Source organism: Monodon monoceros, unplaced genomic scaffold (assembly GCF_005190385.1).
Source record: "Monodon monoceros isolate NGI ecotype Baffin Bay Population unplaced genomic scaffold, NGI_Narwhal_1 Super_Scaffold_12, whole genome shotgun sequence".
Classification (NCBI taxonomy): domain Eukaryota; kingdom Metazoa; phylum Chordata; class Mammalia; order Artiodactyla; family Monodontidae; genus Monodon; species Monodon monoceros.
The window spans coordinates 155,688,531-155,797,306 of NW_021703768.1; the positions used below are offsets into that span (position 1 = coordinate 155,688,531).

The 108,776-nt window shown below is 53.6% G+C and overlaps 4 protein-coding genes across 8 annotated transcripts; all 4 read right to left on the bottom strand.

Moving 5' to 3' along the window:
• Positions 1 to 23,843: 23,843 nt before the first annotated feature.
• On the bottom strand, positions 23,844 to 31,864 carry PLPP2 (phospholipid phosphatase 2). 2 transcript variants are annotated; one of them, XM_029218578.1, is made up of 6 exons: positions 31,699 to 31,864; positions 28,597 to 28,748; positions 28,140 to 28,414; positions 24,855 to 24,912; positions 24,445 to 24,621; positions 23,844 to 24,192 (listed from the first exon to the last, which is right to left on the bottom strand). In XM_029218578.1, exons 1-6 carry the CDS (start codon positions 31,748 to 31,750, stop codon positions 24,103 to 24,105), a joined length of 804 nt encoding a protein of 267 aa, XP_029074411.1. In that variant the 5' UTR covers positions 31,751 to 31,864; the 3' UTR covers positions 23,844 to 24,102. The 2 variants fall into 2 exon arrangements, with proteins under 2 accessions (XP_029074411.1, XP_029074412.1); XM_029218579.1 differs by lacking the exon at positions 31,699 to 31,864 and adding an exon at positions 29,096 to 30,211.
• Positions 31,865 to 38,841: 6,977 nt separating this feature from the next.
• On the bottom strand, positions 38,842 to 60,118 carry MIER2 (MIER family member 2). 4 transcript variants are annotated; one of them, XM_029217361.1, is made up of 15 exons: positions 60,087 to 60,118; positions 52,503 to 52,593; positions 51,672 to 51,814; positions 49,068 to 49,193; positions 48,512 to 48,635; positions 47,879 to 47,970; positions 47,537 to 47,606; positions 43,967 to 44,118; positions 43,770 to 43,851; positions 43,573 to 43,667; positions 41,807 to 41,931; positions 41,590 to 41,723; positions 40,348 to 40,786; positions 40,138 to 40,170; positions 38,842 to 39,881 (listed from the first exon to the last, which is right to left on the bottom strand). In XM_029217361.1, the coding sequence occupies exons 1-14, from the start codon at positions 60,093 to 60,095 to the stop codon at positions 40,167 to 40,169; spliced, it is 1,686 nt and encodes a 561-aa protein (XP_029073194.1). In that variant the 5' UTR covers positions 60,096 to 60,118; the 3' UTR covers positions 38,842 to 39,881; positions 40,138 to 40,166. The 4 variants fall into 4 exon arrangements, with proteins under 4 accessions (XP_029073194.1, XP_029073193.1, XP_029073192.1 ...); XM_029217360.1 differs by lacking the exon at positions 40,138 to 40,170 and having other exon boundaries at positions 38,845 to 39,881; positions 47,546 to 47,606; XM_029217359.1 differs by lacking the exon at positions 40,138 to 40,170 and having other exon boundaries at positions 38,847 to 39,881.
• Positions 60,119 to 67,059: 6,941 nt separating this feature from the next.
• THEG (theg spermatid protein) lies at positions 67,060 to 81,596 on the bottom strand. The gene is made up of 9 exons (XM_029219009.1): positions 81,390 to 81,596; positions 80,870 to 81,145; positions 79,876 to 79,992; positions 79,681 to 79,752; positions 79,149 to 79,210; positions 78,449 to 78,518; positions 76,930 to 77,047; positions 74,446 to 74,605; positions 67,060 to 67,354 (listed from the first exon to the last, which is right to left on the bottom strand). The coding sequence occupies exons 1-9, from the start codon at positions 81,566 to 81,568 to the stop codon at positions 67,116 to 67,118; spliced, it is 1,293 nt and encodes a 430-aa protein (XP_029074842.1). The 5' UTR covers positions 81,569 to 81,596; the 3' UTR covers positions 67,060 to 67,115.
• A 25,873-nt stretch (positions 81,597 to 107,469) lies between these two features.
• C2CD4C (C2 calcium dependent domain containing 4C) lies at positions 107,470 to 108,733 on the bottom strand. Its single transcript, XM_029215638.1, is given in 2 exon segments — positions 107,470 to 108,183; positions 108,185 to 108,733. Coding segments are annotated over 2 exon segments (1,263 nt in total).
• Positions 108,734 to 108,776: the final 43 nt, after the last annotated feature.

Below are 108,776 nucleotides of genomic sequence, written 5' to 3' on the forward strand. Positions count from 1 at the left end.
CCCCCCCCCCCCCCCCCCCCCCCCCCCCGGTCAAAAGGGCCATCCGAGAAAAGTGTAAAAACCAGAAAGGTAGGACCGGCCTTGGAGAACAGGGAGCCTTGTTATGCTGATGGGAGGGATGTAAATTGCCAACAGCCTCTCAGGAGAAGTGTATGGTGTTTCCTGAAATATCTAGAAAACAGAGCTACAGAGCATAGAGCACTTCCACTTACGGGCGTATATACTCGGAAAACCAAAAATCGACAGGACACAGGCACCCCAAAGTTTAGGGCTGCTCTGTTTACAAGGACTTCGACTTGGGTACACCTTAAATATCCCAGGAAAGAGAAAAATGGATAAACAAGTTGTAGTACTTATGTACAATGGAATATCACTCAGCCATGAAATCAATGTCATAAGGCTAGAAGCAGCCTAATGAGTGGATTTAGGTACGATGATTCTAAGTAAAATAATTCAGAGAGAAAAAGAAACTTATCATAATATTTCACTTATAAGGGGTTTCGAAAAATTGCTACACATGAACTGAATCAGAAAACGGAACAGAGTCACACATTTAGAAAACACACTTATGGCTGCTTAAGGGGAAAGGTGAGGTGGGGTGATGCCTAAAAGAGGAGTTTCAAATTAGCACAGATACCGTTCCATAAACCAAATATGTAACAGAAAAGATCTACACATTGCTCAATGAACTGGACTCAACACACCCTTTTCACTGCAGAAGAATATATCTGAGTAGTAAGAAACTTAAAAAGTGTTTATTGATATCTCTCTATAAGTGAATCAAGTGGGTATAAGGCAGCATAAACAGAGCAGTGAAAAACAGCTAAACCCCATTATAAAAATACATTTCAAAAAAAAAACAGTGAAAGAGAGAGAAATTCTTACAAAGTTCGTTCAGAGCCTGTGATGCAACCTGGATTGACCACAACTAGACCCACAGCTGGGTGAGACATAAGGCTGGACACTTGGGGCTGAGAGGATTGCTGAGGTTAGGTGAGCAAATGCAGACCCTTTAAAGTAATACTGTGTGGTCCCCATTCCATGGGTCCCAAATGTCCAGGTTCAAGGGACTCTTCCTACAGCTAAAACATGCATGGGAAACCCAGACGATGGTACACCGTGTGATCGGGAAAGGTTTCTAAAACGCACCTCATTTTTCATCTCCAGGTGATCGGGTTTGCCATTCCAGCCGCTTTACTAATAATCTCCCCACTTGGAGAATCAGCACCTTTAACCTGTTTCTTACAGTTTGCAATTTGTCCGGAGGATGAAGGGGAAAAGGGGGAACCAATGAGAAACTAGCTGTAGGTGTTTGGACGGGCACATGTCACTCTAATTTCCAATCAGGAAGAAGAATTAACCACAAGCTCAGCCACCCACCCCCCACCCCGAACCAGAATAGGGCCTGAAGCAATTCTGCGGCTTTGCGGCCAGCTCACAGAAAAGGAAGTTGAAAAATGGCGCTCAGGGGCACTGCAATTCACAAACCTGCAGGGTTATAAATAATAACTATCGTCCAAAAATATATTGAAGTAAGGCTGCGAAGAGGACTGGAAAGCGGGGCAGAATTGCAGGAAACCGATTTCAGGAGGTGGATTGGAATTGCATTTAAAGCATATGAAAAGAGGCAGAACGTCGACAATGATGCACTTGGCCAAAAAGGGCGTATGCGTTTTTTCCTCAGGAAGAAACGCATACGCCCTTTTTGGCCAACCAAACAAGCGTGCAACGGAAGTCCGCACTACAATGAAGTCTCACTTCCCACCGGTCAAAAGGGCCATCCTGAAAACGTGTAAAAACCAGAAAGGCAGGCCAGGCCATGGAGAACAGGGAGCCTTGTTATGCTGATGGGCGGGATGTAAATTGCCAACAGCCACTCTGGAGAAGTGTATGGTGTTTCCTGAAACATCTAAAAAACAGAGCTACAGAGCCGAGGGCACTTCCATTTACAGGCGTATATATTCGGAAAACCAAAAATCGACAGGACACACGCACCCCATAATTTCGGGCTGATCTGTTTACAAGAACCTCGACTCGGGTACACCTTAAATATCCCAGGAAAGAGAAAAATGGATAAACAGGTTGTAGTACTTACGTACAATGGAATATGACTCAGCCATGAAATCAGTGTCATAAGACCAGTAGCAGCCTAATGAGTGGATTTAGGTACGATGATTCTAAGTGAAATAAGCCACACAGAAAAAGAAACTTATCATAAGATATCACTTATAGGGGGTTTTCAAAAATCGCTACACATGAACTGAATTACAAAAGAGGACAGAGTCACGCATTTAGAAAACACACTTATGGCTGATTAAGGGGAAAGGTGAGGTGGGCTGATGCCTAAAACAAGACTTTCAAATGAGCACAGATACCGTTCCATCAAACAAATATGTAAGACATGCAAATCCAAATTACGACACCCTATCAGCTCACACCAGTCAGAATGGCTATCGGCAAAAATTGTGCAAACAATGGACGCTGAAGGGGTTGTGGAGAAATGCGTACCCTTGGTGCCAAGTGGGACGTGGTAAGAGCCACTAATGAAAACACAATGGAGGTGCCTTAAAAAGGTAAACACTGAGCTACCATACGACCCAGCAGGCCCATTCCTGGACCTATAATCTACAAAGACAGAAACAAAGGCACAGGCAGGCAAATGTGCATTGCAGCAGTATTACAATAGCCAAGACATGGAAGCAACCGAAAAGTCCGTCAACAGGTGAGTGGACAAAGAAGAACTGGTACAGGTACAGATGGAATATTAGCCAAGGAGAAACATGACACAATGCCATTTGCAACACCGTAGATGAGTCTAGAAGTAATCACGCAACTTGTAGTAAGTCAGAAAGCGAAAGACACATGTTCTACGATATCACTTATAGGTGTTACCTAAAAATTGATACCAGTGAAGATATTTCCACAGAGACAGGCAATGAGACATTCATTAAACAAACTTATGGTTTACCAAATGTAAATGTGGGAGGATTGCATATATTAGGATATTGGAATTAACAGAGATATACAAACACATGTGAAATATATAATCACCAAAAACCTATGGAATACCAAGAGAAGAATACTCAACATTGTGTCATAACCTACATGGGAAAAAGACCCGAAGGAGACTAGATATATGTATATGTGTAAAAAAAACACATCTTGCACACGTAGAAGAAACAAAACATTGTAATCAAATTTGCTGTGATAAAAAATAGAAATTAAATTAAAAAACAAGAAAAAAAATAAAGTAAAATTTTAAAAAACGAACAAGAACTAATGAGACATAAAATTAAGGGACTTTTTCCTGCCACAGTCCATTCTAATTTACAACCTAGGAACACGACTTCCAGAAACGCTCTGCTGCCCTAGCAAGCAACTTTGGGAATGGAGAAATGCTGCCGCCTTGTGGCCGTTTCCCACAACAGCAGCTTTAAACCCAGCGCTAATGCTCATGTAATATTCAAAATAATTGCAGACGTGTAAATAACACCTGTAGTCAAAAAAAATCCTGGCATCGTAAACCGACCAGAAAATTCAAAAGATGTCAACATTCCAAGAAGACAATTTCAACAGGCATATTCAACGCACACTTTGTCTTTCTTTTTTGTTTGTTTAAAAAAAAAGAGGCATGGAAAAATACTCAACATCAGGAATTAATAAAGCCATGCAAATCCAGTCTACAGAAACGTTCACCTCACAGCCGTCAGAATGATCATCAGCGAAAACGTCTACAAAGAATAAATGCTGAAGGGGATTCAGAGAACTGTGTACCCTCTAGCTGCTGGGGGGATGTAAACTGGTAACAGCCAGTAGTCAGAACAGAATGGATGTGCGTTTAAACGTAAAAATTGAGGTACTATGTGATCTTGTAGGCCCTCTAATGGGCCTACCACCCGAGCAGAGCAGAATCAAAAAGACACAGGCTGACAATCCTGCACTGCAGCCACATGTACCATAGCCAAGACCTGGAAGAAACCAAAATGTCCATCAACAGGAAAATGCACCAAGAAGAAGTCGTCCATGTACACAATGGGATATCAGCCATGGAAGAGCATGGAACAGTGCCGTTGGCACCACCATAGAAGGACCTAGAGATAATCACCCAACTTGAAGTAAGAAAGAAAACAAAAGACAGATATCCTATGACACCACTTCTAGGTGTTACCTAAAATATGATACCCAAGGACTTATGTCCAAGAGAAGGACACACATGGATTCATAAAAGAAAATTATGTTGAACCAAATGGAAAGGTGTAAGGAATGGATGAATTAGGTTATGCGGGTTAACAGACATGTACTAATACATATGAAATATACAGTCACAAAATACCTATGGAATACCAAGAGAGGTCTACTCAACACTCTGTAATAACCTACATGAGAAAGGATCCAAAGATGAATAGATACATAGACATGATAAACCAGATTCTGTACACCTAGAACAAGCAAAACATTTTTATCTGATTTGCTCTGATAATAAATTTAAAAAAAATTTAAAAGACAAACAAGAAGTAAGGAGATATAAGCTCTTGGGGGTTTGCGCTGCCACATTCTACTCTAATTTACAGCGTACTAACACGATTTCCAGGAAGGCTCCGCTGCCCAAAAAGCCAGAGTTGGAAATGTGGAAATGCTGCCCCCTTGTGGCCGTTTCCCGCAAGAGCGGCTTTAAAACCACAGCTAATGGTCACTTAACAGTCACAAGCATTCAGGGCTGTAAAGGACACCTGCCCTCAAAAAATATCCTGAGCTAGGGAATGGCCAAAAAAATTCAAAACAGGCAAATGTTTCAAGAGGATAGTATGAAGAGTTAAGTTTTACTCACTCCTTTTTTAAATAAAGGAAAATGGGTAAAAGCTCAACATCAGGTATTATTAGACTCGTGCAAAATCTAGCCTACAAAAAGGTTTCAACTCACGCAACTCAACTACCATCCGCAAAAAGTCTACAAGCAATACATGCTGAAGGGGTTTTAGAGAACTGTGTACCCTCTAGCTGCTGGTGAGATGTAAAGTGGTAAGAGCCAATAATGAGAACAGAAAGGAGCTGCGTTTCAAAGTAAAAATTGAGCCAGCATTCCATTCAGCAGGCCCAGCGCTGAGCCTCCCACCTGAGAAGACCAGAGTCGAGAAGGCACAGGCTGCGACATCTGCGCTGCAGGAGTTTTCACAATAGCCAAGACACGGAAGCAACCAAAATGTCCATCAACAGATGAATGGCTAAAGAACAAGTGGTCCATGAACAAAATGGAATACTAGCCATGGAAAACAGTGAAACACTGCTCTTTGAGGCACCATAGTTGAGCCTAGAGATCATCACAGAACATGAGGTAAGTCGGAAAGCAAAAGACATATCCCATGATATCACTTATAGGCGTTATCTAACAAGTGACACAAATGAACGTATTTTCACAGAGAAAGACACTCACAGACTTAGAAAACAAACTATGCTTATCTAAAAGGAAAGGTGGTGGGCAATGGAAAATTAAGATTAGGGTTACCATACGTGTACAAATACCTATTAAATACATATATCAAAAAGACCGACCATATAGCAAGGGAGGTCTCCGGAACACTCTGTAATATTTTACACGGGAAGTGGATCTGTACATGAATAGACATAAAATGTACAAAGGAACCAGATTGTGTACACATAGGACAAACAATATTCTAATCATTACCCCGATTACAAAAATTAAAACAACCAGGAAGAAGTAATGAGACATAAACTTATGGGGGTTTCTCCTGGCACATTCCATTCTAATTTACCACCTAGGGACACGACTTCCAGAAAGGCTGTGCTGCCCTAGTAACCAGATTTGGGAATGGAGAAATGCTGCCGCCTTGTGGCCGTTTCCCACAACAGCAGCTTTAAACCCAGTGCTAATGGTCACTAAATATTCACACTCATTGCAGGCCTGTAAATGACACCTGCCGGAAAAAAAAAAAATCCTGGGGTCGAAAATCGAACAAAAAATTCAAGAGAGCAACCTTCCAAGAATTCAATTTCAAGTAGTATATTGTACTCACACTTTTTTCTTTCTTTTTTTAACAGAAAAGAAAAAGGCATGGAAAAATTATGAATTTTAGGAATTTTTAAAGACAGGCAAACCCAAATTACAAAAACCTATCAGCTCACAGCAGTCAGAATGGCCATTAGCAAAAATGCTGCAAACAATAAATGCTGAAGGGATTGTGGAGAAATGCGTACCCTGGGTTCTAAGGGGGACGTGATAAGAGCCACTAATGAAAACACAATGGAGGTGCTTTCAAAAGGGAAACATTGCGCTACTAGTCAATCAATCATACCCACTGCTGGGCCTATCATCTGAGAAAAAGAATCAAAAAGTCACGGGCTGGCAATCCTGCAATCCAGCGATATTTACCATAGCGAACACTTGGAAGCAACGAAAATGTCCATCAACAGAGGAATGCACCAAGAAGAAGTGGTCCATGTACACAATGGAATATTACTCCAATAAAAAATATAAATTAAATTTTAAAAACAAACAAAAGTAAGGAGACATCAGCATTTGTGGGTTTATCCGGGGCACATTCCACTCTAATTTATAACCGAGGAACACCACTGGCCGGAAGGTCTGTTCCCCTAGTACCAGCGTGGGGAACGTAGAAAGGCTACCGCCCTCTGGCCGTTATTTTACATCTTTATTGGAGTATAATTGCTTTACAATGGTGTGTTAGTTTCTGCTTTATAACAAAGTGAATCAGTTATACATATACATATGTTCCCATATCTCTTCCCTCTTGCGTCTCTCTCCCTCCCACCCTCCCTATCCCTCCCCTCTGGGTGGTCACAAAGCACCGAGCTGATCTCCCTGTGCTATGCGGCTGCTTCCCACTAGCTATCTACCTTACGTTTGGTAGTGTATATATGTCCATGCCTCTCTCTCGCTTTGTCACAGCTCACCCTTCCCCCTCCCCGTGTCCTCAAGTCCATTCTCTAGTAGGTCTGTGTCTTTATTCCTGTCCTACCCCTAGGTTCTTCATGACATTTTTTTTTCTTCTTAAATTCCATATATATGTGTTAGCATATGGTATTTGTCTTTTTCTTTCTGACTTACTTCACTCTGTATGACAGACTCTAGGTCCATCCACCTCATTACAAATAGCTCAATTTCGTTTCTTTTTATGGCTGAGTAATATTCCATTTTATGTATGTGCCACATCTTCTTTATCCATTCATCTGATGATGGGCACTTAGGTTGTTTCCACCTCCGGGCTATTGTAAATAGAGCTGCAGTGAACATTTTGGTACGTGACTCTTTTTGAATTATGGTTTTCTCAGGGTATACGCCCAGTAGTGGGATTGCTGGGTCACATGGTAGTGCTATTTTTGAGCCAACTACTTTAAATAAACAGATAATTTTTTATTACTCAGTTTTACTGACTCATGGCTAAAATTTTGGAAAGGAAGATATATCTATTCGCATTTGACTGCATAATTGTGTATATCTTTTATTACTGGGTGGGGGTCTCAATCAAGAACCTAGGAGGGTAAAGGGAAAATTATTTTTCTACCATACATATGCAATAAAATAATACTCGGAGATAAAAAGGAAGAAACCATCAACCCATGCAAGAAACATGGATGAATCTTACATGTATATTGCTAAGTGATAGAATTCAGTCCGAGAAAGCTACACAGTGAATGACTCCATTTATATCACATTCTGGGACAGGTAAATCGGAGATGGTAAACATGTTAGAGGGTGGGGGGTGTCAAAATATTGCATATGACACTTTAGTGATGGATACCTGCCACTATGCATTAGTCTAAACCCATGGATTCTTACAACCCAACAAATAAATCGTAATATATTCAAATATGACATGGGAGTGTCATAGGGTGGAACAGAGAACGTGACAAAGAATATGATTTATAAATGTATGGAAAAAATTCACTGTTGGTGGTGGGGCAAAAGGTACTTGACCTAGTTAACTATAGAAAAGAACGGAATCTGTACTACAAAGGCAAATTCTGTCATACGTAAATACTGGACTCTGTAAGTTCTTTCCCGTGGTGTTAGGAGCTAACAATACTGAGGGTACTATATCTGTAATCTGGAATGGAGCAGGCGATGAATTCAATGAATGACAAATGGTGGAACCCTTGGAGTGGGAAGTTACAGATGAACAAAGGCGGAAGGTTACATTCCCCATGTAATAATTGATAGATTCTATTTCCTCGGTTTTAAGAACTTCTGTGCATCACACGGTACTACCCAGAAAGTGAAAACACAGACCACAGAACGGTCTGTGTTTGCACATGAGACATATCTGAGAAGAGTCTGTTCTTCCGAATGTATCAAGAACTTTTACAAATCATCAACAAAAAAACAAATAAGCCAATTTTTTAAATGGACAAAGGATTTGCATGGACCATTCTGCAGAAAAGACATACAAATGTCCAACAGGCAGATGGAAAGATTTCAAACATCAGTAGTCATAATGGAAATGCAAATTAATGCCATAATACAATACCGCTTCACATACACTAGAATGGTTATAAACGAGAAAACTAAAAATAATATGTTGGCAACGACGTAGAGAAATTGGAACCCTTAAACATAGCTTGTGGAAATGAAAAATGCTGCAGCTTTATGTGTACAATACTTTGGCATTTCCTTGAAACGATAAAAATACAATTATCATGTAGTTCAAAACTCCACTCCTAGATATAGCCCCCAAAGAATTGAAAACAAAAACTTGTACACGATTATTCACAGCAGCATTGTTCACAGCAACCAAAAGTTAGAGAGAATGAAAATGTCCACCAGAGCGTGAATGGATAAATAAAATGGAGTAGATCCATAAACTACCATATTATTCTGCCATATAAAGGGATAAAGTAAAAGGGTGCAGCCACTGTGGAAAACAATACGGCACTTCCTCAAAAACTTAACCATAGAGTAACGTATGACCCACAAATTCCACTTCAGAGCATATACTCAAAAATATTTGAAAGCAGGAACAGGTATCTGTACACCCATATTCATAACAACATTATTCACAGTAGCCAAAAGGTGGAAGCAACCCAAGTGTCCATCAATGGATGAATGGAAAAACAAAACGTGGTATATGCGCAAGGAAATATTATTCAGCCTTAAAAACTAAGGAAATTCTGACATGTGCTACAATGTGGATGAAACCTAAAGTCACTATGCTAAGTGAAACAAGCCAGTCTTGATGGACAAGTATATGATTCCACTTCTATAAGATACCTTGATGAGAGAGAGTCAGAAGGGGAGCGAACGTGGTTGCCAGGGGCTGCAGGAAGTCAGTGGTTCATGGATGCACAGTTTCACTTGGGGAAAATGAAACACTCTTGGCGGTGGATGGCGAGGACATTTGTACAACAATGTGAATGTAGTTAATGCCACAGAATTGTACACTTAAAACGGTTTAAGTGGTTAGGGTTAGGGTCGGGGTTAGTTATGTATTTGTAATAACAACTAAAAATGGAACGAAGTATTCACACGTGTTACAACATGGAAGAACACTGAAAACACCCTAAGTGAAAGAAGCCATACTGGAAAGGCCACCCAGACTGGGCTCATCGTGCGCACTTTAAATCCACCAAGGTCTTGAAAATGAGGGAAAGTCTTAGGAACAGCTCCTAAAAAGCAAACTGGATCAGAATGGAACAAGACATTTTCATGCAGTTGGGGCAGCTGGTGAAAGTTGAAGTGGGCCTGTGGAATGGATTATAGCGTGGAAACCATGTGATTTCCGCATCTGGGGGTTATGTGCTGGTACACGGGGCGAGTGTTCCTGATTTGGGTCAAACACACTGCAGTGCTTTGTGTAAAGTGGTAAGTGTGAGTATTTTTACTGTTATTGAAGGTTTTCTATACGTTTGAGATTGCTGGAAAGTAAATTACTTTTCAAAGCAATCGTGTTAATACGGTGCCAGAAAAGCTGAGAAACATCAAACTTTTTTAGAGAGGCCAAGACTTACCCAGGCCAAGTTCACCCAAAATGATGATGCCAATCGCCCTTGTAGGAGTCCATATGTTATTAAGAGGCACTATGGGAAGATTATATTAGTGGCCACAATGTCTTGGGTGTTGTGGATGACCTGGAATACAGTGGAAACTGTGGGATTTTAGAATTACAATTTTCCACGTCACTCCACCAAAAAAATTGTCAGAATATAGCTGCAGAGTACAAAATCAAGGTACAAAACTCAGCTGCATTTCTATACACTAATAACACACCGTCAGAAAGAGGCATTAAGAAAACAATCCCATTTATAATTGCATCAAAAAGAACAAATTACCCAGGAATAAATTTAACCAAGGACATGAAAGACCTGTACTAGGAAAACTATAAGACACTGATTAAGAAATTGAAGAAGACACAAATGAATAGAAAAATATTCTGTGCTCATGGAATGGCAGAATTAATATCGTTAAAATGTCCATCATACCCACAGCAATCTACAGATACAATGCAGTCCCTATCAAAATATGAAAGGTATTTTTCACAGGAATAGAACAAACAATCCTAACATTTGTGTGGAACCACAAAGGACCCCGAACAGCAAAAGCAACCCTGAGAAAGGAGAGCAGGCTGGAAGAATCACGCTCCCCGACTTCAAACTGTATCAGGGAGCTACAGCAACTAAAACAGCATGGAATTGGCAGAAGAGCAGACACGTGGACTAGAGGCACAGAGCCCAGATATAAACCCACACACATGTGGTCGGTTAATTCACGACAAAGGAGTCAAGACACACAGCAGGGAAAGGACGGGCCCCTCAACAGAGGGCGCTGGGAAAACTGGACGCCATCTGCGCCACACACAAAACCAATGAAAAACCCACAATGTTCCAATCAAGCCCTTCTTCTGCTGGGTCCTCAGCATTGGCCCCCAGCAGTCAGCCATGCACAGGAAGCTTCTCCCCACTTCTCCCGCCATGGCGCCTCCTCCCCAGCAGGTCCTGAGGACACACAGCTCCCGTTCTCTGTGCAGGGAGCCAAGACCACAGATAGAACGCGCACACACTGCGGGGTCACAGAGGCGGGCTCCGCACCCCCAGGGAGCCGCTGAGGACATGCAGGCCACACCATCCCACAGTTCAGTGGGGACTGTGCTCCCTGCTGGCAGTCCTGGTGAATCCACTAAGATTTGGAGATAAAAATATGAAAATAGCCAAATAGCCCATGACTTCTCCGCAATTAGTTATGGAACAATTAATTGGAAACTGCATGGAATGAAATGAACATAGACACAAACTTTACAACTCACACCAAAATTTACTCAACATTGTCCATAGACAAATTTATAATGCAAAACTATAAAAATTCTAGAAGAAAATCTACATAACCTTGGTTTTGAAACCACGCACCTCTGATTGGGACTTGAAGCCATGTGCCGGGACTCGGACCCAGCCAAAACCCAGACTGGGGGCTAGAACCCACAGTCTTTTAATTAGAATCACTCACCTGGTGTCTGGACTTACTGAGGCTCAGGTTCTTTGTGTCTCCAATTCAGTGAGAGGCAAAATGATAGGCAAGAAGTAGATTTATAGGACACTTGTGAGGGATGCAAGCGGGCAAGAGAGGGGGCTCTGCCCCAAGGATTAAGTGGGCTACATTTTTATAACCAAAGGGAAGTGGGGAGGGGGAAAAGACCGCTTTCTTCGTCATTCTTCGAGTTGAGGTCAGGCTTACATCACCGCACCTGTTTAGTATCAGGCAGGATACCTGTCCTTGGTCCTAAGGGCCATCCCCTTGCTGAACCAGCAGAATGCAGGCCTCATTTGTTCCTTTCACTTAATGACCTAGGGTAGATCTCTCGTGGTTTTATTTATTTATAGTTAAACAAGCCTGCTTCTTCCCCGACATTCAGATAGCTTTCTTGAGCGGTCATTAACTCTCAGTGTTCTCCCAAAGTCCCCTGGGTTTCCCTCTCTATCTATAATGCCCTACTGGGACTTCTACAACTACCTGTGTGACTATCCTACTCTATCCCTATCAGCTTTGGTAATGAACTTTAACACAAAAATCCCCAAAGTCTACCCACAAAAGAAAAAAAAAAAGTATAATGTGGACTTTAGAAAATTAAAAATCGTTACTCTGTGAAAGACCTTATTCAGAAAACCAAAAGACAAGCCACAGAGAGAAAAAAATATTCTCAAAACACGTATCTGATAAAAGTACTCAAATTATACCAAGAACTCCAAAACAATACCATTTAAAGTGGGTAAAGATCTGAACAGACACCTGGTCAAATAACATACAGACAATAGATAAGCATACAATATGTTTCGTATCATATACCATTGGAGAATTACAAATGAAAACAAGATAGCACTGCACACTTATTAGAACTGGTAAACTCCAAAAAAGTGACAGAACCGATTGCTGGAGGGTGAGGAAAAATAGGAACTCTCCCTCTTTGCTGATGAAACGCATGTACAGCTGCTTCAAAAGACAGCTTGGCAGTTTTTTCCCAAAACTAAATAAGTCTCACCTCAGGATCCAACAATTGCTCTTCCACCATTTAGACAACTGTTTTGATCAACTATGTCCGCAGCACCTCCACTCATAATGGCTAAAAACATAAAGAAATCAGTATGTCCTTCAGTGGATGAAAGCATAAGCAAATTGGGGTACATCCATGTCACGGGAACTGAACATGCCACCCCAAAATATGTCTCTTTGGCATAAGGATTATTGGGGGCTGATGGTGTTTTTTTTTTGGTTTTTTGGGTTTTTTAAAAGGGACACATAGGGACTTCCCTGGTGGTCCAGCAGTTAAGACTCCCTCTTCCAACGCAGGAGGTTCGGATTCGATCCCTGGTCAGGGAGCTAAGATCCCACATGCCTTACGGCCAAAAAAAACCCACATAAAACAGAAGCAATATTGTAACAAATTCAATAAAGACTTTAAAAATGGTCCATATCAAAAAAAATCTTCAAAAAAAAAACAAAAAAAAAGACACATAAGAATCTCTGAAAAAAAAAAAAAATCTCTAAAACCCAAGTCAAGATGGCCCTTTTGTGAAGGAAATTTACATTTATAAGGGAACTCTTCATTTGAAAGGTTATCTCCCTCCCCAAACTAAGAATAGAAGGGTGACAAAACCTCAAGAAATTCTTCTCAGTGGAAAAGGTCTGAATTAAATCTGCACAGCAACCACACCCCTGTTTTCTTTCCATTTAGAAGAAGATGGTATTTAAAGTGATTTGGGCCATTTCAGGGAGTTACTCAGTTTTCCTGGGTATCTCTCATGCATACAAAAGGTACACATGTTATTAAACTTCTGTTTTTTTTCCTGGTAATCTTTTATTATGGTGGGGGGGGGGTGTCTCAACAAAGAACCTACAATGATAGAGGGAAAAACTCTTTTTCCTCTCATACACATGCAATGGAATACTATTCAGAAATATAAAGGAATGAACCATCAGCCCATGCAAAAAAAAAAAAAAAGGATGAATCTTACATGAATTATACTAAGTGAAATAATACAGCCAGAAGAGGCTACACATTGTATGACCCCCATTCATATGAAAATGTGGAAAAGGCAAAACAGAGACGGTAAACAGATTCTGGGGTGGGGTGGGGTGAAGGGTTCCATTTGATACTTAAGTGATGGATAACAGACACTATACATTTGTCTAAACCCATGGATTTGTACAGTCCAATAAGTAAATCATAATCTATTAAAATTTAGTTATTTAGGATATAGGAGTGTCACACGATGGAATGCAGAATGTAACAAAGAATCTAACCAATTTACAAATGTATGAAAAAAACTCACTGTTGGTGGTGGGGCAAAAGGTGCTGACCTCAGTTAACTTTGGAAATGAACAGACTCTGTAGACTAAAGGCAAAATGAACCACACATGGACTCTATTTTATAAAAGTCTTTCCCATGGGGTAGTAGCTACCAATACTGAAACCAGTATATCTGTAACCTGGAAGAGAACAAGCAATGAATTAAATAAATGACAGACAGTGGGAGGCAGTTTTCTCACCGTCTGAGTGGAAAGTTACAGATAATTAAGGGGAGAAGGTTACAACATCCATGTGATAAAAGATCACGTTGGAGACATCAGTATAAACTCATCTTTAATATGGATAAAGACAGTTCCACACAGAAATCTTTATAATTAGGTGAATATACTGTCAGCGAGGGGGAATTTCCCTTTTGAGTTTTTGAGGCTGAACCGATAATAAAATTGACACAAGACAGATTAACAGGAGGAAAAAACAAATCTTTATCCCTGCACACAGAGGTCTCACAGAAATGGGACCTAAGTAGTAGTCAGAGCAGGCAGCTTTTATACTTTTTAGGCAAAGAAACAATAAATTTGTGAGGAATCGACAGGACAAAGAAACTGAGGTTTGACGTGTTCAATTAGTGAAGAATCTAAACAGAGTCTGGGCTTCCGGAGTAAATTAAAGGAGTAGGGGCTTCCCTGGTGGTGCAGTGGTTAAGAATCCGCCTGCCAATGCAGGGGACACGGGTTCGAGCCCTGGTCCGGGAAGATCCCACATGCCGCGGAGCAACTGAGCCCACGCGCCACAACTACCGAGCCTACGGGCTGCAACTACTAAAGCCCACGCGCTCTAGGGCCCGCGTGCCGCAACTACTGAGCCCGCATGCATAGACCCCACGCAACAAGAGAAGCCACCGCAAAGAGAAGCCCGCGCACCGCAACGAAGACCCAACGCAGCCAAAAAATAATAATAATAAAATAAAACCCACTTGGTGGTGGTGTATGATCGTTTTTTTAAAAAAAAAAAAGAAGTAACGAGGTTTGTTTATCTATGTTCCTGGCCCTGAATTCCTTGTCTCTAGCAATAGCGATGTCCTTTTACCTCCAGATGCACCTTTCACACAGGAGATTTATTTCCTGCTTTCAGGGAGACAGAGAGAAGGGTCAAAGTGTTCCTCTTGCTTCAGCCTGTTTCTTAAGTAACTTGAATTTAAAATGATCACTCTGTCGTTGTGACATAGTTTGGAGCTGCCCGCCCGCCCTGAGCGCCAACAACTCACACAGGTTAGAATGCATGCATAAATGTCCCTGCATTGTCAGCTGAGCACATTTACCTCCCACATGTTTTAATATCATTCTCTGGTAAAAGGAACCAGGGCTCTTTGAAGAAATGGCTGATACTAGGACTGAGACAGTACATATATCAGCCAGGATAACCCTGAAGTATAAATAAGAAAGTACCAAGAAAAAAAAACCACCGATGGAATTATGTCAAGGGAAACAGGACCAATGAACAGAGCTCACAGTAGCCAGAGCAGGAATGAATGAAGCAACCAAATACTGTAGTGCTGGATTATAAACCAAAAAGCCTAAAATATCTATACAGGTGTCCACACTGGTAAGAAATAAATGATCGCACAGATTTTTTTTTTTTTTTAATAAATGAGGTTGAATAGAAATCTCATATGCAGGGGGATTCCGAACAATTGATAAGACACTCAACCATGCATCAGGGAAGTGAAGCTAACTCCCCTTTCCTGAAGTGTGGGGTCTGCACGGTGACCTACCTCCGTCAAGGTCATTGACACAAGGCGTCTAGAAACTGTCAAAGCCAAGAGGAGCCCAAAGAGACATAACAGATAAATGTCATGTGATACCCTGGGTGGGATCCTAGCACAGAAAAGGTAGAAGGGAACCCAAATAAAGTACGGACATTTTAGTTTAAAATGACGTATGAATATCGGTTCACTAATTGTAACCGTTCTGTAGAAAACTAGAAGAGGAGGAGAAATCGAAAGCCAAATATGAGAAACCTATCGCATCAAACTGGAAAACTAGTGGAAATGGGTGATTTCCTAGTAAAAATACACAGTAACAAAACTGACCCTAAAATAAAGAAAATACAAACAGACCAGTTAACCACCCGGGGACCTCTTCCCTCTGCTGGTTCTTTGCTCGTTGTTCAGGGGCTTTCCTCCCCTGGGAAAAGGAAGGAACAGGGACAGAGATGTTTGGCAGCTCCCCTAAAACCAGACCCCAACCAGTGTCTTCAACTCTTCCAGCCATGCCACACCCAGTGAGGACAACTGAAGGAATCTCAGGGATTACGGATTCTCTCAAGTGTCGGGACTTTTTTGACGGCAAGTGACTGGACACACTTACTGAAGTAAAACAAATTAATATCTTTAAATGATAGAAGTAAACTAATCGTTGCAAGAGGCAGGTTGAAGAACGGCTTTGGACCTGGCAGACCCAGGGGCTCACCCTTTCGCAGTGTGACCTCCTGGTCCCTCTCCAGCCCTACCCTACTAAGTGCCCTGGGGTGGCCCATTCACAGGCACAGTCTCTCTCACTGCTTCCGCGGGTCTACTGCGAAGGGTTTCTGCGTCCCTAGGGCTCCATGAAAATCACAGCTTTAAATGCCTTTGGCCTGGCTTGGGTCACATTCTCATCCTTGAGCCCATCAGAGCACCCACAGGATGGAACATGGGATTGGCTAGACTTGGATCATACACCTGTCTTCACGGTGGGTGAAATGGAGGGTCAGCCCTCTGGAACTGCTTAGACTGGAAGCAGGGGAGAGGTAGTGCCCAAAGGAAAGCTGGGGTGCTGGACTTGGACGTGAGGACAGATGCCGGCTCAGTGAAAGCAGCAGATTCCACATCGGTGACAGCCCACGGTACAGCTGTGGGATCGGAATCCCAGGGAAAGAAGGGGTTGGCTTAGGGTCAGGGGCTGCAGCCGCACACCCAGTGCCCTTGCTGTTCTCCCAGGATGGCAAGCTCTTCCACTTGCTGAAAAAGCAAGGCAGGTACTGGTGGTAAACTCAGGGCTCCCGCCTTGGGCACTGGATCCCTGCATCTCAGAGACTGGCCGAGAACAGCCCATGTGCCTTCGACCGAATGCTAGGATGGCAAGGAAACTGGCTCAGTGAAGCAGAGGGAGGCTCAAGGATTATTCCCTACCATGGAATCCACAGTTGGCTGGCTTTCTGGAGACCACAGGGGCTGGACCGTGGACGCACGTGGCTCTCCAAGAACACAAGGGCTTAGTGTGAAACTGCCCATTGGGAGGCCCAGTTGCTCCCGTATCTTTGATTCTCAATGAACAGGAATGTCAAACTTTGTTACAACCAGAAGGGCAAAGGACTGCAGGGCCACCGTCTGGTTGTGGTGGCCAGGGCCACACTCAACGTTTAGAGGGCCATTACCTAACCGGATGTGAGGAAGGAGGCCCTTTTCCCAACCGTGGGGATACTGGGAATTAGAAAATCCCAAGGGGCTCTCTAGGCTGCCCAGGTAGCTGGTCAATGGCCCAGCAGCAGGGTCAGCTCAGTAATTGGCCACGAGGGCTTGAGGGGGACCAGACTGACCTGAGCTGGGGAGCCACAGATGCCTGCCTGGATGGTCGGAAACCAAGGGCTGTTCTGAGACCTGTTTCTGCTGCCCACTCAGATGGGACAAAGGATTCATCAAGTCCCAGGAGGGCCACATCAGCCATCAAGAAGGCAGCACCTGGGGGCTGGCAGGTCGCTGCACCCAGTCCTGCATAAATCTATACACGTCTACTAAGTACCCTCATGTGTCAGGGCTGTGCTGGACCTGGGGACTGCCCGGATAGAGAGGGGCCAGCATCACCTTCCCCGCCTGACTTTTGAGGCCCTTCACAATCCTTGAATGAGGTTAGGTTGGATTGAAACAGTCAGTGACCAGTGTGTGGACATTTCACTCTTCCACTGTCAGAGCCCAGGACTAGGCAGGGCAGACAACCAACTGTCCAGCTCAACTCCCGACTCATGTGTCAGACTTGAGGGTCTCTTTGAGGCCCCTGGTACCATGCAGACCCTTGTCAGGCTAGGGCCTCGTGACCAGGTGAGTCCTATCCATCCTGGAGGCCTCAGAGAGATGGGAAAGAAGAGGGGGAAGTGGGCCAGTGAGGCTTAAACCTAACCCCAACCTTCAACTTCAAGCCCTAAACCCTAACAACCCTAACCCTGGAACCCTAGGCCTTGGACTCTAAACTTTGACCTCTAACTCTGATCCTGACCCTTAACCCCTGACTCCAATCCCAACCCTAAACCCTAACATTTATATCCTAACTCTAGCCCTAACGTACAAAAAACTTTTACAACTGAACCAAACACAAACAACCCAATTTTTAAATGAACAAAGCACCTGAATAGACAATTGTCCAAAGAAGGTTTACAGATGACAAGTCACCTGAAAAGATTCAACATTAATCACTATTAATTAGTGTATAGATACAACAACTGATTTTTGAGCTGTATTCTGCAACTTCGCTGAAAGCATTTATTTCTAGCAGGTTTTTTGTTTCTGGTCTTTACGGTTTTCTATAGGTAAGATCATGTCATCTGCAAACAGGGACAGTTTTCTATTTCTTTGCATCTCACAAGTTTTGGTACGCTGTGTTTCCATTTTTGTTTGTCTCAAGATATTTTTAAATTTCACTTCTTATTTCTTCTTTGACCCACTGATTGTTCAAAGTGTGTTATTTAATTTTCACCTATTTGTGAATTTTCCAGTTTTCCTTCTACTATTGATTTCTAGTTTTATTCCACTGTGGTTAGAAAAGATACTTGGCATATATCAATCTTCTTAAAGAGTTGTTGACCTAACATGTGATCTGTACTTGAGAATGTGCCATATGTGCTTGAGAAGAATGTACATCCTGCTGTTGTTGGGCTGAAAGTTCCACATATGTCTGTTAGGTCCACTCGGTCTGTGGTGTTATTCAAGTCCACTGATTTTTATTTTTATTTATTTATTTATTTTTGCTTGCTGTTGGTTCTGTCTGTTAGATCTACCCACTACCAAAAGTGGATAGCAAAGTCTCCACTATAATTGTATGGCCGTCTATTTTTCCCCTCAGTTTAGTTTATGCAGAGAATTCCAATTAATTGATATAGTCACTCAGCCACCAAGGATATGGAGCTACCTCCTCACTCCTTAATGATGACCTTGACCTTAATCTCATCCTGAACTAACCTCTGACCCTGACCTTAACTCTAACTTGGAACCTTAACCCTAACTGAATTTTCTTAGTTTTAATTCTCTAAACAAGAATATCTCAGAAGAATTCCTCCAATGACAGAAATATCCTTTTTCTTCTCCTCAGCCTACCGTGACTGGTAAACTGGATGTTTATCTTGTTCATTTAAATTAATTTGAATTTAAAAAGCCACGTGTCATTGGTGGCTTCCATATTTGGACAAAGCACCACATGGTGCCCTGTGGTCAGCCTAATAGATAATCACCGCATGTGTGGATGACTTCGGATCCCTAATGCTCTTCCTTTAATGCAGGTGGATATTCAGAAACTATATTTACATTCTGATCTTTGGACTTGACCCTGAGGAGATCAACAGGAACACCAATCACCCACCTAACACACCCTTAGGATATCACGTGTACATTTCCTACAAAAGAGACCAAAGGACCTTGGCAAAGCTCCCTGGCATGGCTGTCAGGAGCGGGCCAGACCAACCTGTATTTCACCTGTGAGAAAGAGAACACGGCCACCGCTGTCACTGCAGGAACCACATCAGCTTTTTCCTGCTCAGGGGGACACTGCTGGACCTCTACAAATTCCCACGAGTGGAGATGAAGGCGCGGCGGGGGCAGAGCTGAATATACATCCTGTCCAGCAACAGAATATGGCAGTAAGACAAATGAAGAGAGAATGTCCTTGTACATCGTTCAAGGTGGAAAACCGGAATGCACAGAACTGGAGTGGCATGTTCTTTGCTTGACTCGGCAACGACAAGGGAGAGAATGAAGACTTTACAGGCTAAAGTCAACCGCAGGAGGTCCTAGAAATAGGTTCTGAGCAATTTTTCCAGGTAGCCCTTCCAGTGACGTTGAAAATAAAATATGGGGAATTTCCTGGTGGTCCAGTGGTCAGGACCTGGCGCTTTCACTGCCAGGACCCGGGTTCAGTCGCTGCTCAGGGAACTAAAATCCTGCAAGCCGTGCGGTGTGGCCAGAAAAATAAAGAAAAGAAAACATGGTACGAAGAAACCCTTGCAGCTGCACTTACTGAAAGTAACGTTGTTTAATATCTAGATCACTTTCCATGGCAGGTGAAAAGGAATATGATTCAAATGAGTACCACAGAGGTATTCTCTCTTGATTGTTCCCTTGGAGAAGAAACTGACCATGCTTTTCTCCTTCCCATTCAGGTCACTGAAGGTCCCTGTGACCTTCTGCTGAGTGTCAAGGGTCAGTCACCAGGTCTGAGTCAGGTGGCCTCCAGGAGTGCTCCTCTGGCCTCAGGCGTGGTGTGGCTGCTGCTGCCCCATGGCTGGACCTGGGCGGGGCTGTTGGTCTGTGATGATGTGAGAGGTGAGCATCCTCTCTGGAGCCCGAGGAAAGACATGCACAGGGGAGATCTGGGCACCCTTGCAGGGTGGACGCCTGTTGTCAAGTGATTCCAGCCTTTTTCCAGTTGGAAATTGTTACTTAGTGCCCTAGATTCACCCAAAAATGTAGCTCTCAATTGTATAAACTGGGCTACTTGGATCCCAAAAAATCGCACTGATAAAAATGAGGCCAACAGAAAAATTCTGGGGCATGTTTACATCAGATACGGGAAGTCAGCAGGCCGACAGGAGACCTAGGAGCTGTCCAGCTGCTGAAAATATGCTATAAGAGGCTGAAGGAAAAGCACAGGTTTTAAAAATTGCAGTAGAACAGCACCTCCCACCCCCCATAAGAGGTGCTCGATGGCTGACGGTCCTGGAGGGGCTAGTCTAGCAGGCTTGAGGCTGCGAAGCCTCCAGGAAGAATCCCCAAACCACACAGCCTCAGGGGGTGACCCTCCACGAAGTCCCTACCAATGGCCTGTTTGTGGTCGGTCAGACAGACATGAACGTCATGACCTCCACTGCTGCTGGGAACCCATGAGCAGAAACCGCTACAGTAACCAACGTTACAAAGTTTTTCCATTAGGATTTTATGTTGTTCCAACCTAAACAGGGATTTATTTGGTGAATGAGGAATGAATACATTATTTTTCAACTAAGGAAGATTTACTTAGGCAGAGCTTTCCTGTTTTGAATTACTGTAAAAGTTTTCAAAATACAGTAAAGAGAGTGACATAATGGATTCCTATACACAAACAGGCAGACTTCATAATTACTAAATTTTGCCCCATTTTCATCCCATTTTTGTACTGTGAAATATTGTCAGTCACAGCCCTTACAAAATCTCACCTGTGGAAAAGCAAGCATGACTTCCCACAAAACCACAGCACCGTGCTGCACAGAAATTCCTGCATATGGTTCGATACTCAGTTAGGAGGGGTTCTCAGAACCCGCCATCAGAAGGTAGATGGAATGTTGAGCGTCGAGAACACGCCATGAGAAATGGTATTTACCTGGCTAAGAACCTAGGAGTTTCCCATGAGAATCAACTAAAGAAACACCACCCCCACCCCCCTCCATGTAAAGAGGAAAAGAGAAAAGACTATTCTTGCCATAGAACCATAAGGACCATAAACCTCAAATTACACACGAGAGTTTCCTTACAGCGCTGCCTGGGTGTTATCGATATGTCCTAACTTCCAACGTGACCACACACTGATGCTTGGATTCGTAAGAATTACTGCACCTGAAACACTGCATCTCTGCTCTTCTTGTCAGATGCAAACCAGTGTGTGCAGCATCCTGTACTCAAACAGCAAGAGAGAACGCTGCCCACCCCCCGACGGCTGTGACCTGCTCAGCTTCTGAGGACCCCTTTGGGGGCGGCTCTCTCCTCCGCTGCTCTCACGGCTGTGGTCCTTGGGGTCTTCGTTAAGCCCGAGACTTGCCCACAGTCAAGGCCAAGAGCGAGACTCTCAGCTGCGTCCTCCTAATCTCCCTGTGCCCAGGCTTTCTGTGCTGCTCACCCCTCATCGGCCGTCCCAGCACAGCCACCTGCGCCCTCCAGCAACCACATCCGGCACGGTGTTTACTGCGCTGTTTCCACTGTTTGGGCCAAAACCCTCTGTGTGGTCTTGACTTTCAGGATCACTGCTCCTGGGAGGAAAGTTGCTTGGTGTCAGGGGCACCCGACTTCACCTTTCTCATCCACTCCCCAATCCACCCGACTCTCTGTGGAATCTGCCTGGGAACCTCTCCTCTCTTCACTGACACAGACACGCACTCCAAGCCTAGATGTGTCCCCCTCGCCTGCAACCGGGGCTTGGTCCCTGTCTTCTACTGTGCCCTGGGATACCTGGGCTCCTAGCCCTGGGGAGCTTCACCAGGGCTTTCCTGGCCCGGAACCTGCCCAGTACCTTCAAGGAAGCCAAGTTCCTGACCTTCAGCGTCCTGCTGACGTGCAGTGTGTGGGCCACCTCCCTCCCCGTCTACCACAGGCTGAGGGCAAGGCCATGGTGGCCGTGAAGATCTTCATCTTCTCCATCTTGGCCTCCAGTGCAGGCTGCTAGGCTGCATCTCGGCCCCCAGGCACTGCTAAGACCAGACGGGACCACCCTGAAACGGATACAGAATAAGACAGGTTCTGGGCGCAGGTCAAACAAAAACAGACTCTTAAAACTAAATCACCCATTTTGCCCAGATATTTGACGAAAGATTAAACTTCCTACTTACGCTCTGGTTGAGCAGGTAAGCTCTGTGTGTTCTGCAAGTTTCAGGGACGCCGGCCCATCAGTGATCAGGTCCAGAAGCTTCAGTCACCTTGGACACCTTCCTGGCACATGGAGTCTATCCCCCATCGTCTGTTCCACCGCTTGACCCCCCCGCCTCGGCCTGGGCCCCAGCTTCCCTCTACTTCCCGTTCTCTATTTTTCCCAGTTACAAAAGTCTTCCCCACGCTAAGGTTTTGAACCTATTTTCCCTCTTTAAGGTTTGTTTATGGCCTGATCTATGCCGCTTGCCTGACATTCACTTTTGTGGATGGTGAGTGAGCGGTTCCCATTCCAGGGCAGAAGTCATGGGGGCCCGTTTCTGGAGCTCCATGTGCACAGGGGTCCATGTGACCCGAGGGAAGGGGTCAGGAGTGGGGGAGTTTCAGCTTCAGTGAGTCCTCCAGGGACACAGGGAGTGGACAGACGCAGGTGGGCACTACTGAGACGGGACGGTCCGAGGGCAGAGGTCCCGGTCATTCGAAGGGGAGGGACTCTGAGGCCTGGGCCGGGGGCTGGGGTGGTATATCCACCAGCAGAAAGGGCACAAGGAGCTCACTCCAGGCCCAAACCCCGTGTGTGATCTTTCAAACTCAACACCAGCCACGGCAAGGCTCCACCTGGCAGAGCCCACGGGAGCTGCCCTCCCAGCGGACCTGAGCACAGCCCTGCACACAGTCAGTCTCTGGAGGTGTTGATGAGGACCCAGGCTCCTGTGGCCATGGTCTTAACCACATCTGAACTTCTTCCCAAGCCCTTACATTTGGGGGCCTGCCCAGGGGCCCCCGGCAGAGGCTTCCTTACTGGGAGGAGGGAAGAGCTGTAAATACACCTCTCCACGCGACGTGGACTCGGGTCTCTGCTAGCCTCCCCGGCCCCAGGGGCCAAACAACGGCAGGTGTCTTTCGTTCAGGGCTCTCTCTGCAGGGTGACACCCCGATTGCTTGTGCAGGTCCACCTGACCCCCAACCTTAGCACCACAGGAGAGTGGAACGGGCAGTCGGCCTTTCTCCTGCACCCCTCCTGCCCACGTGACCAGAGCAGCAACGCAGGCATGGCTGGTTCGCTCAGCTGAGCCCCCAACCAGAGAGGGTCTCCCCCCTCTGCTGTAGGAACAGAGTCCTCAGAACGGCCATAAGGAAGAGGTGCTGATAACATCTGTCAAGCAAACGCCCTATTTTACTAAAAATCCACATAGACGTCACATTTTACAAAACCGGCATCCACTGGGATCTCTCAGTCCCTTCCCTAATCCAACAAAAGACAGGGATTCTGAGGAAGAGTCCCCCTCCACACGCTAGGGCTGCCCCAGGTACCCCCTAGCCCAGTGCATGGAGGTGGGGTTAGTGGAACCCACGCCAGGATCCAGCCATCCTGGCTTAGGGACCTGCCAGGACCATGGACACGCTCGCTGCCCACAGCCCGAGCCCCAGCAGGAGGGGACCCGCAGAGGCTGCAGCCAGCCTCGCCCAGGGCCAGTGTTAGTGATGGCTGGGTGTCCGCTCTACCTCTTCATCCTCCAGGCAGTGCCGCGGGGGCCGGGCTTTGAAGAAGTCGGAGACGTAGCGGACCTAGCAGAGGAGAGGAAGGCAGGAGCTGACTGGGCGGGGGCAGGACGGGATGGGGCAGCACAGGGCAGGGAGGGGCAGTAGAGCCCAGGAGCTGAGGGGCACCGTGGCGGGGTCAGTGAGGACAGCAGAGGGGGGGATCTTAGGGGAAAGATGGGAGGAGAGGGCTAGGGTCCTGGAGAGGCAGAGAGAGGGCAGCAGGGCCCCAGAGGGGGATCTCTGGTCAGGGCAGGGGGTCGGGGCCCGGGAGCTCACAGTGAGGCCGGCCACCAGCGCCCCCTGCAGGAGGCCAACGAGAACATCACTCCAGTGGTGTTTGTGGTCAGACACACGGGTGTAGCCCACGTAAAGGGCAAAGGCCACCAGGAAAAACTGCACGGTGGGCCGCAGCAGCCGTGCCCACTTCCAGCACAGCCGGGCCTGCACGTAGAGCTGGGGGCCAAGAGCAGCCGTCAGCATGGGAGCCTGCCCGCCCACCCCCGCCGGACGCACAGACGGTGACACTGAGGCCAGGAGCCTGGAACCTGTAGGCCCAGGGCCTCCAGTTTTTATCAACAAGCCAGAGCCCATCCATCACCACCACCACCCACCCCGCTTTACTGAGGCCCAGGGAAGGGCCTAGGCCACCACTCCACAACAAGCGAGTCACAGAGAAACAAACTCACCGCCAAGAACATCATGCAGTACATTCCAAAGGAGGAGTGTCCAGAGTAGAAGGATAATCTGAGAAAGGAGAGTGCGGCAGGTTTCAGGAGGGCCCACACTCAGCACCTCTGCCTTCAAACACCCCCGGCCCCGGTCCCATCCTGCCATGCCTCCCAGAGTCTGGGAAGATTTCAGGTAGAAACACGGCCACTGTTGGACACCATCAGTTCTTCCCTTTCCATTTCTCTGACAATGCGATAGGGTCTCACGGTCTTTAAGGCCTCACCACAAAGATGCTGCAGGCCCTGAACTCAGAACTGAGGGCAGACAACTGTGTCCAGCCAGCAGCTCCACTTTCACTGTGTTTCTTTTCAAGACTATTTTCCACCTGTGGTCACTGATACAAGGCTCCCATTTTCTTTTTTTTGCGGTACGCGGGCCTCTAACTGTTGTGGCCTCTCCCGTTGTGCAGCACAGGCTCCGGACGCACAGGCTCAGCGGCCATGGCTCACGGGCCCAGCCGCTCCGCAGCACGTGGGATCTTTGCGGACCGGGGCACGAACCCGTGTCCCCTGCATCGGCAGGCGGACTCTCAACCACTGCACCACCAGGGAAGCCCCACATTTTCTTTTTATGTAATTTCAAGTTTTAACAAAGGACATCAACGGACAAGAGAAAAGATGGCAGATTAAGAGACTCCAAAGGTCCATCCCCCCACCCCATAAAAGCAACTAAAAAACTGACAACAACGGTAAGAATCAGATTGGTGGTGGCCGTGGAGGGAGAACAGAGCTCACTTACAAAGAACTGAGATAGTTCGGTCCTGTCTGATGGCTCCCTGGATCACTGGTCGTAAATATTTACAGCAAATATAATGGTCACCACTGCCTGGGGCAACGGATAGCAGTTGCAGCAAACAGACTCACCAAAAAGCTTGGGAGGAAAGGCCAGGGAATGAGAAGCTCTGGAGAATAAGGGCTGGGATTCCAGAGGCCAGGGCTGGGCCTCAGGGCTCAGGAAAGACCTGAGAAGGCCCTAAGCTCTCACCTCTGGCTGACCAAGCAAGAAGTAAGTAAAGGTTAAGGCAGAGTTGTCAGCTGACATGCCCCAACATAGCACACAAAGCCCGTCTGTAAAATGGAATTTTTTCCCCCCGGTTCCAGGTATTTAAGGACCTATCTGTCCAATCGTTAGCTGATCACTCAGCTAACAGCCGAACTTCACGGCCACTCCAACTCTACAAAGTTAGTTCACGACACTCACTAAGCAAACCACCAACAACTACAACAGACAGCAAAAACAAGCCCTGGGGAGAGTAGAACCTGATTTCCAGAGTTGCTACATTATAACATTTAAAATGCCCAGTTTTCAACAACAACAACAAAATTATAAGGCATGCATGAAAAAATGCGGGAAGTACCTAGGGAAAAAAAAATCTATTACTAGAAGCTGTCCCTGAGGAAGCCCAGATGTTAGACTCACTAGATAAAGACTTTCAGTCTGCCATTTAAAATATGTTCAGAGAGCTAAAGGGACTGTGAGAATGATGTCTCACCTAATAGAGAACACCAAAAAGAAACAGAAGTTATAAAAAGGAAACAAATAGAAATTGTGGAGTTCAAAACTACAGTATCTGAAATAAATCACCCGACGGGCTCAAAGGCAGATCTGAGCAGGCAGAAGCGCGTGTGAGCATGGAGATAGGTCAATCGAGACTTTTGGTCTAAGGAACAACAACAACAAAAAAAAAGAATGAAGAAAAATGAATGAACCGCAGAGCCTTGTGGGACACCATCAAATGTACCAACATATATACATATAAGAGTCTCAAAAGGAGAAGAGAGAAAGCGGCAGGAAGAAAACTTGAAGAATATTTTCATCAGATGAAAAACATCAATCTACATATCCGAAAAGCCCAATGAACTTCAAAGAGGATAAACTCAAAGAGAGCCACAAAGAGACGCAGTATAATCAGGCCACCAAAAGACAGTCACGGAGAAAATCTTGAAAGCAGCAAGAGAAGGCATTCATTGTGCGCGAGGAATCCTCGGTGAGTAGCTCATTTGTTATCAGAGACCATGGAGGCCAGAAGGGTGACATGCTCAAAAGTACTGAAAGGAAAAAAACCCCTGTGAATCACGAATTCTACATCTGGCAAAATGCTCCTGTAAAAGTAAAGGAGAAACTTAGACATTCCCAGACCAACAAGAACCAAGAAAATTCATAGCTCATACACCTACAAGCTCTACAAGAAATACTACAGGGAGTCTTTCATGGAGGAATGAAGGGTACTAGACAGTAACTCAAATCCACAAAAAGACCCGTAAAAGTCACCAGTAAAAGTAAATACAAAACAAAAACAGCAGTGTTAATGTATTTTGGTTTATAGTCCTGCTTTTCCCTACGTGATTAAAAAAAGAAAAAACAACTGCACATAACTAAACTTACTGGATCATTCCACAATAAATGCAAACATCTCATCGTTATGTTGTACACCTGAAACTAACATAACGTTATGTGGCAAATATAGCTCAATTTTCTAAAAACCACGTAAAACAGTAATTACAAATATATGTTGATAACCACACACTGTATAAAGATATAATTTGTGACCATAACCTCGTAAGGGGGCGGGGGGGTGTGTGTGTGGAACTATATAGCTGCAAATTCTTGGCAGAGTAAATACCTATTAACAGAAAAGGCAGTAATGGAGAAATTGAAATACAAACAAAAAAGATACAATATACACAAAACAAACAACAAAACAAAAAGCATTACATAGCGAGAAAAGGATCCATCCACTAAGAAGGCATAAAAATAACAATTACCAAGATATAAGCACCTAACAACAGAGCCCAAAATACAGGAGGCAAAACCTGACAGAAGCTTAAGATGGTTAAATTGGTGAATTTTATACTTTGTGAATTTTTATCTAATGTTTAAAGAAAGAAAATAAGGACATCAATTAAATGAAAAGTTTACCAGTAGAGATGGTGAGAGGACAGAGCAGCAGCGTGAGGATGGGGCCTGAAATTTAGGGGAGGTGGGTCACTCCTCCTGAAACCTCCTGCTCTGCTCCAGGGCCCGACACGCCTGGCGCCACCTCACCTCCCCGCCTGCAGGACACAGGCCCACGGGCACCTGCAGGCCTTGCTCCTGCCTGTTCTCTGCCCAGCGTGGAGCCCCTGTACCTTCTATACCTGACAACTCATCCCTCAATATCCAGCTCCCGAGGGCCCTTCTCCAGCCCCCCACTCTCCTCCCCGGGTGGGGTGTCTGCGGCCCGGGCCCCCTGCAGCACCTACCTGGACTCGGTGACGTCAGCAGGCCTTCCCCTGCACACCTCCACCTGCACGTACACGGAGCAGTTGACGCGGCTCCAGTCAGGGTCACACACGGCCAGGAAGTTGGGCCGCAGCCGGCCGGTCATGTACTTGGCCAGGTCTGTCAGCGACTGGCTCACTGCAGCCCCGAACAGGAACGCCCCCAACACCTTGTAGAGGGCGGCCAGGTAGTTGTTGAAGTCGGAGCGGGAGTAGAGGCGGTCTGTGTACACCAGGTAGGCCTCCCCGGCCGACACCTGCGGGGAACAGCCGGGGACTTCAGGGCCGCTGAAGAAAGGGGTCAGGGTGCGCGGCCTCCCTACGGTCACTGGGGGGCTGGGAACTCCAAGGGGGCCCTCTTCCCCGCAGACACCACCCCGGGCAGGACTCGACCTGCTAACGCCCCAGCCCTCCGCCCTCCACGCCCCTCCTGCCTTACAAGTATGATGGTGGTGGTGATGATGACCCCGGCCATGAGCCCGTGGGTGATGGTGTCTGGATGGTAGGGGTACCGGATGGAGTCATCTCCGCAGTAGAATCCTCGCTTGTACGGGGCGTTCACGAGCGTCAGGATGGCGGAAGGCAGAGAGGCTGGGGTTGGGGAGAGGAGGCCGGTAGCCACGAGGTTCTCTGAGCCCCAGGGCCACACGGACGAGCCTGCGCCGGCACCGAGCGCTTGGACGCCTGCCTCAGCCTCCCTCCGGGTCTCCGAGCCCTCCCGAGAGCTAGGAGGAGCTTTTCTCACAGCAAATGGGAGGTCACTGCCCCATTAAACCCCCTTGTGGTTCCCCGTCACCATCAGATAAACACCAACGTCCTGCCCAGACCCAGTGTCCACCCCCCCAACGTCGCCCACCCTCTCCCCGCCTCGCTTCCCTCCAGCCTCCTCTCTGCCCTTTGCACGAAGCCAGCAGGCAGCCACCAGGGCCTCTGCTCACATCCTTCTCGTGGCCCAGAACATCTCGAACTCCCTTCCGTGCTCCTGGGAGCCCTCTCACGGCAGGAAACTTCCGTTCTTCATGGTTCTTGCCTGTGTGCAACTGTGCAATCACCGTGTGATACTCGAATGGTTCTCCCGGCTACACACAGCGCTCTGTGAGCACCTGGGGTGGGGGTGGGGGTGGGGGCCGCGCCTGTCGTGGTCAAGGCTGAGTCCCTGGAGCCTGCTGGGGCCTGGCCAAGGCCAGTGTTTAACAGGCATCTCTTAAAAGGAGGACACTCTGCTCCTTGTTCTAGGGCCGGCCAGAAAGATAAGGAACACACCTCATCCACGTGTGGTCCCTGAACCGGCCACATGGTGACCCGACAGGCCCAGCCCAGGCCCCGGGAGCTCAATCCGAAGGTGCTTTCAGGAGCCACAAGTCATGACCGGGCCCTGCCTGGCACGGCCGCAGCCCCGGAATCCAGAGGCCCCGCCAGCCAAGGGTGACCAAGGGCGGCCGGGGCACAGGGCTCCCTGCTCCCCAGGGTGGGTGCACAGAGACAAACCCAGGCAGGGTGCCCTTTGGCCTTGGCAGGGCAGGTGACACGTGGAAAAGGGTGTGGCTCTGCTGGGGCCTGACAACCAGAGCAGGGGGAGGGCAGGGCCAACTCCTCCTTCCAAAGGCCAAATTCAAGGGCCTCCGGGACCACCGTGTGATGGTGCTGATGTAGGGAAAGACTCGGTGAAGAACACAGAGATCTGCCTCATGGAGCTGAGAGCAACTGGGAATAAAAATAATACGCACACGATGACCGGAATCGGGGAGGTGGCTGCGGCCTTCAGTAGGGTGTCGCGGAGGCCACACAGGGAAGGTGCCTTAAAGGAAGAAGTACAGGGGAGACCTGGGAAAGAACATCCCCCAGAGGGGTGGCCAGTGCCAAGGCCGGAGATGGGCCTGAGCCTGGAGAGCAGAGCGCTGGGGAAAGGGGCTCTGCAGCAGGGGCGGGGGTCTCAGGAGGGTTGCAGCAGAGGGAGGGAGAATGTTTCCAAAAGACCTCTCTGGCCAGGGTGGAGGCCTAGGAGGAGAGGCCGAGAAACCCCACGGCCTGAGCAGAGCAGGGGCTCCCATGGGGGCCCGGGCATCGAGTCAGCCCCCCAACTCCTGTCCCCAAGCCCCAGCCCTCCCCGCTGGAGATTCGGGCACCCCCGATCAGAACTGGAGCTGGGCTCTCCCGGGATTCAGGGCACAGAGCTCAGAGCACAGGAATGGCGCCTCCCTCTGCCTGGGCCGCACCAGCTCAGATGTCCCCACGGTAGACACCACCAGAGCCTCCCTGCCCTGGTGTCAACCCCCGGTGTTTTCCCCAGGGTCCTTGTCACCATCTAAGACTGAACTGTTTTGTGTCCTGAAGCTTCTAGACTGGGAGCTGGCTCTGCCCGGGCCCCCAGCACCTGGCACATGGCAGCTGCACCCAACCCCCCTCCCCCGTTGCCGTGTGACCTCCAGCGGGCACCTGAACATCTCTGGGTGGAAACTGGGGAGCATAACAGCACTCCCTTATAGGCTGATTGGAGAAAAACGTTTAATTATTTGCAGGCTGTTTAGTGCCTGACATACAGTCAGTGCCACACAAATGTTTAAATAAATAAGTGCTCAGGAAACGATGCCCAGGGTTGGCAGATGCCCCCCCGGGGACCTCCAGTTGCCACCTGGCGCATCCCAATAGGGTCTCTTCTAGGACATGGGAGGAGAGCCTGGCCTCTGCCTGTAGTCAGGGCAGACCCCTCGGTCCCCAGCGGAGGAGCAGCAAGCCTGACTGGGGGTAGGGCAGTTTAGGCTGGAGGGGCCCCTCCCTGCGCGGGGGGTGGGGTGGGGGTGGGGGTGGTGTAGAATTCCGGGGCCATTGTCCGCACAGCCCCGGAGCAAACACACAGCCTTTGTTTCCGGGACCCTGGAGGAGGGGCGGGGAGGGGGCCTCTGCCCCCAGCTTGGGCCACAAACCCGCCCGACAGGTTTGGCCCGCGCCACCCCGAGGCCTCCAGTTCCACAACAGCCTGCGGCCCAGTCCTTCTCCCGGCTCTCCCGGGCCCGAGCGAGGAGGGCGACGGGGCGCGGGTTCGAATCCCACCACTGCCCGTGCGCCCCCGGCCAGGGCTCCGCCCTCCCAGACCCCACTGGACCAGCCGACCCAAGGTGCGGGGTGGAGGGCCTCCCGGGGCGACCCGCGGCCGCGCCCCCCGCCCGTCTCGCCCGAGCCCAGCCGACGCCCGCGTGAATCACCGCCCAGGCCGGGCCGGGCAGGGCGTGAGGGGAGGCGTGGGGGGCCCCCGGCAGCGACTTCCTGCTGCCGCGGGCGGGGGACACCGACCCCCTCCGACCGGGGATGCGCGGGGGAAACTGAGACCTGAGAGGGCGCGCGCGAGCGCCGGGGCACGCGGGGCGGGGGCGCGTTGCTCGATCCGCGGCCCGAGGGTCCTCCCCCGGCTCCCCCCACCTCCAGGGGGCCTCCGAGAGATAGGGCCGCTGCAGCCCCGGGGGCCGCTGCAGCCCCCAGCCCGGGGATGGGCCCGCCTGGGAAAGGGTCCTCACACACACACCCGGGTCCCCGCGGCTCTTACCGACCAGCACGCACAGCACGTCGAGCAGCACGAAGACCCACCTCCGCTCCATGCTGCCCGCGACCCCCGGCGCCCGTCCCAGCGCGTCCCGTCGCGTCCCAGACGGGCCGCGGGGTCACATGGCCGGGGAGCCTGGCCCAACCCGGGAGGGGCGGGCAGGGCAGGGGAGCGGAGGGCGGGGCGGAGCCTCCGAGGGGAGGGGGCGGACTCTGCCTCCGCCCCGCCCGAGGCGCGCGGGGAGGAGGGACGTGGGGAGCGCGCGGGGATGGCAGGGGAACAGTGTCGGTACGAGACCCGCGGCAGGAGGGGCCGCGGGTCTCCGAGCTGGGGGAGGGGCGTCGTCGGTGCCCAGCATTTTCCCTGCCCCCCGCCGGGAGGCTAAGGCTCAGGGACGTCTAGTCCGGTGTCACCCCAGAGCGTCCGCGTCCGGCCGCACGCCCCGGTCACCCACGGATTGGGTCGGCTGAGTCGGGGGTCAGGAGAAGGAACGAACAAACGAAGGAATGAGTGAGGGGTGAACGGACAGGCCAGCAGGAAGGGGTGTGGAGGAGGACGGAGCTCGGGCACCCGCAGGCTGCGCCTCGGTTTCGTCTTTGGGGCACTGAGCTCCTGTGTGCCTGTCTGAATACGTCTGAATCAGGAAGTGCCTGCAAATAGATGGGGGGTGTCACGGCTTAACTGCAGGGGTTTTTTTCTTTCCTCCTGATGCTTAAAATCCTTGCAGCCCTTCCATCCCTGGCATTGTTAAGAAAGTTCCTCAACGCCCACCCTGCTTGTGCCAGGCCCTTCTCCTGGGTGGCACACTTCCTACCCCCTTTTACAGGGAGCAAATCGTGCGGGCGGTAGGAACTTGCCCGCACGCTAGGAAGGGTAGGGTTAGGGTCTGTGCCCTGCACGCCCACGCGGTCCCGAGGCAGCCCAGAGCTGGGAGGCGCAGGAGGTCCACACACGCACACGGGATCCTTGGGGCTGGAACCAAATGAGAGGCCTCGGGGCGTGTCACCACCTCCTGGAGAGCCCTGCCTGGACCTGGCGAGACACAAGGGAGGTTCTGCCACTCTCTCAAGGTCACACAGTGGCAAGAGGCAGGGCTGGGGTTTGAACCCAAGCAGCCTGGCCCCAGCCCCACCCCCAAACCACGTTCACCGGCCCACCCTCTCCAACAATCTTAAAACAGAAAGATGTCTCCCGGCTTTATTTTAGAGATGAAGGAAGCCGCTTCCAGAGAGGCATCCCCTGGCCCAAGGTCAAGCAGCTGAGACGTGAACTCAGAGTCCCTGACCCTGCTTCCTGGGAGGATGAACAGACGCCTGCACCGTGGGGGGAGTGAGGGTTGGGAGAGAGCCAAGGTATTGGGTGGGGGGCGACAATGCACAGCTGATCTGTGGCTCCTCCACCATTGGCCAGACTGTGGGGTTGAGGGAGGTGTCTCTGGGCCGAGGCCCCTGAACCCCGGAACAACTTTCCCTAAGCAGGCCATCAGACACCGCCCCCCACCCACCCACACACACTCAAAATAACTCAGCCCACCCCCAGGACATAACAAGGTTCTGCATGGAAGCTGATGGACCTGGATTTTCCGCCTGCAGCGTGGCGGAGACAGTGCGGGAAGCACATTCCAGCAACCCCCCCTTTCCAGCCACACACCCTGAGGAGTTGGGAAGGCACATCCTAAAAATGCAGCTTCCTCCCTCACCCCCAGACTTCCTCCAAGGCGTCCAGAAGAATCAGATTACTTGCCCGGAAGATTTTTCTCTGTCTGAGCAGGGGTGGGGCTGTCGCCAGGGACCAGTTTCAGGCTCAGGGGGATCCAGCAGCCCTGGACTCCTTCCTGCCAGCGTGGCCCCGCCCCGGGAAGGCTGCGGCTCCGTCCACTGGGTCCTCCTGCTGTAATCACAGGGAGGGGTGGGCCCTGTCATTCATTCATCCCTTCATTCATTCATGCAACGGAATTATACGTGTGAAGGTACCTGGCATACATGTTACGTGACTGTTAGCCGGCGTCATTATCATGGCACTTCCTTCACTTTAGCCTTGCGGCAATCGGATGACTCCTCTCTGTGTAGTCTTGACACTTTCAGTTTAGGTAGGGAAGGTGCAACATGATACTGGCATCAATGAAATGTGGGCTTCTTTATTAAGCACCTACTGCGTGCCGGGTGGGGCCAGCCAAAGAGGAGTGTGGTGGGGCCCGGCCTGGGTGGAGACCGTGGGGTTCTTGAACCCGGGAGGCTCCAGGGGAGGCTCCCGCGGGCAGAGACTGGGTGGGAAGGAGCATGGCCTGTTCCTGACGAGCCGGGAGACCAAGTGGCTGAAGGGAGAGCATGCGGCTGGAGCAGATGTGGTCACCCTCCCCACCCCCCGCTGACCTGTCTCACCCTGCCCTTAAAATACCTGGGCGGGATCAAGGTCAAAATGTGGCGAGGGCAGCAAGGGTTAGGATGAGGGGTTAAAACTAGGGCTAGCTGGGGAATCCCCCGGGACCAGCAAGGCCCGCCCCACGGGGAGCCGGGCTCCGCGGCATGATGTAACCGAGCCCCTAGTTGGGGCCCGAGAGCCTCACCTGTATCTCCTGGAGACTGGGCCTCCCCTTGTGCCTGGCGGTCACCGCTGCCCTGCTGCCGCCCCCCACCTGAGGGGCCCAGGCTTGTCTCAAGGAAGAGGTGCTGGGCATGGGCAGAAAGGTGCTGGCACACAGTAGGTGCCCCCTGAGTGCAGCCTGCAGCCCCGCCTCTCTCTGCACTTCTCGTGGGGCTCAGGCTGCCCTGGAGTCAGCTCCTTGACACGGGCCGGCCTCCCTCCCTGCCGAGGGTCCTGGAGCCCAGGCTGTACCCCAGGTGGCTGTGCCGGGCGCGTCCAGGCAAGGAAGGCTAAGTGGGCAGTCAGCGCCTCAGTCTCTCCATCTGCACGATGGGCACAGGCCAGCACCCGCCCTGGGGTCATAGTGAAGTGCTTGACCAGTGGCCTACCCCGCTAGGAAGCACTAGACAAAATGGTGGAGGCGGGCACCTAAGGTGGGCTTCCGTCAGAACCCAGCGTCAATTCACCCAGAATCCCAGAACCGCGTTGCTCCCAGGACTCCGCTACCCCTCAAGGGTGCACCACCTTCCGGTAGGGGACAGGGTGACCTTCCCGGTTTAGCACTGAGTCCCCATTCGGAAGCCCGTCCCAGTGACGTCGCCCCTCGTACAGGCCACCCCGACCTCACGGTGCCCTCCCCACCCCTCCTGTGCTCTCAGACTGTATCGGCCGACCCCCAGGCTTGAGCCCCAGGAAGCAGGACAGCACAGACCCGGCGCTCAGTCACTGCTTCTGAATGAGGGTGAGCCCATGAGCAACGAACAGCCCAGGGGCCAGAGCCCGAACTCTCGCAGGATCACAGCCGTGCGAGACAGTCACAGAGCCGTCTTCACGAGACTGGTCTCCACCTGCTTCTCAAGAAACGAGGGAAGACAGGGCAGGTCACACCATCGAGCATGCCGTCAAGCTCCCACCGCACCCCTCCGCCCCTGCCCGCAAAGCCACGGGCCCGGGTCCTTCAGGCAGGTCATGACTGACGAGGAAAAGTGACACGGGCGGCACAGGAGGGCCAGGGAGTCCTCCAAACCTCAGAGGCCAAGAACCCCCTTTCCGTGACCCCACCACTGTCCTGTGTGTCGCCCAGTAGGGACAGCCCACTGGAGCAGGGGCTGAGTTCACTTCCCAAGTGCTCACCATGGAGCTCGATCCCAAGTCTCCTCTGAGCAAGGGCTGCGGCTCCGACTACGGGGGGGGGGGGGGGGGCTGTGTGAGCAGGCATCGGACCCCCACAGACGCCTCCACGCTCCAGCTCTGCAGCCACCACTGCCCACCCTCCAATTCTGCTTTGGGGGGTAGGGCCAAGCCCCACCCACTGGACCCCCGAGATAGGGAGGCACTACAGGCTCCAAGTCAGCCCCCAGACTGGTGGGACGGGAGCGGCCTCTGCTGGACAAAGCCACAGCCCAGCCCTGACCTCTGGACGTTCACCGGGCGTCCGATGTGCCGGGCGCCCAGGCTCCACATGCTTACAGCAGCCCAGCAATAGGGCTGCCAGATTCAACGAGGACACGCACAGGACTCCATTAAATTTGAATCCCAGATAAGCGACACATCACTTGTTACCATAAGTATGTCCCAAATGTTATATGGGATATACTTACACTGAAATATCTGTCTACCTGTGATTCAAATCTAACTGGGTGCCCACTATTTCATCCGGCAGCCCCATCCCAGAACCACAAGCCAGGAAAACAAGAACTGTGGGGACAGAAGTGTTGGCTAAACAGTGGGGTCGGGTCTGAACAGCCCAGTCCCACTCCAGAACCCAGGGTCCTGGGCCAGGGAGGCCGAGGCCCCAGCCCAGGACTGTCACCTGATTCCATGCCATGGAATCCTGGCATGTCCCCTGGGAAGGCCCCTCAAACCAAGTGCCCGGTATGGTTAGAACGTAGGTCACAAAAGAGCTCTACTCCCCCCTGTGTAGAGTGGAGAAAACCCTGGACAACCTCGGAAACAGTAATAGTAAAAGTACAACGACGCTTCTCTTTGTAAGAAGCCCATCCCAGAGGCTGTGCAGGTGTCCCCTACCACCGGGGACGGAACGGGGGACCTGGGTGTGGTGCGGTGCAGCTGGCGACTCTGCCCTCGGGTCTGGGATGGAAACGAGTGGACCTTCAGGAAGGCAGGGCCTGGCTCACCACCAAGACCCCTGAACCAGAAGTGGACGGCACGTCGCCTGCCGCTCCACTTTCAGGGCCTCTTTGTACACGACGTCCAGCGATAACGAACAGTACGGAAGGTTCCTGGTCAGCAGACAATGCCCCTGAGGGGAGCGACGGTCACTCTGCACCAGCTCAGGAGCCTCGGAGGCCCCTGCTACCTTGCAAGCAGATTTCCAGTCCCCGGGCCTAGAGGGACAGCCTCCTTCGCCTGGCCCTCCACTGCCCCATGACCCCACTGCTGATGCCACTCCTGTGGGCCCAGCTGCCACCCTTCCTGCCCACGTGCTCGGTGCTCCTGTCACTCCCCCCCACCTGGAACGCCGGCCCCTCCCTGGGAGGCCTGTCCGACCACGTGAGGGGAGGAGGTGGCCCCCGCCCAGCCAATCTGAAGACCCCTCCTGCCCAGCCAGGGTTACTAGTGCGGTTATGGGTACAAGACCCAGAAACAAGGCTCACCCAACCTTCTGCAGGGACCACAGACTGAGGGTGGCCGCCTTGGTCACCACAAGGGGCCATGTGCCCGGGCACAACAGTTAAGAGGAAGCAGAAAGAAGAGAAGCAGTAAACACCGCAGTAACACCGATGCTTGACTCCTGAACACACTCCCGTCCACAGGCAGCCCTGGACGGCGCCACGAGCGGGACTCCCGTAGCCTCGCGCCAGGCACTAACATTCTGAAAACCAAGGCAGACAGGCACCAACGCGGTTATGGCCAGGAAGGCCCGCAAAGCAGCAGCCACGGCCACAGGGAGGCCGGGCAGGGCACTGGCAAGAGACTCCTTTAAAACAACCACAAGAATGGGAGACGCTGTGACCCATAAGCATGGGAAAACAGTTAAGAGATGTGTGTCCAGGAATAGCCCAGACGGTGAACTATCCAAAGGTTTAAAGTAACTGTTATAAAAAAGGATAAAGAATGTACAAGAAAAAAACTGGAGAATTTCAGCAAAAATATAGAAAAAAACAACTGCAAATACTAGAATCAAAATATACAGCGTAGGCGTCACAGACGCAGTGGGACGGGCCAGGTGGCAGCCTGGAGCAGTGGAAGGAGGGATAGGGAGCAAGGACGGCTCCAGACACACAGGGAGGACAGGACGACACATGCAGAGTCCGCAGACGACGACAGGGGGTCTGCTGAGTAACCAGGGACCCAGGAGCAGAGCCCAGAAGGGGCAGCAGAAATACCTGACACATGACAGCCAGGAAGCCCCCCAGCGATGAAAGGCATCAACCCTCAGGTCCAAGGAGCTCCATGTAGGAAACACCAGGCGCGACACATCCAAACATACAGAGAAAATCACGGTATGAAAAAGAAGACATCGTATTTAGGGAACACAAGTGAAAACGCCAAATTTCTCGTCAGAAACGAGAGAACCCAGGAATAAACGGAACATCTTAAAAATGCCGAAAGAAAAAAAGGAAACCTAGAATCTTATACCAAGTTAAAAGGAAAAATAGTGCTTGAAAAACCAAGGAGGGGTACGGACATTTTCAGCCAACGAGCGTGAAGAGCACACTGCGCAGACTCACTTCCCGCCTCAGGAGGGTGAGCCTGCCTTTGGGGGCCGTGGGAAGCACCTGTTGGGACGGTCCCAACAGCCCCAAGCGCTGCGGGGCCGGGCAGCCTCAGGCAGGGGCGCACGGAGGGGCAGCCACCCTGGAGGTTCTCCCAAAAGCACAGGGGAACCGCCACACGGTCCAGCTCCTGGGTGTTCACCAAACACACACCTGCACACGGGGGCTTACGGGCGCTGCGTCCACCGCCACCACACCGAGGACACCGAGGTGCCCTCGGGCAGGCGAGCGGAGCAACGCCACAGTCCGTTCCAGAAAACACACACTCAGCACGATGAAGTGAACAACGAAGCCATGAACAGCCACGGACGAACCTTAAACGCCCAGAGCGGGGCAAGAAGCCAGCCTGGAGACGCCACTTACTGAGAAACGAGGAAACCAGAGGACAGCAACCACTGCCTCGGAAGCACTGAAAGCGCGAACACACCGAAAACTCCGTCACCACCATTCCGATCCCTCCCGTCCCACCCAAACGCCCCGGGCTCCCACGCTGGCACAGCCAGCTCTGCCAGGACTGACCCCCGACTCCACACACTCAGCACGACTGGCCCCCGAGCCTCCTCCACTCGGCCTCCCTCCCCATCCAAGCGGTCCTCACCCCACCCGTCCAGTCTCCACAGGGGCCCCTGCCCCGCACGTGTGAGGCCCCAGCCTCGCCCTCACACGCGCTCACAGGCAGGCCTGTCCCCGTCAGGGTCCAGCTTGAAAGTCACCTCCACTTGCGTGGCCACCTCCCTCGCACTGTCACTGAGACACAGAGCATGCTCCCCCACGACCCCCGTGCCCCCAGGTCCCTGGATGGGGCCCAGCACGGGGTCCACCGGGGGACCAGCACCTCCTTGCGTCCCACCCACCTGACCCACCACGAGGCACCCACGGGGCTTCAAATCAAGTTTAATAAATAAAACAGCAAGGGGATCAAGGCAGTTGTCACTTCACAGTGTGGTCCTTGGTGGGCCGAGGGAAGGTCGAGTCCGGCCCTGCGGACGGGCTCGAGCCAAAGCCCCCCCTTGGTGACACCGGGGCCGGGAGCGCTGCCCTGCCCCTGGAGGACCCCACTCCGATTTGTAAACAGAAACATAAATAAAACGAGGAGGCTGGAGAGGAGAAGGCCCAGGACCCCAAGCCATCTTGCTAGGAAGCCTCAACAGAAACACGACCTAGGGGGTCAGGGAAACGGGCTGGAGCCAGGCCCCTCAGTGCGGCAGGCGACAGGCCTCGGTACCAAGGGGCTGTGAGTTCTGCGTCCTCAGACCCACGCCCGAGGCTGCCGGGGGCCCCGGGGTGGAGGTGGGGGTGGGGTGGGGGCATAAAGTGCGGCTTTTCCTGAAGTGGAGAGAGCGGGTGGACGTCAGGGCGGGGCGGGCCGACATCGAGGTATATGGCTCTGTGCCCCACAGGGTTTGGCACCGAGTAGCAGCTGCCCCCTGAGCCCTGGGCGGGGGCAGCCCGAAGTCCGGCCAGGCGCAGGGAGACGGGCGAGCAGAGTGCCGAGGGTGCCGGCGGAGGCTGCTGCTGGTAGGGGCGGCGTCCGGCCCCACCTCCCCACGTCCCTGGCGGGGCCTGGACGCCTTCCTCGCCTCTGCTGGCTGGATGGGCCAGCCCTCCGCGCCCCGCCGCCCGACGGGTCCCGTGGTGGGCGCAGAGGCTGGAGCCAGGCAGCAGTGCTGGTGCGTGTGTGGCGTGGGGAGGGGCCACCGCTCAGCCCGGTCCTTGACTTGCTCTGAGCAGAGGAGCTACCGGAGGCCCGCGAGGAGGGGAGGGTCAGGAAGACTGACAGGCAGGCCTCACGGCGGCCCCAAGTCCAATCTGGGCCACAAACGCCCGCCTGTGGCCAGGGATCAACAGGTCATCACGTTACAGCTGCAGGGGGAGAGAGGGAGAGACAGGAGGTCAGTGCAACCCCAGAGCAAGAGGCCCGGCACAGGGGCGTGGGCGGGACGCAGGCTGGACCATGGCCCCGCCCCCGCCTCACTGGCAGACACCGCCCCACAGCCCGCACAGCCGGCACAGCCGCCTGGCCTCCCCCTCTCGAGGCAGCACTGTCCTGGGCGGCCGCCTGGGGAGGGCTGGCAGCTCGGCAGGGCAGGGAGGAACCTGGCACTGGCCCCGTTTGTACCTTCTTGGATTCTGAGCCACATGAATGTATTACCTAGCCAGGAAGATAAATGAGCCAAATAAAAACCAGAATAAAGCTGAAGAAACCACTAGCCTGCTCCGCGGGGCCACGCCATCCTCGGGCCCGGGGGCAACCCCTCCCGCTGGCCTCAGCTTGGCCTGAGGCCGGGGTACAGCAGCTGGGGGCGGGGCGGGGAGGGGCCGCACTCACTGTGACAGGGGCTCCGAGTGCAGCGCAGGGGCCGGGCACGCGGGGTGGGCGGCCAGGAAGGGATTCACATCCCCGATGCCGATGAGTCCAAACTCGGCAACCGACAAAGCCACCTGTGCGGGGGCCACGGCCTCCTCGGGCTCTCCGTCCATATCCACGTGGCTGGAGATGAGGGGCAGCTCCTCGGGGAGGGCCCCGGGCAGGGCCAAGTCCACAGCCAGCCTCGGGCTGGCACCGGGCTCTGGAGCGGCCGTGGTGGGGGAGTAGAAGGCCGGCTCAGCCAGGGCTGGGGGCCGCCGAGGCAGGGGCACGGCCGGGGGCGCGTCTACGTCCGGCGGCTGGAACGAACAGGGCCCTGGCTCCGAGGACGGGGGGCCGTCGGAGGCCTCCCCGGGCGCGCCGAGACTCCCAGACGTGCTGCTGCCCATGCTCAGGGGCTCTGTGGGGGGAGAACACGGCTGTGGCCAGGCCCCGACAACGCCCACGCCCAGCTCCACCGGGTCAAGGGCAACCCGGTACGGCCTGCTCGCCCCAAAGCCACAGTCACCTCAGGCTGTGCCTGGTGCGGGGCTCCAACCTGCCGGGTCCAGCAAAGCCAAGGACCCCTCCTCACAAAACGCTCTCACACAAACACGTAAGACACACAGGGATGCAGAGAAGCCCTGTCACACCGGAAGGGCACACTGAGGCTAAGGGCCCCACCTGGGAAGGTCGTGACCCCCATCTCGTAGGGCAGGACAGGACGCAGCAGTTCACAGAGTGAGAGGGGCGTGGACTCGGGGAGCTCCCGCACACAGCCGTGGGGCCAGGCACGCGGACAACCCCCCGGGCACACCACAGACCCAACTGGACCCTGGAGCCAGAACAGGGGAAGCCCCAGCGTCCAGCAGACCCACAAAGCAGCATCCTTGTCCCCTGAGGTCCCCTTCAGAAACTGCAGTCGCCACCTGGGCTCTGTCCTGCTCCTGCACGGCCCTGGGCCCAGACACCAAAGGGGGCGCAACACCCCCTGGGCTCCCACCTGGGACTGCAGAGCAGCCCCACGTGGGCCCCAGGCCGCACAGGGTACCCCCACGTGGAGAGCCAAGTCCTGAGGATGACTCGTGTGTGACACCCTGTGAGACCATGTCGGGGTGAAGGGACATTGGCCCCCGGATGCCACTCACTCCTCCGTGTCCACCAGCCCAGGCTGGGCTGCCGGGGAGAAGCGCCCCCTGAGAAAAGGGGCCACCCCCCACTCACCGGTGCGCATCCGGGCCAGGGGGTCCCGCTCAGGGCCCGGGCCGTCGGCAGTGGCGGGCAGAGGCAGGGGCGGCGAGGAGCGGGGGCGGCCAGGGCCATCGGGGTCACCGCCATCCAGGTCCTGGTCTGCTTCCCTGCAGGGGGAGGAAAGGTGAGGGCAGGCGCTGCCTCAGGCCAGGGCGCCTCCCCCACCACCCCGCAGGCACCTGGCACGTACGTGGTTCCCGACGGGCCGTACTTCCGGCGGCCCAGCCGCGTCTGCTGGGAGAAGTAGTCGTAGCGCTCAGACTTCTTCCACAGGTAGTAATACTCCACGCACTCGCCCACGGACCGTGTGCGCACCTGCGGGCGGTGCCGGTCAGCTTGGCCCCCAGCCCCTTCCCAGCCTGCTCCCCACCACCCCGTGCCCTTAGCTCAGCACCCATCTAGTTGCCCCCGCTCTGTGCCCGGCCTCGGCTCCAGGCCCACCGTCTGCCTCCCTCACCCCAGACGCCCCGAGGACGGCCGCACCCACGTGTGCTCTGTTCCTCACGGGCCCGGTGGAGGGGGGGCAGACAACCCCGGCCCAGAGGGCACGCGGAATGAGCCCGCTTCTCACTGAGCGTGGGCGTCACTGGCGCTCCAGGGAGAGCCGTCTGCACAAGGGAACGCCGGGTGCGTGAGCCAACTTGAGGGCATATTTACAACGCAGCACAAAAAGCCAGGCCTGCATCCTGGAAGGCCAAGGTCGCCCCGCGGGCTCGTGTCCAGGGTGAGCGATCGGGGCGTCTTCCCATCTCGGAGGATCACCCGCAGCAAGGCCAGGGCTGCGCCCGCAGCTGACAACCCCACCCCCACAGGACCCAGCGCCCGTGCCTGGGGAGGGCTGAGACAAGCAGGCGCAGGGGCACCCAGGGACTGCCTGATCTTCTCACCGAAACCCCCTCGTGCAACAAGCCTCCCCGAGGCCAGCTTCACGGCAGACCTGAGACTCCGGTGGGAGAGAGGTCACCAGCCCTAAGCTGGGTGGGGGGCGTGCGGCAGACAGCAGGTCAGGACACAAAGGCAGCAGCCCAGCGGGTTCTGGGGCAGAAGCGGCCTCCGCTATGGGACAGGCGAGGCGGGAGCCGCGGGCGCCAGTCCCAGAGGACCAAGTGCTGCCTGGCCGCGCCGGGTTCGGTCAGAGGGGCACCATCCCTGTCCTACAGAGCCCCGCGAGGGCCCCTCACCCGCTGCAACCTCCCAGGGAAGACGCCCAGACGGCAAGCGTGAGCCCGGTGCCGGCCAGGCCCTGCTCCTCCACCCGTGGGGAGTGGGGAGTGGCCAGGGCTGCCGGCCCCAGGGGAGCAAGACAAGACAGGGACGAGGGGCCGAAGTGGGAGCCACTGTAACGGCGCAGAGGGACAGCCAGGTTCCCAGACGAGCCACGGGCGCCTGGCCAGGCAGACGTCCAGGGCTGGGGGCAGAGGGCCGGGGCAGCGACAGAGGTCAGCGTGGGAGTCGTTACAAGGGAGCCACAGGCAGGGAGCACCCAAGCGGGGTGTGGGGAGACCCGTGACCCAGGCCTGGTGTTAGGGACACGGGCCTGGGGAGGACGGGGGTGGGGGGGACATGGATGTGGAGACGGGCATGGGGACCTGGCATTAGCAGCCACTTCGGTCATGCCTATTTGGTGCAATGGTGGGAGAGCGTGTGTCCCTGGATGGAGTGAACATGGAGACCCTCAGTCCCCACGGCAAGGGGGTGATGGGGGGGATCCAGGCGGGGGTCAGCGCTGGGGGACTGGCAGTGGGCACGAGACCCTTCCCCAGATTGGAGCCTTTCCGAGGGATGGGGGAACGAGAGGAAGATGAGCCGGGGAGCCCACCACGAGCCTGGGGTTCGTTCTGACTCCCGCTGCGGGTAGACAACAACTGTGCCGGCTGCCAAGCCCTCCAGCCCCAGAGCAGCCCCCAGCGGGCCGGGAGGCGTGGCGGGCGGGCAGGCAGGCGGGCAGGGCCTCACCTTGTTGGCCTGGATCAGGTGGAAGTTCTTGCCATGCACACGGAAGCCGTGCTCGAAGTTGCGGCGCTCCTCCTCGCTCCAGGCGCACAGCCCGTCTGCGAAGGTTGGAGCGGTGGGGGGAGGGGGGGCGGGTTGGTCAGCGCGGTCCATGGGGAGGGGTGGGGGGTGGGGGGTGCCGGGGCTGGGGCTGCGCTCACCTCGGATCACCTTCACGTTGAACCGCAGCCTCCGCAGGGCCTCCTCCGCATTGAAGTTGCATTTCACCAGCTCATACAGTGCCTGGGGGAGGGGAGCCACCATTGCCCAGGACAAGTGGTTTCCCTTGAATTCGTCACAATCACACAACCACACTGGTCCCCCGCCCCATGGCTCCTCCGCCCCCAGGGCCGCCCACCTGCTCGCTGTCTTTCACCGCCTCTCCCTCCGGGAGCTGAGACTCAGCCACCTCGCGCCACCGCCGCTTCGCCGCCCGGTACAGGAACTCCTCCACCGCCCCCTCAGGAAGGATGCTGGGGTCCCAGAGCAGCTGGTCTTCATTCTCATAGACTGTGCAGGAGGGGGCAAGTTCACGTGCCGGCACGCAGTCTGCACCTCCTCTGACCTCCTCCCCAAAAGCATCACCAGCAGGCCAACTCAGCCCCTCTGGAGGACAAGGGCCCATCGGGGCCTGGGCCTCCACCTCTGCATCTCACAGGGCCAGCTCCGGGCACCTGGGTGCTCGAGGTGGCGGGAAGGCAGGAAGGGGTGGGAGGTCAGTGGGCCCTGAGCAGCCAGTTATCAAGGCCAGCGTCCCAGAGGGGGCAGCAACTAGCCCAGGCTGGAAGGGGGACTTCTGAGCGTGACCCATGAGGAGGGGCTGCAGGACGAGCTCAGGGAGGCGAAAGGCAGAGGCCCAAGGGAGCAGCGAGAAAAGCCCAGACTCGATCAAGCACAGTGGGGAGACCTGGGTGCCAGTGGCCTCGCTCAGGCAAGAGCTCCCACGGCTGCCTCAGTCCCTGTAACCGCAGCATCAGCATCACACGAGCCACGTGAGAGCAGACCTCCCGGGGAGAGGAGGGAGGGGAGGAGAGGGCAGTAGAGGTCCTGCCATGGCGGGGGAGGGGGGCAGGTGCATTAAGGAAGGATAAGAAAGGGACTCTGGCTGCAGTCTGCTTTGGGGCAGGGCGGGCGGGGGGACAGCCTCCAGCGGGGGGAAGGACGTGGCAGCAAGAGGCAGAAGGGAAGGTTCAGGGCCAAGCCTGGGGAGACCCCAGTGTCAGCATCTCTTGAATACTCAGGGAAGAACCACAGGGGCCAAAAACTAAACAACACACACAAGCCAAACACCCAGTGCAGTGGCTGAAGAGTGGAACCGGCTCCATACTGGACTCGCTCTTGTGAGGGAACCAGCGACTCTGGGGCTGGCGCCCCTGTAGACCTGCGACCACCTCTCTCCATCTGCAAAGTCAACCCCGAGTCCCAGCCCCTCTCTAGAGAAAAAGCGACACCTGCCACCATCGCCGTGTGTCTACCTATGGCGTGAAGGTGAGAGGTAAACCACGTGACAACACGTAACTCCACAAACAGCTGGACATCAGAGTTAGCAGACAGGACTTCAGCATAACTATGATTAACGCTTTAGGGAAAAGGACAAAATCAATGGAAAGTTGGAACTGAAATCAATTCAAAAGAATCCCATGGACATTCCAGGGCTGGAAAATGCAGTGTGTGAATTATGAACCCACTGGGCAGCTTCAACAGCAGCAGAAGACGTGATTAGTGAAACTGGAAAGAATTCCATTCAAAAAAATCAAACTGAAGCTTAAAGAGAACGTAGTGTGGGACATGTGTAAGATGGTCAAGCAACCTAAGACATGTATAACTGAGTCATGGAGGAAGAGGACAAAGCACAGGACCAATTTTGAAGAGATAATGGCCAAGCAGTGGTGCAGTGGTTAAGCACCTGCCAATGCAGGGGACACTGGTTCGAGCCCTGGTCCGGGAAGATCCCACATGCTGCGGAGCAACTAAACCCGTGCGCCACAACTACTGAGCCTGCGCTCTAGAGCCCACGAGCCACAACTACTGAGCCCACATGCCACAACTACTGAAGCCCACGCACCTAGAGCCCATGCTCCGCAACAAGAGAAGCCACCACAATGAGAAGCCCGCGCACCACAACGAAGAGTAGCCCCCGCTCACCGTGACTAGAGAGAGCCCGCACACAGCAATGAAGACCCAACACAGCCAAAAATAAATAAATAAATAGATTTATTAAAACACACACACACACACACACACACACACACACACAGGAGTCAGTGCAGTAATGCAAGAAAAATAAAACATAGAAAGATCACAAAGAAAGAAGTAAAGTTATCATACACAAATGATATGATTGTATATGTCTAAAAGTGCGAAAGAATCTACAAGGTAATAAAATTAGTAAGTGAATTTAGCCAAGTCACTGTGTACAAGATTACTTAAAATAATAAACTGCATTTCTGCATTTCACAAGACTGCTATACTGAAAACTCTAAAAACTGCCGAAAATAAAGAAGACCTAAGCAGAGGAGTAAGCTATGTTTGTGAACTGGAAGTGTCAATATCGTTAATGTATCAATCTCCCCCAAATTAATAAAGAGCCAATGCAACCATAATCCAAATCCTAGCAGGCGTTTTTGAGACAAATGACAAGCTAATTTGAAAACTTATGTGGACATACAAATAAAAGTTACAAAGTTGGAGGGTTTGCACCATCTCAGACTAACTTCAAAGCTGCAATAATTAGGAGAGTGGTAAGGACCCAGGGTTAGACAAGAGAACAACAGAAGAGAAGCCCCAAAAGGCAGATATACATTACGGACACGACTCCTGATAAAGGCACCACTGCAATTCAGTGGGGGAAAGAATGGACTTCTCCATACGCAGGGCTGGGGGTGGGGGTGGGGGGGGGGTCAACCCTGACCCATACCTCCAACCATACATTAAAATTAAATTAGATCATAGATGCCAACATAAAAGGGGAAATAAAAGAACATATCTTCAAGACCTGCAGACTCCCTAGACAGCATACAAACACATTGTGGCTAAAATAAAGATTAGCTGGATTTCACTGAAATCAGACACCACAGACTGGGAGAAAACATCTGCCGGGCACACAGCCAACCAAGGATGTGCATCCACACAGAAAGCCACAAGAGAAAGGCAACCCAATTTAAAAGGGGAAAGGCCTCGGCAGGCACCTCCCAAGAGACACCAAGCGGCCAGTAATTGCAAATTAAAGCCACAACGGGGCACAACTCCACACCCGTCAACAAGGCAGACCGCACCAAGCGTTGATGAGGACACAGAGCAACTGGAACTCCCACGCTGCTGGCGAGCGGGGGCCCCACTCGGTGCCTACTGATGACGCCCCAGGAACAAGTGTGTGTGTCCACGAAGACAACCACAGGGCAAACCACTGTGAACACTGACCAGCAGGAGGGTGAGCCAACGTGGCATGGCGCGTGCACACGAGGGAACCCAACACCGTAGCGTACGCAACGCACATTCATGCCGGCGGGATCGAGAGACAGACAGACTACAAGTCCAGGATGGTGAGCGCCCTGAAGAACAGGGCCAGGCAGAACGCAGAAACACACACGTGCCTGGAGGGCATGTGGGACGAGCCGTGGACGAGGTGAGGGACTGACGCGTGGGTGACGTGGGGAGAGCCCACACACCCAGGGGAACAAGCGCAGCAGCCCTGGGGGTGGGTGGCCCACAGGGCCCAGGACCAGCCAGCGGGGAGGGACGGCCACTTCCCAGAGTGTCCTGCAGGCTCAGCTGCCCCGGGGAGGTGGCCACCGGACCTGGGCCAGGACCCTCAGGCTCGCTCAGAGGACCTGGGAACTGGCTCTGGCTGGACCCGGGAGTCTCTCCTAGAGGAGCGGGGTTGGCATTTCTCCTGCTCCCTGTCCCCCCACCTCCCAGGCCCACTTACTCTTCTCACCCTGACGGTTCGAGTGCAGCTTGCTGAGGTCGGCTTGGAACTGAGGCCCAACCATGATCTCCTGCAAAGGCAAAGGCCCAGGAGTGTCAGGGCAGACGGAGGCCCAGGCGCGCAGTGCTGACGGGGGCTGCAGGCTGCCGCCCAGAGCCAAGCCACCTGGCCCGACGTGTGAGGTGGGAGGCAGAGGCCAGCTGTGCGTGTGACTGTGTCCAGTGCAGCCAGTCCTGGGGCGGGGGCGGGGGGGCCTCGGGGCTACGGCACTCACTCGCAGTCGAGCCCCAACCCAGCAGAGGCCCGCGCTGAGGGCGCCGCCGCAGGGTCAGGGCCGCGCACCTTCTTACACTTGTTGGCAGGAAGCGGGTCCTCCTCCGTGTCCGACGAGCTGGAGGAGCCAGACTCCTTGTCTGCGTCAGGCAGGAAGCGGGCTTTGGGGAAACAGGAGCAGGTGAGGCACCTCCTCGGCCCCGCGCGGCCCCCCAGCCAGCAGACCCCGGGGCCTCCACCCCATTCTCCATCCACCTGACCCCCACGTGTGCCCCTCCTGAGAAGCAGCTGGGTCCAGGCCCTGGCCAGGTGACGGGCTGTGACAGGCACAGAAGCGGGGACTCAGGAGGTCGCCCTCTGCTGCAGTCGTAAACCAGGGGCCTAGACCCCCGGCACCTCACGCTGCCCCTGCTCAGGCCACAGAGACGCACAGGGAGTAAGGGACGCATGGCCCGAGGACGCTGCCCTGGATCTAAGGGACTTTCAGGCACAGGAACCAACACGTTCCCTCCTCACATAAACCAAGGTCACCAGCCTCAGCTCACTGGCAGGGCAGGGCAGGGCAAGGCAGGGGAAAGGGGTCACTACAGGGGCTCGAACAAGAGCAGGGCACCCCCAGGGGTCCCGATGTCTGTGTCCCCAGTGGCCCAGGGCCCCTCCTTGGCCCGCCAGTCCAGGGGTAGGAGCGGGTGGGACACCTACGTCCACTCTGATTAGGGAAAAGGTCAGAGGCCTCATGGGAGGTCACAGATGGGGTGAGGTCATCGGCTGAGGACTGTGTTTCTTCCTCTTCTTCCCCTGAAAGCAAATCCTTCGCTATTTGTTCCTTTTAACAAGAAAGTAGAGAACGTTTTTGCAGTTTGTTTTAGCAATCTCAAATAACCCTAACCTGAACAGCAGTGGTGGTGCCAAGGCGGACGAGCCTCCCTCTAGGCGTGCAGGGCTCCCACGGGGCTGCTCTCCCTGCTCCGCGGACGAAGCACTTGCACAAGGGCGGGCCAGCCAGGGGCACCGAGTCGGGGAGGGACACGGCCTCTGCCCGAGGCTGAGGACAGTCAGAGCCCCTCCCTCCTGGCCAGGCCACGACCTGCTCGGGACCCGGAGCATCTCTCCCTCCCAGAGCCGTCCCTGCGACCACCCTGACCCTGGGTGTGTGGCCAGAGCCAGCAGCACTAGCTATACCCACACTGCCAGGCTATAAGCCGCGCTTCTGCCTGTCTAGGGCCTTCCTGCCCACCCCCCAGAACCGCCCCCTCACCTTGTCCAGGGTCATGTCCGGGAGGTTGGCTGTGGTGTCGCTGCCCTCACTCTGGCGCTCCGAGATGGGGTCCGAGGGCTCGTAGCCGTAGAGGGCCAGCAGCTCGTCAAGGGGCATGTCGCTGCTCTGGGGGGCAGGGCTCTGTCGGCAGGGCTGCTCTGGGGCTCTGCTCCCCCACTCCTGAGCCCGTCAGCCCCACGACCAGTCACAGGGACTCACCCCAGCCAAACCACAGGCCCAGCCCCTCATCTAAGGGCCCCTCACAGCCCCAGGAGGGAATCGATGAGACACCTGAGCCCAGAGGCGTCCGCTGTCTGCCCAACGCCCCTGGCCGCGAAGGGCAGAGCTGGGCAGGCTCCCGTCCACCTCCACCTCCCCGCCCAGGCCTGTGCAAGCTCCACTCAAGCACTGCGAGGACACCCAGTGTCTGGAAATCAACTGTCACCATACGGGACACCAATAAACAAGAAGGGGAAAAACATGGCCCTTTAATGAACGTAAAAAAGGCATCTGGTCAAACCAACATCACTCCTGATTTTTTAACACCCTCAGTATGCTAAGTAAAGAGATGGACGCCTCATCAATGTAACAGAGAGGCGGCTGACCCTCGCCGCACCAACAACAAACAAGAGGATGCTCGAGGGCCCCACGGCTGCCTAACACTGCTGACACTTGGAGCCACCGCGATATGACAAGAGACAGAAATAAGACCCTTAATTACCGGGAAGGAAGAGGCAAAAACTACCACTACCTTCCACTCCGGTACTGCTTTCCAATCCTGTTTCTGCAAACCTCGCCTGCTCGGGGCCAGTGCCGCTGGCCATGCTGCGTCCTGACCCCTGAGGGTCTCAGTCGGCTTCCAGCCTCCTGCACACGCCCTGTGCCTCTCCCAGTTTCTAACTGTGCACCTGTGGGTGGGGTGGGAGCTGACATGGTGGCTCCCCGGGAAGCAACCTGAGGAGCAGCACGCGGGCGGCTGGGGCAGCCTTTGAGGTCAGGGCAGGGGCACCAAAGTGCGCGAGCATCAACGTGCTCACTAAGGGCTTCAAGAGATGCCCGTCTCACTAAAGAATACCCTGCAATGCCTGTGTGACGCTATGGATTTTATGAAAGCTCACCCTGAGCGGGTGTCGTTTTGATCTTCTGTGGGAGGAAAGGGGAGTAATGGAGACGGCACCCTGGAGCTCAGGGCTGGCGGACAACTCCCGCCTCCTGCCAGGCACTGGCCAGACGAGGGAGACCACTGACTGCGCTTCTTGACGGAGTAAAACTCGGCATAAAAGCTTTCAAGCACAAAATTCCAATTGTGGAAAACTTGGATGTGACAGCGTGAACTTCATAAACCACAATGCCCGCTGGTGAGGGAATATAAAAGGCAGGTGCTTCTCATTTTGCTTTGGATATTAAGTTCTTTCCTTTACTTAATCAGTTTACAAAAATTATATCTGAAGAAATTTTTTTTTTTTTTTTTTTTTTTGGCCGTGCCACATGCCTTGGGGGATCTCAATTACCTGATCAGGGATTGAACTGGGGTCACATCAGTGAAAGCGCAGAGTCCTAACCACTGGACCTCCAGGGAACTCCCCTGAAGAAAGCTTAGCTGAGGTAATTTAGCTAATGAATAGCTGATTTTTTTTTTTTTTTGGTTACTTTTGAGAAGTTCTGGATTCAAGCTGAACTCCTTAAAACTGATTTTTCTTTTTTGAACAGAAGACATGTTTTGGTTATAAGACCAAATGGGCACCAAGTGATACACAGCACCAAGCTAAATAAATGCCCTATGATTACTCCTTAAAAAAACACTCAGGGCTTCCCTGGTGGCGCACTGGTTGAGAGTCTGCCTGCCGATGCAGGGGACACGGGTTCGTGCCCCGGACCGGGAAGATCCCACATGCCGCGGAGCGGCTGGGCCCGTGAGCCACAACTACTGAGCCTGCGCGTCTGGAGCCTGTGCTCGGCAACAAGAGAGGCCGTGACAGTGAGCAGCCCCCGCTGGCCGCAACTAGAGAAAGCCCTCGCACAGAAACGAAGACCCAACACAGCCAAAAATAAATAAATAAATAAATAAATAAATTTATTTATTTATTTAAAAAAAAATAACCAGAACAGATCTATATGAGGCTAGATTTACACTTTAACCAAAAGAACAAATCACAACAGACTAACGTCTGCCTTAAAAGACAGCGTTCACAGAGATTTACAAAAATGTCAAACTAGTCCACTCTTCTCCCTAATTTTTTTGTCTTGAAAATAGTTGCTTTTCATTTTCCTAAAAATGTGTTCTACTAACAATGGGTTTGTCGTATCACCAACATAAACAAAGCTCCTTGAGACGCTCAATGATTTTTAAGAGCACAAAAGTGAGTTCTGTGGGCAAAAAGTTTGAGAACAGTGAGTTCAATGTCCAGCCACCTGCTCGTCTGGAGCCCAGCGCCCCATGAAGGCGGGACTGGCCTGGTCCATCCCCTGACCTCAGTGCCCAGCATGGTCTGGCCTGTGCAGACAGAGGGTCGGCGGCACAGGTCGCCGTGGAGTCCGAGGAGCTCAGAGACTAGGCGGACGGAGCAGCGGCGATGCCCCCTGGACGCCCCGCCCACCGGGTACCTGGGAGACGAAGTCCTTCTCTAGCTCCTCCTCCGGCTTCTCTGGGCCCCGCGCAGCCCCCTCATGCTCCTCCTGGACACCGTAGTTCCGAGACAGGATCTCCGCCAGGTGGAACTGATGGTCTGCGGACCCCATGGACACCACTGTGGGGAGACACAGGCCCGTGTGAGCTCCTTGCCACCGTCCCAACCACTGAGCTTCTGCAGATGACCACAGGGCGGAGGAAGCCTCGGGGGCCCAGCTGCCACCACAGGGGTGTATGCACGCGCGTGTGTCCACGCGGGCTGGGGTTAGCACGCAGCAGCCCAACCGATGCTCCAGCCCTCCTCTGGCCTCGGCCCAGCAGCTGGGGGACGTGACCAGATCTGGGGTTTTCCCCAAAGAACCAGGATGTGTTCACTGCTCTCTCTCCATGACTGGTCTTCAATGAGTTGATTTTTAGAAGAAACAAAACAAAACAGGAAATAGCTATGTCTCACTCAACCCCAGCCAGGGAGCAGTGAGGGCCCAGGCTGGACCTGCATGTGGGTCCCGAGTGCAGCAGAGGGGGGCAGAGCCACAGGGAGTAGACGGGAGGGGCAGGTGGCCAGCTCAGGGGAGGCACAGGGCCCCGGGGAGGGAGAGTGCCTGCCCAGCACCGCCCCCTCCTGCAGCCCCCACCCACAGCCTGGGCCCGGGGTTGGCCAGGAAGCTCTGGAGAACGGAGGCACTCGGTCTGGACAACAGGAGACAGCCCTGGCCACCCCGCCCGTACGCCCCCTCCCGAGGCTCCAGGGGCCAGTGTGCCGTCTCTCGCACCTGCCAAGGCCCAGGCCCCAGGGAGGAAGGTACCTGCTGTGGTCTGCAAGCCGGGCTCCCCAGGGCACAGGCTGTGAGAGAGGCAAGAGGCCAGGCCAGGGCTCCGCCTCTCTAGCGAGGAGGCCTGCGGAGGAGACGAGCAGGATTAGGGCCCGCGGCCAGACAGGGCGGTGGAGGGTCAGGGCCAGCCCCGGGGGCATGGGGCACCAGGTAACAGAAGGCCTCCGCGGGCTGGGGCGGGGGTCAAGGCGGGCCAGGTGTGTAGCTGCGCTGGAGTCCAAGCGTCCCTGCGGAGACAGGCAGGGAGGGCCTAGGGCCGGCGGCGGGAACGGCACCCACGGGCACCGTGAGGAGCCTGGGACGGCCGGCCACCAGCAGTGCTGATCACAGCCCAGGACACGGGGCCCAGGTGACCCAGGCCCACACACAGCCCTGGTGCCACACCCCGCAGCCAGGTGCTGACACCACAGCCACTGCACAAGGGACCAGCCTCCGAAACTTTGTCTTAAAAAGGCAAACAGCCACTATGGAGAACTCTGGCAATTCCTCCAAAAGTAAACAGTTACCAAATGACCCAGCAATTAATTCTACTCCTAGGCACACACCCCAAAGAACCAAAAACATGTGTCCATAAAAGGTGTACACATGTGTTCACAGAAGCATGACTTACCACAGCCAAAAGGTGTAAACACCCAAATGCCCATCACCAGGTGAATGAATAAACAAGACGTGGTCCATCCTTATGATAAAATATTACTTGGCCGTGAAAAGGGGTGAAGCACTGACACTCGCTACCAGGTGGACAGACCTTGAGAACACGATGCTCAGTGAGAGAAGCCAGACACACAAGGACACACAGGGTGTGATTCCACTGATGGGAAACATCCAGAACAGGCCGATCCACAGACAGACAGTGGGTTCCTGGTTGTCAGGGGCTGGGGTGACTGCTGGTGGGGTCAGGTGTTTTTCTGGGGTGATGGAATGTTCCAGATAGAAGTGAAGGTCTCAAAACTTTGTGAACATACTAAAAATCACTGAATTAAACACTTTAGATGGGTATATTTTGAAGCACATAAGTTATACCTCAAATTTTTTAAAAGTGCAAATGGAAGCATCATAACAGCTACCACTGGGACTTCCCTGGTGGTCCAGTAGCTAAGAGTCCACGCTCCCAACGCAGGGGTCCTGGGTTCAATCCCTGGTCAGGGAACTAGATCCCAAATGCCGCAACTAAAAGTTCACATGCCGCAACTAAAGATCCCGCATGCTGCAACCAAAGACCCAGGGCAGCCAAATAAATAAGTAAATAAACTTTTTTTTAATTGTCTTTAAAAAAAGCTACCATTATCACAATGTTCAAAAATTTATTAAGAACAAGAAAACTAGACCAATGTCTCTTACAAACAGAAACACAAAACTCAACAAAATCCAAGCAAACTGAGTTCAACGACATACAGAGAACACTGCACACCAATGAGGAGAGGCTCAGAGCAGGGACACAGCACAGGTGTGACACCCAACACAGCGACACACTAAACACAAAACCCACACCAAAGTCATCTCAGCAGATGCAGAGACGGCACATAGCAGAGTCCAACACCCTTTCATGATGAAAACACTTGACATATGAAGGCTGCAAGGGAACTTCCTGAAAAGGGTGTCCATCCAAACCCCAGCTACTGCCACCCCCGAGGCAAATGGCTAGCGCCTCACCCAAAACCAGGGCACGGTCTCTTCAGTCTCTTCAGGGCACGGTCCTGGAGGAGGCAGCAGTCGGGGCAGGAAAGTAAAATAAAAGGAATCCAAATTGGAAAGGCAAGTCATGACCTGGGACACAGAGGATACTAAAGAATCCACTAAAGAAACCAGAACTAATAAATGAGTTCAGCAAGGCTGCAAGACACAAGATAACCTACAAAAATCAACTTTACTCCTATATACTAGCAATGAACAATCCAAAAAGAAAATAAGGAAAACAATTCCATTTCCAGTAGCACCAAAAAGAATAAAATACTTAGGAATAAATGTAGCAAAAGAAATTCAAAACTAATACTCTGAAAAGTGCAAAACACATTGAAAGAAACTAAAGATCTACATAAATGGAAAGACATACTATATTCATAGCTCAAAAGACTATTGCTAAGATGTCAATACTCCCCAATTCATCTACAGATTCAACAAAATGCCTATCAGAATCCCACCGGGCTTCTATGTAGAAACTGACAGACTCCAAAAATCATATGAAAACTCAGGGGACCCCAAACAGCTAGAACAATCTTGAAAAGGAAGAACACTTCCCAATCTCAAAAGTACTCCAAAGCTGCAGTAGTCAAAACAGTGTGGTGCTGACATAAAGCCAGATATTTAGACCAAATTAATAGAACTGAGAATTCAAACACAAACCCATATATTTACAGTCAAGCGAATTTTTAAAGGGGTGACAGAAAAATTCAATGCAGAATGAACAGTCTTTTCAACAAACAGTGCTACGGCAATTGGATATCCAAACGCAAAATAATAACATTCAACTCCTATCCTACACCGCACACAAAAACTCACTCAAACTGGATCAAAGACCTCAAATATAAGAGCTAACACTATAAAACTCTTAGAAGAAATCATAGCGATAAATCTTTCTTACCAGGCAATGGTTTCTTAGATAAGACACAAAAAGCATAATCAACAAAAGAAAAATAGATAAACTGGACTTCATCAAAATTAAAAATTTAAAAAGACAACTCACAGTCCAGTAAAAGATATTTGCAAATCATACAGTCCCTTTCTAAAGGGACGAACAGGCAAAGTCTCTGAATAGACATTCCTTCAAAGGGATAAACGAATGGCCAATCGGCAGGTGGAAGCAAAGCTCAGCATTAGGGACAGCAAATAAGCACATGTCAGACACCACTTCTGTGACCAGGAGGACACATGATATCAAGTGTGGGGGGAATGCAGGCACTTGGGGGGGGGGGACGTGCAATGGGACAGCACAGGGAACACACCTGGGTGTCACCGGATGCCCCCCAACACGCCACCCTGGCACAGGGTGACCATCAGCGAAGGCAGGTGAGAAAGCAGACCCGGCCCCGAGGCAGAGCACACACAGTCTACTGACCAGCCCCACTCCCCTCCGCCCATAAGGCACGGCCCCCAGAGGTCAAGGCCTTCCCTCTGCACTGACCGCCCTGATGTTCACACACTCCTGAGCCCTGACCACCCCTTTGGGGACTCCTCGCCGGGTTCTTCCGCATGACGCACACCACCTGGTTAACAAGCTGCTTGTTTCTCCCTCCCAAAGCTGCCCTTGTCAGCCAGAACCATGGAGCCCCAGCCAGGGACCCAGGGGGGCAGAGGGAAAAGTTAAGCCTCTCCTCCCTGAAACACCCAAGACAGACAAAAGCATTCATCCACGCTGAGACCTGTTCACGAGTGTTCTCAGCCGCATGACTCACAACAGCCAAAGGAGGAGAGAGCCCAAATGGCCATCAGATGGAGCATCACTCAGCCAGGAAAGAGGAGAAGCCCTGACACTCGCTACCACGTGGACAACCTTGAGAACACGATGCTCAGTGAGAAGCCAGGCACAGAAGGCACACAGGGTGCGACTCCATTGACGGGAAACGTCCAGAACAGGCAGAGCCACAGACAGAGAGAGTGGGTTCCTGGTTGTCAGGGGCTGGGGAGACGGATGGGGGAGAGATGACTAATGAGTGCACGGTTTCTTTTGGGCTGGTGAAAATGTTCCAGAATTGACTGGTGATGGCTGCACAACTCTATGAATATACTAAGAACCACTGAATCGCACACATTAAAATGAATGAATTGTACAGTAAATGAATTATACCTCAGTAAGGCTGTTTACAGGAAAAAAAAATATATATATATAGAGAGAGAATACAATAGTTAATAAACTAAGTTTTCAAATTTTAGAAAAAGAAGTTTAGTAGGAATTTCCACACTGATTTCCTCACTGGGTCCTCAAGAGGCTGTGTAATCATTTTCTTCATAAGAGAAATAAGGGACTTGCAGCTCAGAGAGGTCAAGTCAGTCACCCGCCATTCCCAGCACCCTGGATGGTCCCGCCCAAGCCTAAGGCCCCTGTTTTGCCAAGGTGGGAGAAGGAAACAGATGAGGAGCTGACTAAGCACGTTCTGGGTTAAAAAGAAAAAGAAGGAAAAAAAAAAGTGGTGGGGCGGGGGGCGGGAGGAAAGAAGGAAGGAAGACAGCATTCTACGGACTTGGTCCCAAAGGCGAGTGGGGTGGAGGAGGGAGCAAGCCCAGGGCGGGAAGGCTGGGCCCAGTGCTCAGACGGAGGCGCTGCTGGAAGCAGAGCCGCGTCTGATTCCCGCTCAGCCCTCCGAGCCTAACCCGCAGTGACGTGTGGGAGGCCATCCTCCTAGGTGGCTGCACCCAGGCACGCCACCCACAGGCGTTCCTCCAGGCACAGGACACCGACGTGCCTCCCCACCCTGTGCGAGGGCTGGGCCTGGGACTCTGGTGGGAGGGCTTCCACGTGACCCCCAAGACTAAGCGGTGAAATGCAGTGCAGTTCCCACAGCCGCCCATGCTGTGAGGAAGCACAAGCCACAAGGAGAGGCCACGCCAGCAGGCGGCATCACAGCCACACGTGGGCGAGGAAGCTTCCCTCCACTGGTGCTGGCTCAGCCCAGCCATCAACCAACCGCAACCACATGAGGGACCAGTGAGACCCTCAGAACCGTGACAGGTAATTAAAAACTGATGGCTGGGGCTTCCGTGGTGGCGCAGTGGTTGGGAGTTCGCCTGCCAATGCAGGGGACACGGGTTCGTGCCCCGGTCCGGGAAGATCCTACATGCCGCGGAGCGGCTGGGCCCGTGAGCCATGGCCGCTGAGCCTGTGCATCCGGAGCCTGTGCTCCGCAACAGGAGAGGCCACAACAGTGATAGGCCCGTGTATCGCAAAAAACAAACAAACAAACAAAAAAAAAAAAACCCCGATGGCTGCTTTGAGGAACTGAGTGTCGAGGTGACTCATCAGGCAGCAGCGTTAACCAGACCCCCCCACCCCCCGCCCACACCCAGCAAAGGTGCCTGGTCCCGCTGGGGCCACCCAGCACTTCATCCCTGTCTGACAGCCTGTAGAGCACCCGCTCTGGGCCGGGAGGCAAGAGGCACTGGGTGCACAGCAGTCAGTCGACAAACAGGTTCTGCCTGTCCAGTCTTGACGAGTCAGCCATCTCGTTGGGGATACAGATAACAAACAAGCAGATGTGCACAGAACTGAGGGGAGAAAATGGGGTAGGGGGCCTGCACAACTAGGGAGGGCCTGTGTGGCCGTCTCCAGGCCGAGGCCTCCAGGGCAGCGGGACGGCACCACACAGCGAGTCCCCCCAAGGCTTCAGACAGCACAGGGAAACAGAAGGAGCCCAGGGGGTGGAGAAGGACGCAGGGGGAGATCCTCAGAGATCATGCCACCGGGCCAAGGGTCACGGGGAGGAGATGCGCTTTCCCCTGAGGACAACAAAAAGCCGTGTCTTTTAAGCACAGGACAGAGGTGGTGGACTCAGGTTTGTCGAAGAGCAAGCTGGAATCCGCGAGGAAAGCAGCAGGAAGCGCCCCACCTTCTCTCACGGTGCTGTGGCTACTTTGGCGGCAACAGAAATCAGGCAGCTAATCCCGATCAAGCACTTACCGCTCGGTTACGAACCGCCATTTTTTATCAGTTCAAGACAGTGACTGCACAAGGTTCAGCTTCTCTGTGCAAGCACGGAGCCATGATCTCATGAGACCTCCCCATCTCAGAGAGAGTGACCGACCCAAGGTCACACGGAGTAAGAGGCTCCAGAAATACAACGGGTCTCCTGGGCAGAGGCTGGCCATACCCACCACGACTGGAATTTGCACACCTGTTGTCCTTCACTGCCAGGCCCTAAGGGCCTCCCATGGAGCCAGGCATTCGGACTTTCTTTTAGGAAAACAACCCCAATTCAATTCACTCAACAGGCACCACCCCAAACTGGACACAGGACAACAGGAGAACCCTGGACACCCGGCTGCTGTGACACTGGTCAGGGCAGAGTCAACAGCCAAACCCCGCAGCGCTCGGGGCGGGCTGGCTGGGAGTCTGCCCCATCCACCTGTAACACGCAGCTACCTGCCAGGCCAAGACAGCTGGCCCCTGGGGCAGACGCACACACAGAACGCCGTGCCCCTGCTGGGACATCGGGAGACCCGGCTTCTGCCTCCGTCCCACAAGTCCAGCCACCACCCAGGAGGCCTGTTTCCCCAAACACCCTGTAAGGTAGGAAAGGTAGGAGAACTACTCTGGAAGGGCCCTTTTGGTCCAGCCACCCAGCGTAAGGCAGGAACTAGCTGGGGAGGTCTGGCCTTGGACTGAGATGCCCACACCCTTTTTGGCGCAAACGCAGGGCCTGTCGCTGCCTCTGAGAAGGTCACTGGTGGGAGAGTATGACCAGTCCTGCCCTCCACAACATCCACCCACAGTGTGCCAAGATACAAACACCCAGTGTGGCCCCATAACCAGGCCGAGCATCCCAGGACCCGGCTGCACCTCACCGCGTGGGTGCCTGCTCCTCTCTGGGCCCGGGCGGCCCCACCCATTGGGTGAGGATCACTTGCTGAGTCCAGGGACCTTCTTGGCATCCCCAAACCGAACGTCTGCGCTAAGAGTCACGTTTGCTGAGTCCCTAATAGGTGCATTATTCATTTCATCCTCACTAGGGCCCTATAAAGTGAGAGGAGGTTCGCACTGTTTTATCCGACATTCAAAAAAGCCCTCAAAGTGAAAGTTTTTCATCCCCGGTTTGACCCGCCACGAAGCTATTCAGTGTCTTGATCCCAACGATACCAGGTGAGTTTGCTCAAACATCACACCCCAAACCCTCAAATCCGAAGCACTGAACTCCAACATCCATCTGGCCCCAAGGACTTGGGGTAAGGGGTCTTGGGCCCGCTTTCCGGACAGAGAGAGGAGGCTCGGAGAAGTAACTTTAAGCCGCCGGTAAAGGCAGCCCTACGCCCCCCGCGGGCCGGAACCGCGCCGTGAGGGCCCCAGGTCAGAGCTCCAGTCCCGCCCGGAGTCCGGCGGGAGCGCGACTCCTTGGGGTCAGCGCCGCTGGGGTGGGGTTGGGGGTGGGGGGGTCAGCGGCCTGGGGTCCGGAGGGAGCGCGACTCTGCAGGGCGAGCCCCGCTGGCGGGGGGAGGGGGGGTGGCCGGCGGGCGGGGGTCCAGCGTCCGAGGGTCTGGTGAGTCGGGGTCCGGAGAGAGCGCGTGCTCCGCTAAGTTGGCAGACGCGGGGCGGACGCCGGGGGCGGCGGGCCGGGGAGCGGGAAACCTCGGGCGCGCACCCCTTCCCCGCCCCCGCAGCCCCCTCCCCACCCCACGCCCCCGCCCCCCGCGCCACACATGCGCTCTGCCGCCCGCGATGTGGCAGCCGGGAGGGGGGGCCGGGGGCGGCCGTCGACGGAGCCCAGCGCCCCTCGGGCCCCGACGGAAGCAGCGCCGCGGCCCGGCCCCGAGCCCTGGGCAGGGGTCTCGGCCGGAGCCCCAACGCGGCCGGGCCGGGCGGCGTGGGCACAAGCCTGGGCGGGGGCCGGCTCCCCCGGCCCGCTCACTCACCTCCGCCATGGCCGTGTGTGCGCGGGAGGCGGTGGCCGCGCCGGGATCCCCGGATGCGGGGCCGCGCGCTCATTGGCTGCAGCCCCTGGGCGGGTGGGGGCGCCGGGGCGGGGCCGGAGGCGGGGCGCGGGCGGGCGGGCGCGTAGTAGGTGCGCGGACGGGGACGCGCGGGCGGGCGCGGGATGCGCGGGATGCGCGGGTTGCGGGGTCTCGCGGACCTTGGCCTCGTCTGGGAAGTGGGGGCGCCGTGGTGGAAGTGCCAATTCCTGATAAGCACACCTTAAGCACTGGTCCCAGTTCCTCCTTCCCATCTGTAGTGCCCCCGTGTTACAGGTAAAGATACGGAGCCCAGGAGTGACGGACCGCCCGGGCACAAGCGAGCGGCGGAGCCCAGACTGAAGCCTGGGCAGCGAGGTTCTAGAACTTTCCGCACGTTTGCACCAGTGATGACGGATCTCATTGGAGACTTGGAACCCGAGTGCCCCGGGTGGGCAGGGGAGGTGGAGGCCTGCCCGGCCGCTGGCTCTGGAACTGTGGTTGTCATGGGTTGTAACTAATGGATGAAATGTGATGGGCCTGCGCTGGGCACTGAGGGGGAGAGTGAACAAAGTGGTCCTGACAAGGATTCCCCCACGTCTCGCAACTTAGACAGAGACGAGCTGGGGGCATCCAGGCAGAAGGTGTAGACAGAGGGGGCATGGGGGCCAGTGAGGAGGCCTGAGCAGGGACTAGGGTGTGGCTGGAGCAGAAGCAGAGAGCAGGCCCCCAGGTTTCTGGCTTGCACAAACCGGGAAGAGTGCAATGGGGGAGGGGGAATTCAGGAGACCCAGTCCTTTCCAAGCTGTTGTTGATATCAGTGTCATTGGGGTGCTGAGGAGGTGAGACGCACCATGTTCGATGCTTGATGTAAAAGCATTATGCTAGCGCTCCAAGAGCCCACCAGCCAGGAGAGAGAACCCCTGTTAGAAGGCCTGCCCTGCTCTCTGCACAAGTCACACGTTACATGAGTCGTGGGCCCCCACTCACCTTGGCATACGTCACCCAGACTGAGAGTACAGGCCGTTGTGACAGAGGGTCCTTGCTCAATCAGTCAGTCAATCAGTGTGCCCTGCCGCCCTCGACTGGGCGCTGGACAGCCAGAGTTCCAGTGAGGCAGGGAGATGCACCAACAGATGCAGTGACAGTAGGGCTCTGTGTCATCATCACACGTGGCAGAAACCGAGGGAAAGGGCTTGAGTCATCCTGGGGCAACCAGAGGAGACTCTTTGGAGGGAGCTTTGACAAGAATCATCAAATAGCCGCAAAATGCGGGGGAGCAGGGCGATTCGGATGAAGAGAGGGATGCGTTCATCCCTCTCTGTAAGTCTCTTCCCCATACGACAAAGCTGCGCTCATCGAAACAGCATGGTAGTGGCACAAAAACAGACATGAATCAATGGAACGGAATACAGAGCCTAGAGATAAACCCATACACCTACTGTCAATTAATCTTCGACGAAAGAGGCAAGAATATACAGTGGAAAAAAGTCTCTTCAGCAAGTGGTGTTGGGAAAGTTGGACAGCCTCATGTAAAACAATGAAGTTAGAACACTCCCTCACACCATACACAAAAATAAACTCAACATGGCTCAAAGACTTAAATAGAAGACATGAAACCATAAAACTCCTAAAAGAGAACAGAGGCAATACATTCTCTGACATAAATCGTACCGATGTTTTCTTAGGTCAGTCTCCCAAGGCAACAGAAATAAAAGCAAAAATAAACAAATGGGACCTAAGCAAACTTACAAGCTTTTGTACAGCAAAGGAAACCATAAACAAGACGAAAAGGCAACCTACAGACTGGGAGAAAATATTTGCAAATGATGCAGCCGACGAGGGCTTAATATCCAAAATATACAAATAGCTCATACAAGTCAACAACAAAAAAACAGACAACCCAATCAAAAAATGGGCAGAAGACCTAAACAGACATTTCTCCAAAGAAGACATACAGACGGTGAACAGGCCCATGAAAAGATGCTTGATCGCTAATTATTAGAGAAATGCAAATCAAAACTACAATGAGGTATCACTTCACACCGGTAAGAATGGCCATCATCAAAACGTCTACAAATTACAAATGCTGGAGAGGGTGTGGAGAAAAGGGAACCCTCTTACACTGTCAGTGGGAATGAAAATTGGTACAGCCACTATGGAAAACAGTATGGAGGTTCCTCAAAAAACTAAAAATAGGTTTGCCATATGATCCAGCAATCCCACTCCTAGGTGTGTATCTGAACAAAACTATAATTCAAAAAGACACATGCACCCAAATGTTCGTAGCAGCACTATTCACAATAGCTGAGACATGGAAACAACCTAAATGTCCATTGACAGATGAATGGATAAAGAAGATGTGGTATATATATAATGGAATATTACTCGGCCATAAAAAGGAATGAAATAATGCCATTTGCAGCAACAAGGATGGACCTAGAGGTTTTCACACTAAGTGAAGTAAGCCAGACAGAGGAAGACAAATACCATATGATATCACTTATATGTGGAATCTAAAATATGATGCAATACGATAAAATACATACGAAATGTTCTACGAAACAGAAACAGACTCACAGACATAGAGAACAGACTTGTGGTTGCCAAGGGGGAGGAGTGTGGGGAGGGACGGTTTGGGAGTCTGGGATTAGCAGATGCAAACTATTATATATAGAACGGAAAACAACAAGGTCCTACTGTATAGCACAGGAAACTATATTCAATATCCTGTGATAAACCATAATGAAACAGAATATGAAAGGAGTGTATATGTATGTATAACTAAATCACTTTGCAGTACAGCAGAAATTAAACACAACATTGTAAATCAACTATACTTCAATAAAATAAATTTAAAAAATAAAAAAGTGAAAGTCTCTTCCCACAGACTATTATTAGAGTGGATAAATGAGGCAACATTTCAGCCAGGTGGGAAAAATGAACACCACAAGTGAGGGGCAGATGGGTGCCCAGAGAAAGGATCACTTATGCCCAGGAATGCATAACCTGTGTCTATACCTGAGGAGCTTCACACAAACCCGAAATAAGGAACATTCTATTAACAGGGGGAGAACAGGACAGTATTCTTCAGAAATATTAGTGCCATAAAAGGCTGATCTGTGGAAATCCGCCAGACGTGACAACTAAACACAATGCCTGATGCTAGGCTGGCTCCAGGAGGGCGGAGGGAAATTTTTTAAAATATTTATTTTATTTATTTATTTAGCCTGCGCCGGGTCTTGGTTGCAGCATGCGGACTCCTAGTTGCGGCATGCATGCAGGATCTTAGTTCCCCGACCAGGGATCAAACCCGGCCCTCCTGCATTGGGAGCATGGAGTCTTACCCACTGGAGCAGCAGGGAAGTCCCTGGGCAGAGGGAAATTATTAGGTCAATTGACAAAACTGAAATTCAGACGTAGACGGAATAAATGCGTTGCATCAACATTAAGTTTACGGGAATCAGTAGCTGTTCTCTGGTTATGTAAAAGAATGTTCTTCTTTGAAAATTCACGCTGAAGTATTTAGGGGCTACTATAGACTACATATCTGTGTACCCTAAAAATTCGTATATGGAAACATAATCCCCAATATGATGGTATTAGGAGGTGGGGCCCTTGGGAGGTGATTAGATCATGAGGGCGGAGCCCTCATGAATAGGATTAGTGCCCTGGTTGAAGAGGCCCCAGAGACCTCCGTCGCCCCTTCTGCCCTGTGAGGACACAGCGAGAACCAGGAAGCAAACGTCACCAGACCCCAAATCTGCTGGCACCTCGATCTCGGACTCCAGTCTCCAGAACTGTGAGAAATAGATTTCTGTTATTTATAAGCCCCCAGTCCGTGGCCTTTTTGTTAGAGCCGCCCCAGTGGACGATGGCAGGGGTAAAGTGCCACTATGTATGCAGCTCACTCTTAAGTACTTCAGAAAAGTATATTTTCTGTCTATAAAACAGACAGCAAACGAGCAAGCAAACTGGGGGCAAACTGTTAATAGCTGAATCTGGGGAAAGGTATGCAGTTTGGGTTTTTATTTTACTGTACTTATTCTTGCAATTATTCTGTACACCTGAATGATTTGCAAATAAAGAGTACAAGAAATGAAACTAAGAAAATAAAAAGCAGTGTGTTCAGCGGAGAGGTCAGAGAGGAAGTGGAAAGGCTGCAGGGGGCGTTCCTGGCAGCACGAACAGCCAAGGTGAAGGCGCGGAGGACACGCCACCCACAAGGGCGGCCGGGCAGAGCGTCCCCGCGTCCCTTGCTCCTGGCGCTTCTCTGCCATTTCGACGGCGCGTGGGGTGAGGTCTGGGCCACCCCAGCAGCTAAGCGTCTTAGCCTAGCGGAGGGAGAGCTGGGGGAGGTGAGGGGTGGTGGGGGCGTGCAGCTCGGGGCAGCGGTGGGGCTGTGGTTCACCCACTACTCTTTCTATTCCAAGTTTTCCCCCTAGAAAAAGAGATCCTGGAGGGACCATGTCCAGAGCACATCACCCCGAGCTGAGCAGTTCAGGGGTGGCTAGTGGGTGCTGTGGGCACCATGCGCCCCCCAAACACACACACAAGCAGTTTCCCAGCTGCTGGGAACATCGGTGGCTGAAGAGAGATGTCACCTATCCGTCGCGGAGGCTGCCGCGTCCAGGCCCAGCACCTGTGGTCAACAGGGGACAGGGGTGAAGCTCCAGAGCTCCGCATGAGATGTACGCAGACTTTGCATCCTTCACCGCCTAGCCGGTGGTGACCACAAGGGCCGTCCCCACTCATTTTCCTATCTCAGCCTCTGTCTCGAAGTCTGTTTCCTGGGGCCCTAGCCTCTGACACAAAGCATGAGTCGTATTTTGAAAGATTTAAGAAACAAACAAAAGAAGTAACACCAGTTGAAAGTGTAACATAAATAGGAAGAACTAAGCCCCGATGCTGGTCGTATCTGGAGATGTAAACGGGCCAAACTCAGCGTGATCCCGGAGTGGGTCACAGGGCAAATCCCGACCCTGAGCTGTGAACCAGCATCAAACCCGAGAGTGAGAAGGTCACACGCAGTCTCCTCCGCCCGCACACCTGCTCCGTTTACCTGCGCCCTAGAAACTCCAGCCTGTAGGAACACAGAGCAAGTGAGCGGTTGCCAGGGCCCAGGTGGGAGAACAGCCTGAATACAGAGCAGCCCCAGGGTTTTGGGCGGAGATGAAACTTGAGTATGTTGATTGCAGCGGTGGCTAGTTTACCTGCGTCAGTGCTGGTAAAACCCGGAAAAGGTTAGATTTTCCCGTCTGTTCCGTCTCAACAAAGCGGACCATGGATCGCATTGGTGACAGGCAGTATACACGCTTCTTTATCGACCCATTAAATCGTGAGATAATGATTTAAGTGTAGGTAAAGTTACATTTTATTTCTTCAGGAGATGCGGTACGAAGTTTGTTTTTTCTCGGCTGGAAGAGGAACGCTAAAATGCGAGGAAGTCTTTGACAAGAGAACGAGCACGTCGTTTTGGACATTCAGCTGGTTTAAAGTTTTGTTTCGTTTTGTTTTGTCTTGCAAGGTCCCTAAGGTTGACCATCCCCCACTGGTGGACATGCAGTGTTTGCCAGCACTGCAGTCACCAAGCATCTAAAGACGGAACCTCTAAGATTTCTAATCTGCACTGGTTTCCTCCTTCTGCTGAGGCAAATCACCACAAATCCAGTAGCTAATACAACACACCTTCATTATCTGGGGGGCAGAAATCACGGTGTCAGCAGGGCCTCGCTCTCTCCCGAGGCCCCAAGAGGAGACCGTGGGGTCCTTTCAGGGTTGCATTCCTCCCTCTTCAGGCTGGAGCGCGGCGGGTGGCTTTGGTGTCACACAATTTCCTTGGCCTCCCTCTTAGAAGGATGTGTGGTGATATTGGACCCACGTCCTCAAAGGGTCTGGGAATAACTGGGTCTCAGATCGTGGCTCGGGACCTGATGCTTGCTGGGCTCTGAGAGATGTGAGGGGCTGTCAGTATATCACACCCTCAGGACCCAGCAATCAGTCCCCAAGTGGTCCAGCTGGAGCCAGAGATAAACGAGACTTTCTCTAGGGTTGCAGAGACAGAAAAGATCTCTCTCCCACTGTGCTCAGTAGAATAAGAGCCCCCAAAGACACCCACGTCCTTCCTGGGCCCTGCGGATGTGTCGCCTCGCAGGGCAGAGGGGACTTTGCAGCTGGGATTAAGTTAAGGCTCCTGAGACGGGGATGACCCTGGATTCCCCGAGACGTCCAGCGTCATCCCAGGGTCCTTATAAGAGGGAGGCGGGAGGGTCAGACGCAGAGAGAGACAGGAGATGCTGCGCTGCTGGCTGTGAGGATGGAGGACAGGGCCGCGAGCCAGGGATGCGGCGCCTCTAGAAGCTGGAAAAGGCGGGAACCGATGCTCCGTTGGAGCCTCCGGAAGGACCGGCCCTGCCCACGCCTGCATTTAGCCCCGTGAGACCCGAGCCGGACTCCTGACCTCCAGGACTGTCAGAGAACCCATCTGTGTGGTTTTCAGCCCCCGGTTCATGGTGAGTTGTCCCAGCTGCCGTGGGAAACTCTGGTGGGTCTTTCACAAACTCTGTGACCCTCAGCCTCCACCTCAGCACAGGGGAGACACTGACAGTCCCCTCGTCGGGTCACTGCAAAGATCATAATCACGCAACAGGCATCGGCTGGTTTCTTTTGGAGGTCACTGAGTTTCAGGTGCTGTGGACGCCCAGGATGCGGCTGGATAAGCAAGTTGGGACAGAAGTGGTTCAGAGGGAAAATTCTGACGTGGGAGAGCGTGGAGTCTGCCACTCGAGGGGCTGGCGACGCCAGGGGAACATGACTGGGGAAAAAGGGCTGCAGGATTGCAGGTTAGATGCAAACATAAACGTTATTATTACTGTCTCCTCCGGGCCCCCGCTGCCCTCCCGGCTCCAGGCCAAAGTAATCAGAGCCACACACAGGGTCAGGCTGCACTTGGGTGTTTACTGGGAATGGGCTGAGGGGCCAGGCCTGGGCTGCTCATGCTTTTTTGGTGACGCTCTTGGGGGTGGCAAGCTCGTGCAGGCGAGGGGACGCACGAGCCACCAGGGAGGCTGGAGAGACGCGGTAGGGGTTGTAGTCCTCGCTCAGGTCCCTCCGCACTTTGGGTTTGGCCAGGGAGACGATGCGGGGACTGGCCACCGCCTTCTTGGTGACCTCTAGCACCTCCCAGCGCGGGTCTCGGTCAGGAACACACTTGTCCGACTGGGCCTTGGGCACTGGAGAGGGCGGGAGAAGGGGGTGGTGTCAGAAGCCGGAGCCTGGGGCATGCAGCCATCACCACCCCCGCCTGGCCCCGCAGAGATCAGCCTTCTGGGTCAGAGCTCCCAAGTTTAATGGCCTGTCTGTCAACAGTTGATGGATAAACAAACATGTCCCTCCACACATGGGAGCATCGCTCAGCCATGAAAAGGGGTGAAGCCCTGACACTCGCTACCACATGGATGGACCCTGAGGACACGATGCAGTGGGAGAAGCCAGACACAGAAGGACAGACGGTGTGTGATTCCATCGGTGGGAAACGTCCAGAACAGGCCAGTCCACAGACAGAGAGTGGGTTCCTGGTTGTCAGGGGCTTGGGGAGGGGATGGGGGTGACTGCTCATGGGGACGGGGCTTCACTTTTGGGGGGATGGAGTGTTCTAAAGTCGACTGTGTGGGACATAGAGAACAGACTTGTCGTTGCCAAGGGGGAGGTGGAGAGGGGGAGGGATGCATTGGAAGTTTGGGATTAGCAGATGCAAACTATTATATATAGGACGGATAAACAACAAGGTCTTACTATACAGCACAGGGAACTATATTCAATATCCTGTGATAAACCATAATGGAAAAGAATATGAAAAAGAATATATATATGGGTATAACTGAGTCATTTGGTGTACAGCAGAAATTAACAACACTGTAAATCAGCTATACTTGAATAAAAACTAAATTAAAATATATATATACGATTTTTTAAATGACATAAATAATATAAAATAAAATTGATTGTGGTGGTGGGTGCACAGCTCTGTGAACGTACTGGAAAATATTGAATTGTGCACTGTGAAAGGGTGAACTGTAAAGAAAAAATATTTCAAATGGCCATGGGTCCCAGACGGGGGACTCAGAGGGAGCAGAAAAAGGTACCCTGGGGGCTGGGGGTGAGGAAGGGGCTCAGGCAGCCCCAGCTGGGCCCTCTCCACAGGGTCCCACCAGCCACATGGGACCAGTACCCGATATGGGCTGGACTTTTATCGTTGTTTAATTTTAATAAAATCTGTTAATTGACTTAAATCAATGGATGGATTGGCTTTCATTCCACTTTAGTCGTGGACAGACAGCTCTCAGAGCAGACCTGTGGCTCAGCCAGCCCCCTCCGTTCACCTGCCGGGAGCCCCGGCCCTTCTCCTGCTCAGCCCCCCTTCGCCACCTCTCCGCCACCCCTTCCTCCACGGCGGGAGCCACGGGGCATGGCCTGCATGGGGACAAGGAGAGAGGTGACCGCTGGTGGCCAGCGGTGACCACTGCCTTAACTTTGAGCCCCTCGGTTTTGAGGGCTGCCTTTCCAAACTCCTCTTTGCTCCAACACCCTGCAATCGCAAAAGGGCCCTTCCCCTAGTCAGCAGACAACCCACAGCTCGGGGGAGAGGCCCTCGGTGAAAAGAAGGGGGGCCCTTCCACCAGCCTCAGGCTGGACTACAACTCCTGGGCAGGTGACATGTGATGGGGCCCCCAAAAGGGAGGGGCTGGGGGACCTCGGGAGGACCTGCCCAGAGCCCACCTTTCTGGGAGTCCTCAGGGAGACTCAGGGGCGTTCCCTTTGTTGTAACATCTGGGCTCCGAAAATCTTCTGGTCACAGCCTGAGAGTGTGACTGGTCCACGGCCACACAGTACCCACAAATGCAAAACGGCATGGACCAGTGGCCCCCCCCCCCCCGTGGCCCCTGCACTGCACGTATCCTCACTTCACTTCTTAAATGCTGGTCACAACCATCAGTGGGTGGAAGTCTGCGGTTTGAAAAACACAGCCCTACACCAGTTTTATCCATACACACACGGATGTGCATTGATATGTGCTCCTGAAGCCTGGATGAATATACACGCGTGTGTAGGTACAAATGTACATGTGCTTATTATATTCCAGACGTGTGTGTTCATGCATATGTGTGTGAGACAAGATGGTTTGAGAGAGAAGTGCGTGTGTATTTGTGTTTCTGTTCATTTAACCAGTCATAACAAATTCAACAAATACTTTAACAAATATTAAGGGAACAGACGAATGAACGAACAAACAAACAAACAAAAGATCCCACAAGCAAGCTCGAAAGAAAAAAGACTGGGAAGAAGTTATTTTGCAACGTGCTCGACATAGGGTTAGTGATCATCTTATATAAAGAGCTGCTGCAAATCAATAACCACCTCCCCCACCAAAAAAAAAAAAAAGGAAACAGGAAACGGAGAAAATAGGACACAGCAGATTATACCAAAACAGCCAGTCAAGCTCTCTGGTGACCACGTGCCAGGAGCCGGGGATACACAGTGAATTTTCCTAAGCCTCTGACTACCTTTGGGTGGCGAGATTCCTTTCTTCATGCTCTTCTGCATTTTTCAAACTCTCTACAATTAGTGCATTTTACTTTTGTTGTGGGGGAACCAGGTATGTCCTTTGTTTTAAAGGACAGGAAGAGGCCCAGAATGCAGCCCGCATTTCCACAGAGCTGGAACTCCTGGCTCGGGGTCTCTTCCCTCCACCGTCACTGAACTGCCCCGGAGCCCGAGGGGAGGGCGGCCTCACTGAGGCTGCTGGCTCTGGAGGGCCCCCAGCAGCCAAAGCCGCAACAGTCCTGGGGACTGCGGGCCGGACCAGAGGGCAGACAGCAGAAGCAAGAAGAACTACAATCCTGCAGCCTGTGGAACAAAAACCACATTCACAGAAAGACAGACAAGATGAAAAGGCAGAGGGTTATGTACCAGATGAAGGAACAAGATAAAACCACAGAAAAACAACTAAATGAAGTGGAGATAGGCAACCTTCCAGAAAAAGAATTCAGAATAATGATAGCGAAGATGATCCAGGACCTCGGAAAAAGAATGGAGGCAAAGATTGAGAAGACGCAGAAATGTTTAACAAACACCTAGAAGAATTAAAGAACAAACAAACAGAGGTGAACAATACAATAACTGAAATGAAAACTACACTAGAAGGAATCAATAGCAGAATAACTGAGGCAGAAGAACGGATAAGTGACCTGGAAGACAGAATGGTGGAATTCACTGCTGTGGAACAGAATAAAGAAAAAAGAATGAAAAGAAATGAAGACAGCCTAAGAGACCTCTGGGGCAACATTAAACGCAACAACATTCGCATTATAGGGGTCCCAGAAGGAGAAGAGAGAGAGAAAGGACCAGAGAAAATATTTGAAGAGATTATAGTTGAAAACTTCCCTAACATGGGAAAGGAAATAGCCACCCAAGTCCAGGAAGCACAGCAAGTCCCATACAGGAAAAATCCAAGGAGAAACACGCCAAGACCCATAGTAATCAAATTGGCAAAAATTAAAGACAAAGAAAAATTATTGAAAGCAGCAAGGGAAAAATGACAAATAACATACAAGGGAATCCCCATAAGGTTAACAGCTCATTTCTCAGCAGAAACTCTACAAGCCAGAAGGGAGTGGCATGATATACTTAAAGTGATGAAAGGGAAGAACCTACAACCAAGATTACTCTACCTGGCAAGGATCTCATTCAGATTCGATGGAGAAATCAAAAGCTTTACAGACAAGCAAAAGCTAAGAGAATTCAGCACCACCACACCAGCTCTACAACAAATGCTAAAGGAACTTCTCTAAGTGGGAAACACAAGAGAAGAAAAGGACCTACAAAAACAAACCCAAAACCATTAAGAAAATGGTCATAGGAACATACATATCGATAATTACCTTAAACGTGAATGGATTAAATGCTCCAACCAAAAGACACAGGCTTGCTGAATGGATACAAAAACAAGACCCATATATATGCTGTCTACAAGAGACCCACTTCAGACCTAGGGACACATACAGAGTGAAAGTGAGGGGATGGAAAAAGATATTCCATGCAAATGGGAATCAAAAGAAAGCTGAAGTAGCAATACTCATATCAGATAAAATAGACTTTAAAATAAAGAATGTTACAAGAGACAAGGAGGGACACTACATAATGATCAAGGGATCAATCCAAGAAGAAGATATAACAATTATAAATATATATGCACCCAACATAGGAGCACCTCAATACATAAGGCAACTGCTAACAGCTCTAAAAGAGGAAATCGACAGTAACACACTAATAGTGGGGGACTTTGACACCTCACTTACACCAATGGACAGATCATCCAAAATGAAAATAAATAAGGAAACAGAAGCTTTAAATGACACAATAGATCAGATAGATTTAATTGATATTTATAGGACCTTCCATCCAAAAAGAGCAGATTACACTTTCTTCTCAAGTGCGCATGGAACATTCTCCAGGATAGATCACATCTTGGGTCACAAATCAAGCCTCAGTACATTTAAGAAAATTGAAATCATATCAAGCATCTTTTCTGACCACAACGCTATGAGATTAGAAATCAATTACAGGGAAAAAAACGTAAAAGACACAAACACATGGAAGCTAAACAATACGTTACTAAATAACCAAGAGATCACTGAAGAAATCAAAGAGGAAATCAAAAAATACCTAGAGACAAATGACAATGAAAACACGATGATCCAAAACCTATGGGATGCAGCAAAAGCAGTTCTAAGAGGGAAGTTTATAGCTATACAAGCCTACCTCAAGAAACAAGAAAAATCTCAAATAAACAATCTAACCTTACACCTAAAGGAACTAGAGAAAGAAGAACAAACAAAACCCAAAGTTAGCAAAAGGTAAGAAATCATAAAGATCAGAGCAGAAATAAATGAAATAGAAACAAAGAAAACAATAGCAAAGATCAATAAAACTAAAACCTGGTTCTTTGAGAAGATAAACAAAATTGATAAACCATCAGCCAGACTCAACAAGAAAAAGAGGGAGAAGACTCAAATCAATAAAATTAGAAATGAAAAAGGAGAAGTTACAACGGACACCCCAGAAATACAAAGCATCCTAAGAGACTACTACAAGCAACTCTATGCCGATAAAATGGACACCCTGGAAGAAATGGACAAATTCTTAGAAAGGTATAACCTTCCAAGGCTGAACCAGGAAGAAATAGAAAATATGAACTGACCAATCACAAGGAATGAAATTGAAATTGTGATTAAAAATCTGCCAACAAACAAAAGTCCAGGACCAGATGGCTTCACAGGTGAATTCTATCAAACATTTAGAGAAGAGCTAACACCCATCCTTCTCAAACCCTTCCAAAAAATTGCAGAGGAAGGAACACTCCCAAACTCATTCTATGAAGCCACCATCACCCTGATACCAAAACCAGACAAAGATACTACAAAAAAAGAAAATTACAGACCAATATCACTGATGAATATAGATGCAAAAATCCTCAAGAAAATACTAGCAAAGAGAATCCGACAACACTTTAAAAGGATCATACACCATCATCAGGTGGGATTTATCCCAGGGATGCAAGGATTCTTCAATATACGCAAATCAATCAATGTGATACACCATATTAACATACTGAAGAATAAAAACCATATGATCATCTCAATAGATGCAGAAAAAGCTGTTGACAAAATTCAACACCCATTTATGATAAAAATTCTCCAGAAAGTGGGCATAGAGGGAACCTATCTCAACATAATAAAGGCGATATAAGACAAACCCACAGCAAACATCATTCTCAATGGTGAGAAACTGAAAGCATTTCCTCTAAGATCAGGAACAAGACAAGGATGTCCACTCTCACCACTATTATTCAACATAGTATTGGAAGTCCTAGCCACGGCAAACAGAGAAGAAAAAGAAATAAAAGGAATACAAATTGGAAAAGAAAAAGTAAAGCTGTCACTGTTTGCAGATGACATGATACTATACATAGAGGATCCTAAAGATGCCACCAGAAAACTACTAGAGCTAATCAATGAATTTGGTAAAGTAGCAGGATACAAAATGAATGCACAGAAATCTCTTGTGCAGAAATCCTATACACTAATGATGAAAACTCTGAGAGAGGAATTAAGGAAACACTCCCATTTACCATTGCAACAAAAAGAATAAAATACCTAGGAATAAACCTACCTAGGGAGACAAAAAACCTGTATGCAGAAAACTATAAGACACTGCTGAAAGAAATTAAAGATGATACCAACAGGGCACTTCCCTGGTGGCGCAGTGGTTGAGAATCTGCCTGCCAATGCAGGGGACACGGGTTCGAGCCCTGGTCTGGGAAGATCCCACATGCCACGGAGCAGCTGGGCCCGTGAGCCATGGCCGCTGAGCCTGTGTGTCTGGAGCCTGTGCTCCACAACGGGAGAGGCCACAACAGTGAGAGGCCCGCGTACCACACACACACAAAAAAAGACGCATGCACCCCAATGTTCACTGCAGCACTATTTACAATAGCCAGGTCATGGAAGCAACCTAAATGCCCATCGACAGATGAATGGATAAAGAAGTTGTGGTACATATATACAATGGAATATTACTCAGCCATAAAAAGGAATGAAATTGGGTCATTTGTTGAGACGTGGATGGATGTACAGACTGTCATACAGAGTGAAGTAGGTCAGAAAGAGAAAAACAAATATCGTATATTAACGCATGTATGTGGAACCTAGAAAAATGGTACAGATGAACCGTTTTGCAGGGCAGGAGTTGAGACACAGATGTAGAGAACAAACGTACGGACACCAAAGGGGAAAGCCACGGGGTGTGTGTGTGTGTGCTGAATTGGACGATTGGGATTGACATGTATACACTGATGTGTATAAAATGGATGACTAATAAGAACCTGCTGTATAAAAAAATAAATAAAATAAAGGACAGGAAGAGAGTCAGGCCAACACCATGTAAAGAGCCCTTGTGCCCCAGCTTGGTTCTTTTGGCCCTGGCCCTGCACCCCAAGTTTCCCTTCTGCACCCGCTTGCTGTGCTGGGAGACCCACAAACCGCCCCCCACCCAGGGGGAGCGATTCCCTCTGCCAGCCCCCAGGGAGCCCACGCAGGCCACAGATGAACTGCCCACAGGGATCCGGACAGCTGGTCTGCAGTGCAGGTGGAGCTAGGGAAGCACAAATCTGGCAGAAGCATGTCCAAGTTGACTGGCTGCCCCCGCCCGCGTCCAGTGGGGAAGGACGCTTCATAAGATGCAGAATCCCTGGGGACCTGCTTACTGGCCAGGTGAAGGAGACGGTTATAGTCTGACACGTGTGGCTTGGGTTTTGGCATGGGGTCCCACTCTTCCAGCAGGGCGGCTGGAGCCCTGGGCTTTGCCAGCTGGATGATCCTCGGACTGGGGGTGGCCATCCGGGCTGCCCTGGACACTTGGGACACCTAGAAACAGAATTAGAGGGGAAAGAGTAAAGCAGCCCATGATTCCTCATGGCCCCTGGTTCAGAAAGACCCTGAAGGCAACACTGAAAGACAAAAGACTGACTGGAAAGAAGTTAGTTTGCAGTATGTTCAGCAAAGGATTAGTAGTAGCCATCATAAATAAAGAGCTTCTCTAAATCAACAACATGAAAAATCAATAGGAAACTGAGTTAATCGTGCAGGAAAGTAAACCCAAAGGATCAATAATCCTCTCTGTGCACCAGGGAAATGTAAATTAAAACAGCAAACTATCACTCCATGCCAACAAATTTGGCAAAAGTGAAAAAGTCTGGCGTCATCAAGCCCTGGCAGGAAGGTGGGAGGAGAGAGATCCCAATACGTGGCTGGTAGGAGGGTGAACTGTACAAGCACTTGGTGTGTGTGTAACAATTAATGTTTTACAAAAGCTCTCTGCTGGGTGCACTTTGGGTAGGAGACTGCCCAGAGGCAGAGGATTGGCTGTAATGTTCTCTAGGGAGACTGAAAGATGAGTCCCTCTCCTCCTGAAAGTGTCCTGCTGAGAAATCACAGACACTACTCTTGTCTAAGACATCCTGGCGCTTACAATCTCATGCCCCTCTCAACCACCCCTTCCGTCCCCTCTCCTTTCTTCCCCTCCTTCTCTGCCCACCCGGACGGCCCTCACAGCTCAGGTCACCAGATGAGGCGGTTGAGTCAGCCTGCGGTCCTGCCCTCAAGGGGCCCCCCGTCTGCAGGGGTGACAGGCAGGGAAACAGTCACTTATCCATGCATTCGAAGAATATCGACGACTGCTTCGTGCCCTGCTCGGGGCAAGGCCAGCTCTGCAGTAAGGCCACAGCAGACACGGACACGTGTCCTCGGGGGGCTCACGTTTAAGGGAAGGATGACAGCCCATCCAGAGCGCACGTGAAAGGGGCTGGGAAGGAGCAAGAAGGGGTGTCGGATGGGGCCCCCACCAGGCTGGGCAGGAACATGCCCAGCTGCACATGCCAAGGCCCAGGGGCTTGTTGAGGGACCTGCATTTAGTCCAACAGGGAGCACACGGGGTAGTAGGGATGGAGAAGGCCCCATCCTGCTGGCTTTCACAGGGCACTGGGGAGCCACAGAGGGTGCTGGAGCACAGAAGGACTCGAAGGCTAAACTGGCAAAGGCAAGGCACGGTCCGGGAAAACAGCAGGTATGTCTCCAGGTAAGAGGTGGGGCCAGACCCTCCTCCGGATACCAATCCAACCAAACAGACTGCTGAAGCCTTTTTTTTTTTTTTTGGTACGCGGGCCTCTCACTGTTGTGGCCTCTCCTGTTGCGGAGCACAGGCTCCGGACGCGCAGGCTCAGCGGCCATGGCTCACGGGCCCAGCCGCTCCGCGGCATGTGGGATCTTCCCGGACCGGGCCACGAACCCGTGTCCCCTGCATCGGCAGGCGGACTCCCAACCACTGCGCCACCAGGGAAGCCCTGAAGCCTTTTTTTGAGACAACTGGGGAAACAGAACATGGACTGGGTATTTGGACACTAAGGTATTATTGTTAAATTCTTTCAGTGGGATCTTTGTTGTTAGGGGTTTTAAACTACCCTCGCCTGTTAGAAATCCATATGAAGAGTTTCTGGGAGAAGCAGTGTGTTGTCTACATTTAGTTGTAAAAGCGTTCAAGTTGGGGTTCTGTCAACCACATGAAAAGACACGGATCCAACGTACATTAAACCACAAGGCCGTCCCGCCGCACACCTGACAGGGCGGCCGGCCGTAAAGGAATAAACGGACAAACCAGCAAATGGACACACGGTGCCAGACGGGGCGGCCACTGTGGGAGCAGGTGGTCAGTCTCTGATAAAGTCGGACAGGCCTCCTGGCCAGGACCCCGCTTAAGGGTGTTGACCCTGGAGATACGGCAACGTATCCCACAGAGACCCAGATTCTCACGGCAGCCGTGTGTGCGGGAACCAAAACCCAGAAACAAGCACGTGTCCTTCGGTGGGTGCGAGACGCCCCCACGGGGGGGGGGAGCCTCAACTGGAGGAGCGCAAAGGACCAGATTGAGAATGGACTGAACTCCGCTGTCACCTCTGAACCGCCGTTGTCCGGCCGCCCTGCTCCGGCTCCCCTAAGAGCTGACAGGCAGCGTAGGGCGGTCCCTGCACTGCCTTCAAGGCCCCGGGGCAGGAAAGTAACGCCTTTTCTTGAACAAAGCCCGGTGACTCCTGATGGTTCAGGGAAGCAGTCACACGTCTGTTGCCTCTTGTCCTTCCGGAGCCGCTGAGCCCCCGGGGGTAGCTGGGGAGCTCCAGGGAGAGAAGGGCACCCACCTCAGACATGTGTATACTCCAGATGTTACTCCGGACCTTCGGGGTGGCCAGTTCCCGCAGGCGGCTGGACGCTCGGTGCTCCAAGGTAGACCGGGGAATGGGCCAGATGGGGGTGGTCCTAAGGGAGAGGCAGGCCTGAGACCCTAACCCACCGCCCGGGGCCATGTCTGTGTGCTTGTGTGTATACGATTCCTCTCTGACTCTGGGGCTCAGGGAGAGCCTGGTGCAGTGCAGGGTTTTCAAAATACCTCCAAGAGGGGCTCCTAAAAGAATCCCTAACAGAGCTCCCTATTCTCAAGGATGGAGCGACCCTCTCCCTGGTAGTCCCCTCCCAGCCGTCTCCCCTACTCCCACCATCAGGCTGGGGTCAGGAGGTGGATCGAAGGATGAAAGTCAGCCCTGCCACCACCCCACCTCCTAAAATCGGGTCTCGGCTCCGCCTCTGCCCCAGAAACAGTCGTATTTCACTGATCCGAGGCAGACTCTTATTTTCACATCTCTGAGGCTGGAATGCAGTGGATAAATGCTGTCAGCCCGACCAGAAGGCCCGGGGCCATCCATGACTGGCTGTGCTCCACGAGGCGGTTTACACAGAGGTCACCCCAGATTACAGGTCGCACAGAGGTCATTCCAGATTACAGGTCACACAGAGGTCACCCCCCCAGATTACAGATCACACAGAGGTCACCCCAGATTACAGATCACACAGAGGTCACCTCCCAGATTACAGGTCACACAGAGGTCACCCCCCCAGATTACAGATCACACAGAGTTCACCCCAGATTACAGATCGCACAGAGGTCACCTCCCAGATTACAGATCACAGAGGTCACCCCCAGATTACAGGCTGCACAGAGGTCACCCCAGATTACAGGTCACACAGAGGTCACCCCAGATTACAGGTCACACAGAGGTCATTCCAGATTACAGATCACACAGAGGTCATTCCAGATTACAGATCACAGAGGTCACCCCAGATTACAGATCACACAGAGGTCATTCCAGATTACAGATCACAGAGGTCACCCTGCAGATTACAGATCACAGAGGTCACCCCAGATTACAGGTCACACAGAAGTGCCTCCAGATTACGCTCCAACCAGCATTAAGGTGAGAAGTTGTGGTCCCAATGACGGCCACAGACACGGTGGCTGGAGCCTGTCAACACGGGTGAGTGGGGCTCTCGGGCATGTTTTCCTTTCCACACGTGCGTGAGATAGGAAACCAGTCTGTGTCTAATAACACCAGATCCCACATCAGCAAGCGTGGAAGGCGCAAGAACTGAGACAGAATCGTGCCAGGAGGCAGGCGCCTAAAACCATCAGTCTCACAACCGCCAGCTGCCCAGAGCGACACCAGCACCTGCCCTGCAGCCCTGAGAGCCTCCTGCGTCCTGTCTGGGTAGCTGAGCTTCCAAGGCTCACTGCCTGGCCGGCGTGAATGGGTCTCCTGGTCCCAGGACCTGGACCCTCCCCTGCAAGCCCCGAGGAAAAGGGGTCCCTGCCCGGGCGCCCCCTACCTGTTGTTGTTGTAATACTCTGAGTAGAACCTCTTAGGTCGGGCCAGCTCCGCCACCCGGCGGGACACCTCTGCACAAAAGGGGCAAACAGCTCCCTGGAAACCTGCCCCTCCCCGAGAGCTTCCCTCCTCCTGAATCCAGCTTCACACAAGGGACAGCTCACAGCAGACACCCTCACCAGGGGACCGCGGGGCACACAGGGGTGGGGGGGAATGGGGGCTCAGGCTCCTCTGCAGGACGGGCCTGGGCTCCAGGGGCCTCCGTGCTCACTGCAGGGGATTCTAAACCCAAGAGAGAACTCGCCCTGAGCGGCTCTCCAGAAATGAGTTTTCTAGTACTGACCCCACTTTGACTGAGATGCAAACTGTGATTTCCCCTGGAGAGCTTGCCCCCCACCCCTCCCCCGCCAGGACCAGCCTCCAGCTTGGGGACAGACTCCAGAGAGGAGACCCCTGGAAGACTGGGGGTGGAGGCGCTCCTGGGAGATGGGGGAGGGGCAGTCCCGCAGGGACCCCTGGGAGGGTTGGGCTGGGAGGCCCCTCGGTCTCCCCAAACAGAGCCAGGTGCAGGTCACGGTGAGATGGGGGTGACCCGGCCGCAGGCGCCTGGCCAACCCCCCCCCCCCCGAGGCCCCCCCCCCCCCCCCCCCCCCGCGGAGAAGGAGTTAGGGTTAGAGTTAGGGTTAGGCAGGTCAACCTACTGGGCACCGTGATGGTGAGGGTGGTATCCTCAAGAAACCTCTCTGTCCAGTACACAGATGGCCTGGAACACACCCAGTGGGGCTCAGCGTGAGGGAAGCCAGGGTCCCAGCGGTCTGCGCCCCACTCGGCAGCAGAACTCAGGGCACCCCATAACACAGTGGGGAGAGGGGCAGCTGGAGGGTGAGGGAGGGAGAGCTTCCAGGTGGGAAGAAAGGAGAGAGTAAGTAGATGGGCAGCAGAGGCAGGTCAGAGAGGGACACACGGACGCGGGAGAAAAGTCTTAGAGGCACGGAGAGTGTAGGTCATTCTGAGCAAGGCTGGTGCTCAGAGAAGGAGGGAGCTGGAAAGCGTCTAGGAGCAGACCCATCTCAAGCCGGGGGGCTGGGTCCAGAGCTCCAGGTAGAGCTGGGAATCCTGGGGCGGGGCCCCCAGTGCAGAGTCCTTCCCCCAGCCCTGTCCCAGGAGAGGAAGGGTGGTTCCGGTGAAGGCCCCCCTTCCCGACGATGTGGGCAGCGGGGGGGCGGGACTCACCAGTAGACACAAAACTGCAGGTTCCTCATGCGGGGGGAGATCCAGGCGTAGCCCCTGCAGCAGCACCCCATCCTGCGAGAGACAGGGCCCCGCCCGCCTCTGCGCTGGGCCCCGCTGGTTCGGCCGGTACCCAGAGGCTGCCAAGGGCACCGTGCCCCTCTCAGACCCCTCCATCCAGGCCGCCCAACACCTCACCTGTCTTTCAAGACTTGCCAGTTGGTCCTGGGTTTCGCCAACTCAAACAGCCGCCTCTTCTTCCTCCTCTCCCAGCCCACGGAGGTGCCAGGGGTCCTCTGGGAGATGGCCAGCCGGCTGAGGGAAGGTGGACGCTGAGGCCAGAGCCCTTGCTCCCCTGGCGGGGTAGAACCATCCTTGTGCTCTCGCCCCGCCCTCTGGAGGAGAGCCCTGGCACCACGAAGACCTGATCTGAAATCCTAGCTTTGCCACCAGCCAGTGCCCTCGGTTCCCTCCTTTGTGAAACGGAACAAAGACCTGCTCCCGCCTGCAGGGCCACAGAGGGGACGCTGAGCCATGGACAGTGCCCCCAGGAAGCCCCCAGAGCACCAAGACATCCAGTCTCCTGTCCCGGCTTGGACCCCTCCCCGAGCCCCGCCTATGCGCAGCGCCGCCCTCTACGCGGCACACATCCCCTGCCCCACCGGCCACATCACACAGCACCCTGTACGCTCATCACACGAGCTCCGTCACTGTGCCGGGAGGGCAAAGGCCCCTCTGCAGTGCCTGAAGGGACGCGTGCTTACCCAGGACCAGGAGGCGAGGGGTTCCAGCCGGGGAGCCCACGCACACACTAGGGCACGGGGTCCCTCCCTAGAGGGAGCACCCGCGGTTTTTCCAGGTGTCCTCCTGGCCACCGAAAGCGTTTCTGGCAATGTATGGTACTTGCAATGGTTTCAGCTTTGGGGGTTGGGAGACTCTCCCCCATTTCTTTTTCTTTCTGTTGGATGGAGGGCTCACGACCTCTCAACTCTGCCACCTCCAAAGTTGGCGTTTGCGTAGGGTTTTCCACGACGACTCCCCTGCCACCTGGACAGGGGTTGTTTGCCGCCTTCCTCCTCAGAGCAGCGAGGTGCTGACAACTTCACCCCTAGAGTGAACACCCAGGCCAGTGCAGCCACGCCCAGGGCCACCCCCGCCCACCCCAGCCTGGGAGCCCGCTTCTCCTGCCCACCTCATCTCAGGCACGCCCTCCTCCGCGTCTTTCTCCAGAACCCTCTCCAGCTCCGCGAGGGCCTCCTCCGGGTTCTGGGCGTCCACGAATTCTTCCCCAGTCACCTCCTCAGGGGGAGTTTCCTCCTCTTGGTCTTCCAATCCCAGGTGCCCATCGTCCAGACCCCGGTATTTGGGGTCCCTGGACCCTCGGTTCTCATACGTGGGGCCCTGGAGGCCCAGGGTGCCGTCATCCTGCCCCCTTTCTGGCTGGTCCTCGGCCTCCGACATGCAGTGGCTGTAGAGCGAGCTTTGCTGGTGGTCCCCCATGTGCTGGGCCCTTCCCAGCCCTGCAGCTTTGCTCTTGTTGTCTGTGGTCACCGGGCAACAGGAGCACGGCCCGCCCACATTCTCAGCCTACATTCCATGCCCACACATCTGAGGCGGTGGGCACCCCTCGTGGGGCCGCCCACCCCTCCAACCTCAGCCCACCCACTCCCTTCCTGCCGCTCTGCTTTCCTGCTCCCTAAACATGAACCTACCTCAGGGCCTTTGCACTTGTCAGTGCCTCTGCCCGCACACATCCTGGGGGCTCCTCCTTGGGAAGGCAGCCCCATTCCTGGGTCTCCCTGCATCTCGGCACTGGTTTGACTTCTCCATGGTGTTTGGCACAGCCTTGTAGCAAGTCGCCTTCCCAGGCCAGGGGCCGTGAGTGCCCCATTCTCTGGTGTCCCGGGGCCTGGGAGGGCTCTCGGGGAAGGGCTGCTGAGTGAGTAGTTACCCTGGGAACAGGGCTCGGTGCTGGGGCACACACCCAGCTCCACCCTACGTTTCTTCTTAGTAAAGGACTTGTTTGTGTTCACATGGGGGAGTCAGTGCTGGGTGTGACAGTTCACCAGGGGTCCCACCTCTTCCCCAGGACTGGCTCAGGAATGGGACCTGAGAGGAGGTCTGCAGGGGCTTTGAGGGATGGTGTCCTCTCTCGAGACAGGAAGAAGAGACCCTGTGTCTTCTTCTTGGTTATTTCTGGGACTGTGTGTGGTGTCTAGAGCACAGGCAGTCATCTTGCTACCAGACACAAGTCCATGTGGCCGACGCACAGGGAGGCCAAGCAAACCGTAACATCAGAGTTTGGAGCAGAGAAAGGTTTATCACAGGGCCGAGCAAGGAGACGGGTGTTGGTGCCTCCAAAACGCTGAACTTCCCGAAGGGTTTCAGCAAAGCCTTTTTAAAGGCGAGGTGTGGGAGGGGCGTGGTAGGTTGTTGCAGGCTTGGTGGAGCTGGAATCCTTTGTTCTTGAAGCTGGTCATGATGTTCCTGTAAACCTCCAGCAAGACAAATGTTATTCTCTGTCCTGCACTTTTTATCTCCCTATGAATGGGCTCTTAAAGGTCAGAGCCCTGAGACAAGGGCTCTCCCGTATATTTCAGGCTACAGGCAACATTCTTGTACAAAAGGTGCAGAGCCAGCATGACTAAGCACAGGCAACAGGGCACAAAGGTTAAAGCAAAAGAAACAGCTCTAACATGGAGTCAGATTTGTTCTTCCCTGTTCCATTGTGACCATGAGACCTGCTAGTCTAAGGACGTGGGCTGAAAGATCATCCACTTGGCGACCTCTTCTGTGTCTGGGCTTCCTGTTACTTGACACAATAGTTCTCTGAAGGCTGAGTAGTTGTAGCTGGGCTTTCTGTTCCCCGCAGGCACAAGCACCCTGATACATACCCTTCCAGCCCCAGCATTTCATGAGAGAGAACTTCAGCGATAGCTGGTGTTCAAAATAGGCTGTCTCACATGGTCAAAAGAAGGTGAGCATGGGAATTCCCTGGTGGCCCAGTGGTTAGGACTCAGCGCTTTCACTGTCAGGGCCTGGGTTCAGTCCTTAGTCAGGGAGCTAAGATCCTGCAAGCCATGCGGCCAAAAAAAAAGAAGAAGAAAAAAGTGAGAAAGTGATTGTCAGGGTAGTTGCTTGGTCCTCACCGCCCCAACTCCTGCCCCACCCCCCATCCCGGGATCCAGCCTTTGGGAAACCCCCTCAGGGCATCACAGGACCACATCCCCCAAACCCTCTGCGTGGAGACCCCACCCAGTGTGACTCTCCATTCCTTTGCTTGGCTGCGCCCTATGCATCATCTAAGACTCCCGTGCCCGTGATGCCTTGCGCCTGGGTGTGGCCTTGCCATCACCTCTGTGAGGGTCCCAGACAGGAAGGCCTTAGAGAGCGTCTGGTTCAATCTGGGAGATCCTCAAGAAATCCCATTGTTGTGAAGTGTCCTAAACCCTCACCTGGCACGCAGTGACTCACAAAAAGATAAGTTCCACGTTGTTGCAACCAGAGAGATCTGTCATCATTGCAAAGTCCCATACAAAATCTTTGTTCAAAAGTGAGGCCGCTTATAAAAAACAAGGTCCTATATATAAAATAGATAACTAGTAAGGACCTAATATATAGCACAGGGGGAACTGTACTCAACACTCTGTAATAAGCTATACGGGAAAAGAATCTAAAAAAGAGTGGATATGTGTATATGTATAACTGAGTCACTTTGCTGTACAGCAGAAAGTAACACAACACTGTAAATCAACTAGACTCCAATAAAAATCTTTTTAAGAAGACACTAAAACAATCAAGGCCACTTAGCTACGAGATGGCTCACTAGACCCACTTCCGACGAGCTGCGACCACGTCTGCCATCCTGCACGAGGGAGCCCATCAGGCAGTGCATTTGTCCCCATGACAACCCCAGGAGAGGGGACTGGTCACAGCCCGGGGTGCAGACTGGGCACCGGGCTCCAGGGAGGCTGAGACGTGGCCTCCCCCACCCACAGTCACATAGAAGGGGCAAGGTGTGGCTTCACCGTAGCCCCACATCCCTCTTTCCAGCCAGGCACTCTTATGGGGTCAGGAGAGGGCGTTCCAGGGGCCAGAGCTCTGCCAGCCCTTGAAGGAGAGCCAGGGTCCATCTCTGCTGCTCAGACAAGTAAAGAAGCAAGGAAGTTCACAGTCCAGGAGCTGAGATTCACTGGGCAGAAAATGAAGGGGCACTAGCACAGGCTGAGGGGCATTTGGAACTTTGATGGAAAGACAACAGGGGTAGCAGCTGGGAGACATCTCACTGCAGGTGCTGGGCCCGGGGCACGCAGACAGCAGAAAATAAGACGGGATCCCTCTCAATTCCTCCTCTACTGCTGCATACGAATCACCACAAACTTAGAGGCTCAAATGGGAGGGATGTAACATCTGACAGTTCTGGAGGTCAGATGTCCAAGATGGGTCTCACGGGGTGGGGCTGGCTCCTTCCTGAGGCTCCAGAGGACCAGTCCCCTGCCCCTTTGGGGGTCGGCAGAGTTCGGTTCCTCGCAGTACCGGGACTGGGTCCCTGTTTCCTCCTGGCTGTCAGCGGAGGGCTGCTCTCGGCATCTAGACTCCCCCGCATGGCTCGGCCCAGACCCCTTCCTCCATATTCAAGACAAGGCCTGTCTCTCTCATGTTTAGACTCTCTTCTCACTTCTCTGACCACAGCCGGGAGAGGGTCTCAGCTTTTAAGGACCCACAGGATTAAGTTCTGCCCACCTGGGTCACCAGGCTAGTCTGCCCGCCTCACCGTCTGCATCCCTTTGGCCATAGAAGGTGACAGGTTCCCAGGGTCTAGATATTAAGATGGGTGCTTCTTTGGGGACCGCTATTCTTTCCACCACACTTACCTCACACCACACTCCAAAGCAACTCTAAATCAATTCAGGATTTAAAGGCCAAAACGAAACTTTAAAACTTATGGAAAGAAATTAAGGTAGCCATCTTTCTGTCCTTGGGGTAGGAAAGGGTTTTTATTGAACAAGACACAAAAATGCTAATCAGGGCTTCCCTGGTGGCTCAGTGGTTGAGAGTCCGCCTGCCGATGCAGGGGACACGGGTTCGGGACACGGGTTCGTGCCTCGGTCCGAGGGGATCCCACATGCCGCGGAGCGGCTGGGCCCGTGAGCCATGGCCGCTGGGCCTGCGCGTCCGGAGCCTGTGCTCTGCGACGGGAGAGGCCACAACAGTGAGAGTCCCGCGTACCGCAAAAAAACAAAAAAAAATTTTTTTGATTAAAAAATGGGCAGAAGACCTGAATAGACATTTTTTCCAAAGAAGACATACCGATGGCCAACAGACACATGAAAAGACACTCACCATCATCAATCATCAGGGAAATGCAAATGAAAACTACAATGAGGTATCACCTCACACCTGTCAGAATTCCCATCATCACAAAGTCTACAAATAACAAATTCTGGAGAGGGTGTGGAGAAAAGGGAAGCCTCCTACACTGTTGGTGAGAATTTAAATTGGTACAGCCACTGTGGAGAACAGTATGGAGGTTCCTTAAAAAACTAAATATAGAGTTACCATATGATCCAGCAATCCCACTCCTGGGTATATATCCAGAAAAAATCACTAATTCACAAAGATAGGTTTGGCTGCCTGGGACCTTCATGTACAGCTGCGCCGTGTTCATGCCCAGGATGGTGCAGCCCACGTGGCTCAGCACGGTGCCCGTGGAGGTTACCCGCGTGAAGGCGGGCAGCTTCAGCGGCTCCTGCAGCTGGGGCTTCCGCCTGCCGTGACGAGGCGGCAACACAAGTGAGCCGCGACCCCGACTCTGCCGACCCATCAGCAGTCCCGCCCCAGCTTGCTGGCCTCAGCCACACTGACCGCTTGGCATGGGACAGGGGGATAGACACAGGCTTCTCAGAGCTCAGCCCAGGAAGAACAGGCGAGAAGCCCAGCCCCTCATGAAGCGGGGAGGGTTGGCCCTCCCAGGGCCCGGCCTTTTGGATCACAACCAACCCCCTTTCTCCCACTGCTGCTCTGAGCCCCAGCCCCTCCCCCAGAGTCTTCAGGTGTGCATGAGGCCACAGGTGCAAAGCACCTGGCACACAGTACGTGCTCAATGAATAACAGTTTCTTTAAGTTATCACTGGATCCAATGAAAGATCTCGTCAAGAGAAAGCCTAGAATGTGCTTCAAAAGCAGTGGAGGATACATGGGTAAGAGAAGGCTACAAGTACAGAGGAAACAAGATTGATGTTTACAGCGCAGTATGGTTTCCTTTTACTTTTGTATGTGTTTGAAATTGTGCACAGTATAATGTTGAAAAAGAGAAAAAAACAAGATACATGCACCCCAATGTTCATAGCAGCACTATTTACAATAGCCAAGACATGGAAGCAACCTAAGCGTCCATCAACATACGAATGGATAAAGAAGATGTGGTACATATATACTATGAAATACTACCCAGTCATTTAAAAAGAATGAAATCTTGCCATTTTCAACGACGTGGATGGACGTGGAGGGTATTATGCTAAGTGAAGTAAGTCAGACAAAGAAAGACAAATACCGTATGATAACACTTGTAGGTGGAATCGAAAAAATACAACAGGGACTTCCCTGGTGGCGCAATGTTTGGGGGTCCACCTGCCAATGCAGGGGACACGGGTTCGAGCCCTGGCCCGGGAAGATCCCACATGCCGCGGAGCAACTAAGCCCGTGCGACACAACTACTGAGCCTGCGCTCTAGAGCCCGCGAGCCACAACTACTGAAGCCCGCGCGCCTAGAGCCCGTGCTCCACAACAAGAGAAGCCACCGCAATGAGAAGCCCGCGCACTGCAACGAAGAGTAGCCCCTACTCGCCACAGCTAGAGAAAGCCCGTGCGCAGCAACGAAGACCCAACACAGCCAAAAATTAATTAATCAATTAATTAATTAATTAATTTTTAAAAAGGAGCAGGTGCCTGGTGTCAGGGAAGTGAAGACAGAGACTAGTAAGGTCACATTTCACATCCATTCAACTGGCAGAAATGTTAAAGGCCAACCATTCAAATGTTGGAGAGGATGTGGATCAATGAGTGATTTGGTCCAGCTTTGGAAACCTATTTGGCATCATCTCATCAGGTTGAACACTGGTCTGCCCTAACGCCCAGCAATTTCACTCCTGGATTGATCCCAGCACATCCATCAGGAGACCCGAGCAAGGCTGCTCAGACCAGCCCCGTTCATAGTGGGAAAGAGTGGAAAACAGCCCAGGACCCCACTCACGGGCGAGCGGATGGGAGACTGGTGACCTGAGAAGCGGGATCCTGTACAGCAGGGACCATGAATGAGCCATGGCCACAGAGCAGCACAGACACAGCTCAGGAGCAAAGCTGAGGGGAAAGAGCACGTCCACGTACGCGCATGTGCACCTGATGGGCTCTTAAGAGGGAGAGAACAGCGACCGTATAAAGGATTCAGGACGGTGTTGCCTGTGGGGATTGTAGATGGGGAAGTTACTGATGACGTTCTTATTCGTGGGAGCTCTTTACAGTATGAATGAGTGGGTGGAATAAGAGACGGTCACATATACACAAAGGAACTTGTTTACGAAACAGAAACAGACTCACAGACATAGAGAACAGACTTGTGGTTGCCAAGGGGGAGGGGGGTGGGGGAGGGATGAATTGGTAGTTTGGGATTAGCAGATGTAAACTATTATATATAGGCTGGATAAACAACAAGGTCCTACTGTATAGCACAGGGAACCATGTTCAATATCTTTTGATAAACCATAATGGAGAAGAATATGAAAAAGAATATATGTGTATAACTGAGTCACTTTGCTGCATAGCAGAAACTAACACAACATTGTAAGTCAACTACACTTCAATAAAATAAAATTTTAAAAACCAGCAGTTGCTTGAAATCTCCCTCAATAAAGAGAAAGAGAGGGTCACATGAGAAAAGGGGAAGGAGGAGAGACATGAACAGCTGGGTCACCACTCACCTGTCTCACAATTTACCTCCACCCAATTTCTTTTTAAACAACTCCAAATTCAGCAGGGCCCACAGAGAAAGTCACCCCTGATTTTGCGAAGCACGAAATACATCCATTCATTTCAAACTAAGGAAACTGGGCGTCCAGAGGCAGAATATGGGCCGGAACCCAGGGATGCTGCCCGACACTCAGGCTCTCTCAGTGAGGCAGGCGGCTTGTCTCCAGAGCCTGCTAGCAGTGCCATCTGGCAGCTCCCCCGTGGAGCAGTGGAGTCAAACCCCCCTTGAATCTGGGTGGGGACGCTCTGACCAGCAGAATGGGGCAGACGTGAGGTCCCAGGCCTGCAGCTTCTGCTTCTGCCCACTGCAGGGGTCACCAGGGAAGAAGGCTGACCACTCTAGTCCCCCACACTGGGAGGAAGCCCAAGCAGCCACACCAAAGTCTGGGTCGGTGCCCAGCTAGACCCCGACAGTGAGGGGACTCCAGCCCCAACAGACACTGCGTGGACCAGACAGCTGTCCCACTGGGACCAGCCCAGGATGCAGACTCCCGGCAAGTAACAAACTGCGGTTTTAGGTCGCTAACTTGGGGCTGTCTGCTACGCGACAACGCGTCACTGAAACCCACCTTCTCCATCCCTTCCTGAGTCCTGAGTGAGTTTGTCCAAGTGGCCCAGGTGGGTCTGCAGGGTCCCCGCCGTCCACCGCCCTGGCCCTACTCCATCACCCTTCAGGGGAGCTGCCTCCTTGCTGCCCCGTTGCCGAGTCCAAGCTTCTACTGCTCCCCGCACGACAAGCTAATAAATCGAGTCGTTGGGGCAAGGAATAGCGACTTGATCTGGAGAAGGCAGTGGACTTGCGTCCCAAAGAACCATCTTCCCTGAGAGAGCGTGCACGCTTCTTCCATACTGAAAGGGGCGGGACTAAAGCCAAGCACTTCCTGGTTCCCGTCAGCCTCCGGAGGGCAGGTGTTAATCTCTTCCTCCTGCAGCGTTCTCAGGTGGGCCTGGTCAGGAGGTTTCCTGGGAGCTGAACAGAGGTGTTTTAGTTTCATGCTCATTACCTGGGAGGCAGGGTTCCCAGAGATGGGCCATCGTGTTTAATTTAAGCTGATAGGCAACATCCCCGTAGGGACTAGCTTGTAATAGAATACAAGGTTTCTTCCCTATTACACCAACCTGTGCACTTACCCTTCCCTTGATTTTCATGTGAATGAGTTCTCCAAGAGGCACCTTAAATTTCACCTCCTCCAAGAAGCCTTCCCTGACCACCCATCGGAAGTAGAGCTTCCTTGTTTTCTTACCTAAATCTACGGGAATTTTGTTGCTGTTACATAGCTTTTTGTTTTGTTTTGTTTTTGCGGTACACGGGCCTCTCACTGTTGTGGCCTCTCCCGTTGCGGAGCACAGGCTCCGGACGCGCAGGCTCAGCGGCCATGGCTCACGGGCCCAGCCGCTCCGGGGCACGTGGGATCTTCCCGGACCGGGGCACGAACCCGTGTCCCCTGTCGGCAGGCGGACTCTCAACCACTGCGCCACCAGGGAAGCCCTGTTGCATAGCTTTTATCACGACCTCACGTATTGCATTTTTAACATATCTGTTGTCTTGTTTGCCCATTAGAATACGGGCTCTGCTGCTTCGGGAAGGTGCCTGGACTCCCGGCACCTGGAACAGAGCTTCGCGGGCACAGGGAAGAGGCTGCAGTACCAGTGGCGGACACAAGATGCCGCTGCTCTCAAGGGCATGTTGGTCCCTCCGCCGGGGCGTTAATATTGGACCAAGGTCTTCGCGCAGCATCTCCTTAAAGCCCCGCCAGCACCCCCGCCCCCGCGCCCCCCGCAAACACACACACACAGTCCCTCCTGCGAGGTGGACTTTTTCATCATCATCCCCGTTTCGCTTTCACCCAGGAGGAAACAGGCTCAAAGAGGCAGTCATTGCCCAAGATTGCACAGGACTCGTACCCACAGCATACAGTGCTAAGCTGCCTGCGGTGGTGCCTCCAGCTGGGGCTGCATTTGCAAACTTCAGTGGTGATGGGAAATGCCCTTGACCAAAGATCAAGGATGCACGCGGCCTTCCTGAGCCTAAATTATTCTCCCTGGAGATCAGCCACAACTCTTCCCTCACTCAGCAGCCTTCCGTGGCTCCCACCTTCTACAAGAATGTTTCCCAAAGCAAGGACACATAGATTGGTGTCTTCACAGTGCCATTAAGTTGGATACAGTCCCACGATAAATAACATCAAATAAGGGGATGAGACATTACTCCCCTCTCCCTTCTACAGTCCTTCTGGGAACCTCAAGAAGAAAGTCTCAGCAAAAGTTTAACCTCCCCCAGTTTTGTTCATCCCTTTTAACCAAGGGAGAGCAGGCCCACGCCCGGGACAGGTCGTGAAAGCTAGAATTTAATAACCTCATTTTGTTCTCGTTGGTGTTTCTTTGCACACCTCGTTTCCGGTTGTTCTGTAGTTGTCTTGAAATAATTGCAAACTTCCTAGAAATTTGCAAGGGTTTCCTGAGACTTCCCAGGGACCTTCACCCAGACCTGCCAGCTGTGACATTTTGCAGGTAGCTTCATCTTCTGTCTGCACTCTCTCCTGCACGTTTGAGGACAAGCTGGAGGCAGCACACCCCTTTACCCTTAAATACCCCAGTGTGTTTCTAAGAACAGGATATTCCCTTCTGTCACCTCAGCATGATTGTCAAAATCAGAAAAAAGTAGCACTGATACAATACCTTATCTAATCAAGAATTCTTGTTCAGATTTCACAGGTTGTCCCAGTAATGTCCTTTACAGCTTCTTTTTTCCTGGCCCGAGAGCCAGTCCCAGTGCAGCAGGGTGTTTGTCTCCTTTGTCTCCTCTAATCTAACAACGCTTCACTCTGTCTTTCATGACCTGAATGATTTTGAGGAGTTCTGGTCAGTTATTTTATAGGACATCCTTCATCCTGGGCTTCTTTCCTATTGTCTCATGATCAGTGAGAGGCTGTATGTGTTGGCAGGAATCCTGCAGCTCAGGTGCTGTGCCCTCCTGGGAGGGTGGTGTCCAGAGCACAGGTGTCCCGTTGCTGGTGACGTGACCCCCATCCTCTGACTCAGGGCATCACTCCGGGCTTCTCCACAGTCAAGTAAAGGTGTTCCCCTTGAAATTAATAAGTCATCTTGAGGGAGCTACTTTGATACCAGGCAAACCCTCTGTTTTCCCTCATCAAATTTCATCCACTAGTTTTTACACCTTCTTTCTTTTCTTTCTTTTTTTTTTTAATGTTTTCCTTTCTTTATGGCAAGCTGTATTGGTTTTCCATTTACAGAGACAATACACCTCTTTTAGCTCACATGTATTCAGTTAAAAGAAATGGGTCGATTTTTTTTGTTTTTTTTTTTGTTGTTGTTGTTGTTGTTTTGCGGTATGCAGGCCTCTCACTGTTGTGGCCTCTCCCGTTGCGGAGCACAGGCTCCGGACGCGCAGGCTCAGCGGCCATGGCTCACGGGCCCAGCCGCTCAGCGGCATGTGGGATCTTCCCAGCCCGGGGCACGAACCCGTGTCCCCTGTATCGGCAGGTGGACTCCCAATCACTGCGCCACCAGGGAAGCCCGGGTCGATGTTTTGATTTGAAGAAATACGTCAGGCCATAAGAGTACAGGTGAATATGGCCAAAATGGTGACAGGGATTCATAAGTCAAAGGCTGTGTGTTCCCCTCTCCAGACATTCCTCCTGATCAGTGGCGACATCTCTCCCCAGACGTGGGCCTCCTGGCAGCAGTTCCCTTGCTGGGTTTGGAGATTTGAGCTGCGTGAGGGGAGTGATGGGTCCCCGCTGGGGCCCGGCGTCCCCACAGAGCCTGGCACTTGGTGGCATTGTATGAGCCTCCTGCGGCTGCTGTAAAAAAAATCGCCCCGAATGTTGTGGTTTCAAACGAGACACATTCATTCTCTTACAGGTCTGACTCGGGTCTCACTGGGCTAAAGCCGAGGTGTGGGCAGTGTTGCTTCCCTCGGGAGGATGCAGGGGAGAATCCGTTCCCATAGATCTGAGAAGTGACATGGGGTGAGCAGACAGCTCAGAGATTAGCCTCATCCCGAAGCACGACCACCGGGAGTGGTGCTGAAAGGGCTGGAGCAGGGGCCGCCTGGTGGGAGCTGGAGCCGCACGGTGACGCCGTCTAAAGCAAGGCGAAAGGGAGAGGGAGAAGCTGAAGGAAAATCTGAGCTGCATTAAAACCCTCAACCCTTTTGCATGTGGCAAGATTGCATTTTGCTGTAATAATTAAATTCGTCTACCACCGTGGCATCTTTTACAAAACTTTATGACCGCGGGAGATGGACGGCACAGAGGCCCCCGTTCTTCACCCTTCCCTGTCCCCATGCCCTCTGTCACATGACTTTGGGGTCTTTCTCTAAAGCAGAATACAATTCTCCAGCCCAGGACGAGCTCTGACAGACAGAATGAGGTGGAAGGGACAGCCCTGCCTGGTGTTTCCTTTGCCATCGCCGTGGAAACGTGTCTGGTGAGGCTGCTGGAGGATGAGACGAGGACCACGGCGAGACAGGCAGCCGGCCAGGCCCAGGCATGTGGCCCGGGCCCAGCCCAGCCCGGCCCAGCCCAGGTGAAGCTGAGTCATGGGTGCCGGTTCTGAAGGGAACACCCCAGGGAGGGGGGCTGTTTGCCTCGTGCAGTTTTGTGACAGAAGCCAAGGGACCCGCTGCCCTTCCCACCTCTGGGTGGTTCGCCCGTGCAATGTCCATCACCTCGGGCAAAGGATGAGCCAGAGGAAGCAGAAATGAGGCTTCAGGGTCCCAAACCCTCTGTCTCTGGATTTCAAAGTGCGCTCCAGTTCCTATGGAGACGCAGGGAGGGAAAATCGTAAGACCAGCAAAGCTCCCTGCACGCCCCCCTCCACTAAGACTAAATTAGTTCCTCCTGAGTTGGAAGGTCCATAAGCTAGGCAACAGTCCATCCTGGGGGTCCTGGGAAAGGCAGCCCGGCCCACCTACCCGCACTCAGGCAGTGAAGACGACAGGGGGACCCGGCGAGGCTGGGGGGTCTGAGGGTGGCCCAGACAGTGACCGGCATCTGAGGAGAGCCCAAGAAGGTGGCGTGGGGCCTCCCCATCCGCTGCGTGTTTTATTCACACATAATAGCGTCTCCCCTCAGCGCTGTGGACATTGGATCATCCTCTGTGCGACCATCCTGGGCTCTGTGGGTGTTGAACAGCATCCCTGGCCCCCACCGCCTCGATGCCAGGAGCACCCACCCCCCGAGTCGTGACGACCACAGATGTCCCCAGACACGGCCCAGCCTCCCCTGGGGGCAGGACCACCCCCGAGAGAGAATGCCTGACGTGTAGGTGAGGCCCGGTGTGGTATGTCCATGTGGCAGGACAGGAGGTTGGGATGCTTGCCATCTGCTCTTGCCTCAAATAGCAAACGTCCTCCACTCATATTTAAGAAGCTTTGTCCTTCCTGAAAAGGATACTGCTCTTGGCCTTGGCTTCTCTGGCCCCGATGAGGACAGTCTATTTTTCTCCCACAGTGGAAGACCCCAGCAAGGAGGTTTGGCAGAGGTCTCAAACCAGGCAGAGAGCTCAAACCAGGGCCCACAGATCCCTTGCACAGCAGCTGGTGACAGGGTGAGAGGCATGCTTCCTGAGCATCTGGAAAGGGTGCTGGCATCGGCAGGGAGAAAGCCAGGCCTCAGCAGACAACATTTGGAGTTTGGTTTCACGGGTGCAGGCACGACCCAGAAGGTGCGGGCTTATTAAAATAGAAGATTGTTTCTTCCCACAGACATCTGGGTTTGCGCAGTCCATGATGAGGCTGTGCCCCTCCCTCTTGGTACTTTTTCTACTTTTTAGTGTTGAAGAGCATCTCTCCTAAGTGTGCAGCTTGACGAACTTTCACAACAGGCCACACCCAAGTGACAGCCCCCAGGACCCCCTAGAACCGCCCCCCATCTCTTCCCTCTTTCCTACTCCCCTCCCCACCCTCCGCTCATATCTCATTGGTGGAACTTAGTCACATGGCCACACCTGGCTGCAAGGGCAGCTGGGAAATGTAGTCTTTTTGAGACACACACCTACATGGGCTTGAGCAACGTGGCAACCTGTTCTCTCCTCCAAAAAGAGGCTCCTGGACTCCTCCCAGGAGGACTCCCTCCTCATAGCCTCCCGGCTCTGCTGCTCTGTGGTTCCCTTGGCTCTGCCTCCTTTTGCATTGTATTCACCATCAGATGGCACCAGGGCTGCAGCTGCTCCAGACATCTCATCATGAAGCTGCAGTGGCCACGGGCAGAAAGGGACCGTTTTCCCGGGCCTCCCTCTTAGGAGCAAGGAAACTTTCTGTGGTCAGCAGAATAACACCCCCCACAAATGTCCACGTCCACGTCCCCAGAGCCTGTGACTATGTCATGTTGCCCGACAAGGGGGAATCAAGGTTGCAGATGGAATTAAGCTTCTAATCAGCTGGCTTTGAAGTGGGGAGGTTATCCTGGATTGTCTTCGTGGGCCCAGAGTAATCAAAAGGGCCCTTCTAAGTGGAAGAAAGAGGCAGAAGAGAGAGAACCGGAGAGAGGGCAGCAGGAGGGATCAGTCCATGTCGCTGGGGGGGTCACAAACTGAGGAATGTGGTGACTCCACAAGCTGCCCCCCTCACCTCCCTCACATCTCATTGGCCAGAAGGGGGTCACACGTCCACACACAAGCCAATCCCCAGCAAAGGGGTGGGGCACCATGAGGATTCATGCCAGCACCCAGGCAGGGTGGGGAGTGGGCACCAAACAGCAGCCAGGCTCCTCCACAAGGAAGCAAGAGTCTGGCAGGCAGTGTCTGCCCCGGGAGCATGAGGGGCTGGCACGAGGGGGAGACATCGTGTGCACGGGGCAATAGCGGGGGACCTGCAGGGCCAGGGAGATGCCCAGTGTGAACGTCTGCCCACCGCCTTGCCCAGCAATGCCTAACCTCTAAAGCCCATGCCCCCAGGAATTTAGGCTCTCCTTGTCCTACTGAATTGTGTCTCCCCAAAAAGACATATTCAAGTCCTAACACCGCCCAGTGATCTGAGAGGACCAAGAGGAACCTCGCTCTGTGTGGTCCCCAAGGCTCTATAAACTCTGACCCCAGGGCCAGTACCATCTCCAAGCTTGGGGAAGGGGGTGCTCTCCCCTTTCCCTCTCCCCCAAGGCTGGCTCCCTAGGAGGTCCGGCCCAGGCTCCTCTGAGCTGTCACCTGCTGACCTGGCTGCCAGCATCAGCTGCCATGGCAACCTGCTCGGGTACCAAGACCCTCCCCAGTGGGGCATCATTGGAGCAGCTGGTGACATTTGAATACGGACAGTGAGCTGGATATTGGTATTGTATCGATGTGAAATTTCCCCATCTTGAGAACCGCACCGGGTTATAAGAGAGAATCCTGGGTTTTAGAAAATATACAGTGATGTGTTTATGGGTGAAGGGGCATCACACTTCTAACGTAGTCGTAAGTCGTTCCAAAAAATGCGTATAAATATCTATATATGTATATAGATAATAGATGTAGACACAGGTACAGATAGCTACAGACACAGAATGTGACAAATCAAATGGGGCAAAATGGAACCAATTGGTGAATCTGGGCAGAGTCTACAGGAGTTTCTGGCACTAATCTTGAAATTTTCTGTAAGTTTGAAATTATATCAAAATTAAATGTTATGAAAACAGTATCCAAAATGCAGCATCTGGACCCCCAGAGACTTGACTCTGCAGGTCTAAGTGGGCTCAGAATCCGATTTAACCGGCAGCCAAGGACCAGAAGGGTTGTGGTCGAATTGTGTCACCCAGACTGACAGGTTCAAGTCCCAACTCCCAGCTCCTGTGAATGGGATCTAATTTGAAAACAGGGAGTTTAACCATAAACAAGACGAAAAGACAACCTATGGACTGGGAGTAAATATTTGCAAATTATGCGACAGACAAAGGCTTAATTTCGAAAATGTACAAACAGCTCATACAACTCAATAACAAAAAACTAACAACCCAATGGAAAAATGGGCAGAAGACCTAAACAGACATTTCTCTAAAGAAGACATACAGGTGGCCAATAGGCACATGAAAAGATGCTCCATATGGCTAATTATTAGAGAAATGCAAATCAAAACCACAATGAGGTATCACCTCACACCGGTCAGAATGACCATCATTAAAAAGTCTACAAAGGATGTGAGGCCAATGTGGCCAGCTAGGCGGGTATCCCCTTCCACTCCATGTGTGTCCCTCCGGAAGCTGTGAGCCCGGTGGAAGAGGATGACCTTCCCTGATAGAGGAGGACAGTTCTTCGGTCAAGGGTATACAAGTACCTGCGCTCCCCTGCTAGAACCTCCAGACAAGCTCTCAAGGTCCATTTGTAGGAGAATGTAGGGTAGTCAAGTTTCCAAGACTCCAGACACATGCAAATGAAGCACTGCATGTGGCAGTTTGCCTTTCAAAAAAAAAAAAAGTCTACAAATAACAAATGCTGGAGAGGGTGTGAAGAAAAGGGAACCCTCCCACACTGTTGGGGGGAATGTAAGTTGGTGCAGCCACTGTGGAGAACAGTGTGGAGGTTCCTTAAAAAACTAAAAATAGAGTTACTATATGATCCTGTAATCCCACTCCTGGGCATACATCCAGAGAAAACCAAATTTCAAATAGATCCATGCAGCCCAATGTTCATATCAGCACTATTTACAATAGCCAAACCCTGGAAACAGCTTAAATGTCCATCGACAGAGGAATGGATAAAGAAGATGTGGTATATATACACAATGGAATATTACTCAGTCGTGAAAAGGAACGAAATAACGCCATTTGCAGCAACATGGATGGACCTAGAGATTATCATACTAAGTGAAGTAAGTCAGAAAGAGAAAGACAAACACCACGTGATATCACTTATATGTGGAATCTAAAATATGACACAAATGAACTTATCTACGAAACAGAAATAGACTCAGAGACATAGAGAACAGACGTGTGGTTACCAAGGGGGAGGGAATGTGGGAGAGAGAAGGATTGGGAGTTTGGGATTAGCAGATGCAAACTATTATATATAGGGTGGATAAACAAGGCCCTCCCGTAGAGCACAGGGACTTATATTCAATATCCTGTGATAAGCCATAATAGAAAACAATATGAAAAAGAATATTTAAAAAATAGGGAGTTTGATGGGGACTTCTCTGGTGGTCCAGTAGCTAAGACTCCGCGCTCCCAATACAGGGGGCCTGGGTTCAATCCCTGGTCAGGGAACTGAGCTCCCACAAGCTGAGAGACGTGGCCAGGAAAAAAAAAAAAAAGATGGAAATGTGGACACAGACACCCAGAGGAGAAGGTCGTGGAGGACAGAGCTGGGATTGGGATGATGTGTCCACAAGCCAAGGAACCCCAAGAATGCCAGCACCACCAGAATCTGGGAGAGAGCCTGGAACAGAACCCAGAGCGCCAGGAAGGAACCAGCCCGGCTGACACCTTGATCTTGGACGTGTGACCTCCAGAATGTGAGAGTGAGTTTCTGTTATTTGAGCCCCCAGTGTGTGGTCATCTGGCAAGGCAGCCCAAGAGATGAGCCCAGAAGGCATCTTGGGCAGGAAGGCGGTGCCGGGGGTCCCTCACCCCCTTGGGGGCACCGGATCTGTACCCAGACACTTCCAGGAAGAGCTGGCCACGGGCCTGGATGTCAGATATTCATCCATATACCCCTTCAGCATACCTTGGGCACCTACTCTGTGCATACCTGTATGTACGAAGTGCTAGGAGGGGAGAAAGCCAGCAGGGGTGTGAGGTGGCATGGGGGGCTGGTTCAGTAAGGCGGTATCAGGAAGCCCCACCAGGAAGGGGTGCTTGAACAAAGCCTGACGGAGCTGAGGGGGCGGTTTTGTGGTGGGGAGGGGCGGTGCCTGCCCGGGGCACAGCCAGGTAAAGGCCCAGCGAAGGGCGGGGATGCTGGCGTGCGGAGGCCTTCGGAGTGGAGTGAGGGGGCAGCGGGAGGCCGGAGGAGAACCCCTGCCCTGGGGCTGTGGCTCCACAGGGCCGCTGGCCCCCTGCACGGCCTGACCCACCCTTTTGCCCTCACCTCCGGCCCCTCCCCCTAGCTCCCTCCGCTCCAAGCAGCCCAGGCCTCTCCGCGGTCCCTCCCCGCTGTGCCGGGCACAGGGCTGTCCCAGGGCCCCCCCCAACCCCCCCGCCAGGTGCGCCCTCGCCCCGTGTCTCCACAGGGCCCTCACCGCAGAAAGGCCTTCCCTGGCCATCCATCTAACAGGTCCCTCTTCTCCCCCTACTTCTTTATTTTCTCCCTAGCGCCCCCGGAGGGCCAGGCTGCCGCTCTGCGGTTTGTCCCCGCCTGGAACAGCGCCTGCCCCCGCCCACAGGGAGCCCGCCCAGCGACAGGCTCCTGGATCAAGGGTCTGGGAAGGCTTCCCCGGCGGCGGCGGCGTCGGCGGCGGCGTCAAGGGCGGACGCGTGAAGGACCACGAGGGCCGGGCGGCCCCCACAGATGGGCTGCGCGCGCCGGTGTAATTTTAGGTTTCCTCGCCCATGGCCCGCCCTTATTATTGTGCAATTAAAGCACTCGAGGCAGCAGATGAGGCAGTAAAAAATAGCGCATCCCAGTCAGCCACACAGGTGGGGGGCGGGGTCTGCTGCGGTCTCCGAAGGTGGGAGGAGGCCTGGCCCCGCCCCCTGCTCGCTGACTTCTCCAAAAAGTGCAACAGCGTGGCATCTGGGTGGTCACTCGCCGGGTCGTGATTCAGCAGATAATTGTTGGGCACCTGTGCCCAACAGGCCTGGACAGATGTCAGGAGGACAGCCTGGCCCTCCTGGGGGGGTAGGGAGAAAATAAAGAGGGGCGGAAGAAGGGGGCGTACATCTTCGATGGATGGCCGTGGAAGGCCTTTCTGCGGTGAGGGCCCTGTGGAGACCCGGGGCGAGGGCGCACCTGGCCGGGGGGTTGCGGGGGGTTGGGAGGGGGCCCTGGGACAGCCCTGTGCCCGGCAGGTGGGAGGGACCGCGGGGACGCCCGTGGCGGTTGGAACGGAATGAGCGACGTGGAGAGGGAGGAGGTGAGGGCAGGAGGGGACGGGGTGGGTCGGGTGGTGCAGGACCCGGGGGCGCGGAGAGCTCGGCTCTCACCCGGAGGGACGCGGGACCCGCCCCCCCCCCAGGGCGGCAGGCAGAGCAGGGACGCGGGCTCGCTGCTCACAGGCGCCCTCTGGCGGCTTCGGGGAGAACAGGCCGTGGGTGGCGCCGGGAGACTGGGCGGAGGGGACGGCGGAGGTCCGGGAGGGGTGGTGAGGGCTGGCGGGGGCTGGGGAGGGATGGTGGAGAAGGAGGATGGGAGCGGACGGTGGGAGAATGGGGGGGGGGATGGGGGAGGATAATGGAAAGGGCTGATGGGGTGGATGTGGGAGCAACGGTTGGGGTTAGGGTGGGGAGGTATGGGGGTTATGACGGTGCCATGGTGGGCGTGGATAGTGGGACCTGACCTGCGCAGGGGCCGAAGAGGGGGCAAGAAATGGGCAGTTTCTGTGAAATGCTTTTTTCATGTCCTTTCTAATGAAATATAGCTTATATGCGGTAAATGTAAGTACATCAAGTTCAGTGAACTTTTTTAAAAATTGAAGTCACATAAAATCATTCAAACGTGAACAATTCGGTGTCATTTAGTACAGACACAACGTGCAACCATCACCTCTAACTCCAGAACATTCCATCTCCCTGAAAAGAAGCCCCGTCCTCATTAGCAATCACTCCCCATACCCCTCCCCAGCCCCTGACAACCACGAATCCACTCTCTGTGTCTGTGGATCGGCCTGTTCTGGACGTTTCCCATCAGTGGAATCACACCCTGTGTGTCCTTCTGTGTCTGGCTTCTCTCGCTGAGCATCGTGTTCTCAAGGTCCATCCACGCTGTAGCGAGTGTCAGGGCTTCTGTCCTTTTCCTGGCTGAGTGATGCTCCCGTGTGTGGAGGGACACATTGTGTCTATCCATCATCTGTTGGTGGACATTTGGGCTGTTTCCACCTTTTGGCTGCTGTGAATAATGCTGTTATGAACATTAATGCACAAGTTTTGGTTTGAGGAACAGCTTTCAATTCTTCTGAGTATACCTAGGCATGGAATTGCGGGTCATATGGTAATTTTCTGTGTATCTTTTTGAGGAAATGCCAGTCTGTTTTCCATAGCAGCTGCACAATCTCACATTCCCTGGGCAGCTGGAAGGTTCTAATTTCTCTACATCCTCTCCAACCCTGCTTATCTTCCGTTTTCCTCATCACAGCCATCTTTTGGGTGTGAAGTGGTATTGCTGTGGTTTTGATTTTCATTTCCCTGATGACTAATGATGTTGAGCATCTTTTCATGGGGTATTAGCCATTTGTGTATCCTCTTTGGAGAAGTGTCTATTTGGGTCATTTGCCTTTTTTTTTTTTTTTTTCCTGTTGCGGAGCACAGGCTCCGGACGCGCAGGCTCAGCGGCCACGGCTCACGGGCCCAGCCGCTCCGCGGCATGTGGGATCTTCCCGGACCAGGGCACGAACCCGCGTCCCCCGCATCGGCAGGCGGACTCTCAACCACTGCGCCACCAGGGAACCCCGCCCATTTTTTAATTGAGTCATGTGTCTTTCTGTTGTTGAGTTGTAGGAATTTTGTAAATGCATTCTGGATACTTGGCCCTTATGAGCCTAGCGAACATTTATAAATAAACTCACCCAGATGAAAATGCCGACAGTGAGAGCTCCCCAGAGGCCATCCTCACCTCTCCTGGCCACTACCCCCAGGTGGCCTGACTTCTGTCTCCAAAGACTCACGTTGACTGTTCTTGAACTTCTTACCTGTGGAATTGCGCAGAGTGTCCTTCACGGGACAACATTCAGTGCTGAGGTCCACCCGGCTGTCACGTGCAGTGGTCCCCTCTCTGCAGGGTCGATTCTGGGCATTTAGAAGGCAGAGCTGGGTTTGCTAGCGGGCAGGACTGAATGGGGCCGAGAGAGAGAGGATCTCGCGGATCCCCCACCACACAGCCCTCACATCCAAGCCAGCACATCCCGGACGCTGTGCATCCTTGGTCTCTGTCAAATGTGTCCTGTCCATCTCTGCCCAGCCCAGTCCCAACGCCCTCCCACCTCCTCTGGAATCAGCAGCAGCCCCAGCCCGGTCTCCGTGCCACCCAACAGTGCCCCTTCCTCACAGATGCTGCAGGGTCTAAAACATTAACCAGAGCCCCTCACTCCCCGAGGCTCCCCACTGTCCTCAAGACAAAGTCCACCCTCCCTGCAGGGTCCACCTCTCCAACTACCAGCCTCCGCGATGTGCCCGGGGGGTTAAGAACTTCCCGACCTCGGATCGGTTCTGTGTCCTGCACCTCCTCCCCCAAGAAGCAGGTAGGGGCTCTGGTGACTCAGACCCCAAAACACGTGTGAAACAACCATTTTGTGGATTCCGAGGGTCAGGAAGAGGTCGGGGATGCTGGCTGGAGACTGGAAGGCAGGCCAGGCACGCACTTGAAGACTCGAAGGTGCCGTCAGCCCAGCCCCCAGAGTTGAGCTTCGCGGCGGCTTTTGCATGTGGGGATGCTGAAGCTCTTCCCCGAGTTCAAGAAACAAGGAAGGAGTTTCTGTGGCTTGGCTGTGGGAGCTGAGGAAATGTTGGGGGGCAGAGTGGGCTGTGGGGGGCTGGGCACCTCTGGCTGAGAAGCAGGGGTGGCTGAGCATAAGTCGGGTGGCTGGAGGAGGGGGGCTTCCTGCATCACCATAGCAACCCAGGCCCTGAGCTCCTAGGAAGGGCTTGGGGCGGCGTTGGGGAGTTAGCCAAGCTGGAAGGTCAGAGGGCACAGTCTCCACTTCTGACACCAACTGCAAGTTCGGGGGTCCTCCAAACCACCCTGGAGTTTGATCATTCTCTGGAAGGGATTCGCAGACCTCACTGAAAGCACCTGAGAGGCTGCACAGGTTACCAAGGGAGGAGCGTGGGGAGGGGGTCTCGCCATCACCACCGTCCACTTATGCCCCTCCCGGCACCACGGGCCCCACACGGGGGGCCAGTGCCGGTGTGACGCCTGCATCGCGCACCAGCTGAACTCAATCTCCAGGCCCACTGATGCCGTCACGCAAGGCCACTGTAGAACGCAAGGTTGATCTTCCTGGCATGGCCAGTCCTGTCAGGCGGGACACAGATCACCTCGAACACCCCTCTGGGCACGGCTAAAGCCTCTACAGCCCGAGGGCATGAGGCAGAGACTCACCGCCCAGCCTTGGGCCGGGCCCGCGGCGCCCCTGGGCCAGGTTTGGGCGCCGTGTCTGTTCTGCGTCTGCCCTCGTCTCCGCCCCCACCACGAGGGGCGGGAGACAGGGTTCTGGAGGGGCAACCGCGGTCACAGAGAGGACGGTGACTTGGCAGGATTCAAACCCAGGCGGCGTGGTCCAGGCGGGCCGGGGGCCTCTCACGGGGAGAAGGAGCCTTCCAGTACTGGGAAGGCAGCCTGGGCGGGGTTGAGGGCTCGCGGTCTGCACCCGGCGCTGCTTCGAATTGCGTCCTGTCCCCTGTGAGCTGGTTGGCTTTGGGCAGGCCCCTCTGCCTCACCCGGCCTCTGTTTCCCCATGTGTGAGTGGGAGCGGCAGCGTCTCGCTGAGGATCCAGGGGGTCGTCCCTCTCACCTGGTACAGGCTTCGTGAACGGGCCCTGCACGGTGTGTGCGCAGCTTATGAGCCCTGGAGGGAGTGCGCAATGTCCCCATTGTACGGGGGGGGGGGGGGGGGGGGGGGGCGCGGGTAAACTGAGGCCCCAGAGCCAGGCCAGCTTGTTCGCAGTGGAGCCGGGACTCCGGCCTCGGTCAGGCGGCTTCGCGGGGGAGGGGTGCGCATCCCGGGTCCGCTCCCCACTCGCGTCTCCTTTTTATTGAAGTCATTTTTCTCCTCGCGTCAGCAGAGCCGGCTGCGGGCAGCCCCTCCCTCCCACCCGCGGAGGAGCTGAGAAGAAAACAAAGGCTTAATTGAATCCCACACGGGGGCGGGGGAGAGGGGGGAGAGGCCCTCGGCACTCGGAGGCCAGGGGAGCCTGGGCCTCAGTGGATCTGACGGGGCCTGTAATTAAAATCCTGATGTGATTAAATTAATACCATCGCTGCCCTGCGCCTGCGGCCGCGCATGGACCCATCACAGCGACCGCGTGGGGAGCCTGAGACCCAGACAAGCCACGTGAGTTGCCCAAGAACACAGGGCGAGTGAAAAATCGGGGGCTTGAATTCCGCCGTGGAACGCTCCCCTCGCTTGTCAGGGTTCAGATTCCCAGACTCCAGACATGGGGTGCCAGTGAGGGGGTCGCTCCAGGCCGGGGGAGGTGTATGCACAACGCAAGCTGTCGGGAAAGTGCATGGGTTGCAGGGCAGGGCGCCCGTAGCAGGCCTCCCATGCCAGGGTGTGGGGCCCTGGGAACTATGGAAGGTTTAAGAGCAGCAGGTGAAGGCAGGGGGCAGACTAGGGTGGGCAGTGCATCAGGGCTGTGGTGGGGTGGGATGGAGGCCTACTGCGGGCTGGATTCCCAAGCCCCCTGGAATGTCTCTGCTGCCCCAGAGCTCCTTCCCTGTTTCAGATTCTGCTCCTTCTGCAAAGCCTTTCTTGATGAATGCCCTGATGGAAGCTCACCCCCTCACTCCAGGGCCACCTTCTCCAGCTCTGTGGGATATACAAATCCCAGGCCTTCCCCATGCTGCTTTCCTTCTCTGCTTCCCTTTCCCGTGTCAGACTGGGGCACCCCAGGTCGGTGCTGTTCCTCCTTCCTCAGACCGGAGATGCTGTATCAGTGATCTTTGGCTGCAGATGAAAAAAAAAAAAGTCAAACTGGCTTAAGCAAAGAAGGGAATTTATCGGCCCTCTGAACTGAAATGGTGAAATGGACTGCAGGCGTAGCTGGATCCAGGTGCCCACCATGTTGCCAGGCATTTGCCTCCTCATCTTTTGCTCTGCTGTCTCCTGTGCTGGCCCCACTCTGAGAAAGGGGCATGGTTTTGCGATCTTCACCAAATCAGATGCCTACTGCTAGGGGTGGACCTGGATGACCACAGCCCCCACTGAGAGTAGGACGATGTTGGATGGCAGCCGGGCTGGAAGGAGAGGGTGCTGACACCACCTTCATTTGCACCCTGGGCTGAGCACTGGGATGTTCCAGGTGCAACAACAGACTATTCTGATAGGATCAATATTACAAGGCCGAGTATGACACTAACAAGGAATATAAAAGGGGTGTCTGACCTCACTGGGGTGGGGGCTGCCCTGGGGAAGAGGCAGTGGTTTGAGACCTCAAGATAGAGGGAGAGAACGTGGGAGAGGGGGTTCCCAGAGGGGAACCAGCACGGAGAGGGGAGGGAGGGGGTCTTCCTGGGTCCATTTATGTCTTTGGGGGCATCCTTTTGGGGGCTGCACAGGGCAGCCACAGCGCAAGCACACATGCACAAACACACGTACACGTGCACAGCCACACATTACACAGCAACATTTGTGCACACAGGGTTACATACATGCACAGGGTGCAAACACAGAAACGTGCACAATCCACACAGATGTGTGAGCACACGCGTGCACGCACGTGTTTATGCCCACACTGTCACACATGTGCAAGCACGGCTGCACTCTCACACTCACGTGGCTACACTAACATTCACACACGTGCCTACGGCCTACAGCACAGTTACACATGTGCACAGAGGCGCGTGGATGTGTGCATGCACACATACATCACACACACACACACGTGCACACACTGGTTGCCCATCCATGAGTGGCTGGTGGGGAAGAGGCAAGAAGGCGCCCGGTTGCCCTGGCAACACATCCTGGAACCCGACTAGGCCTGGTTAGTGCAGCTCATCTGGCGGGCTGTCAGCAGGTGGGGGCTGCTCAGGACCCCAACCCGCACAAGGTTGGTGAGGGAACAGCTGGTCTGATTCCACACTCTGGGGCTCAGTTTCCCCACCTGTCAAATGGAGCAAACACAGCCCACACCAGCTGCAACTCCCACACTCGCAAAGGCTGCGCAGTCCCGGGCTGCACAGACGCCCTCCCGTCCCTGTGCACTGCCTGACCCCCAGGCTTCCGTGATGGGAGGCCTGCCCCCCAGCCCGGGTCCCTGAGTGAAAGGAAGCCACTTCCCAGGGGACAGGGGAAGGCAGGGTCGGACCCAAGCTAGAAAGAGCAGGCAGTTCCTCAAGGGGGAGCAAAGGGGGAGGGCTGGGACCCTCGCCCTCCACTGCCAGCTCCCCGGTTCCCCAGCAACCTTGCAGGAACCCAGAGACAGGTTCAGGCCACGGCTTTCCATGGATTCACACACTGAGGAGCCTCCCTGGGGCCCAGCGCAGTGCTGGGGCTGGAGATGGCCTTTCACGGAGATAAACCTGCCAGCCCTGGGGTTGGAGACAGATACGACCCCAGACAGCCTGTGAGCTGAGGTGGGACAGGGAACACACAGCAGAGAGGGCCAGGAAGGCTTCCTCTATGAGGTGCCATCTCAGCTAGAGCCTGAGAGCAGGGAAGTTGAGGGGCAGGAGGCATTCCAAGCAGAGAGAACAAGCTGTGCGAAGGCACAGATGTGAATGGCCCAGAGCCGGCTCCCACGCCCCCAACCCACTGCCCCCGGCAGGGGGTCTCCAGGGTGTGTGACAAGGGTGGGGGCTGCCCTCCTGTCTGACTGCAGGGGCTGGGGCAGACCAGACGGGAGCGAGGGGCAGGTCAGCGGCGGCGCTCCCGCTTTGGCAGCTGATGGCATCTGAGGGGGTCCCCGTCGACGACGGCCCTGCACGTCCAGCCTCTGTCCCCAGAAGGTCAGAGCGCGGAAGGGGCCGATCCTGGCATGGCTCTCCCCGGTGGCTGCAGCGAGGGTGCGGATTCACATCCTGGCTCTGGGCCAGGCTGCCTCGGGAGGGTGACTGAGAGGCGGGGTCTCCACACCTAGGAGGTGGGATGCTCGTGGCCCTGGCGGGGCGAGAGCAGCGCTCTCACGCACACCTGCGGGATGAACGTCTCATGTCCTCCTAACAGGGCCTGGGGGTCCCTGCCCTGCTGCAGTCTCGCTTCCTTGCCTCCACCCCAAGCAGGAGAGGCCCAGAGGCTCTAAAAGGCTGGGTGGGGAGGGCTTCACTCATCCTGAAGGCTCCCGCCACCCTCCCTGGAATTCAAGACAAAACTCCTCTCTTGTTATTAAACAGCAAAGCCAGCAGATCTCCACCCCCGCATCCCTGGAACACCTTTATTGCACTAAAAACAGCAGTTATAAACAAACACTTGGGGGAGGTTGTCTTAAAGATGTACCCACAGTCAATTTCAAACACAGATGTCAAACAGTGCTGGGGCCTATAAAATGGGGGCCCCCAGAAGGAAAGCCGGGGATGTGAGCGGTCAGGGTCAGAGAAGGGGGCTGAAAGTCTGAGCATCTCACTCCATGCAGGGCTGTCTGCCCCCTCCACCCACAGGCCTGGCCCGGTGGTCCCCCGGAGCAGAGGGCCTAAGGGAGCAGGCCCAGGACAGAGGCCGGAGGGGGCACAGCAAGGGACCCTAGTGCCAAGGGCTTTCGTTCTCGGCCTCAAGGGTGCACAGGTATCTCACCACACGCGCAGAAGGGAACACATGCTCCTCCCCCCGCCCCCGGGGGCGCTGGAGGGAAACGTGCTCCTTCATCCCTCCCCCAGGATGATCTGGAGACCCAGAGCCAGGAGGGACAACGTTTGGACTGGGAGGGGCACCCCAGGATCCCCACAGACTGGCCGGGTCCATCCTCGCCCAGCAGGCAGCCCAGGAGAGGTGAAGGGGCAGAGCTGGCCTTGCCTGGACCCTGCTTCAAACTGTATCGTTTCTGTTTCGTTGAGCAGGAAACCTCCACAAAAATCATTCAGGGACCCACAAACTGACACAATTAAACCCATGCAGCTGTTTTAGCAGCACGAAAAGCCACAACCAGGGTCTCCCCAGCCTCCCCTTTGTCCCACCCACCCTAACCAAATCCTATGTACACGAGTGGAGTAAACGTCAAGGCCATCAGTCACTGGGCATCACTTCCTGGGTAATGCACCGGAGGGGGCAGGGGCCAGGGAGGAACGGGGCCCCCGGGCTGGCGCTGCTCTCTGGGTACGTTCTGAGCAACCCCTCCAGGGGAGGGAAGATCCCAACGTCCAGCAGGGCCACAGGGTCCCGTGTAGAGAAGGCGATGGAGGAAAACAGCTGACAGGAGGGCTGTCTCGCTCGAGCGGCTGGAGGGGAGCAATTGCCCCCATTTTCATCTGCTGGGACTTCCTCCACGGCTGCCTGTCTTTGCCAGGCAGTGGCTCTCAGACGTGGCTCTCGCCTCCAGAGCCTGGGAGGACCGAGGACTGCCCAGAGCCAGCCCACCCCAGGAGGGATTCTCCCACAGCCCCGAGGGGCACCGTGGGCAGAACTTGGGCCTGGCCCTGATCTCTGGGGGGGCGGGGGGCAGGGTCTGGCGGGCCGGTGGCAGGAGGACACTCATGCAGCAGAGGAGAAGATATGACTGGGCCTCAGGACCGGCGGCCTCTGGGTCTGTGATCGGCCTTAGCTGCCTCCTGGCCCAGGTTCCAGGACTCGGGAAGGGGTGAGGCAGGGGCATGGAACTTGGGGCACAGGGGGACCCTCAGCCCTGCAAGCTGACCCCTTCTTTTCCCCGGCAGCCCCTTCCCTTCTCCTCTGGAAAACAGCATGACCCAGGACACCCCCAACATGGGCTGCAGCATCAGGGCCGGGCAGCCTGAGTGGAAACCACCTCCCCTGCCGGATCCGGGTGGGGGCGGGGTCTCCTCTGCCGGCGGGAGGGGGCGTGGGGGCCTTTAAAAGAAGGGAAGCAGAGAGGTGAGGGGCAGCTCCTTCTCCCCGAGCAGGGTGTCCCGCTTGAGGCTGCTGCCCTTGTTCACCACCTTGATCCTGAGCGCCAGCTTCCGCACGCTGGCCGGCCCCAGACCGTCGAAGAAGAAGTCCTCGTTGAAGACGGGATGGCGGCTGTTCTTGACGATGGTGCTGCGCTGCTTCTGCAGCTTGCCGGGCACCAAGCACAGGCCCACACAGCAGTTGATGCTGCGGGCGTCGCAGAGCCGGTCGTAGAGGCCCTCGGCCGCCAGCAGGCGTACGCGCAGGCGGGCCTGGGCCGCCTCATACTCCGCCAGCAGCCTCACGCTGCCCCGCGGGCCTATGCGCACAGCGTGCTCCGCGCGGGGCGCCGCGCCGGGCTCGGGGCCGGGCTCCGGAGTGGCCCTGCGGGCCAGGCGGCGCCGGGCCCTAGGGCTGGTGTCCGGCGTGCTGTCGTCGGCCGACGGGGAGCCGTGGCGGCCCACCGAGTGCTTCAGCTGGCTCACCTTGGCCTGGCTGTCCTGGGCGAACCCTTTGAGCAGCGACACGGAGCGCGAGAGCAGGGGGGACCCGAACGGCGAGGACTCGGCCGAGGACCCCGTGTCGCTCTCCCCGCCACTGACGCAGCGGCCGGGGCTCATGAGGGCACCGCCGGCCTCCCTGGGCGCCCCATCGCCCCCGTTGGCCTTGACGCCCCCCCCGACGGCGCCGGGTGCCCGGGGAGCCCACCTGGGCCAGAGCCCCGTGCTCGCTATGGAACAGAGACTCCTTGCGCCGTGTGTGGGGGCTCTCGGCCAGCGTGGCGAAGCCATAGGACGTCTGGGCCTTGGGCACCGAGGGCAGCGACATGGCCCCCTGGGCCTGGGGGTCGGCGTTGGTGGCGGCCTCCTCGGCGGTCCAGTCCTCCGCGCTCTCGATCTGGATCACATGCCTGGTGGCCGCCTTCAGCAGGCTCTTGCTCTCGGCGGCCAGCTTGGCAGGCAGCCGGGGGCTCCGGGGGGCGCGGCGGGGCGCGGCAGAGGCCAGGTTCTGCTCCGAGGTCGAGGGCCCCAGCTCAGCCTGAGCCTCCGGCTCCGTGGGGCCGGCGGGCAGCTTCGGGGGGATGAAGAAGTCCGGGATCTTGTCGGGCGTGAGCACGTTGCTGTACAGGGGCCCCTTGGCGGCCCTGTCCCCACCCTCGCCCCCCGTAGCTCCATTCTCCCCTGACCCACGAAGCCGCTCCAAGAACCACATGTTGGTTTTCTTCATGGGGCGGAGGCAGGAGCCTGGAGGGATCTGCGGAGCCTGGGAA

Excerpts from the sequence above, each read along its gene's own strand:
- PLPP2 (XM_029218578.1), bottom strand. The coding sequence starts at position 31,750 with ATGGAGCGGAGGTGGGTCTTCGTGCTGCTCGACGTGCTGTGCGTGCTG. Across the intron at positions 28,749-31,698 it reads CGTGCTGTGCGTGCTGGTCG|CCTCTCTGCCTTCCGCCATC; the intron begins GTAAGAGCCGCG and ends CCCCAACCCCAG. Across the intron at positions 24,193-24,444 it reads CGCTGGTGGCCGGCCTCACT|GTCCGCTACGTCTCCGACTT; the intron begins GTGAGCTCCCGG and ends CTCCTCTGCTAG.
- MIER2 (XM_029217359.1), bottom strand. Across the intron at positions 43,668-43,769 it reads CAACGTGAAGGTGATCCGAG|ACGGGCTGTGCGCCTGGAGC; the intron begins GTGAGCGCAGCC and ends CAACCTTCGCAG. Across the intron at positions 39,882-40,347 it reads CACTCGGAGCCCCTGTCACA|CTGTAACGTGATGACCTGTT; the intron begins GTGAGTGCGGCC and ends CTCCCCCTGCAG.
- THEG (XM_029219009.1), bottom strand. The coding sequence starts at position 81,568 with ATGGGGCACTCACGGCCCCTGGCCTGGGAAGGCGACTTGCTACAAGGC. Across the intron at positions 79,211-79,680 it reads CTGCAGTTTTGTGTCTACTG|GCCATCTGTGTACTGGACAG; the intron begins GTGAGTCCCGCC and ends GGTGTGTTCCAG. Across the intron at positions 74,606-76,929 it reads GGAGTATACACATGTCTGAG|GTGTCCCAAGTGTCCAGGGC; the intron begins GTGGGTGCCCTT and ends TTCTGTTTCTAG.